The sequence below is a fragment of the Prunus avium genome, chromosome 8 (assembly GCF_965620075.1).
Source record: "Prunus avium chromosome 8, drPruAviu1.hap1.1, whole genome shotgun sequence".
NCBI classification, from domain to species: domain Eukaryota; kingdom Viridiplantae; phylum Streptophyta; class Magnoliopsida; order Rosales; family Rosaceae; genus Prunus; species Prunus avium.
In genome coordinates, this window is record NC_142291.1 from 4781523 (window position 1) to 4924666 (window position 143144).

General features: G+C 36.4%; 12 protein-coding genes, 1 long non-coding RNA gene and 1 other non-coding gene across 17 annotated transcripts; 6 read left to right on the forward strand and 8 right to left on the reverse strand.

Moving 5' to 3' along the window:
• Positions 1-2401: 2401 nt before the first annotated feature.
• On the forward strand, positions 2402-4187 carry LOC110759597 (Protein kinase superfamily protein). Of its 2 annotated transcripts, XM_088245356.1 has the most exons (2): positions 2404-3783; positions 3834-4187. In XM_088245356.1, exons 1-2 carry the CDS (start codon positions 2695-2697, stop codon positions 3864-3866), a joined length of 1122 nt encoding a protein of 373 aa, XP_088101482.1. In that variant the 5' UTR covers positions 2404-2694; the 3' UTR covers positions 3867-4187. The 2 variants fall into 2 exon arrangements, with proteins under 2 accessions (XP_021817372.2, XP_088101482.1); XM_021961680.2 differs by having other exon boundaries at positions 2402-4187.
• Positions 4188-5634: 1447 nt separating this feature from the next.
• LOC110759593 (DNA (cytosine-5)-methyltransferase DRM2-like) lies at positions 5635-11760 on the reverse strand. The gene is made up of 10 exons (XM_088245355.1): positions 11150-11760; positions 9758-9801; positions 9320-9457; positions 9124-9223; positions 8983-9029; positions 8229-8348; positions 7934-8033; positions 7311-7402; positions 6486-7208; positions 5635-6220 (listed from the first exon to the last, which is right to left on the reverse strand). Exons 2-10 carry the CDS (start codon positions 9758-9760, stop codon positions 5795-5797), a joined length of 1749 nt encoding a protein of 582 aa, XP_088101481.1. The 5' UTR covers positions 9761-9801; positions 11150-11760; the 3' UTR covers positions 5635-5794.
• A 14711-nt stretch (positions 11761-26471) lies between these two features.
• LOC110748782 (Peroxidase superfamily protein) lies at positions 26472-29704 on the forward strand. The gene is made up of 3 exons (XM_088246177.1): positions 26472-26807; positions 27637-27831; positions 28934-29704. Exons 1-3 carry the CDS (start codon positions 26550-26552, stop codon positions 29552-29554), a joined length of 1074 nt encoding a protein of 357 aa, XP_088102303.1. The 5' UTR covers positions 26472-26549; the 3' UTR covers positions 29555-29704.
• Positions 29705-36473: 6769 nt separating this feature from the next.
• LOC110759581 (uncharacterized) lies at positions 36474-40114 on the forward strand. Its single transcript, XM_021961666.2, has 5 exons — positions 36474-36812; positions 37190-37369; positions 38195-38321; positions 38521-38634; positions 39799-40114. Exons 1-5 carry the CDS (start codon positions 36600-36602, stop codon positions 39912-39914), a joined length of 750 nt encoding a protein of 249 aa, XP_021817358.1. The 5' UTR covers positions 36474-36599; the 3' UTR covers positions 39915-40114.
• A 3833-nt stretch (positions 40115-43947) lies between these two features.
• LOC110759595 (uncharacterized) lies at positions 43948-44547 on the forward strand. The gene has a single exon (XM_021961679.2). The coding sequence runs from the start codon at positions 44005-44007 to the stop codon at positions 44269-44271; it is 267 nt and encodes an 88-aa protein (XP_021817371.1). The 5' UTR covers positions 43948-44004; the 3' UTR covers positions 44272-44547.
• Positions 44548-52599: 8052 nt separating this feature from the next.
• Positions 52600-61861, reverse strand: LOC110759592 (cysteine-rich receptor-like protein kinase 15). The gene is made up of 8 exons (XM_088245705.1): positions 61033-61861; positions 54934-55698; positions 54530-54679; positions 54292-54413; positions 53942-54152; positions 53582-53822; positions 53312-53459; positions 52600-53007 (listed from the first exon to the last, which is right to left on the reverse strand). The coding sequence occupies exons 1-8, from the start codon at positions 61859-61861 to the stop codon at positions 52702-52704; spliced, it is 2772 nt and encodes a 923-aa protein (XP_088101831.1). The 3' UTR covers positions 52600-52701.
• A 2899-nt stretch (positions 61862-64760) lies between these two features.
• On the reverse strand, positions 64761-70020 carry LOC110759584 (cysteine-rich receptor-like protein kinase 10). Its single transcript, XM_088246137.1, has 7 exons — positions 69281-70020; positions 68345-68358; positions 66255-66404; positions 66017-66138; positions 65667-65877; positions 65321-65561; positions 64761-65181 (listed from the first exon to the last, which is right to left on the reverse strand). The coding sequence occupies exons 1-7, from the start codon at positions 70018-70020 to the stop codon at positions 64761-64763; spliced, it is 1899 nt and encodes a 632-aa protein (XP_088102263.1).
• Positions 70021-72979: 2959 nt separating this feature from the next.
• LOC148291184 (small nucleolar RNA R71) lies at positions 72980-73086 on the reverse strand. The gene has a single exon (XR_015827177.1). It is a non-coding gene; the product is annotated as a small nucleolar RNA R71 (small nucleolar RNA).
• A 10135-nt stretch (positions 73087-83221) lies between these two features.
• LOC110759582 (putative serine/threonine-protein kinase At1g54610) lies at positions 83222-87787 on the reverse strand. Its single transcript, XM_021961667.2, has 7 exons — positions 87165-87787; positions 86439-86720; positions 86031-86348; positions 85723-85944; positions 85053-85147; positions 84087-84189; positions 83222-83770 (listed from the first exon to the last, which is right to left on the reverse strand). The coding sequence occupies exons 1-7, from the start codon at positions 87555-87557 to the stop codon at positions 83453-83455; spliced, it is 1731 nt and encodes a 576-aa protein (XP_021817359.1). The 5' UTR covers positions 87558-87787; the 3' UTR covers positions 83222-83452.
• Positions 87788-94762: 6975 nt separating this feature from the next.
• Positions 94763-98059, reverse strand: RFC2 (replication factor C 2). 2 transcript variants are annotated; one of them, XM_021961681.2, is made up of 7 exons: positions 97771-98059; positions 97008-97114; positions 96816-96917; positions 96374-96569; positions 95379-95507; positions 95100-95294; positions 94763-95011 (listed from the first exon to the last, which is right to left on the reverse strand). In XM_021961681.2, the coding sequence occupies exons 1-7, from the start codon at positions 97927-97929 to the stop codon at positions 94901-94903; spliced, it is 999 nt and encodes a 332-aa protein (XP_021817373.1). In that variant the 5' UTR covers positions 97930-98059; the 3' UTR covers positions 94763-94900. The 2 variants fall into 2 exon arrangements, with proteins under 2 accessions (XP_021817373.1, XP_088101753.1); XM_088245627.1 differs by having other exon boundaries at positions 94763-95018.
• A 1700-nt stretch (positions 98060-99759) lies between these two features.
• Positions 99760-101027, forward strand: LOC110759594 (uncharacterized). The gene is made up of 2 exons (XR_002527139.2): positions 99760-99940; positions 100616-101027. It is a non-coding gene; the product is annotated as an uncharacterized LOC110759594 (long non-coding RNA).
• Positions 101028-111276: 10249 nt separating this feature from the next.
• OHP2 (one-helix protein 2) lies at positions 111277-113420 on the reverse strand. Its single transcript, XM_021961685.2, has 2 exons — positions 112848-113420; positions 111277-111588 (listed from the first exon to the last, which is right to left on the reverse strand). The coding sequence occupies exons 1-2, from the start codon at positions 113300-113302 to the stop codon at positions 111474-111476; spliced, it is 570 nt and encodes a 189-aa protein (XP_021817377.1). The 5' UTR covers positions 113303-113420; the 3' UTR covers positions 111277-111473.
• Positions 113421-115153: 1733 nt separating this feature from the next.
• LOC110759591 (uncharacterized) lies at positions 115154-119691 on the reverse strand. Of its 2 annotated transcripts, none has more exons than XM_021961676.2 (3): positions 119486-119688; positions 117485-118132; positions 115154-115681 (listed from the first exon to the last, which is right to left on the reverse strand). In XM_021961676.2, exons 2-3 carry the CDS (start codon positions 118033-118035, stop codon positions 115612-115614), a joined length of 621 nt encoding a protein of 206 aa, XP_021817368.1. In that variant the 5' UTR covers positions 118036-118132; positions 119486-119688; the 3' UTR covers positions 115154-115611. The 2 variants fall into 2 exon arrangements, with proteins under 2 accessions (XP_021817368.1, XP_088102205.1); XM_088246079.1 differs by lacking the exon at positions 115154-115681 and adding an exon at positions 115726-116919 and having other exon boundaries at positions 119486-119691.
• Positions 119692-123149: 3458 nt separating this feature from the next.
• Positions 123150-128702, forward strand: LOC148291185 (uncharacterized). Its single transcript, XM_088245706.1, has 3 exons — positions 123150-123233; positions 128076-128385; positions 128584-128702. Exons 1-3 carry the CDS (start codon positions 123150-123152, stop codon positions 128700-128702), a joined length of 513 nt encoding a protein of 170 aa, XP_088101832.1.
• The last annotated feature ends 14442 nt before the right edge of the window (positions 128703-143144 follow it).

Below are 143144 nucleotides of genomic sequence, written 5' to 3' on the forward strand. Positions count from 1 at the left end.
TGTTGCTCTGCAAAAGTCCCCACAGAAAACGGCCCGATGTGGAATATTGGCGGGGTTTGATGATTTGGAACGCAAGAACCATCGCTTATGGCTTTGATTGCAGATGGCTCGAGTGCTTGGAAGGTGTTTGTTATAATTCCCTGTGATTTTGGAAGACGAACAGCTTCTGTTACCGAAAATTTTGAATTTTAGCTTCGCCGCAGTGCATACTCGTCTTTGCTCAACAGCTCGTTAAACCCTCAAATGGGTTTTCTTAGAAGTGCTTCGAAGACCCTGAAGTCATCCAAGTACTTGCCTTTGTTGCAAACCAACTCTAAATTCAGCCCAATATCTAGTCTTTCCAGACGGAACCCACTTTATAGTGAATTCAGTTATGGCCATTTTGGATTGAGAGATTGAAGAAGGAGATTGGGAGATTGGGGTTGGTTTGGTTTGGATCAGATGAGATGAGGTTGATGTAAGAGGAGGATGTGGCAGAGGTTTTAGAAGGTGTGGAAGTTGTGAGTAGAATTGTTATGGGCAAGTTGGGTTGGTGTTGGGAGATTAGCTTTGCTAATTCTACCATGGAGATGATTTGGTGAGAACCAGGTGTGGAAGAGGTGATAAAGGCTAACTGAAAAGTTAGATTTGCCCCTCACGAATCTATGAGATTCTCATAGATGCTTGCCACGTCATCATTTTAAACGGAAAAAACTAACAGACTTGACGGAAGGACTACTGGTGCAACGGAACACAGAGTTGAGTGACCCCCGCAACTAATAATTGAATTGATGGACCAAAGTGTAACTATGGGTATAGTTGAGGGACCATTGCTGCGAATAACCCTTTATTTTAATACTGAAAATAATAATAATACGAGACTAAAAGCTAGCTCGTTATTATTATTATTTTTTTAATATATGTATATGACAATGCGCGTCCAGTTTTACACGTCATGAATAATATTACTATTACTAGTTCAATAAAATAAAATTAAAATTTTGGTAACTACACAAGTATCATGAATTTCACACTAGGAGATATGACTAAATATTTCTTTTAATTAATCATAAAAAAATGTTACAAGATGTAGCAGCATGTATAAGGTGACCTCATTAAAACTAAGTTTTTTGAGGAGTTTAGCACTGTTATTATAATGTAACACTGTTACACTGAAATTTTGATAATAATTAGGCAAAGTAGATCTACTGATTGGTTCTGTTTGACCCAATAATTAGAATATAAGGCCAAAGAATTGCCAATCATTACGTGTAGATGTAGGGTTACATGTTCTCTCGTCAACATTCAAACGTGTTATACTTCGAATTATTGATCCAAACAATTGGACCTGTTGATTTTTAGCTAAACGTATCATCTTAATTGAGAATTTGAGAGCATAATAGACTAAATTCTTTGGAATCATTCAACATGTGTTGAAACTCTTGGGTGCTAAACACGGTCCAATCCACTTGAGGACGAGAAATTGGTGCAAATAGACTCATCCCTGTATTCGATGTTATGTGTTTAATTTTTTTACGGTAATAATATTTATGTATAACCGCATTTAAAGGGGTGAATGGTGAATTTTTATCTACCCCTAGACCTCCATCATAGACAATATGAGCATTTCCACTGTTTCCCCAACCTCGGGCAAGAGGCTCTCTAGGCCCTCAATCCCGTTCCCAGCGTCCAAAGGCAACACTTGCATGGGTTGTTGCGGCAAGCTGACCTAATGCTGATGTCATTGTGATGTCAGCATTTAATTTAAGGGAGTTTCACTAAAATACCTAAAATGGGGGCTGAAATTATAAAAATACCCAACACCCAAAACACTTTATAAACATACCCAAAACTCATCATTACACACACTCAAAACCCATAAAACCCATTTATAAACATACCCAAAATCCATCATTACACACATACCCAAAACCCATTTTGGGTATGTTTCTATGTTTAAATAGTGCTTTGGTATTTTTATAAATACATGTCTAGGATTGGGTATTTTTATAAATATCTATTAATTTAAATAACAAAAAACAAAAAAACAAAAATTCAGAATTTTTTTTTATAAACACCTAACCATATTCTTCACTTCCCACACCAAAACTGTATATAAATTCATCTCCTCATATGAATTGTAACAATCCTTCCCTCCCCTTATCTTTTGCCACGGCAAATGAGTGGAAATGCTTTAGCAACCCACAATGAGATTTTAACAAGAGTCAAATTCATTTGAACACCCTGAAGTTCAGCTTAATTGCGGCAACATCCCTTTACATTCTTATGGTGACATAAAACACGTTTTTATTGAAGAAGTTTTGTAATTTATTTATCCTCGAATACATCGTTCTTTCACGCGGAAAATAAAGTGTGTAAATAATTGAACCTGTGGAGTGGGTGCTGCAATTAAGCCACACCTCAGGGGTACAAATCACCCTATAAAGTTCAAAGTAACCAATTCTGGCGTTGACTCGCCTACTGATCATTTGAAGTCAAACCCACCTTCCACGAAAGTCCCTCTTCCTTCCTTCCTTCCATGGCAGCATACTTCTTGCTGCCTTCTTCACAACACCAGCATATATCTCTCTCATTCAACCCCCTCCACCACGTTTAATTTCTCACCAAACCCCCCACCCCGGCCTTTTTACCACTTGCACCCCCAACCCCACAAACTAATTAACCCTCTCCCTCTCTCTCTCTCCTCCAATTTCAATGCCCATGGAGAAAACCTTCCAAGCCGTTCTTGCGGCTACAGGCAGCTTCTTCGCCATAACCGTAGTATTCGCCTGCGTCTACATCTGCTGGAAGGGCTCCAAACCCAAATCGACCCGCCCCCGCCACACCCGACTCGTCCGCAACCCTCCCGCCACCGACCTCACATCCGTCGCCGTCGACGAAAGCGCGTCCTTCGATCCCTCGCTCAAGGTCTCCATGGAAGAAGTCGTCAAGGCCACCAAGAATTTCTCCGCCGATCTAGTCGTAGGCGACGGCGGCTTCGGCTTCGTCTACAAGGCCCAGTTCTCGGACGGCCGCACCGTCGCCGTCAAGAAGCTAGATCCCGACGCCTTCCAAGGGTTTCGCGAATTTCAGGCGGAGATGGAAACCCTAGGTAAGCTCCGGCACCCAAATATCGTTAAGATTTTGGGATATTGTGTCTCCGGCGCCGATAGGATATTGATTTATGAGTTTATTGAGCGGGGCAATCTGGACCGTTGGCTTAACGACTCGTCGTCATCCGACGGTGATGGGTATGATGACGGGACCGGGTTTAGATTACCGTTATCTTGGAAAACGAGGATTAAGATCGTTAGGGGTGTGGCTAATGGGCTGGATTATTTGCATCGGTTGGACAAGCCCATTATTCATAGGGATATCAAGGCTAGTAATGTGTTGTTAGACTCGGAGTTTGAAGCCCATATTGCTGATTTCGGACTGGCTCGGAGGATGGACGCCTCCTGTTCGCATGTCTCGACGCAGTTTGCAGGTACTATGGGGTACATGCCGCCGGAGTACAAGGAAGGGTTCACGGGGGCAACCGTGAGAGCCGATGTGTTTAGCTTCGGGGTTTTGATGTTGGAGGTTGCGACAGGAAAACGGCCCAATTTGCCCACCGCGTTCGACGGCAAAGAAATGGGCTTGGTGGAATGGGCTAGGAAAATGGAGGCCCAAAACCGCCAAATGGAAATGGTTGACCCTGGTATTTCGAAGGACGACTTGGATGAAGCCAATGTGAAAGAGTATTTTAGGATTGCTTGTCATTGTGCTGGTGAGATTTCAAGAGAAAGGCCCCCAATGAGAGAGGTGATTGAAATGTTAGATCAAATTTCGGAGAAAGGCCCCCAATGAGAGAGGTGATTGAAATGTTAGATCAAATTTCGAACTGACAATATATAAATCTATCTATTTTCTGCGTTGGTGAGCAATGTTGTTTGTTTATAGTGTTAGTAGGGATATGAATAATATTGTTGAAAGGGATGTAAATAGGAAATTGAGCCAATTAGACAAGGGAAAATTATAGAAGTAGGAGGATTAGAGGTAGTTTTTATTTTGGCCCTTGTTGCATTATTACTTTTCACCAAGTGAGCTTTGTAAATGGTAAAAAGAAGATCCCTAACTAAAGAATGAGAGGATCTTTTTTAAACCATGTATGGAACTTTCTGTGATGATTATTTAAATAGAACATGATTTTCATGCTTTTGGTTTTATTACGTTTGCTATGATGGCTGCCAACTCATTGATCTGATGAGACAGGGGAACCAAGATTTCTATTAATTATTAATTGGTTAAGATTCGTTACATTATGAAAGGCATGATTGGGGTCGCACAAATTAGTATGCCCAACGTGGGTGCTTCGAATTCTACTATTTGATTGCTAAAATATCTTCTACTTACATACTAAGATCAAAGGTATGAGTAAATTTCATAAATGAACATATCAAGATACACCTAGTCAGAGGAAGGAAACGTAATGAGTCTTGCCCCTCAAATGTAAAACCTTGACAAAAAAACAAAATAAAAAAACCACAAGTAAATGCACAAATCATTCCTTTTTAGCTGGGATTTTGGTTTGAGAAGAAATCTGAGAGAACGAGATGAAGGAGATGACAAACTTGCTAAGCTGCTGGAGGAGGTGAGATTATTCCCATATAGGGAGGATGCAAGAAGATGGTGTGTAGAGACTTGAGGCCAATTTCTTATACATATTTTTTTAATCGGTTGAGACGCGTATCAGGTAGTCCTCTTTTTCTTCCTTTCAGCATTATTTGGAAATCAAGAGGTTCCACTCAAAATTAAGGTTTGGCTTGATCGGGGGTACACGGGAAGGTAAAATCCTGCAATTTACTCTAAAGATGTATGACAAGTCCTTGTCATGCTAACTCCACCCATTTCCCATGGCAAAGGTTAAGGGGAGGCAAGGGCTATTACGATTCACGTGAATAGTGTCAGCCCTTGCAAAAGGCTAGCAGTTCCATCGATTGCTCGGGGCTGGGGCAAGGGGGAGCCCAAGAGGAAAATCCCGTTTCCAGCAGGACTTTTTTGCCCGGGCTGGGTGTGGGCTCCACAAGCCTGGCTAGCCCTCATTCAAAACCAGCCCTTACAATAGCCTAGGTTTGCTGACGTCAGCGATAACGTCAACAACCAAAAAAGATTTAAAAAAATACTACAAATTTCAGAATTTTTTTTAAAATAAATACTTAGTCATATTTTTCACTTCCCACACCAACACTCTATACAAATTCCTCTCCTCATATCTCATGTGAATAGTGGTTGTCATGACAATGAGTGGAAACACCTTAGGGGGATGGAAGTGGAGGAAGTGCATGGGAGAAGGTCAAGTATTAGGTAGTGCTTTGGGCATCTGTTTCTCCAAATTTTAGGAACCCTTCTTTCTAGACTAGAAGGATGTAGCTTCATGAGTATGTTTTAGTTTGTTAAACTAGAAGTAGCTTGAATTAATATTTTTCTATCCTAAATTCATGTTGGATTGCTTGTCCGCTTTATTGTCCAGTTTCTCTTGTGAAATAAAACTTCATCTTTTCGTTTCAAAAAAAGAAAAAAAGGAAGGAGCATGAGCCTAACAAAAATGACCATAGTGTCGCTTGAACTTGCCTAGAGAAGAGGGAGAGGGGGCAGAAATCATGCAAATAAGACTTGAGAGGATCAATTGTAAGATAATTCGAAGGAAAAGAAGGGAAGTCTAGGAAAGAAAGTAAGTCCAAACTTGAGAAAAAGAAAAAAGAAAAAACAAAGCAAGACAAGGCTTTCCAATGCACAGTGGGGGTTGAAGCATATTTACATGGAATCAATTGTTTTATGTCTTTATGGACCTGACTAAATCTAGTATACGATAGTAGTGATAAAAGAGCGAAGATTCTTTACCCTCGAGTCCATCTCGATGAAGCCTGTTGCTGCCTGTAAGATTGTTGCATGGACTCCCACCAACTACAAGATCAAAACCACCAAATAAAGTCATATAATGCTCCAGTCTGTCACCGTTCAGCTGCTGTACATCATCAAGGTCATACAAATTCCCTCTCTGGTTGGTCTGCTCCCACCAACTCCTCACAACATTTCTATTCACTGCAGAGATCTCTACCGACACGACATTCTTTAGACGAATACCAAGCCGGTGAAGAGCTATTTCTGCCCCACCAATCCCAGAGAAAAGAGAGAGGAGGTTGATGCCATTGGGAAACATCTCTTTTAATACTGACAGATGGTATGCCACTGTATCAATCTGGCATGAGTTGAACTTATAAGAAAAATGCAGATACTATCTGACAAACAGAAAATTCTAACTTGAAACTATACTAAGGAAACTCTGTTAGAAAACAGCATTGAAACTATTTCATGCTTCTGCACACAAAAAACTAAAGGAAAAGACATAGGGTTTAGGGTTTTGAGATTTTCAGGATTTACCAGTAGATATGAACTGCAGCATATATTAAAAAGGAATATAAAAGATATCTAAATTCCAATGAAACACACACAGAATTCACTACCTGGAATGAATTCCCGAGTGATTTGTATCTGTCAGTCCTGCTTATTCCCCTTGTGTGGTTCTTTGGATAGCCCAAAAGCATTTCCACTTCATCAGGCTCAAGTGGGGCAACCTTATTTCTTCCTACCCACACCAGATTCCACTTCCGGCATTCATCAAGAACATATTTTTGGACTCTCAGTGGTGGTTCACCATCATAATCCTCAAGAGCCTTCCTGATCCTTTCTGTTGATTTTGCACTGGCAATGGAGGTTAGCAAGCAGTTCAACTTTGTCCGCGTATCCCAAGAAGGCCACCATTTCCTTATCAAGGGAAATGCCTCATGTATGGTGTGTGGGGGAAGCGGAATAAGAGGAAATCTGTTTTCAATAGGAAGATTGTGAACATAACCTCTTTTCCTCGCAGCAGCACAGAAATACTTGGAGTCAACAAACTCCGGTTGTACATCATATAGGAAGCGGGATATAGTACTCCAAACCCCTTTAGGAGTAAGTGCCACATTCTCATAATAGAAATACGGTGGGCCTAAAGCCGCCTCTGGAAGGTTCCTGTGTGTTTTCAAGCATGGTTCAGATGGGATGCCAAACCCAACCATTGGATTTGGGAGATGAACTGTCTCATCATCTTCGTCTATGGTCTTGTTCCCAAGTCTCATAAGCTTTTTCTTTTTCAGCAGCTCATACTGAAGAAGTTTCCTCTTCTTGTATGCGTGATTTAATCTTGGCTGCAAAAGTACAGCCAACAATCACAATCTACTGAACATGGCATGAATACGTACTGATTTTGTAGAAAACTCAAGAGACTATAATATTCTATACTACTATACCTTCTCTTCAAGAGGAAGATGGGCATCTTCGGCCCTTGCCATTTGAGCAGCACATATGAAATCAGTCAACTCAACAACTGTGGAGTCAAGACCTGCAGTGTTTGAAAGGGGAAAAAGAGGGCTGAGGAAGGAGAAACAGGTGATCACAAACTATTAGAATTGAAAAAGAGACTGAGAGAGGATGGCATAAGCAGCTGACTCAACTCGCACAAAGTGCTTTACGACTCAGAGCCCAATCCACTTGGGCAAACCAGGTTGAATTTGCAATTAAACAACAGGGCATATAAGGAGTTTTTTGGCACCCACATCACTGGCCTCTTTATGGTATGAAAAACATTCTAGTCACATTACCCAAGAAAGTAAGCAGTATGTTTTTCAAAACATCGAAGATGAGATGTTAGATCCTAAATCAATGTGCTTTATCCATATTTCTGGAGTTCGGTTTGGTGCTAAAGTAAATCCTAAAATAAATAAATAGCAATTTACAGGATATCAACAGAATCAAATCAAGCAACTAACGTTCATTTTTAAATAAAAAAAATCAAGTAACCAACTGGAGATATGTACAGGAAATGATAAAAGCAATATAAAATCAAACTAATGCATAAAGATAAAACTTATACCACATCTTTCTATTGCTATTGAAGCCTCCTCTGCTGTGTACCCCATATTGACCAAGGATAATAACTTTTTGTTTTTCTCGGATGTAGGATTTAGGATGTCCTGCATAATAGTTAAATTAAATTACTATTGAATAGGCACATGTAAATTGCAAAATGATATCATATATTTGTTGCTTGGAGGATTGGGGAAAAACCGAAATACAAAGCTTAGCAAAAAAGGAAAATGTCAGCTCACACTCTTCTAAAATACATAAAAATCCATAACATACAACCTATTGCTGAGGCGAACAACTACCTCATTATCAGAATAACTATCGATATCTGAAAAATCATCCAGAAAGCTCGCTTCACTATCCGAAGAAAACTGATCATCACAATCAACTTGTTGCGGTTCTTGGGGAGAACTTTCAAGAGCCTGCAAAAAATACAGCAAGAAAACAAACGAAATTCTTCGTCTTCTTTCTTCCTTATAAGTTCTGAAGAATTTATGTTCTTAAAGTATGTGAACGTGAGAACCAGGATACATATGACCCATTCACCTTGCAATAAAAAGAATTAAAACAAGTGCTTTACGTTACCTTGACTAATTACTTAATGATCTAGCAGGGTAGATATGATATTGAGTAAGAAAACCACATGAGCAGACTAGAAATTTCACAAGAAATGAGAACCCCAAAAAGAAAAAAGAGCCACTAACAAAGGAAATTTCTTAGGTTTCTTGTAAGAAAACACAGACTTCATTGGATGGACGAGAAGTCATCATATCTAACTTAACAACCTCAATCTAAAACATCTTACATTGAATAGAACACACCCCCACACCACACACACCCAGCCCCCCAACCACCCCCCACCCCCCACCCCCCAAAACCCCCTTTATGCAAATCCCTATGTTCATGGATTTATTAAGTGAAGTTTTGTTCCACATAAACTAAAAATTTGTTACAACAAATACAATTAGAGGGAACCAAGCTCAAAACCCAAATTATCTATATCACCAAGAATAAGTGTCCAAAGCAGCATTGGCAAATGAAGATATGTTGACTCACTGAATATGTGAGGAGGGTTTCAAGAATTGAATCTGTATTCTCCTCTCCTGGATATTCCATAAAAGCGATGTTATATGGGGTTATAATTGAAACAGTCAAGGTGAAAACGGGTGTTGAAATGAAATGATACAGTGCTCTTACCATGTTCCTGAATTGCTTTGGCAACCATTTTTCCAGAAAATCCCATCCCAACAAAATGATCAACAACTTTGGAATTTGAAGGACCTTGAGATGAGCTCGCCTATAGGAAGAAATATGTAATATAGATTAAATACTCCATCTAAATATTCATCAGGTATATATTATATTTCAGAACAACTGATGCAAAAACGTTTACCTCCCCAGAGCCCGCAATAGCTTCTCTACCAGGAACTGTCAGACTTGAAGAAGAAGATAAAGTGAAGCTCTCAATTTCCAGCTCATCTTCTGTACTCCAGTCAATATCATTCCCATCTTCGCCAGAAGTATTTCCATCCTGCACAAAGTTTATACAAACACACGCAAACAACAAAAAGAAGTAAATAGCCCAGACTGTAACAAATTGTATAAAAGCCAAATAAACAGCTGTATAAATTCCAGATTCAGCAAGAAAGGACAATCTTTAAATTCGGAACAAGACAGACCCCGCAACAACAGGTGTTAACAAATTGTGTGCAATAACCAAAAAGGTCTGCACACACCACAACACTTTACTATTTCAAAATGAAGAGCGACTAAAAATTAATGATGGATTAATGAAATGAATGAAAACAAAACTTAGTTAGAAAACTAGTACCATTTCTCTATAAGCTATGTTTGGCCCACGCAGAGGTTTCCAAGCTGTCCAAGTAATACACAGAAGGAATAAGTGCCAAACAAATTCAAAGATTAACTATATAAGCAACAAATAATTTAATTCCTAACTTGGATAACAGACTTTGTAACAGAGAACTGGGATTAGATATTCATTGCCATTATGTAACACATCTGTAATAAAAGATATCACTGCAAGATTTAAGATCAAGTAATGGAAGTTGTTGAGCCATCAAAAGAACGACTCAACCAAGCCATTTTGTCTGTGATACAGACTTTTCAAATAGGCAGATTGATGATCGAGCTTACATGGGCGGTTAAACAAATAATCATCGTGACCCAAATGAACCCAGCTGCCGAGCTATCCTGAGGACTGTTGCTAAAGAGATTCCCATTAATTAGCACAATGTTAATGAAGGAAACAAGAAAATAATAATATCACATCATCATTAAAGTTACAATTATAATTTCTCATAGCAATACCTAAATTGGAAAAACGGCAAGTAAAGAGAAAGTAGCCCAAAATTTGTATGTTATGCCTGAATTCACATTCACTGCTGACACCCTCCTATCTCCTAAGATTCTAAATGATACATTCCATAAAATCCTAAGTTATCATTTATTTTTCAAGCGTGTTTAAACATGACGAGTTGGGTTACTATCAAATCATCTAAAACAACTAGCTAAACATGCGTTAGGAATGGGGTTGGCTAGTACTCAACACGAACAACATGAACATGACACAGCACAGCAAGCCGACACAACTTGAGTATCCCCATTATCACCAAAGAACGCGGCATAAATTGCCAAGAGTACAATATCCATAGGGCCACAAGTTAAAAAAATTCCTTTTGCATGCAAACCAAATATCTGCTTTTTTTGATATTCTTTAAAACAACAAATGGCCAAACCTTGTAGATTTCAATATGGACCAAACCTCTCTTATTTCCTATTCCTCCTAATTTCAGGATTTGTAGGCCACCACCGTCTCAGCCATATAATAACATCCACAAAACCCCAACCCACCCTCTTTCTTCAACATCAAGCAGACTACAAAAGAATCTCTACTAAAACGTAAACCCCCAATTTGTTTACTGAATGGAGGAAAATGAGGAACAAAATCTTGAACAAGTTCTCTTCACATCAAATAATCAAAGAACCAAAAAAAAAATCTAAAACCGTTTTTCTACCCCTTTCTTAAGCAGCAACCAAACAGTGCAATGCATTACATCAGTTGCATAAAGAAACTCGTAATCACTCACACAAACATAACAAAAAACCCTAATCAACAACAAGCACAACGAGAAAGTAATTAGCTACAACTTACAACCGCAATTAAACAAATAAAAAGTAGCATTGCTCAAAGAAAATTTACCCGTGCGAGATGAAAATGCAGAGGACCTCTCTGATCGTGAAGCTCTCTGCTTGTTAATATCGGAAATGCACTTCACCTCCTCGAAAATTCACCTTGCCGTGGCTTTGTCCTGTGAAACCGAAGAGAGCTCCGAGCATCCGCCCTTTGAATGGAGAAAATGGCGAAGAAATCTGCAGGGAAGCAAAGCAAGAAGAGCTACATGCATAGAAAAAATCTAGAGAGAGAAAGTCACTGGTGTAGATAGAGACACTTGTTGCAGTGAAGAGTTGCCAGAACCACAGGGCTCTGAAGAACTCGAGGGAGGAACAAAACATGCTCCGCCTGGTGCGCTTACAAACGCACAACGACGCTAATTTCATACTCTCGTGAGAGTAGGAAAGTAAAAGATTCTTATTTTTCCTCTTAGTGGATGGTGACATCAGCAAGGTTATCTCAACTTGATTCTCAACTACCTCACATCATCCAACCAAAAAATACCCTTAATTTGGCATACTTTTGGCCATCCCAATGGAGGCTCCATTTGAGGCTCAACTACCATAAGGCTCCCATAAATACAAATTCTCCTTATAAAAAGCATCTCTAATGGTGCGGCTCTAAAACTTGAAGCCCAACCAGAGCACTACCTAAATCTATATGCTTGATTGAAGCCCTTGAAATCAAGCGGGTCCAGAAAGGAGAAAAGTTGCATCCCACATTTCTTTATCTCACTTGCCTTGCGATTGTACAAAGCCATACTTGCCTTTTTTTTCTTTTGTCAACATGTTTGCCACCATGCTGACCCACTTTTTTCTTTCAAAAGCTGTGTTGATTTCCAAAGTTGAAACAAAGTTGAAATAAAAGGTTGATTTCCAAATCTTGTCCAAATTTTGATTTTTTTTTAGTTGAAATGTTCAAAAAAAAAAAAAAAAAACTAACGTAACATGAACAAACATTAAAGTAAAATAGTTAACCAAAAAATAAAAACCATGTAAATCAAATTACATTATAAAAAAAAAATATAGAGCCCGCCATGAATATAAGGCCTCCTATTGTTGGAAATATGCCTTTAGAGCCCCAAATATTCCATCGGAGCTCTAAATGGGGATCTATCAACCCCTTTTACAGCCCCAACCATTGGGGGTGGCCTTTGAATGCGTGAATTAATTAATAAAATGTTTCCAAACCTAGAAAGAAAATTAGATTTCTAGTCATAAAAGAAATTTTATTAAGAAGATCCTGCTTATTAGAAGGGTCCTTCCATTTAATAATACTAGTCTCTCCGCACGTGCTTCCACACCTGCGAGCGGAGTAATTTTTGAGTGTTCCTGGTACACCACGTGGTTGGTGTACCATCCAATAGACGGAAGACATATGGAATATGTCCAATGCAGTCCGCCACATGTGATAAGAAGAAATGCAGTAGGTTGGATAATTCCACATGTTCTATGTTTATTGGATGGTACACCAGACACGTGGTGTACCTGGAACATTTAAAAATTTCTCCTGCGAAAGGGTCTTTTTTTTATTATTTAAATTTATTTTAGAATTAAAAAAAATAATGTTGTGTTCCATAAAACTAGGATCCATTATCTGATTTTTCTTTTAATTTTAAATATGAAGAAGTATGAATTTATCATATTTCCTCATTTAATTAATAATTTCAATTCTTAATGTTTGCATTAACCAAGGGCATTTTATGGTGTTTTGAATGTTTTACCATTCTCTACTTTTTGCTTTATATATATACTAGCCTCTCCGCACACGCTTCTGCGCATGCGAGAGGCTTTTTTTTAAAATTTAAAATTTATTTTAGAATTAAAAAAGATAATGGATAGTTGTGTTCCATAAAAATAGGATCCATTATCTGATTTTTCTTTTAATTTTTATTTTTTTAAATATGAAAAAGTGTGAATTTACCATATTATCCTCATTTAATTAATAATTTCAATTCTTAATGTTTGCATTAACCAAGGGCATTTTATGGTATTTTGAATGTTTCACCATTCTCTGCCTTTTGCTTTATATATACTAGCCTCTCTGCACGCGCTTCCGCGCCTGCAAGAGGCTTTTTTTAAAAAAATTAAAATTTATTTTAGAATTAAAAAAGATAATGGGTAGTTGTGTTCCATAAAAATAGGCCATTATTTGATTTTTTTTTTTTAATTTTAATTTTTTTAAATATGAAAAAGTATGAATTTACCATATTATCCTCATTTAATTGATAATTTTAATTCTTAATATTTGCATTAACCAAGAGCATTTTATGGTATTTTGAATGTTTCACCATTCTCTGTCTTTTGCTTTATATATATATATATATATAGATAATATAGATATATATATTTGGAATACCTAAATATTTTTCTAAAGTATTTTCATGAGGTATATTTTAAATAGCTGAAATTCGATCCTTAAAATTATGATTAGTAGAATAAGAAAAATAAATAGTAGATTTATGGAAATTAAACTTTTTACTTGATTTTTTTTTTGGAAATCAATTAAAAGATTTAACAATCATCTACAACATAAAGATTTGAAACTTTGAGACCCTGATTAGAAGTTAAAAGATCAATATTAATAGATGGATGAGATTTAAGAAAATTGAGATATAGTAGAAAGGGCTCAACTCAAAGAATAAAAAGATAGGGGATAAATGATCTCCTTGTCCTCGACGAGGTTTAATATGACCATAAGGTTTACCACTAAAGAGAATAGAGTAACAGACACTAGTCACATAATTTTTAATCCAATTGATCTAAAGATTAGAAAAATCAGATTTGTGAAGACAAAGGAAAAGGTAATTCCAATTTATTCGATCATAGGCTTTTGCTATATCTAATTTAACTGCCATTTCAGTCTTTTTAAAATGTTTTTTAGGAAAAGAAGAAAGTAGTTCATCACCAATTAAAATATTAAATACATTTAGATCAAACCATTCGTATTAATTAATAATTTAGAAATTATTTTATAATTTACATTGCAAAAACTAATAGAACGAAAGTGATTAATTTTTCACCTGGATTTTGTCTAGGTATAAGAGTAATGTATAAATATTATATTTTTTTTATGGTACATTCACAAATGCAAATAATTGTTCCTAAGTTCATAAAAATAAATAAATTAAGTTTTCAATTTTCCATATTTATGAGATTTTGTCTACACATTTTTTACATTCATTATTCAATCCTGTGTCAGATTGTTTTTTGTATGATTTTTTTTTGTCGAAAATATTTTTATTTTATGATCATTCTACCAGGGCATGACCAAGTTCTCATGATAAGAAGGAAATTTTATTTTGGTTTCTTTATAAATATTTCCCGTGTTAAGCCATACGGACAAATTTGTATTTAGAAATTTTACTAAATATGTAGTGTGTGAAAAAAAAAAATGGAGAGGAGTGGTGGCAGACGTGGGTTAGGTCAGTTGGCTAAGATTGTAAGTCTGCCCTCTTGTACCCACGTTCGAATCCCCCTCCCCATAAATTACATTAATTTAGAGTAGTTTAGATTACCCACGCGATGAGATTATTGTGACAACTAGAGTTTTGTGCTTCCCACCTTTATGTTATTTCTAATCGCTCTTGTTGTCCTTCGCTATCTCGGTGTCACCCCCTTGGTCTTTCTAGTGTGCTCTTGGTTGATCTCTCTAATGTACTTGGGCGAGCCCGCAATAGTCGTTCTGGTTTGTGGCTGATTTTAGTTGGTATCCCTGTGGCGCGAGGCGGACTCTGATCGTGCTATGTTCGTGGTTATGGTGCCACATTGTGCGTGGGGGCTGGAGCTATTCTCCATTTATTTGAGGGGAGGGATGTAGTTGTTGTGTAGATTTCAGCTGCACCAAAATGGATTAAGCTGCATCCTCAACTTGTGATACTCGCAAGTGCACGAACCGTTGGTAGTTTAGCGTATGTAAGTGCGAGGTCGATTCCACAGGGATTGGTGATTGAATGATCCAATTTAGTTTCCCTACACAAAACAGAAATGAAAAAAGAAAGGAAATAAATAAAACAAGGAAGAAAGAAATAACTAACTCAAGCAGATAAGTTCCCAAGTTCAATTAGATTAATGGATTGATTCTAGCTAAAGTATGATTAAGCCATGGTGTTTGGTCATAACCTTGTGCTCCTAATTCCCTAATTTGATCATTTGTTGTCTAACCTAAAATTAAGCATTAGGAACCCATTAAGCATAGAAGAACAATTTAAACAACCAAGCATATATCTAATCCCTGTTGTCGAATGTCCATACATACTCTTCCTATTCATAGTTCAATTCGAATTAAAGCATGGTGTCTACTCTTAATTCAAACCAAGATAGCTAACATGCAAGCCTAAATGGTGATCAATCATTCAAACTAGCATATTAACTTATAAGCATAATGAATAAGAACAAAAATCATAATTGAAACTTGGAAACTAATCAAACTTGAAACTAAAGAAAAGAATTTACATAACAATGAAAATTAAGTAGAACTTGGAAAAACTTAAGGAGAATTTCAGCACAAAAATCTCATTATAACAATTGAAAACTAGAAAGAGAAACTAAGAGAATTTGAGGGAGAGAAGGGAAGGGAGCTCTAGAGAAGTGTTTGAGAGCTCCCCCCCTTGGGGTGTGTTTACAAGCTTGGGAAACCTCACTATATATAGGCCTAAGGAAGCTGAAAATCTGAATTAAGTATGGCTAATGCATACAACACTTGTTTTATAAAATCTGAAATGGTTGATGCACTTCACTAATGCATACAACACTTCCATTATAAAATCTGAAATGGTTGATGCACTTCACTAATAAATCCCACCAGCAGCCCTAGCTCATCTTCATGTCACCATGACCAAGCTTCCAACCAGAAATAATAGCTCATCCTGAGGTCAGCATGACCAGCAACTTCAAGGGCTTACGAATTGGGCTTCCCTTAAGCAAATTAAGACTTTAAGCACTCAAACTTGAAGTTCAGAATGTCTTCTTTCCAGCCATATATCATTTGGGCCAATCCAAGGTCGGAGGAGGAAGTTAAGGCCAAAACAAATTGCTAACTCATTTTGCGCGCTGATAAAATCCATCCTGAGCATGGCTCTGTGTTTGCTAGGTAACAGACTCCATATTTATCCAATGGGGCTGACTTTTGGATATGTTATATTACACACCCATTGGAACAACTTTCATGAAGAATGTGGCCTCATCCGAGCTATGTAGGTTGCTGAAACAAAGCTTGCAATATGACCTACGAAACTGAGCTGGCAGGGGACTGTAGCCAAAATTGAGTTTGTCTTTAAGCTCTTCATCCATTCATCCAAATTAGGCCCTAACATGCATGGATTGCATCATTTACTATCCAAAGCCCTCATTATTACCTAAAGCTCAATGAACTGAAAGATAAACACAAAAAGGATTAAAAGCACAAGTTTAACTCAAAAACATAACCAAATCATAAGCTAGAAGGGTACAAAATGATATGTAAATATGCACCGATCAGTAGTCCCTTGAATTGTTGAGGAAAAGAAGCCGAATTTGATTTTCCTTGCGGAAACTCACATGTCTACGATTCAGATGGGGAGATTAAAACACAGACTAGGTGTTGGTGATTTTCCTTGCCTAAAATGCTAAGCGCATAAAAGCAAACAAAAGTGCCAGGTCACTCATGGTCGGTCTAAAAAGACGACAGGAACAAAATCTCCTTGAATGCTAAGTGCATAAAAGTCCACCAAAGTGACATGTCGTTCCCTCAAGCCCGGCCCATGGATTAGGCTTGAAAAAGCCCATCGGGCCGAGCTGGGTTAAGCCCAATGGGCCTACTTTATTTTGTATTTTTTTCAATATTTATTTATTTTTTTTTGTCAATTCTTTATTTTTTATGTTTTGGTGTGTTTCTACGTTTCCTTTTTTTTTTTTCTTCTTCATAGTTCTCTATTTACATTTATCTATATGTTTATGTCTTCATTTTTTTCTTTGTTCATTTCATAAATTCACAATACATAAATTAAAATTTAGAAAAATACAACAAAAATTCATATGAACTCTTGTGATATTCTCTTCACTATAAAGCTCTAAAAGAGGACATGGAAGAAGTGCCTTCTAAGTTGACATAGTTTGGTGTAGCTCCAACATTATTGATATGGCTTAAATTCAGTTGTGGCAATGTGTTTGATGAAGCATATATAAATACAAATGGTGTAGCATATAATCATTAAGTTGTCTATGGCATGGTGGATAAGTTGTTGATTGGGATGAAAGTTGTAGGGTTTTGAAACCCCTTGTGTGTGTCTCCATTTCCTTTCACTTTTAAACTAAATTTAAATTTGGCTTATTATCACAAAACGTCCCTGACGTTTATGAAACTATCAGATTTCATCCTTAAAGTTTTTTTGTATCACTCATGGTCCCTAACGTTAGTATGGATGCTCTTAAATAGTCCTTCTGTCAAAAAAACAGTTAAATTCAAGGATATAATCGTCAAATCAATCCAAAATTATAAAATAAAAATTAATTAATTTCTTTCCCTTCTCTCTGTTCTTTCTTCTTCTTCTTTCTCTACGCCAGATATCTATTCTTCTGCTTCTCTTTCTTTTCTTTTCTTCTTCTTCTTTCTCTCCGCCAGATATCCACTCTTCTCTCTCTCTCTCTCTCTCTTTCTTTTTTTCTTCTTCCTCTTGTCATGGGTGATTTTTTTCTTCTTCTCTCAACTGGACAACTGGGCGTTTTCCCCTTCTCTCTCCTCTATCTTTTTTTTTTCTTCATTATCTGAGAATGATTTGGCTACAATGTGCTGGGGTTGGTTTGGGGCAAAAAGTCACGACTTCAGCTTCTATTGGCCTCTTCTTCTACCTTTGTTCAATTTTTATTTTTATTTTGGAAAAAGCTGAAGAAAAAGAGAACAAAAAAATCCAGACAGACCCATTCGCTCCCCCATCCCCTCTGTTATTTCTCCCCCGTGGCTTGAAGAAAACAGATAACTAAAAAAGCCCCACTGTAATATTGTATTTGTCTTCTTTTGTAATAGTTGACGGGACTGATCAATGCACAACCTTGGGGTTCTGGGGGTGAAACCCGTGATTTTTGGGATGGTTTAACTGTACCAGATATCAGGCCTAATATGCAGGGAGGTGAGAAAGGTCTAGACCAGTTCTGGAAACTCTTTAGTAAGCCTTTGGATCAAAGGCAACTGGGAAATAGGGGCAACATTCTAGAGGGGAGGAACCCATTAGCTTTGGCTCATTTTGCCAACCACCCTGCAAAGGATATGGCCCCAAATGTTAAATGCCCTTATGACTTCCCATTGATCGAAAATGAAATGAGAGTCTATATTCCAAATGTGGTATTTGGAGATGCAGAAGAAGTGAAGATGAAGAGATTTGGCAGCTTTTGGTTCAAACTTGGGGGTTCAAGAAATGGCGGATCAGATATTCCTGTATTGAAGACAGAGAGAGAAGAGATAAGGAATCTGGCGGAGAGAAAGAAGAAAAGAAAAGAAAGAGAGAAAGAAGAAGAAGAAGAAAAGAAAAAGAGAAGGGAAGGAAATAATATATATATAGATATATATATATATATATTATAATTTTGGATTGATTTGACGATTATGTCCCTGGATTTAACAGTTTTTTTGACAGAGGGACTATTTAAGAGCGCCTATATTAACGTTAGGGACCATGAGTGATACAAAAAAACTTTAAGGATGCAATCTGATAGTTTCGCAAACGTCAGGGACGTTTTGTGATAATAAGCCTTTAAATTTATATAAAATATATGGGCCTACAGGCTAGACCTTGATGGGCTTTGCAGGCCAGGCCTTCATGGGCTCAAACGGGCCGAGCCTATGGGTTGGGTGTTGCGTAGATACAGCTGCACCAAAATGGATTCAGTTGCATCCTCAACTTGTGATACTCGCAAGTGCACGAACCGTTGGTAGTTTAGCGTATGTAAGTGCGAGGTCGATTCCACAGGGATTGGTGATTGAATGATCCAATTTAGTTTCCCTACACAAAACAGAAATGAAAAAGAAAGGAAATAAATAAAACAAGGAAGAAAGAAATAACTAACTCAAGCAGATAAGTTCCCAAGTTCAATTAGATTAATGGATTGATTCTAGCTAAAGTATGATTAAGCCATGGTGTGTGGTCATAACCTTGTGTTCCTAATTCCCTAATTTGATCATTTGTTGTCTAACCTAAAATTAAGCATTAGGAACCCATTAAGCATAGAAGAACAATTTAAACAACCAAGCATGTATCTAATCCCTGTTGTCGAATGTCCATACATACTCTTCCTATTCATAGTTCAATTCGAATTAAAGCATGGTGTATACTCTTAATTCAAACCAAGATAGCTAACATGCAAGCCTAAATGGTGATCAATCATTCAAACTAGCATATTAACTTATAAGCATAATGAATAAGAACATGAACCATAATTGAAACTTGGAAACTAATCAAACTTGAAAAACTAAAGAAAAGAATTTACATAATGAAAAGTAAAGTGGAACTAAGAAAAACTTAAAGGAGAATTTCAGCACAAATATTTCATTACAACAATTGAAAACTAGAAAATGAAACTAAGAGAATTTGAGGGAGAGAAGGGAAGGGAGCTCTAGAGAAGTGTTTGAGAGCTCCCCCACTTTGGGTGTGTTTACAAGCTTAGAGAACCTCCCTATTTATAGGCCTAAGGAAGTGAAAAATCTGAATTCAATATGGCTAATGCATACAACACTTGTTTTATAAAATCTGAAATGGTTGATGCACTTGTATTAGAAAATTTGAATTGGTTGATGCACTTCACCAATGAATCCCACCAGCAGCCCTAGCTCATCTTCATGTCACCATGACCAAGCTTCCAACCAGCTCAATAGCTCATGCCTAGCTCACCATGACCAAGCTTCCAACCAGAAACAATAGCTCATCCTGAGGTCAGCATGACCAGCAACTTCAAGGGCTTACGAATTGGGCTTCCCTTAAGCAAATTAAGACTTTAAGCACTCAAACTTGAAGTTCAGAATGTCTTCTTTCCAGCCATATATCATTTGGGCCAATCCAAGGTCGTAGGAGGAAGTTAAGGCCAAAACAAATTGCTAACTCATTTTGCGCGCTGATAAAATCCATCCTGAGCATGGCTCTGTGTTTGCTAGGTAACAGACTCCATATTTATCCAATGGGGCTGAATTGTGGATATGTTATAGTACACACCCATTGGAACAACTTTCGTGAATAATGCTGCCTCATCCGAGCTGTGTAGGTTGCTGAAACAAAGCTTGCAATATGACCTACGGAACTGGACTGGCAGGGGACTGTAGCCAAAATGAGTTTGTCTTTAAGCACTTCTTCCCTTTATCCAAATCAGGCTTTAACATGCATGGATTGCATCATTTCCTATCCAAAGCCATCATTGTTACCTAAAGCTGAAAGATAAACACAAAAAGGATTAAAAGCACAAGTTTAACTCAAAAACATAACCAAGTCATAAGCTAGAAGGGTACAAAATGATATACAATTATGAACCGATCACTGGGCTGGGCTGGGCTGGCTTTTAGACACCTAAGCCAAAGCCTAGCCCACTAAATATTTGGTCTGGCCGACCTAAGCCTTTTCTCGATGGGTCGGGCAAACCCCCATCTTCCAGTGGCCTGTGGGCCAAATGATGACCCTTATTCTCAATCTCTTAAACAGTGCTGGCCCTAGATAAGGGCAAGCAGTGTGACCACCCTGGGCCCATTGTCCATAGGGCCCATTTTTTTCCCTTTTAATATATGTATTTTTTTTAGGAAATATATGTATTATATGTTACTGATATTACACAAGGAAAAACAAAGAAGAGGAGTCTCCATGTGGGTCTCTGTCTTTCAGGCAAACACAGAAGTTTCTCATATCGCACAACACAGAGACAAAACATAGAGGAAAAGCAGACATATTCTCTCTTTTTTCCTTAAAAAAGAATTTTCATTTACCGTTGGATGTAAATTCAACGGTTCACTCACTCTTGCACTCCTTTTAAGAAATTTTTTTGAACCATTGAATTAATATCCAACGGCGGGTGACCACAATTTCTTGGACTACAGGGGCCCAAGAGATTTGTGGTCATTCACCGTTGGATGTAATTCGAAGGTTCACTCACTCTTGCACTTCTTTTAAGAAACTTTTTTAAACCATTGAATTAATATCCAACGGTGGGTGACCACAATTTCTTAGACTCCTGTGGTCCAAGAGATCGAGACTGGTATGTCTACAGTCCCGATCTCTTGGACTACATGGGTCCAAGAGATTTGTGGTCACTCACCGTTGGATGTAAATTCAACGGTTCACTCACTCTTGCACTCCTTTTAAGAAACTTTTTTGAACCATTGAATTAATATCCAACGGTGGGTGACCACAATTTCTTGGACTCCTGTAGTCCAAGAGATCGGGACTGGTATGTCTACAGTCTCGATCTCTTGGACTACAGGGGTCCAAGAGATTTGTGGTCACTCACCGTTGGATGTAAATTCAACGGTTCACTCACTCTTGCACTCCTTTTAAGAAACTTTTTTGAACCATTGAATTTATATCCAACGGTGGGTGACCACAATTTCTTGGACTCCTATGGTCCAAGAGATCGGGACTGCATATGTCTATTGTATATTCATTTAATTGTTTGAAAAATTCTTTAGATAAATTAGGGTTTCTTAAGATAATTGGAACATGTGAAACTCTAATTCTTAGGATTTTGAGTTTTTCCTTAGAATCATGAATGTAATAGCCTTAGCCTTAGATTTTAAATTTTTTATATTAAAATTTGAATTGATATCATTTATTCATCTTGAATGATAAGTTTTTATTTAACATGAACATGTTAATTTTTAGTTATTGAGTCTAGCACATAAGTAAAAATAAAAATAAAAATTGTGACACAATTTGAAGGGGCCTAATTCTTTACTCTCGCTCTGGGCCCTCAAAAACTCAAGGCTGTCCCTGCTCTTAAAATATCATTGATAAATAAAAAAAAACTTTTAAAAATATTATAAAATTACGTGTAATAATTTGAAAACTTTGGGATAATTGTTCCCATTTCCGGTACCTTCAAAATTAAACATTCTTTTTTTATTTTTATCAAGAAGGTGGAAAACTTCATTCAATAATCAGTTAATTACAAGAATTCTGTGCATGTCATATGTCATTTATGTGGCCTCAATAAAATTTAGTCTTGAAAATCCTTAGTGAAGGAAAATTCGGTTAGAGAAAATGAGTACGCAACATCTTTAAAAACTTTTAAAAAAAACCAATCTAGCTATTCTCCAAAATTAAACATTTTATTTCTAACACTAGTTACACCCCATTGTGATTCTACCTTAGAGTATCTACAATCATGCTCTCTATTTTTCAGTTAACATTTAGCTTAAAACATATAAAAGCTATTTTAAGAGCTCTCTATAAAATTTTAACTCCAATCTTGCTCTCTAGTTTAGAGAGTCATAAATGCTATAACTCTTTCTTAATTGGTCAATCTCTATTAAAAAAATAATATAAAAAATAGTTACCATTAATTAAAGGTTTAAAATACTCATAAAATAAAGCAGCATTAAATTATAGGAAGCTTTCTCTCTCCTCAGATTTAAAAGCTCCTAGAAGTCTCCCTATTTTAGGAGGTGAATATGGAGCATGGTTGGAGTTGTATTTTTCCAATTCCTCCCTAAAATTTGTCTTAAAAGGTGGTTTAAAGAGCCTATTATGAATGCTCTTAGAGCACCTCCACCCATGTAGGCTAAGGCAAGGCTAAGGCAAGGCAAGGGCTGCCACTATTCACATGAATAGTGCCAGCCTTGCCTTAGTTGGTTCCACCCTTGGAAGGCTAGGGCAAGGGCAAGAAAAAAAAAAAGATTATGCAACAAAATATAAACAATTTAGAAAGTGAATAAAATTGTTATGTATTTATAGAGAAAATATCTATAATTTTTTGGTATTTAAAAAAAAAATTGAAATTTTTTTGGATTTTTTTGAATTTTTTTTACTCGCTGACGTCAGCGTAACATCAGCGCTGACGTCAGCGCCTTCGGGCTGCAGCCCAGGCAAGATCTGCCCATGGGCTTGCCCAGTTCAATGGGACCCACCATTTGCCCGGGCCATTTTTCTTCCGCTGGAGCTGTCTTGGGCTACCTTGGGGGGCCTTTTGCCCAGTCTTGGGTAAAGGCTGGAGGTGCTCTTATTCTCACACTCTCAGTATTAACATAATGATTAGCCACATGCTCAAAGCCACTTTTCGTTACACAATATATAATTATTCTTTTGGAAGTGAGAAAGCTTTGTTTGAGCACTTTTTTTTCTTTTCCTTTTTTGCTGAAATGTCAAAATGATACTTAAGTTTTACCCTTCGCTCAATTTAATAAATGTGTTTGTATCTGTTAATAAATGTGGCATGTTCCCTCAAAGTGAGTCACAAACACAAATACAATCATGTGACTAACGGATACAAATTGAAAGACTAAATTGACTAAATTAATAACTAAATAACTAAAATATCCAAACATGTAAAAACACACGTAACATTTTTACTATTTTGACCTTATATATATATATATATATATATATTAGCTAAGGATGATTTTTTTATTATTTAGAATAAGTGATAGTTATTATTGATAAACTCCTTTTAGTTAGGCCATTATAGATTGTTGAACAACTGTAGGAGTGTAAGTTGAATTAGAAAGTTAGATTCTGACCAATTCCGTCTCGAAAATTTCCGATTTTGACAAGTCTGAATGAATTCCAAAATCCGAACATTCAGATAAAAATTGAATTGGGATTGGAATGCATGTAGAGATTCTGAAAAATTACAAATTCCGAAGTATATTTGGAACGGAATTGGAAAAGAATTTTCATTGTGATTTTTATATATATATTGGAATTGAAATCCCTGATTTCGATTCGTCTGAAAATCAAATTGCATTTATAAAAAAAGGCAGAAACTATCATAATTAAAGTAGCAATTAGTTATACCGATATTTAAAAAGAAAATCTTGAGTGAACTGAATCATGTCTCTGAGTCTGGGTACATAGCTCACTCAATCAAATCATGTCTCTGGGTGCATAGATCAATCACAAGCCTCAGTAAAGATATTCCTTCACGTGGTTACTGAAAATTGTTGGGCTCTTTTTTACTAAATATGACACGTGATAAATTACAAAGGAAAAATATGATCTGCCTGATATTTCAACTAATTATTTGAGTTCTTCTTAAAAAATAGTTAATATTATTAACATCAAAAGCTAAATGGTTTTGGCAAGTGAGTTGGTCTAACCTAGTGGAAAAAGACCTTAACTTGCATATTAGAGATCTCAGGTTTGAATTCACAGCATTATAGTTGTGTGTGTATGTGAAAAATTTCTCTCTCCAATAGTTTAGATGATCGTTTATATTCCAAAAAATGCTGAATGATTTTGAATAACTATAGTCAACAAAGAAATACGTATTTTAATTGACATATTCCGAACAACTAATGGTCCTTTTGTTATGTTCTTTTTTTTTAATTCTTTTGTATGTATTATTACTTTCTTAGTAATTTCCTGATAAGGAGCATAGATAGTCATCCTTTTAGATGCTTCTGAGAATTGATTGCTCGTCATGAAAATATGAACATGAAATTGGGTTGATTTCTAGGTCAACATGTATATATGCTTTTGAGGATTCTGATTATATGAAATTTGATGTCCAGAAGCTGCGGGAGCATCTTCCACAATATTTTCGTCCTTAAAATTATGCCGAATAAAATGAAGAGATTGCTTTCCACGATATATGTATTTATAAATTTAATTTAAAGAAAAAAGTGTTTATGGTTAAAATTTTAGAAATTCCCCAAAATGTTCTTAAATTAAAAAAAGTAGTAAAAAGGAAAACCATTTGTTGTTTGATAATAAAATACTATAAATAACGTTAAAACTACATACAAGGTAATGATGCTATTTGTACCACATTTACTGACCACATTAATGATCACTTCTCTAACAAACACGTATATTACTCTCTCTCTCTCTCCCTAGTCCATGTTGTTGGTATTTTTTTTATAGCTGAAAATGTAGTTCATTATTTTAAAGGGGCTTTACCTTTTAGAATTTTTAAACTTGAGGTCCAAAAAGTTGAATTCGATACTTAAAAAATCAAATACATTTTTTTAATTTTAAAAAGTGACAAAATATGTGCAGTAGAAAAATCCCCTTTCGCAAGAGCTGTGGCGTGTACAGAGAGTTTAGTCATTTACAAACCCAAACGACTATGAATTTCAAGGAAAGTGATTATAATAAATTTAAAAGTCAAACGACTAGGTCGTTAAAAAAGAATAAAATTTAATTGAAAGGGTAAATTTCATATGGAGTTGGTGGAAAATTGTAGGATTCTCAACGAGGCACCTGCACATTTAGGGGGGTAGGAGTGGAAATTTAATTTTGGTAGTTCAAAACTTCATATAAGTATGTGATTGTGATTAGAGGGTAAAATGATAAGATATTTGAAACTTGTGGGGTTGTTGTGGAATAAACCCGAATGATAAGATATTAGAGGGTAAATATGTAATATTTTCAACTCATGGCAACAACTATTTGGTTTTGTCGGTTACTTTACATTTTTCGTGTTGAGGAGCTCCTTGATCTAATTCAAGATCTCCTCTTCCAAACTTTTAATTCTTCAAATGCCTAACAGATTATATTTTTCCTCTGAAAAGAAAGTCTAGCACCAAACATAATATAAGATATTATTCTAGTGAAAGTCGATGCGCTAAATTATGGATAAATAAAACACATGATGTCGATGCGCTAAATTATTAAAAATTAAACGTTGTTATCGGGCAGCTCATCAAACCACAACATATCACTTTCAATAAATTAAGCAAATTGGACTAAACAATATGAATTGAGTTCGGGGGACACGTACAAGTATCAATCGAACCAACAAGTTGACACCCAAAATGCCTAGTATGAATGTTTCAAATACTTATCCGTAGATTGAAGTACAACGATTTTCTAAACAAGTTCAACTTAGATGATGGAGCGTTAGAGGAGTTCAACAATTAATTAGCAAAAGTTAAACAAATAGTTCACATAGGGAGGGACCTAGGTGAAAATTGCTGCTTTTGACCAATAATGAATCATTACAAGTTTATATTCTTGGGCGCCAAGTTTGATTAACCTGGCTAGAAAGGAGGGTTCAAATTCATCTCCTTTTTCTTGTACGTCTTTTAATCTGGATAAGATTCTCATGACTTATTTCACAATTTGTGGGCCCTAGTTGCAATGGATGTGAAAAGCCTTGAGATGTGTTGACCACGTGGCCGTCTATGAAAAGTCATTAAAGTAAGTCGTTTTGTTAATGTTTCTTTGCTCCAAAGCCTTATAAAAATATTAAAAATCTGCCTATAAAGAGAAGGCTCTCTTTCGCTTCATCTTTGCCAAACAAACACTAAGAAAAACATAGCCATGGCTGCTTCTTCTTCTGCTACATTCACCTCTCTGTCTCTGCTTCTGGTTTCTTCTCTCTTTGCTTCTTCTTTGTTTTGTGTCTCAGAGGCACAACCTTCTGTCCCTGTGGTTAAAGGGCTTTCGTGGTCCTTCTACGAGTCTAGCTGCCCTAATCTCAACTCCATAATCAGAAAACACCTCAAGAAAGTCTTCAAGAAGGACATTGGCCAAGCTGCTGGCTTGCTTCGTCTCCATTTCCATGACTGCTTTGTTCAGGTAACATTTCGTTTCAACTGTATATATTTGAACCCCTTGATCAAATGGCTGGTTGCTAATCTTTAATGGGTTAGTGGTAGGTTTTCATCTTTTCTTTTGGTCAAGATTTTTTATGTTTCTCTCAGCTAAATTCATAGGACAGGGCATCATTTTCATGTCAAATATCTAACTTTTCTTCAAAACCTGGACCACACATTTTAAAGTAAAATTATTTGTCCTTTGTCAGTTGTGGGGTTTTTTTATTACTCCATTTTACCGACAAAATAAAAATATAATGATCTCGATTTACAGTATCACAACATAACATTTTTTTTCAAAATACAAACTTATTTATCGAAAATATATAAGAAGAAGTTCAACTTATTGGGAATTATTTGACTTGAGCTGCCCCTCTCAAACCAGTTCTTGAACCACTTTAATCTTGATGTGTTAATTAAAGTAGCTAGTACTGCTAGCTGACATGACTACCAATGCTTTTGTCAGTCACTCATTTTCTAATGTATTTTTTTTACTTAAAAAGCATGGACCACTTATTTTCTTAGTGAGTTAATTCAGCGTTATGTTTAGCACATTAAGCAAGTTCCTTGCACCCGAGTTCGAATTATTTAACTCGTCAATTCTATTAATTTAGAGTAGTAGATTATCGCTTGTATATACATATTAGTTAATACGCTGTTAACAACTCGTTTGTGCGCATTCCTTATTGACATCTGTGTTAACGAGTTGTTAATATCGTATTAATTTATTAACTGGTTAGCGCATGAGCCTTAATACATTTTGTAAAGAGTTTGCTGTGAATCTAAGAAAAGAAAGTTGAATAATAATGTAGGGATGTGATGGGTCGGTTTTGCTGGAGGGATCAGCCAGTGGACCAAGTGAGCAGGACGCACCTCCCAACCTGACCTTGAGGGCGAAGGCTTTTCAAATCATCAATGACCTCCGTGAGCTTATTCACAACAAGTGTGGCAGAGTTGTCTCTTGTTCTGATATCACAGCCTTGGCTGCAAGGGATGCTGTTTACCTGGTAATTAATTCCTTAACAATATATATTTAATTCTTCAAGTAAATAATACTTTTTTTAAAATTTAAAAAAAAAAAACTAATTTTTAGTTAAACTTTTCTATTTTTTACTTCTTGGTGAAGGCATGCTCACGTCATTAAAATGTTTAACAGTTGTTTAAGATGACTAGAAGGATTTTTATTGCTTTTGGCAAAAGTCAATAGTTTGACCATAGGGTTGGTGTGGAAATTTCGTTCACTCAGATCGGAAGACTTCTTTTACATAAGAAATTTCCCAACACTTTCGGTATTTCCCTTCCGATTAAATATTAAAGTCACTCCAAACATGTCCTAAAGAAATGAGAGAGAGGCAAGAGGCTTTATGAGCATTAATTCCTACACTTGAGGTCTCGTGTTCACATCCACAATCCTTCAATATTTCTTGTATCAAATAAATAAAAAAAAAGAGAGAAAGACCAAAATAAAAATTAATAAGTCTAACACATATAAATAATTAAGTTACAAAATAATAAGAATTTTTATTTCTTTAAGCGATAGTGAAAGAGGGGAATTCAAACACACCCTCGAACGCAAGAATAACTGCTCTTAATCATTTTATCTAGAATTTTTTTTTATACAAGTGTTAAAACTATAAATTGTCTCAAAAGTGGGCATGTGGGTAGTTTCTTAGTTGTCCTTTTTTTTTTTTATGAAAGTTTCTTAGTTGTCCTTAGTCCATGAGTAGTTGTGATACAAAATCATTCTTCCCACCCACCAACTTGTGAAAGTTGCTACAACCTTTCAATGTCCCTCATAAAAAATAAAAAAGAATAAAGAAAAAAAAAAACCTTTAAATGTCAGAAAAGGAGATGGAATCTAGGCATATATGATAATCTATGAATATTTTCCTCTACAACATGACTATCTTTTTTTTTTTTTTTTTATAATTGTTTTACTTTGCAATTAATAAATCCTATAGCTTTATAGGCATGTCTTATAATTTATGAATAAAATATAAAATATTAATTAAAAAATGTGAAAGATTTTTTTAATTGACATGTACAAAATCCAACTAGTTGCTAACATTTTATCCTTTGGAATGTATGCATATATTTGTTTTGGTGCAGTCGGGTGGCCCTGACTATGATGTGCCATTGGGAAGAAAGGATGGGCTAAACTTTGCAACACAAAATGCAACCCTAGCAAACCTTCCCCCTCCCACAAGCAACACAAGCAAACTTCTCACAGACCTGGCAAAGAAAAACCTAGATGCCACAGATGTTGTAGCCCTCTCTGGTGGCCACACCATTGGCCTTAGCCATTGCTCCTCCTTCACTGGCAGGCTCTACCCAACCCAAGACCCTACCATGGACAAAACTTTTGCCAATGACCTCAAGCAAATTTGCCCTACAAATACGACCAACGCCACCACCGTGCTCGATATCCGTTCACCAGACACATTCGACAACAAATACTACGTCGATCTCATGAACCGCCAAGGTTTATTCACATCGGACCAAGATTTGTACACAGATAAAAGGACAAAGGACATTGTCAAGAGCTTTGCTGTTGACCAGACCTTGTTCTTTGAGGAGTTTGTGAAATCTATGATCAAGATGGGGCAACTCAGCGTGCTGACTGGCTCCAAAGGCGAAATTCGTGCAGATTGCTCGGTGAGGAATTCGGACAATAAGAGTTACTTGGCGTCTGTGGTTGAAGAGGATGAGGAGAGCTTGTCTGAGTTTTAGCCTCAATGTGTTCAATAAGTTGACTTGTTTATGAACTTGTTTCATATGCTTATGTGCTAGAAACCTCTCACGTTTTAGCGTGTGCTTAGTGCTAAAATGTTTGTAATAACCAGCCCCTTACTTATGTTAAAATTTAGTTTGTTTCGCCAATCTGGTACACCATGTGTTCATGTTTTGGTCTGTGAGATGAAAACCTATCTAAATATTAAAACATTTTCCAGCCAAAAATCATAACAAATATCCTCCCTCCAGTTTTGAATAAGTAGGGGTTTTTCTGCTGGAAAATACTTCCCTCCTTATTAGGGAGAAATTATAGAATAGTACGGATGTACCACGTCAGCATGTGATACTCCCATTCAAATATTGCCATGTGTTCATTTTAAAATAGAAATTAAACTTTTTTTACAGCTGGATTTATTTCTTAATTTTTATCTTATGAAATAAAATGAGAAAATTGAAAAACTTAAGAAAAAGAAAATAGAAAAAGAGAATTCCCAACAACAACCCCCCACCCCCCTTAACCCAACACCTCTAATCCCAAAAACATGCCATGACCGTCACCCATCTCCACACTACCTGCCATGACTGCCACCCATCTCCCTTCCTCTTCCTCTTCCTCTTCCTTTTTCCCTTTGCTTTTCCTTCTCAACCCTTATAGTAATTGTAGGTAATGGAGTTTAAAGAGAGGTAGAGAAAACTAATATTGATGATGATGATGATGATGATGAAATGGAATAGTGGAAGGGTTGGTGTTTGTGTTAATGGTTGGGAAATGTTAGAGTGAATGCAAAACAGAGAGACCCTTTGGGAGAATTCTTGTATTGTATTGATTGAAGTAATTGTTACCAAGGAGTTATAGTATTGGATATGGGTTTGGAAATAGTATGATGATGGCAAAGGTTGTCATGATCAATTTCAGAGAAAGGGGAATTAAGGAAGATGAGGATTTGGATGCCGGTGGCAATGGTGAAGAGGAAAAGAGACGGGGAGGAAGAGGAAGAGAGAGGGATGGCATCCATGGAACGCAGTGGGGTTTTAGGGGAGGGGCGGCAGTTGGGAATATTTTTTCTTTTCTTTTTCTGGTTTTCAAGAGTTTTAAATTTTATTTCATAATATAAGTCCAGCTGTAAACAAATATTTAATTTCTGTTTTAAAATAGACACATGGCAATATTTGAATGGGAGTATCACATGCTGACGTGGTATATCCGTACTATTCTATAATTTCTCCTTATTAGGTAAGTAAGAGTTCTTACATTTCCGCCAATAGCTGTGTGACATGTGTGCATAAGTTTTTCTTTTCGTGTTTTTGATAAATTATTTTTGCATATGTGTTAAACTATGATTCTTAGAAATGAGGAATATCTCTTTACCGATGAGGAGGAAAGTAGTATCCATTTCTACTTGCCATTTATCGGCCTTGTATGCTAAATAACGATGATTTGTTTGGTGGTAGACGATTATGCCCTTACTTGCTTTTAGTATTGTCTTAAAAGTCCTCTTGTCATTCCATCGAACAGTGCCAAAAAACAAAGAAGCCTTTTCTCTTACTTTTGATATGGCCAAAATAAAAAAGAAGATAGTCGTTGCTTTTTTTTGATATGATCGACCAAAATAGAAAAGAAGATGGTTCTACTTGCTTTTGGAAAATGAGATTCTTCGTACGTACTACTGTTGACAAAGTTCTTCACGTGAAGTGATGTTATACTGTTGCCTCTATTATTACTGAACTGGTTTAATTCTTTTGATGAGATTCTTTGTTTGTTCTGCTATTCTGAAATTATATGTCTTGTCTAGCTTTTCTGCTGGGTCAGACCCCCAAAAAAAAAAAACAAAGATTTTTTGCTGGGATTCTGGAATAAATCGTCATGAAATTTGTTTGGTTGAGTAGGTGGACATGGCTGTCAAATTTTTTTTTTCCGAAGAACGACAGAAGTATCATTGATAAAAGTCGAAAGTCTCGATACAATAACTATAAATGCAATTAATCACTTAAACCCATATTTTGATCCGAATAAAAATCCAATAAAGATTTAAATGGGGTACAAAAGATAATCACGACTATGGTATACTCCCTGTCAATGAGATACAAAAGATTATCACAGCTATAGTACTCTCCCAAGGAGAGACCTAGAAAACAAACTTAAAACCTAAACAAAGACTTAAGCTCCCCCGAAGAGGGACCATTCAACAAACTCATAAAGAATTGCTACACTTATTATAACTTAAAAAAGGAACAAAACATAATGCCTTATTACCACCACCGATCGAATCAGGCTCACATTTGGGAGGATGAAGACGAACAGATTTGCACATATCTAACACAAATCTACCAAAACAACCCCAACACAATGTCATCACCAAGACGTCCAAGCAGCCACCAAATTAAGCCAAGATAGAGGGGCTAGAGGGAATGGGACTTTTTCATATTCATCCATCCATTCTATCCCATTCGTTCATTTGGATATTCTTACATAACCCACATGAAATAAAAATCTGATCTGAATATTGAAATCAAAGCAACAACATAATTGAACACAATAAAATTTCAATCTTACAAAGAAAACAAAATCAAAACATTAATCAAATAAAAAATTGATTGGTTTACCTCCATTCAAGGGGATTATTAGAGATGGTGGTAGTCAAGAAATTCATAGAAGAACGGCCTTTAAAACTTATGGAATATCCTCTCTAAATTTTGAGTTCACTTTCCTGGACAATCTTTTGTTTTTGTCAGACGGTAGTAGTGAATTCATTCATCAATAAAAATGTTTACATCTTCTTCAAGAGTCCTGAGTAGCCAGTAGGGAGGGTAATGCTCCCACACCCAAGAAACAGAGTTTTTTTTTTACCGCAAACTGAGCCACTAGGAGAGCATCCTTATTACAAGACCTACTAATCAAGGGTGGAATTATAAATTTTTCAGCGGGTGGGTTAGTGATCGGTTCATAATTGTATATCATTTTGTACCCTTCTAGCTTATGATTTGGTTATGTTTTTGAGTTAAACTTGTGCTTTTAATCCTTTTTGTGTTTATCTTTCAGTTCATTGAGCTTTAGGTAATAATGAGGGCTTTGGATAGTAAATGATGCAATCCATGCATGTTAGGGCCTAATTTGGATGAATGGATGAAGAGCTTAAAGACAAACTCAATTTTGGCTACAGTCCCCTGCCAGCCCAGTTTCGTAGGTCATATTGCAAGCTTTGTTTCAGCAACCTACATAGCTCGGATGAGGCCACATTCTTCATGAAAGTTGTTCCAATGGGTGTATACTATAACATATCCGAAATTCAGCCCCATTGGATAATTGTGGAGTCTGTTACCTAGAAAACACAGAGCCATGCTCAGGATGGATTTTATCAGCGCGCAAAATGAGTTAGCAATTTGTTTTGGCCTTAACTTCCTCCTCCGACCTTGGATTGGCCCAAATGATATATGGCTGGAAAGAAGACATTCTGAACTTCAAGTTTGAGTGCTTAAAGTCTTAATTTGCTTAAGGGAAGCCCAATTCGTAAGCCCTTGAAGTTGCTGGTCATGCTGACCTCAGGATGAGCTATTATTTTTGGTTGGAAGCTTGGTCATGGTGACATGAAGATGAGCTAGGGCTGCTGGTGGGATTTATTAGTGAAGTGCATCAACCATTTCAGATTTTATAATGGAAGTGTTGTATGCATTAGTGAAGTGCATCAACCATTTCAGATTTTATAAAACAAGTGTTGTATGCATTAGCCATACTTAATTCAGATTTTCAGCTTCCTTAGGCCTATATATAGTGAGGTTTCCCAAGCTTGTAAACACACCCCAAGGGGGGGAGCTCTCAAACACTTCTCTAGAGCTCCCTTCCCTTCTCTCCCTCAAATTCTCTTAGTTTTGCTTTCTAGTTCTCAATTCTAGCTTAATGTTTTCTTAGTTGTAATTTATTTTTCTTGTAATGTACATTCTTTCTTAAGTATTCAAGTTTAATTAGTTTCCAAGTTTCAATTATGGTTTTTGTTCTTATTCATTATGCTTATAAGTTAATATGCTAGTTTGAATGATTGATCACCATTTAGGCTTGCATGTTAGCTATCTTGGTTTGAATTAAGAGTAGACACCATGCTTTAATTCGAATTGAACTATGAATAGGAAGAGTATGTATGGACATTCGACAACAGGGATTAGATACATACTTGGTTGTTTAAAATGTTCTTCTATGCTTAATGGGTTCCTAATGCTTAATTTTAGGTTAGACAACAAATGATCAAATTAGGGAATTAGGAACACAAGGTTATGACCACACACCATGGCTTAATCATACTTTAGCTAGAATCAATCCATTAATCTAATTGAACTTGGGAACTTATCTGATTGAGTTAGTTATTTCTTTCTTCCTTGTTTTATTTATTTCCTTTCTTTTTCATTTCTGTTTTGTGTAGGAAAAATGAATTGGATCATTCAATCACCAATCCTCGTGGGATCGACCTCGCACTTACATATGCTATACTACCAAACGGCTCGTGCACTTGCGAGTATCACAAGTTGAGGATGCAGTTGAACCCATTTTGGTGCAGCTGTATCTACGCAACAGTTAGCTAAAGTTATTAGCTTAAAATAATGATCAATTTTTTGTTTATTTACAATTTCTATAGATTTTTCTAGAAATAAAATATACATTAAATCATATAAATCACACTAGTTGTCAATACAGTTTTTTTCCGTCTAGTGCGACTCGGTGGTCTGGTTTTCCTTTCTTGATGCCCAGCCCTAGTCCTAAGTGAAATTACCTGTAGGATAGCTTAAAACACTAGAAGGGGGTTGAATAGTATGTTTACAAAGTTTAAGTGTAACAAAGGAATAAAAACATGCCCAGAGGATTGATAAGTGGTATCAATCCTTGAATGCACAGAACATAAAAATAAATGAACACACAAAGAATTATTTTACGTGGTAAAATCCCACCTCCCGGGGGAAAATCCACAGGACTCCTCAGTCCAAAGCAAATCCACTATAGAACGATGATTACAAGAAGTACTCACACGCTTATCATACACACATTCTAGATAATGTTTGCCGACTTATTAGTAACTCAACTTCTATCACGAGATGATTTTTCGATACTCCTTATGTTGAACGCAATAATGGTCACGATTGCTTCAAGTTCGTCGGAGTTCTTCCAACTATCCTTATGTTGAATCTGATACTGGTCACGATTGATTCAAGCTCGCCGAAGAAAAACCATCACCAAGGTCTTGGTGCCCTCGATCGTATTAGTCACCGATCAGTGCAAATGAATGCAATATGAATGAGAAAAGTGTTTGATAAATCAACAAGTAAACATGGAACACTTGATGATTTATCTCAAATAAAAATTCAGCTTTTCAAAGTTTATGGACTGAAAAAATGATCGTGAAAGCATAGAAAAATAGTCCTAGACATCTCTATAGGTAATCACATGTGAAATTAAACCAATGGAAAAAGGCCAATAGAAACCAATAGAAAAGGCATACAAGAAAAGAAGGTTTTAATCAATCACAATATCAAAGCAATCAAACAATGATCAGACACCTTGATATTGTGATCTGATTGAAAACATGATTTTCAAGCAAGTTACTTAAAAAAGAAAAAGGAAAAGATATTAAAAATTATGTCTAAATGAGATCCACTCCTAAAGGGATTCTTATTGACTTAAGATCAGAGAAAATCATGAAAATAATATCATATTAAATGCCAAAAATGTTCATATCATGTGCGCATAACAAATGACATAGCTTACTATTGGATCAAATGTCTCATACGTGTTAAGTTAAAATTCTGTTATTCGGGATGGTTGAGATATTTCAATCCTGCAAGTTTTGGAAATTAAGACAACAATTATGCTTCAACCTAATAGCTAAATGACACTTCCAAACCTATACTAAGTTCTAGGACATGCCAATACAATTTCATACTAACACTAAAGCATGGGCTTGTGCAAACTTTTTGTTGCTCTGTCTTTTAATTGATCCTTCAGTACTTTAAAATTTGAATTTCGACCCTTGTCTTATTTCTATTTCAGCCTTTCGCTTTTCCTCTCGTTGTTAGGTTATTGTTTTGTGGGAAATGTCATAAAAACTAAAAACAAAGGAGACTCCCAAAATTTTGACCCAAAAAAATTGGCTTAAAATTTCAACCCACCTCATTTGTAAATCCTAGGTCCGTGCTTGGTCACGCCTCAGGTCAGATCTTTCCACTTTGGATTTTGTTGTTGTTGCATGTTGATGTACAGTTTTGACCTATTTTGAACATTGAGTTTAATTTTGGTTTATGTTTTGTGTATGTTGATGTCTTTTTTTTTTAATGAGTTTTTGTTTTATGGATGTTCTAAGTTTGTCACATCTTTTTTTTTTTGGATTTTTCCTTTTTTCATAGTTTATAATTACTTATCTTTACACTTGGAGGTGGTGACCTGCATTTGAGGCTTCTTTGTTCGTTGGGTTTATGGAGAAATGGTTGTTTCTTGTTTGTGCTTGTGGAGATGGTGTTTGGGGTTTCGTTTTGTTCAATTTAGGCTGCTGCTTTTCTGTTTAATTTTTTGCTATCATTGGCCAATGATGCAATGATACACAATATAACTTTTTCACGTGTTATTGACCGGAATAACAAAACAGTGCTATCTCGTTACAATTAAGTTTTTTTCTTAAGGATCTAGAGTTTAGTTATAAATGCCTAAACTAATTATCCATGTAGCCTAACATGGATTATGATGGTGTCATTCCAAACCCATGTTCTGCTTAAGTTTTGTTCTTAAATATCAATTTCTAATACAGTGGTAAATAATTAGTTTTACCTCTCAATTTTCATGCTGTGTAACAAACGCCCTCTAAAAGTTTTAGGGAGAAACGACAATAGCAAGCAATCATGGGATGAGTAGACAAAACGGCTTCGTTTAGGAAATATGTGAGATGTTATTTTGTGCTCCAAGAAATTGCCGAGTAGAAAGAGCTTGCAATTGCGGCAGCCAAAATCCTTCACCCTTTTGCATTTCTCTTCTGTTCGTAGGAATTGATTTCCTGAGACAAGCACAAGTATGCTGATAGAAAACGAAGAGACAGAAAGGCATAGCGATGCGAATCCCTCAAAACCCTCGTCTTCCACCCACAAAGATGCCTCTGATGGCTTCGAAACTGCCAGCGACGGCGAACTTGGACCCAATGGTAGCGACAACGACGACGAAACCCAACAACAGCACCAAGTCCAAGAGGAGCAGCAGAGTCTCTCTCAGACCGACGACTTGAAGCAGGTATTTGTCTTTGCAAAGCTATTGTTTTTTCTGATTTCTATTGAAAATATGTTGTGCAATGCCTGTTTCTCTGGTAGATGTTACTGATAATCCAATGGCTTTATACGAATCAACTGCCAATTGTTACTTTGGAGCTCAGTATTCGAGTTCAATTTTGTTCAATTTGAAGAAGAAAAATGAAATTATTGTATCCGGCTGTTCTGAAATTTGATATCTTTGTGTGGTTTGCTTATAATTAAACCCATTTATGTTTTTCTTTCTCTTAGTTAGTTTCATCTTAAATTGTTAAACTGATTTTATTACTTACAATTCCTACGTTCCTGTTGAGATAATATAATTTTTTTTTTGTTGATTTGTTCTGTTTGCATCTGGATCAGAAAGCATTTGAACAAGCAAATGATGTCAAATTGGAAGGCAATAGACTGTTTGGCAGTGGGCAATATGAAGAGGCATTATCACAGTATGTGCTTGCTTTACACCTTGCACCTGACATGCCATTATCTGTGGAATTACGTTCAATATGTCACGCAAACAGTGCAATATGCTTCTCGAAATTGGTATGCTATACGGTTAAAATATCGGCAAATATGTTTCCTGAATTATTTATATATTTATTTTTCAATTTCACATCTATGTTGTGATTAAAAGTTCATATAAAATAGTTGAGATATTGACATGGTATACATATCTAGTGCATTCTTAGGTTGTCGACAATATGAAGTATTTTTCTGGTTTAATGGTTAGATTTGTTTTCTAACATATGACTTTACTAGTTAGTATGGAATAGAAATTTGTTGATGAAGCCGCTTATGGGCTCTAATGCACTTTTGATTTCCACATATGGGAAAAGCTATGATTTGTGCAATTATTTTAAAGGGGCCTTTTTCTCTTCTCCCTCTTATTTTATTGGTAGTCTTTGTTGAAGTATGCAAGTTGTTACAGTAAAGTAATGTGATTCCAGTGATGCATAGATTGGTCTTAAAAGCAAAAATGGGTTTGGTTTCCTTCATCGTGTGTCTGGAACTTTTTTATTTGAAATGGATTCTAGTTACAGAAAAATAACTACATAGAATTAGCTCTATTAGGGAGGCTTTATAGTTAACTTTTAGAATAAAGACTTATAGTGAAAGGCAACAAATATTACAAGGTTATAGATGATGTCCAGGCCGTGAGCAGAACTGGTGCTAGTTATTGGAAGCTGTTTTCACTCTCCTGACCAAACAAAGAAAGGCTGTTTTCACTTTTATTTTTCCCCTTATTTATTTCCTTGTGTTATTATTATATGCTTTGAAAAAGCTTCTTATTCTTTTCATTATAATTGCTCTACACCAATAGCTTCTTAGTTGTGCATGATTATTAATGTTTGAATCTTAATGTCACAGGGAAAATATGAGGACGCGATCAAGGAATGCACAAAAGCGCTAGAACTAAATCCTTCATATATGAAAGCTCTGCTTAGAAGAGCAGAAGCTCATGAAAAACTAGAGCATTTTGACGAGGCTATTGTCGGTAAGCTCGGATATAATACCAGTTTTTAACCATTGTACTGTATTCTAAGGTGGTACCTTTCATTGGTTCATCCCTGTATTCCTGGACAATATTCTTGACTCTTTTACATCCCACGAGAAGCAACTTCTGTGTTCTCATGTGTATTGGTTTTTAGTTTTTATACTAATATGTATTGCTCAATGTATGCCTTACTTTGTAGATATGAAAAAAATCTTGGAACTTGATCCTTCAAATGACCAAGCCAAGAAGACCATTCACCGCTTGGGGCCGCTGGCTGAAGAAAAGAGAGAAAAGATGAAAGAGGAGATGATTGGTAAGTTCCTTTTTTCTTTTTGGTTAATAAGATCATTGGTAAGTTAATTCTATTATCTTCTTCTGCATTTATATTATTTATTGTTTCATGGTTTGTAATTTTATATTATTTTTCTTTTGGCCACTCGATCAAGTTATTCCTAAATGCTGTATGTACCATGATTGTATTTTTTGCATTAAACAATGCCCAAAAAAGGATAAAAACCCAATCCATATCATAGACAGACCGCTCTGCTAGTCTTCACATGACTTCTTTCCTATACTTATGGTGAGCAATGAAGGCCAAAGGACTGGGCAATTAGAAGGGAAACTAGGCAATGCATTTTCACGAAGTAATTACTTGCTGAATGACTAGAGTAATTAATTTGTCTGATTTTTTGAAACAATGTCAAGACTTAGATGAAGAAATCCTAAAATCGCAGCCTACTGATCAGTTTTTCAATGACATATGGTCCTTGCTTATGACACACTAGCTAACTTGTTCATGATTGCCAAAGTATGTCACTGAGGTAGGTTCAGGGAACATTAGGGAGAATGTTTTATCCTTGTCGATGATGTCAACTTAATGAGTCATTGTCTTTTAGAAATATGAATATGTTATTAAAAAATTGTAAGAACATGTACATTTTAATTCTCCTATCTCATGTCTGATTTCTGTAATGGTTATTCACATATTCCATGCTTTCTGGCGACAACAGATATCATTTCCAATTTTGTTAGGGCTTATCATCATTAGACCCATTCCAACATTACATATTATACAAAAACTCTTATAGAGCCTATTTGGAGAGAAAAACTCAAAACTAGCCACTTGTCATTTTCTAATTGGTTCTTAGAAAATTTTAACACACTAAGAACCAATAGAAAATGACAAGTGGCTAGTTTTGGGTTTTTCTCCCCAAATAGTCACTATATGGGTTTTTGTATAATATGTCATGCTAAAATGAGCTTATTTGTAAAAACCTAATTTTGTTATGCCCGTGACTGGTATATTTTGCTTGTTTAAGGCATACTTTATTGTTAAATTTTAGACTTGGCTGTTAGTGGGCATATTTCCTTTGTAATGTATGTTTGCTCAGTTGCTAAATTTTAATGTTTCTCATAAAAGAAAAAGAAAAAGAAATATGCTCTAGACTAAGCGTTTGAAATTGTTCTATGTGAGTAGGGAAGCTGAAAGATATGGGCAACTCTTTGTTAGGCCGTTTCGGAATGAGCGTTGACAACTTCAAAGCTGTCAAAGATCCAAACACTGGCTCCTATTCTCTTTCATTCCAACGTTAGTATGGTTGCGGTAATATCCTACAATGTGGAAAGAATCAGGTTGGTTACGTGGCAAGGAGTAGAGGGTTTGTTGTGCATGCAGGATTGGTAACTACAAGTAAATGAAGAGTTGATAAAATCATTTGCGGATGGTATTAACTTTCATGAATTTTGAGGTGTTACGGTTTCTATATATGAATGCAATTGTTACTTGATCACCATTCAGTGCATCTGTGATTGCTTGTGTTTGTATGGTCTTCTGCATAATTCTTAGTCCTCTTGGACCTTATTAGCTTATCTTCCAAGTCAGTATTTTGTTCATACTTTTCCTCTGTTTCACTGCTGGTTTCTCGATTGCAGTTTGTTTATGGTTTCTTTACATTACCATTTACGTAATAGATAATGGCATGGGAAACAAAACTACTTACATCATAGTTGGTTTAATTCTTTGGCATGTTGCTCTAATTGTAAATTAGCAGCCAGAATCAAATATGCAGTATTATTCTGGTGGTTGTATTAGACGCAGATGTATAGGATTTAGGAGAATTTACTAACCTTTTGAATACATTAGCATGTCAAGGAGTATTTATCCTTTTGGAGGAGCATATTAGAGTTTTGGTGAGTGTTTAAAACATGAAGTAGAAAACATGTTTTAAGGCTTTCCAACATTGCACCTTTGGTTTTCACTAGGAACTTTCGTAACTATATTTTTTTTTATGTCTATCTTTTTCGTAGCCAAAGCTAAAAAATAACCACATGAATTGAGTTAGAAAAGGTTACTTGTGGCCTAAGGTAAAACCTCTGAAAATAGGAGGCATCAGTTATTGAAGCAGGACATCGATGCTCAAGGGAAGACAGCCTAGACTCGATGTTCTCTGTCTTCTCATTTGAATCTTTTTCGGGTAGAGTGAATATATTTGAATATTTGAAATTCAAAATTGAGTAAAAGATCAAGGCGACCATAACAAAAGTAGATGGTCTTGTTTTCAATCAACGGGATAGGGAGGAGTCGAACTTGCAGCATCTTTTATTATTTGAAAGAGACTAAGATTTAATGGCTTGTCGATTAAGCCAATGGGTTCCCACCACAGTGGTGGTGGATTCCCCCTTCCCCCCGTGGCACCCAGGATCGAACCCCAGTGGGGTTTCTTTCCTCCAATGTAACCAAAAAAAAATGGCTTGTCGATTAAAAAAAAATTGTCGACACTAAAATTCAATTTTGGACGGTGATATAAACCAACAGAAGCAATGGATTCATCTGTTATTCGCTCTAATAAGCACGCTGCACGCCGAAAAGGGCAAAGAATGCTTATAATGTGATTATGACCAACCTAGCCAAAAGTTAAAGTTGGGAGAAAAGGGAAACCTAGGTAGCTCGGTTTTATTATGTTAATTTATTTTTCCCTGAATACAACCGATCATCTAAACTACATGAGGGAGGGTGATTTCTCATACACACTACCAATGTGCCAGGGCGGTTCAAACATGAGATCATTGGTTTGCAAATCAAGTCCTTTGTCACCGGACTAAACTCTGTTGGCTAATATGTTCAATTTTTTTAGCATACGAAGACAATCCCACTTGTTGGACTTGTATTAAGTGCCCTAGACATATGAAAATGCTCGTAAGGAAAGGCAGCAAAGTACAATATGAAGAGTGAAATTTGTTTCTTCTCTGGAACATGCCTAAATAGAGATTTAAAGTGATTGGTTATATGATGATTATTAAATAAGTGTGTGAGGCGATCATTATCACCTCTTAACGAAGTCAGATTAAGCAACTCTAAATACATAACTTAGTGGTAAGAGCATTTAACCCTAAATCCTAAATCTTAGAACATTTACATATAAATTAGTGGTCTCAGATTCCAACCCTAATAGCACATCCCCTACCCCTTCCGCATTCTGACAAAACCCAAAAAAAACCTGGGGTTAGTTGGACACACATCACCTCCAATGGGCAGCAAATCACAATAAACAAAGAAAGTGGAGAAGATATGTATAATAACAACAATCAAATATCAAAGAACATCTAGGCAATAAATGTCTGCATAATAAATATTTTTTTGCTCAAGATAATGCACGCCTCCCAAATCATAATATACCAAGGCCCACACAGCACTAAGCCACCACCAACATCAATTAAGCATAAAGTAAGAGATGACTCCACCACTTTTCATAAAGGTTAATTAGGTTGGGGTTGGCTGGCTGACTTTCACAATGCCACCATAAAACTGACAAATACATTAGACATGCATACATGCATGCTTGGTTGTTTTGGCATATCCTTTCTACCAAACGAGAAAAACTTGTGTGATACTGGAATATTACTATTTTACTATTCTTAGTTAATCACATTATGTCATACGTGATAAATTTTCCACATGATAATTTGTAATTGGTTAGGAATAGCAAAACAGTTATATCCTTGTTTCATACGAGTTTTTCTGCAAACAAACAAATGGACTTAATATTAAGTACCTTAACCAGTGGCATAGCCAGGAATTCTCTCAAGGAGGGTCAACATTATTAGCCAAGATAAATGAAAAAGCCATACCACCACCAGACTTGGACTAGGATGGTTTAGAGGAGAAGAAAAATGCATACAAGGATGTGCCATGAGAATAAAACTATGAGATAATAGATTAATAACCTAAAATCTTAAGTATCCATTGTTTTTCTACATAAATATTTTAGAACAAGCTCAATTATACAAGTAAACTTCGATGGTTGTTGTTCCAAAAATATTTAATGGGTTTTAAGACAATATTGGAAGATGTTGCTAATTAAACTGAACATGAATAAAAACACTTACGTGGTAGAAGGTCAAACCAGTTGCTCTACCACCCACTTCCATATGCTTCATCAAGGGTGGTATCATGAATTTTTCAAAGGGTGGGCTAGCTAAAGTTATTAGCTTAAAATTTAATGATTATTTTTTTTGGTACGTATACTTACAATTTCTATAGTCTTTGTAGAAATAAAAGTAAACATTAAATCATATAAACCACGCTAGTTCACAGCTCTATAAACTAATTTTCAATAAGTTTTAACATAAACCAAATAGGGTTTAACATCATAGTGGATTAGGCTTTTTACCTAGATTGACCTTAGTTCCTTCATGCATTCATATCATACATGAAAAATTGTTTTATGTAAAAATATTGACTAAGTATGAAAAATGGGTTTTTGGAATAATCATTTTCTGAAGATAATTTTTGGCTGCTTTTATTCCTCACACATCAAATAAGAAAACTTGATTTTATGGGATTTTAGTATGAAGTATATATTGACTTAATGAGCCATCATTTTTAGCCTAAATCGTATTTTACACTAAAACCGATTTTTCATATTTTGATTTGGTGGGAATTTGATTTTCTAGTATTTTTATTTGAATCCAAATGGGGGGTACTTCCTTATTTACATTGTAAACTTAAGTAAATGGAGTAATATAAAAATAAATAAAAGTAAAATGACAAAGACATTTACTTAAATGTTGGAAGTGGAAATAAGGTAATATGTACACTGTTACCATTGGGTCAGAAGGGTCAATAAGGTAATCTGTACACTGTTACCATTGGGTCAGAAGGGTCATATGACCCTCCTAGGCCTTAATTGGCTCCGCCCCTGACCTTAACCCTAGTTTACAAGAGAGAACTTATACTTGTTTCATTGTCTCTTTCTCTCTATCTCTCTCTTTATGTCACCCAACAAAGAAGAATAGAGATCGAGAGAGAGGAGCAATGAAACTAGAATAGCTATTCTCGGGTCCCACGTCCATGACTCAACTAGTAATATTGTGTCGACATCCCATCATGTGAATCATCATAAATCATGGCATGTCCTACAACTAAGGCCCACCAATAGCCCAACACCATCACACTCCACTGGCCCTCATGATTCCCTTGCCTTGCCCCGAGTGACAACCCAAAAGCAGCCTTCCAACATTACACATGGCCTGCAACCACATTGGATCCATCATGCAGGCATGCACCCACTATCGTTTGATATTCAATCTCCACCGTCCATTGCTTATTTAATAGTATAAATTCCACCATGAAGCTTGAGAAAGGGGTTTTCCTATAGCCAAACATTTAAGCTAGCTTTTGACAATGGAAAAAAGCAAGTCATTCCCTGAATACACCTCGGCTTACTCCGGCGAGTTTGGATTCCGGGAGCGGTCGAATTCGTACAACTTCAATGGGCCAACCCAAAAGGGAAGTGGGTTTGCGACATCAAGTGATCCAGAACTGCAGAGGAAGAAGAGAGTTGCCTCATACAACGTGTTTACAGTGGAAGGTAAGGTTAAAACAAGTCTAAAAAATAGCTTCAAGTGGATCAAGAACAGGTTCGTCACTGACGTTCGCTACGATGCATGAATATGAAGTTACATAAGAGAGTTTTGTCTCATAATCCCACCCTCTTGTGTTCACCTTTACTTGTTGATTGTATACAGTTTGTGTGGCAAGGTTATGATTTATAATCAGATGGGAAAATCCCCACCAAAGACCAAATATGAAAGAAAAAGCAAAAAAAATATTTCTCAATGCAAAAATGCACTAAGAGTATGATGATGATGATGATGGCTTTAGGGTGCGGCCATTTGAATTGTAATATGTTTTGGTTATATTTTAACCGTCAAGTTATTTTCTTCTTCTCTAAGCTTAATTTCATTTGCTAGCCCAGATATAATTTTGTTTGGAATATAAATATATATATATATATATATATATATATATATAGGAACTTCAGTTAAGGGATCCCTCAAATGAGCTTATTTGAGGGACACCCTTGTAGAGGCCACTCCATATTGTATTTCACTAATCCAAACGTCTATTTTGTAGATACTCATTCAAAGATCATCTCTAGAAAAAATCACTTGAATCCGATATCATTTGATCACTCATTTGAATTATTGAAATTTAGTACTCTCTTGAACCACCGTGTTCATTGAATTTGTAGGACACAATTGGATATCCAAACGGTTTCCGATTTGTATTATTTTTTGCAAAGATGATCTATGAATGTAGACTTAAAATCATATGGTTTTGTGCTTGGGCAAGATGGGTTTTATGTGTTGTGCTGGGCAAGATGGAGTGAGGGTTGATACGGCCGAGAAAGAGAGAGGAGATATATGTTTTTATTTTTATTTTAATATATGTCAAAATTTTTAATTTCTTTTTAAATATTATTTCTTAATATTTAATTACACCTAAGATAAAAAGTGGATCTTGCGTTTGCCACGTTATCATTTAACAGAAGATCAAATGGATTATGTACATTGGTTGAGTTTTAAAACATTAGGGCGTAAATTGACAAAATTAAAACTCTGTGGTCCATTTCAAGAATGACCCCAAACCTTCATTGAGTAAAATGATGTTAGCCCTATCTTTTTCCCTTTAATTTTGTTGAGTCGCATGAACAAAAAAATGAAAAAAACAGGAAGGAAATTCTTGTCCAGCGTGAAAATTCCAAACACTCAAACCAGATATTCTTTTTAAAGAAAATTATTAAAAACAAAACCAACACAGTAGGGCAAATGAATGTCGATGTAAGTGGCAATCAGGGGTGGTGAAGAGTTGTGAAATGGGGTTAACCCTTCCTTGAGCAAGAATGTCGATGGAGTGGCGGTGAAGGAGGAAACGTTGAAACTGATTTTCTATAAGCTATCCATTTTATTAGGGAGGAAGGAGAGTCGGTGGTTTTGGAAGGGAAATTTCTTCAGGATATAAAGGCTTTTGCAAGGTGGATGCCCTTGTGTGTCAGTATTTTCTCAACGGTTGTTTACCCATGAGCAAGCAGAATACTTCTTTGCGGTGAGGATTGAAATGGCTTAACATGGTTGAACTCTATCTTTCTGAGGACAGTGTGATTTAATTGTAATGCAAAAATGAAATAATTGGTTTTAAATTCTGGCCTGGTTGGTATTAACACGGTCCCAGTGTGAAATCACTTGCTTTCTACTCCTGAATTGTGAATTTGTATTTTTCCGGTAGATATTTGTGAATGGGAATGTGTCAGGCTATCAACTACATATTATTTTCATTTGCTGTTTATGGGTGTTGCATTCACATGCTGAAATGGCCAAACATAATATGCTTTGGTAGTTCGAAAATTTTCTTTGGTTCTGAGTTGGAAACTTAGAGAAGAGAGAGACGGAGAGAGAGAGAGAGAGAGAGGAAAGTCATTTCAAGCGTATTAACCACACTTGATCACAATACGTCTTCTGAACAGAAGTCTTGTTATTTATTTTTTGGTCGAAGAAGCAATTCATTGAAAACCCACAAAAGGGCAAGGAGCACTACAGAAGGGCCAAGCAAGGAGCACCCGCAAAAGAACGCAACAGAACTAAAGCAGGACCAGATCTAACTAAAACCCAAGCACAGGCATAGCATGAAGATCATGATCCCGTCGGAAAGAAAACTAAATGGGCATAAGGCCAGCAATAAAACAAAAAACACACTTAACATGTGGTAGCAACACCAAGTTGAAACAAAAAATATTACAGAAAATACAGACCCACATCACAGATCTACCACAAAAGCCAGTAACTCTCAGAGCAGTCCAAAGGCACAAAAGTAGTAACCAAGGAGCAGGAAGTCTAGAGAATAAATATTGAGTGCGGCTATTTCCACTATTTCCCCAACCACTTTATCTTCAAAAATTTAATGACAAATTTACCTCATTGTAAAATGACTTCTAAGGAGAAATTTACAACTCTCTCTCACATGCACCCACACCCATATTTTCTTTTATTGTTTTTTTTTTCCCCAAAACCCACACCCATCTCCAATCAATTTAGGGGGCTGTACAGCCACCTCTGTCACTAGTTCAGGTGTTGGTTTCGGATTCCTGGACCTCCTTAATTGTAATGCTTTGTGGGGAATTTCTCTTAACTGGGGCATAGTGCCTCCAGATGAAACTTCCTCTTTTGAATGCTCTGTACTTTGGCCCCAGTGGCGTTGGAATGATATATATCTATTCATCTTGGGTTTGTCTAGCGAAGGAGGAGTGAGGGTTGCGGTGGGAAAATCAAGTTTGTAAAATAGAAGCAAAATCGATGAAACAAAGATCTAGCACCAACCAAACAAATCAAGCCCAACGGATGCTCAAATGCACCCTTTACTCTTTTATCATGTAGTTCATAGTTTTTTTTTTAAAAAAAAAGAAAAAAAGAAGCCTTTCTTTAGAAATTAGTGTAACTCTCAATTAAAAGAACTCAGAAACCGTTTTGAGTTCTTGAGCAATCCCATTTCAATCATCCATTTCATATATTAACAAGAGTTTCTTTGTTTTCCATTTACAGAGTTAATTCTTGAGCATCATCCAATCCACCTATATTTCTTAAGATACTCGCATTTCTTGAGCTATATGAACACACTGAGCTACTGAGCCTAGTGCACCACCAAGCTACCAAGCTTGGTGATATTGTCCAACCACACGCTCATTCTAAAGTAGGGATGGATATGGGCCGGTTCGGGGACGGGTACGGCAATACCATTCCCGTCCCCGCCCCAATCCCCAATAAGAAATTTCGGGGAATTTTCATCCCTATCCCCATCAGGGGGTTGTTGTCTCCCAAACCCTTCCCCAATTCTCCGTTTTTATTTATTAAAAATCTTCTACTCTCAATTTTGACCCAAAAAAAAATAACTCAATTACATTCAATTAAATCATAAAATTCAATTTAACTACTCAAAATCATCTCAACAATTTGACAAAATAATAGAAATCACATTATCCACAATCAAAACTAAATATTTTGTCACGAAATTCTTATTCTACTGCTAAAATTAACAACAACAAAAAACACATTAAAGACCTACGAAAATAAAAGATGAAATAAACAAAAAAACCTGGTAGTACTATAGCACCAGTATACGGCGCTCTCGAAATGCATAGGAAAAAATTCATTTACGGTGCACTCAAAATGCATGCCATAAAAACTACACTTTTACGGCGCGCCACAAATGCACGCTGTAAATGCCGCATTGTAAATACTCGATTTTCTTGTAGTGGTAGCTTCATCAAACAATATGGGAGAAGGTTCTAATAACGAATCAGGGAGAACACATTAAAAAAAAAAAAAAACTTTCCATCTGTTTCTTGGTCAACCAAGAAAATCATGAATTGTTTCCTACACTAGTTAAAAAAAACCCTTGTGCGACCAAACTTTGCGCGACGAAACACAATTTGTCGCACAAAGTGACTTTGAGCGACGAAACACAATTCGTCGCACAAAGTGACTTTGAGCGACGAAAATTAAACTTCGTCGCTCAAAGTCTTACAAGACTAAATTTTGCGCAACGAAACACAAATCGTCGCACAAAGTCACTTTGTGCTACGAAACACTTAAATTCGGTGCACAAAGTCTTGTGCGACGAAGTGTGGTTCGTCTCGTAAAGTCTTTTCAAAAACAAATTAAATAAAAAATTATTTTTAAAAATCTATGCATGACTTTGCGCAATGAAAGACAAAAATTTGGTGCACAAAGTCTTGCGCGACGAAGTGTCGTTCGTCTCGCAAAGTCTTTACAAAAATAAATAAAATAAAAAATTATTTTTAAAAATTTTTGGATGACTTTGCGCGACGAAATAATAATCTTCGTCTCGCAAAGTGTTTACAAAAACAAATAAAATAAAAAATTATTTTTAAAAGTTTTTGGATGACTTTGCGCGACGAAATAATAATCTTCGTCTTGCAAAGTCTTTACAAAAATAAATAAAATAAAAAAATTATTTTGTTAGAAAAATATATTATTGTAGTTCGGATTGGGTTTTTGTTAGAAAATATATTTTTTAAATTGACGATCGAATTGGTTCATTGTATTCATATAGGGTCAAGGAGTGTAGCTGTAAAAAATCATCAAAATCGAAATTGAAATAACCGTTAAATCGTGATTTTTCGTTTATAACCGTCGAAATTTTTTGTCCTATTACTTGATCTCTGAATGTTTATTTTTTCCGATTTTTGGCGTATATGATCTCGAAGTATAAATAAACAAGTTTGATGGTTGGATCGTTGAAACTAGTTTCGTAGAATGCGTATGCCATCAAAACATTATATTCACTAACAATTAAGAGTTTATTTATACTTTCATTAAATACAACATAAGATTTTGTGGTATCCACTAGTGTAAATATTTTAAATTGAAGATCAAATTGAGTCATTGTATTCATATAGGGTCAAGGAGTGTAGCTGTAAAAAATCATCAAAATCGGAGTTAAAATAATCGTTAAATTGTGATTTTTGTTTATAACCATTGAAAAGTTTTGTCCAATTACGTGATCTCTGAATGTTTATTTTTTCTGATTTTTGGGGTATACGATCTCGAAGTATAAACAAACAAATTTGACGGTTGGATCATTGAAACTAGTTTCATAGAATACATATCCCATCAAAACAATATATTCACTAATAATTAAGAGTTTATTTATATTTTTATTAAATATAACATAAGATTTTGTGGTATCTACTAGTGTAAATATTTTAAATTAACAATCGAATGCAGTCATTGTATTCATATAGGGTCAAGGAGTGTAGCTGTAAAAAATCATCAAAATCAGAGTTGAAATAACCGTTAAATCTTGATTTTTCTTTTATAACCGTCGAAATGTTTTGTCCCATTAATTGATCTCTTAATGTTTATTTTTTCTGAATTTTGGCGTATATGATCTCAAAGTATAAACAAACAAGTTTGACGATTGGATTGTTGAGTAGCTTTAAATTTGTTTATTTTGTACGTATAACACTTAAGAAATTGAATAGTATATATATTTATTAGTAGCTTTAATTTTTTTTTAAGACTTTGCGCGACCAAAAAAAATTTACAACTTTGTGCGATCAATATATAATGTTTCGTCGCGCAAAGTATACTCTAAAAATTTGGGCGCGTACCAAAAATGGGAAATGAAAAAAAAAAAAATTACGACTTTGCGCGACCAATATATAAGGTTTCGTCGCGCAGAGTATACTCTAAACATTTGGGCGGGTACCAAAAATGGGAATTTTTTTTAAAAAAAAATTTACGACTTTGCGCGACCAATATATAATGTTTCGTCGCGCAAAGTATACTCTAAAATTTTGGGCGGGCGGGAATATTTTGGTTACCCAAAACGTTGAGTGACCAAAAATTCGTCGCGCACCAAAAATGAGAAAATATTTTTTTAAATTTTTTTCGAGACTTTGCTTGACCAATATATTATTTCGTCGCACAAAGTGATACGGCTTTTAAAACCAAAATAACTCCTCCACCATTTTCTCAATGTCTTCTACTCTTACCTCTCCTCTCTCTTTCCCTCTCCCCAAATCCTACCCTTTCTCTCACACTCACTCCTCTCACTTAATCTCTCATCTCTCTCTTCACTATCTCTCACTCTCACTCACTCTCTTATCTCTCTTTTCATCATCTCTCACTCTCACTCACTCTTTCATCTCTCTCTCACTATCTTCTCAAATTCTCTCACACTCACTTCTCCCTCTCTCATTCTCACTCACTCAAAATCTTGCCAAAAGGTATATTCTCTCCAAATTTTAAATTTTTTTCATTAATATGTGTTTTTGGAGTTAGTTTTGAGTTTACGCCAATTTTTTGTTATTATTTTATGTTATTTTTTTGTTATTTGACAATATTTATTTATTTTTTGTAGGGAATCGTCGAGACTTTTACGGCTAAAGTTGAGGATAATTTGGGAATCCTCCGCCACTACCACCACAATTGGCTTGTAGATTTTATTATTGTACTTTGTTAATTTATGTGTACATTTTGAATATTATATATATTGGATAATTTGACCATTATTTTTCATATGTAATTTTATTTTGAATATGTCAATTTAAATTAAAGTAATTAAAAAAAATAAAATCATACAATTAAATTAAATTTAAAAAGTAAAAATTTGAAAAAAATTAATATAATGAAATTGATATAAGAGAAATAATAAAACAAAATGTCAAAAACCTTGCGCGACAAAATATTTCGTCGCCCAAACTATTAAACTAGTTTATTTTAATTAAAAAATTTTTAAAAACAAAAATTTAAAAAAATTGAATATTTCGTCGTGCAAAGATTTGCGTGACATTAGGATTCGTCGCGCAAAGTATATTTGCGCGACGTTAACTTTCGTCATGCAAAGTAGTGAAGCTTTGTCGCGCAAAGTAGATATTATTCGTTGCGCAAAGTAGATAATATTCTTCCCGCAAAGTAGTTAATATTCGTCGCGCAAAGTGGTTAGTATTCGTCGCGCAAAGTGTTTAGAATTCGTCGCACAAAGTGATTAAGATTCGTCGAGCAAAGTAGCTTTGAGTGACGTTAGTGTTCGTCGCGCAAAGTCTTATCATTCGTCGCGCAAAGTGGCTTTGCGCGACAAAGAGTATTTTTCGTCGCGCAAACCCTTTCTTGACGATCTTTGCGCGACAGAACTTGCGCGACTAAAATTTCGTCGCGCAAAGTGTTTTTTGTAGTAGTGCTATATGGTTTATTGAAATATATATTCTATATTCTATATTCATTATATATATACATCACTAATCAGACCGGATTCGGGGATGGGGATAACAATACTATCCTTGGCCCATCTTTAACCGGGGATTTTTAAAATTCGGGGATCCTTGTACCCGCCCCTGATTTTCCTCAAAATCTTCCCCCGTTAGAGGCGGGTACTCGACAGGGACTTGACCCAGCTGGTATTTTTTCCATCCCTATTCTAAAGGCTTTGTGGTATAAGCCTGGAACCTTACGGCTAAGAATTAGGGCTCGTTTGAGAGTGATTCTAGAAATGCCATAATCACTTTTGGGGAGAAGTACATTCCACGTGCTTCTTTATATAATCATTTTTAGTGATTTTAAGTGATTTTGAGAAGAAACACCTCCCATGTGCTTCTCCATAAAATCACTTTTAAAGTGATTATGTGGAAAAGTGATTCTCCACAAAAGTAAATACTGACCTATATAGAATCACTTCCAAATGAGCCCTTAGTTTCTATCTCGGCCACAATCACTTGAAAGAAGTCAAGATCATAGCAGGGAGCATAAGTCATTCGCTCATTCATACTCACGACCACTTGTGACCGTGATATTGGCATGCCACACACGCACATTAAAGAAGGATGTCTTTGTTATCAAGTCCGCTCGACCCGTCGATTATTCTATTTATAAAATCGACCCAATTGGCCGAAAAGAACAACATAAGATAAACCTAGAAACATTATAGCATTAATTCAGCACATACTCCTAAGAATTTGTGTTTATATCCTATCTCTCAGCTGTTTTTCTTTTCCTTTGTAGCTTGTCTCCTAAAAATGGGGTTGTGGCTCAAATGAGAGCATTTACCGTTGCACCCAAGGTCCTAGTTTCAGTCCTTCCTCTCCCAATATCCATATGTGTGAGAGAGAGAGAGAGAGAGAGAGAGAGAGAGAACAAGGCCTTACATTAACCAAGTATCAAGTAAATGAGATAGAACAAGGCCTTCTCAATTGATAATGAGAAATGGAACGCTGTGTTGATTACAAGGTGGTAAAAATTCTTACAAAGTGAAACGAAGACCAGCTGAATCATCATAAAGTTAATTAGACTGCGTTCGACTGCAATATGGTTGCCAATGAGTATTTTGCTAAAGTGGGATTACAGTCTCCAGTTTGTTTAACATGTCATGACTTCAAAATCTCTTGAATAAGAATTTGTTAAATTGTTAATAAAAAGAACATAAAAAATCTGAGAAAACCTCAAGCCCGCCTAGAACATTTGTATTTGAGCTTGTAACTCTATCTCTTTTCAGAAATCTGACATGCATTGTTTTTTTTCTTTTTCCTCAACGGGGTATATCATCAGAAACCGTCAAACCATTGACACTGCAAGTATAAGCACCAATCTGATGGTGGTGGTTTTCAGACCTTCCAGTAAAAAATGCAGGTCGCTCAGGTTTGGAAAGACTAATAGTTTCAGTTTTCAGCATTAGAACAACTGATGACATGGTTGGCCTATTGTTTGCATCCTCTTGAACACACAATAGTCCAATGTGGATGTATCTCAAAAATTCATTTGGGCTGCATGAATCTTTCAACAATAGTGGATCCATCAACTCCAACACCTTTCCTTCATTCCATAATTGCCAAGCCTGCAAGCAATAGTACTTTATTAAGGATGTAAAGAGCACTACACTATGAGAGCTACCAAAATAATGATTTGGACAACAATGTTGGATAGTTAAATTAGGGGACTGCTTGGCTCCTCTCCTGAAAGGAATCATTTCTCTTTGGTGCAAATTACGGTTTGAAATTATATATATGCAAAAATAACTCATTAAAAATTTAAAATTAATTTTTTCTACGTACATATTAAATTGTAATTGGTAGATAAATTGGAACGATTACTTTTAAGGAAAGGAGGCTAGTATTCAAACTAAGTAATTACATACTTACATATGCTAGAAGAGTAGGTACACATTGGTCAAAACCTAAAAAGTTCTTTTTTCCTGTTATGATCTCAAGCAAGAGTATTCCGAAGCTAAAGACATCAGATTTTATGGAATACAATCCCTCCATTGCATATTCTGGAGCCATGTAACCACTGGCATATCAAAATTAATGCTCACATAAGAGTTTTAAAATATGAAAATTATCATACATTCTTCTTCTTTGTGGTGCATCATATCATAAAAAGTATATTGAGTTATATAAATTGGAACTTACAGAGTGCCGACGATTCTTTTGGTGTTTCCTTGAGTTTGACCATCAAGTCCAACCATTTTAGCCATGCCAAAATCTGATATTTTTGGATTCATATCGCCATCTAACAAGATGTTGCTAGCTTTCAAATCACGATGTATAACTCTAAGTCTAGAATCTTCATGAAGATATAAAACTCCTCGAGCAATTCCTCCTATTATGATGCAGCGTCTCAACCAATTCAGCTGCTCTCGTTTTGTGGGTTCTGCACAAACATTTATCAACACTTGTTACATTCAAGGTTGAATTAATTTACCACTTAGAACTATATATATATATATATATATATTGACAAACAAAAATACTCAAATGAAATTCACAAACCAAATAGAAAGTGATCGAGACTTTTGTTGGATACATATTCATAGACAAGTAGGGTTTCTTCTCCTTCCAAGCAAAATCCCAGAAGCCTCACAAGATTTCTATGTTGAAGTTTGGCTACCAATACAACCTCATTCTGGAATTCTTGCACACCTTGTGTGGAGCTTTTTGATAGCCGTTTTACTGCTATTTCTTGTCCGTTACCAAGTGTTCCCTACAAGGTTATATATAGTCATTTCAATCATTTCCATTCTTCGATCATCTTAATTCAGAACTACGTGATCTTCAAGCTAAGAATTTCTAATAAAGTACAAATTAAAAAGTTCTCTGCATGCAAAGAGATATCTTCATACCTTGAAAACTGCACCAAATCCTCCTTCACCTAATTTGTTGTTGTCTGAAAACTTGTTTGTGGCAGTTTCAATAGTTCCCAAATCAAATTGCAAGGACTCAACAGTCTTCATATGATTTCCAACTAAGCAAATATGAGTTTTCCAAGAGATTAGATGTACTAGAAAAGGTCTTAAGAAAACGAAGGAATTAATGATCTCATCGGTTCCAAGACTAGTAAATCTTTGATTCAGTTTTTACCTTTTTTCTGTTGTTTTTTGGCTTGGTATTTCTCTCTGACTCTTCTTAGTCTCTTGGGAAAGAAGCATCCGGCCACAATCACAACACACACACAGAAAGCAACAGGACCAAGAGTACTAGCGATGATTATGAATGTGACTTTGCTTCGTCCTGTATGAACAAGAAGAAAAGTGCGAAAGAAAGATTGACAAAACATTTATTAATTCCCCTCTAATCAGATTTATGTGTTTTTTAGCCAGCTAGCTTTTAGTCTAGTGGTACTTCTAGAGGTTCCATGTTCTATTCTTCCCCTATTAATTAAAAAAAAGACTTATTAGTAAGATAATAAGTCAATGTAGTAAAAACAAAATATTCATATCAATCCATATATAATAAAACATTTAGTTGTAATATAGAATATTTACCAGGTCTGGTCGACGGAGGCGCAGACGGCGGAGGTGGCAGCCATCGAGGCAAGGCGGGTGGAGGAGGGAGTGATGGCTCTGGTGCAAGCGATTGTTTTGTGGTACTTGTCACCTCTTGGTAGAAGGAGTACATTTCGAACCTAACATTACAACTTGGATATAGAACTCGTCCTCCTTGCTTACTCGGCACCAACCGCGTCGCGCCTTTCCGGAGGCATGCATTGCAATCCGTGGCGGACAGGTCCTGCGTGCACTGCCCAAGGCTGTACACCGTAAACGAAATCACGTTCGGCGTAAAAGTTGCTTCTTCCGTCGCAAACTTGTCGCTGGCGTTGGCTGCCTTGGGGACCAAGTTGTCCAAAGTCATAACCAGCACATCGTTAAGCTCAGCTGGTTCCTCCATATACTCCGTCAAATTCTCCGTGCTATACAATACCCAGTCAGGCGACGTGGCAGCCTCAGAATGGAAGGGCTGGTTTGAGTATCGTAGCATGCAGTAGTCGTACCAAACCACTGCCTGTTGGCTGTCGGGACAGCGTAGGAGTGCCTTCGAGGTTGCGTTGGCCACGCATTCTTTGCAGATACGGGCAGACACATCACGGCGGCAGAGGAAGAGGCCGTATGCGGTGCCAACAGTGGCGTTGTAGAAGCCAGCGGTGTCGCTGCGGTTGGCGTTGGAGGAAAGGGTTGAGAGGAGTTGGTGTAGATTGGATTTAAAGGTGGAGGTGCCAGCCAAGGTTGAGCAGTAACCGCCGGTGTATGCAGCTTCAGTGGGGAAGCTAACAATAAGCATGGAGGAGAGAAGGTAGAAAAGGAACATTTTTTTATTTATTAATCGGATATTTTGCATGGAAACTAAGGTGTGTGTATATATAAACATAACACAATCCCAATACACACAGCTTGACTTGAGTATAAACAAGAATTAGGTCGTTGGCAGTTCTCTAAGAATTTTTGGTTCTAGTTCTAGGATCAACGACCAGAAGACTTGGCAATAAAACTATTATAATGATCACCTCAATATTATTATGAATGTATGTCTATCAATAAAATTTCTACATCAAGATCGGATGATGAGGACATTGGCCAAGTCGCGCTACTCACGAGTCACTTCAATGTTTCCATGTGAAAAGTATCTTTGTTTTTTGTCCTCAGCACCATGTGCCGCCACATGTCAACTGGCTAGAATTTTGTATAGCCTAGTTATTTTAAACCTAGTTTACCCATCTAGATTAGTTTAGAGTATAATATCGTTTGTATAAAATATATATAGTCTTTCTCTAATGCAGATGTTCGAATACTATTAAAATCCGGGCGTCCGCTTTGCAACTTGTTTTTTGCAGTTGATTGGATTCCTGCTGCCAAAACATTTATTAATTGCCCTCTAATTAGATTTATGTGTTTTTTAGCCAGCTAGCTTTTAGTCTAGTGGTTCTTCTAGAGGTTCCATGTTCTAATCTTCCCCTATTAATTTTTTAAAGAAAGACTTATTAGTAAGATAATAAGTCAATGGAGTAAAAACAAAATGTTCATATCAATCCATATATAATAAAACATGAGTGCTTCTGTTTCCACCCCTCTGTCCTATTTTCCCACCCACCTTATCTTTAAAATTTTAAAGACAAATTTACCCATTTGTAAAATGACTTCTAAGGACTTAGAGACAAAACCAATCTCCCTCACCTAAGTGTGAGCAACCATTTTATACCAGCCATTGGATTAACTTAAATTCTTGACTTGCATACTGCAAACAACTTCTTCTTCCTCATCTAGCCATATCTCTGTTTTCTAAAAGCTTCCAAAAGTTTTAATATTTTTCCATCATAAATCTGATTTCTCTCAAAGGTACTATCATTTTCTCTGCGAAATAAATGTGGGCAAAATTAATTTTCCCTTCAAAGGCTCCTATTGTCCTTTTAACATTTCATGAAATTTTATGTCATGAAGTTTTTTTATTTTCGCCCATGTGCTTCAAACAACAAGCGATTGGTATTATTTGATTGAGGGAGATCAACAGGCACTACTACAAAAAACACTTTGCGCGACGAAATTTTGGTCGCGCAAGTTCTGTCGCGCAAAGATCGTAAAGAAAGGTTTTGCGCGACGAATTATAACTACTTTGCGCGACGAATACTATCAACTTTGCGCGACGAATATTAATTACTTTGCGCGACGAATAATATTATTTTGCGCGACGAAATATTCAATTTTTTTAAATTTTTGTTTTTTTAAAAAAATTTTAAATTTTTGTTTTTTTAAATTTTTTAATTAAAATAAACTAGTTTAATAGTTTGCTCGACGAAATATTTTGTCACCCAAGGTTTTTGACATTTTTTTATTATTATTTCTCTTATATCAATTTCATTATATTAATTTTTCAAATTTTTACTTTTTAAATTTAATTTAATTGTATGATTTTTTTTTTTAATTACTTTAATTTAAATTGAAATATTCAAAATAAAATTACATATGAAAAATAGTGGTCAAATTATCCAATATATATAATATTCAAAATGTACACATAAATTAACAAAGTACAATAATAAAATCTACAAGCCTATTGTGGTGATAGTGGCGGAGGATATGTTTCGATAGCGTCCAAATCCTCAACTTTAGCCGTCAAAGTCTCGACGATTCCCTAAAAAAAAAAAACAAATATTGTCAAATAACAACAAAATAACAAAAAATTAGAATAAACTCAAAACTAACTCCAAAAACACATATTAATGAAAAAAAAAAATTAAAGTTTGGAGAGAATATACCTTTTGGCAAGATTTTGAGTGAGAGAATGAGAGGGAGAAGTGAGTGTGAGAGAATAGAGAAGATAGTGAGAGAGAGATGAAAGAGTGAGTGAGAGTGAGAGATGATGAAAAGAGAGATAAGAGAGTGAGTGAGAGTGATAGATAGTGAAGAGAGAGATGAGAGATTAAGTGAGAGGAGTGAGTGTGAGAGAAAGGGTAGGATTTGGGGAGAAGGAAAGAGAGAGGAGAGGTAAGAGTAGAGGACATTGAGAAAATGGTGGAGGTGTTATTTTGGTTTTAAAAACCGTATAACTTTGCGCGACGAAACAATATATTGGTCGCGCAAAGTCTCGAAATTTTTTTTTAAAAAAAAATCCAATTTTTGGTGCGCGCCCAAATTTTTAGGGTTTTGCGCGACCACAATATTCCCGCTTCCCATTTTTGGTACCCGCCCAAATTTTTCGGGTATACTTTGCGCGACGAACTATATATTGGTCCCACAAAGTCGTAATTTTTTTTTTTAAAATTCCCATTTTTGGTACCCGCCAAATTTTTAGAGTATACTTTGCGCGACGAACTACTATATATTGGTCACGCAAAGTTGGAAAAAAAAAATTTTAAAAATTCGCATTTTTGGTACCCGCCCAAATTTTTCGGGTATACTTTGCGCGACGAACAACTATATATTGGTCCCACAAAACTTTGCGTGACGAACTTTATATTGGTCCCGCAAAACTTTACGCGACGAACGACTATATATTTGTCCCACAAAACTTTGCGCGACGAACTATATATTCGTCCAGCAAAGTCGTAATTTTTTTTTTTTTTAAATTCCCATTTTTGGTACCCGCCGAAATTTTTAGAGTATACTTTGCGCGACGAATTATTATATTGGTCGCGCAAAGTCTTAAAAAAATTTAAAGCTACTAATAAATATATATACTATTCAATTTCTTAAGTGTTATACGTACAAAATAAACAATTTTAAATCTACTCAACGATCCAACCGTCAAACTTGTTTGTTTATAATTCGAGATCATATACGCCAAAATTCAGAAAAAATAAACATTAAGAGATCAAGTAATGGGACAAAACATTTCGACGGTTATAAAAGAAAAATCAAGATTTAACGGTTATTTCAACTCTAATTTTGATGATTTTTTACAGCTACACTCCTTGACCCTATATGAATACAATGACTGCATTCGATCATCAATTGAAAATATTTACACTAGTGGATACCACAAAATCTTATGTTATATTTAATGAAAGTATAAATAAACTCTTAATTGTTAGTGAATATATTGTTTTGATGGCATACACATTCTACGAAACTAGTTTCAACGATCCAACCATCAAACTTGTTTGTTTACACATCGAGATCATATACGCCAAAAATCAGGAAAAAAAAAATTTAGAGATCAAGTAATGTAACAAAACATTTTGATGGTTATAAACGAAAAATCAAGATTTAACGGTTATTTCAACTCTGATTTTGATGATTTTTTTTACAGCTACACTCCTTGACCCTATATGAATACAATGACTGCATTCGATCGTCAATTTAAAATATTTACACTAGTGGATACCACAAAATCTTATGTTATATTTAATAAAAGTATAAATAAACTCTTAATTGTTAGTGAATATATTGTTTTGATGGCATATGCATTCTACGAAACTAGTTTCAATGATCCAACCGTCAAACTTGTTTGTTTACACTTCGAGATCATATACGCCAAAAATCGGAAAAAATAAACATTCAGAGATTAAGTAATATGACAAAACTTTTCGACGGTTATAAATGAAAAATCACGATTTAACGGTTATTTCAACTCTGATTTTGATGATTTTTTACAGCTACACTCCTTGACCCTATATGAATACAATGACTCCATTTGATCGTCAATTTAAAATATTTATACTAGTGGATACCACAAAATCTTATGTTGTATTTAATGAAAGTATAAATAAACTCTTAATTGTTAGTGAATATATTGTTTTGATGGCATACGCATTCTACGAAACTAGTTTCAAAGATCCAACCATCAAACTTGTTTGTTTATACTTCGAGATCATATACGCCAAAAATGGGAAAAAATAAACATTCAGAGATCAAGTAATAGGACAAAACTTTTCGACGGTTATAAACGAAAAATCACGATTTAACGGTTATTTCAATTTCGATTTTGATGATTTTTTACAGCTACACTCCTTGACCCTATATGAATACAATGAACCAATTTGATCGTCAATTTAAAATATAATACATTTAAAATATTATATTTTACTAACAAAATAATTTTTTTATTTTATTTATTTTTATTTTTGTAAAGACTTTGCGAGACGAAGTTTAGAAATTCGTCGCGCAAAGTCATGCAAAGATTTTTATAAAAAAAATTATTTTATTTATTTTTGTAAAGACTTTGCGAGACAAAACACACTTCGTCGCGCAAGATTTTGTGCACCGGATTTTATTTTTTCGTCGCGCAAAGTCATGAAAGATTTTTACAAATAATTTTTTATTTTATTTATTTTTGTAAAGACTTTACGAGACGAACCACACTTCGTCGCGCAAGACTTTGTGCACCGAATTTTATTGTTTCGTCGCGCAAAGTCATCCAAAGATTTTTAAAAATAATTTTTTATTTTGTTTATTTTTGTAAAGACTTTACGAGACGAACCACACTTCGTCGAGCAAAGGTTTGTCGCGCAAAGTGATTTTGTGCGACGATTTGTGTTTCGTTGTGCAAAATTTAGTCGCGTAAGACTTTGAGCGACGAAGTTTAATTTTCGTCGCTCAAAGTCACTTTGAGCGACGAATTGTGTTTCGTCGCGCAAAATTTGGTCGCGCAAGGGGTCTTTTTTACTAGTGAGGATAGGAGCCTGGGGACCATAAGCATTCGAACCCATGCTTCAACTTCATGTTCTTCAACCACATATGTATTAAAATAAAATAAACAAGTAAGAAATTAAAGCAGACATAAAAGAAAATAAATACCCAAATCCCCTCTTCTACCGCACACAACCCCTCTCATCACAAAGCCCATGTGTCACCTTCTCCCGGATGAGAAAGAGGGATAAACTCTTGAAAGAACCACAATTGGCTTGGAGAAAAGAAAGGGGGGTCTCCCTTAATACGGGTCAGGAAGTAGAACGGATATAAGTTGGGTTTTTAAGAGAATTTGCCTTGAATTAATAATTAAAGGATATTTTGGGAATAATGGTGGGTGGAAAGATAGGATTGTGTATTTTTCAAATTTAAATGGTGGGTGGAAAGATATGGTGGGTGGGAAAATAGGACAGGTGGGTGGAAATAGTAGCACTCTAAAACATTTAGTTGTAATAGAATATTTACCAGGTCTGGCCGACGGAGGCGCTGATGGCGCAGGTGGCAGCCATCGAGGCAAGGCGGGTGGAGGAGGGAGTGATGGCTCTGGTGCAAGCGACGGTTTTGTGGTACTTATTGTCACCTCTTTGTAGAAGGGGTAAATTTCGAACCTAACATTACAACTTGGATATAGAACTCGTCCTCCTTGCTTACCCCGCACCAACTGTGTCGCGCCTTTCCGGAGGCATGCATTGCAATCCACGGCGGAGAGGTCCTGCGTGCACTGCCCGAGGCTGTACACCCTAAATGAAATCAGATTCGCCATAAAAGTTTTTTTTTCCGTCGCAAACTTGTAGCTGGCGTTGGCTGCCTTGGGGACCAAGTTGTCCAAAGTTGTAATCAGCTCATCGTCAAGATCAGCTGGTTCCGTCACATACTGTGTCAAATTCCGCTCGCTCCAGGTTTCCAGCTCCGGCGACGTGGCAGCCTCAGAATAGAAGGGTTGGTTTGAGTAGCGTAGCGTGCAGTTGTCGTACCAAACCACAGCCTGTTGGTTGTCGGGACAGCGTAGGAGCGCCTCCGAGGTTGCGTTGGCCACGCATTCTTCGCAGACACGGGCAGACACATCACCACGGCAGAGGAAGAGGCCGTAGGCTGTGCCAACCGTGGCGTTATAGAAGCCCGCGGTGTTGTTGCGGTTGGCGTTGGAGGAAAGGGTTGAGAGGAGTTGGTTGAGATTGGATTTAAAGGTGGAGGTGGAGTTGCCAGCCAAAGTTGAGCAGTTATGGCCGGTGTATGCAGCTTCAGTGGGGAAGCTAACAATGAGCATGGAGGAGAGAAAGTAGAAAAGGATCATTTTTTTTATTAATCGGATATTTTGCATGGAAACTAAACATGGAGCATGCTTCAGTTTCTATATAAACATAACACAATCCCAATACACACAGCTTGACTTGAGTCTAAACAAGAACTAGGTCGTTGGCAGTTCGGCAGTTCTCTAAGAATTTTTGGTTCTACTTCTAGAATCAACGACCAGAAAGACTTGGCAATAAAATTATTATAATGATCACATCAATATTATTATGAATACGAATGTATGTCTATCAATACAATTTCTTCATCAAAATCGGATGATGAGGATATTGGCCCTAAAGTGCGCTACTCACTTCAATGTTTCCGTGTGTTTTTTATTTTTGGGTATATAGTTAGAGAGAGAGGGTTTTTCACACACAATCTCACGATGTTCGAACCTGAGACCACTAGTATGCAAGACCCTTTAGTTAAAAACTTTGTACCCAAAACATAAGTTGCCTTTTTTAAAATTAAAAAAAAATGGTTTAAATACTAACCAAACTCCTAAAAATTTAGACTATGTAGATATTAGTTTTTTAGACTGCCAATTTGATCTTGAGTCCTCAGCACCATGTGCCGCCACATGTCAACTGGCTAGAATTTTGTATAGCCTAGTTATTTTAAACCTAGTAGTTAATTGCTTACATTTTTTTAACATCATGTAGACATCCGCATTAGAGAAAGACTATATATATATATATATATATTTATACAAACAATATTATACTCTAAACTAATCTAAACTAAAGGGAGGGGGATTCAAACTCGGGCGCAGAATGAGGAGCATATCCGCTAAACTATTCTAAACTACAGAAAGGGGGATTTGAACTCAAGTGCGGAGTGGGGAAGCACATCCGCTCTAGCCAACTCGGATGATATTTATTTATTAATGTTAGATTTTAGTAGGTGTGATGAGTGTCTGTGATGATATCGTTGTTGGTTTATGTAGTGAAGGGGTTTAGGAAAGTAGGACAATAGTTGAAACAAAGTGATTTTATTAAATTGGAGGAGAATAGTACATGGCTTAGTGTAGGCTAATTGGCCTTTTTCTTAGTTTATTGGCTTATTGGCCACCACACTTGATTTAGAATAGTTTTAATTTGGGATATTTGGTCCTTACACTTTGATTGATGAGCTTATTGGCTCTCAACATAGCTTCCTTTGGGTAGCTCTTGGCTCCCTTATAGTTTGGGAGTTCTCTAGCTACACTCCACATTTCATTGTGGTTGCATGCCTATTTATAGGCATTCTTTGCCTACATCACTAAGTATGTACGGCTTTTACTAGAAACTTCTATATTTTACAATATTTATTTTTGTGGCTATTGTTTAGCCATCATGCAACATGAGTGTTCTTGAGTGTTCTTGTTCTAGAAAGTTCTTCCAACTTCAACTCTCTTTGTCTAGCAAACATAGTATGTTCTCCACAATTCTAGAATCATCCTTGTATTCATGATTCTTCTAGTATTGTGTAGAACACAAATGGACATTATTTTTCAACAATTAAAATAGAAAGAATATGCCAAAACAGGCTTCTAGATAATTATGTCAACTTCAACTCTCTTTGACCAAAAAAAAAAAACAAAGATAATTATGTCACAATTTGAAAGAAGATTATGGACCCAAAACATGCCTCTAGTAATTAATTGCTTACACATGAAAGAAGATTATGTCGCAATTTGTGAAACGAAAGCTTAAAAAGCTCCCTGGCGCTATTTAAAAATATAAAAAAATCAATGAAAATGGAGAATTTTAACTTGAAATCTCTTTCAACATCGAAAAGAAAATACCACTAAATCAAAAGCTACTTACTGTAGGAGCTCATAGGTTGAATCAGTGAGATTTCACTTCAATGACTGATGACAACTCTCAATTTTCACATACTAAGAATTTTGTCCATCAATGGTAAGAACTAGTAAGAGTAATTGACATATGCATGAAATTGAAATGAATGAGTAAATATGAGCGGTACGCATGACAAATCATTATATGCAACAAATGGATGTCAACATAACATGCTTCATCTCACTTGGAATAAATTGTCAGAATTTGAAAATTAATAATAATAATAATTTACGGGTGGATCAAATTGCCTTGACTCGGGATCACTGCAAAAGTCACAACTAAATCAATCCCCTAAAAGAATAAATGCATTTTTAGCTTTGATTTTCTTTTTTATCCTGAGCAGCCTCACTAAAAGCAACATATCAAACACAGAGCGGATCACCATTGCATCATAAAAATACCCAATTCATGATTATTCATGTTGGTCAACAATACTCAGTAGAGGAAAAAAAGAACAGAACAAAAAAGATATGGTTCAGCTCTACATGGTCATCTCATGTGGCCTAGTTATCAACAGCATAGACTTCTAATTGGTCCCTTTGATTTAACTTTCTGAATTCTCTAGTGGATGCAGACCTGCTAATCTGATTTGAACTGTACATGTTGCCGTCTTTGTTATACTTGGTGGTGCGCGCTTTAGACTTGGGTAATGGAGGTAGGTTCTTCATGTTCTTAGTAGTATCGGGATGGCCTTGAACTGGGGAAGGGGAGAATATCGGGCTTTCTTTCCGGCCTGCATGATGTACACTAGAGGAGTTGCTACTGGTAGCGCTACCTGGCTCTTCACTTTCGATATTTGAATCAGCAGTTTTCTCCAGCTCCTGAGGACCCTGTTTACGTAGTACTTAATCTTTAGTAATCCAAGAAGGAATATCTTTTGCTTTTCCAGTGGAAATAGAGGTCATGACTTCAAAATCTCATGAATTAGAATTTGTTAAATTGTTAATAAAAAGAATATAAAAAATCTGGGACAAACCTCAAACCCGCCTAGAACATTTGTATTTGAGCTTGTAACTCTATCTCTTTTCAGAAATCTGACATGCATTATTTTTTTTTTCCTCAACGCGGCATATCATCAGAAACCGTCAAACCATTGATACTGCAAGTATAAGCACCAATCTGATGGTGGTGGTTTTCAGACCTTCCAGTAAAAAATGCAGGTCGCTCAGGTTTGGAAAGACTAATAGTTTCAGTTTTCAGCATTAGAACAACTGATGACATGGTTGGCCTATTGTTTGCATCCTCTTGAACACACAATAGTCCAATGTGGATGTATCTCAAAAATTCATTTGGGCTGCATGAATCTTTCAACAATAGTGGATCCATCAACTCCAACACCTTTCCTTCATTCCATAATTGCCAAGCCTGCAAGCAATAGTACTTTATTAAGGATGTAAAGAGCACTACACTATGAGAGCTACCAAAATAATGATTTGGACAACAATGTTGGATAGTTAAATTAGGGGACTGCTTGGCTCCTCTCCTGAAAGGAATCATTTCTCTTTGGTGCAAATTATGGAGTGGATAGTTAAATTAGGGGACTGCTTATCATACATTCTTCTTCTTTGTGGTGCATCATATCATAAAAAGTATATTGAGTTATATAAATTGGAACTTACAGAGTGCCGACGATTCTTTTGGTGTTTCCTTGAGTTTGACCATCAAGTCCAAACATTTTAGCCATGCCAAAATCTGATATTTTTGGATTCATATCGCCATCTAACAAGATGTTGCTAGCTTTCAAATCACGATGTATAACTCTAAGTCTAGAATCTTCATGAAGATATAAAACTCCTCGAGCAATTCCTCCTATTATGATGCAGCGTCTCAACCAATTCAGCTGCTCTCGTTTTGTGGGTTCTGCACAAACATTTATCAACACTTGTTACATTCAAGGTTGAATTAATTTACCACTTAGAACTATATATATTGACAAACAAAAATACTCAAATGAAATTCACAAACCAAATAGAAAGTGATCGAGACTTTTGTTGGATACATATTCATAGACAAGTAGGGTTTCTTCTCCTTCCAAGCAAAATCCCAGAAGCCTCACAAGATTTCTATGTTGAAGTTTGGCTACCAATACAACCTCATTCTGGAATTCTTGTACACCTTGTGTGGAGCTTTTTGATAGCCGTTTTACTGCTATTTCTTGTCCGTTACCAAGTGTTCCCTACAAGGTTATATATAATCATTTCAATCATTTCCATTCTTCGATCATCTTAATTCAGAACTACATGATCTTCAAGCTAAGAATTTCTAATAAAGTACAAATTAAAAAGTTCTCTGCATGCAAAGAGATATCTTCATACCTTGAAAACTGCACCAAATCCTCCTTCACCTAATTTGTTGTTGTCTGAAAACTTGTTTGTGGCAGTTTCAATAGTTCCCAAATCAAATTGCAAGGACTCAACAGTCTTCATATCATTTCCAACTAAGCAAATATGAGTTTTCCAAGAGATTAGATGTACTAGAAAAGGTCTTAAGAAAACGAAGGAATTAATGATCTCATGGGTTCCAAGAGTAGTAAATCTTTTATTCAGTTTTTACCTTTTTTCTGTTGTTTTTTGGCTTGGTATTTCTCTCTGACTCTTCTTACTCTTTTGGGAAAGAAGCATCCGGCCACAATCACAACAAACACACAGAAAGCAACAGGACCAAGAGTACTAGCGATGATTATGAATGTGACTTTGCTTCGTCCTGTATGAACAAGAAGAAAAGTGCGAAAGAAAGATTGCCAAAACATTTATTAATTCCCCTCTAACAATTGCAAGTTTTTTTCTTTTTCCTTCGATCAGATTTATGTTTTTTTAGCCAACTAGCTTTTAGTCTAGTGGTACTTCTAGAGGTTCCATGTTCTAATCTTCCCTTATTAATTTTAAAAGAAAAAGACTTATTAGTAAGATAATAAGGGCTCTTTCAGTAACGTTTTCTGAGAATATTTTATGAGAATGGAAACGAGAAAACAAATTTGCATTTTCAGGATTCGAAAATGCGTCTGGTAGATGAATTGGAAAACAAATTCAGAAAATAAAAACAGTGAAAACGTGTCTAATAATACAATTTGAGAATAATAATATGTGAGTTGTTTTTCAGGTGTACTTTTGCTAATTTCAGTTCTATTTTTTTTTTTTAAACTCTGATATTTTTAGAGGCTAAAATTATTATAAAGAATGAAAAAAATTAAAGCCCAAAAACTATCTTATCTCCTTTATTTTTTAAATTTTTTATTCTCATTTTCTCTCTTTCCTCCTCTTTTCTTCTTCATTTCCTTCGCATGGCTGTTTTTTTTTCTTTCCTTCTTTCTTCCTCTTTTCTTCTTCCTTTCCTTCCTAGGCTGCACCCACTCCTTCCTTCCATGGCATGAATCCCATAAACCCACCCATCTCTCTCTCTCTCTCTCTCTCTCTCTCTCTCTCTCTCTCTCTCTCTCTCTCTCTCTCTCTCTCTCTCTCTCTCTCTCTCTAGTTCCACTAATTAATGGTTGTGGTGGTTTGATTGGGTGGTGATGGTGGTTGAGCTGGGTATGTGGTGGTTTGATTGGGTGATGATGGTGGTTGAGCTGGGTATGTGGTGATTCATCTTCCTGTCTCTGTTAATCTTTTCTTTTCTTTTCTTCTTCCTTTGTATTTTTTTTTTTAAAAAATTCGGTATAAGTCCAAAATGGAAAATAGAATTTGGATGCCATCCTCGTAGTTGTTGTTGATACAAGTTCTTTGACTTTGGTGCCACGTACGATTACATTCCTTTTTTGATTTTTTGATATTTACATATAATTTTTTTCATTTTTAAATTACTTAGTTATTCCCATCATGCCCCTAAAAATTAAAGAAGGTAAGAAATTAATATTTATGATAATAATTATGATATTGTACATGTCTACCCTAAACCAATCCGGACTCTCTCTCAGCCACAATCTCTGCAACTTTCACCAACAAGTTAGTGGAGCCAAATTCTTTTCCCAGTAAGCCCTCCAACTTCTCCAAGAAGTCAGCTATCATATACCCTATGACTCTTCTATAATCGGCATCATGAGTTTCATTCGAAACCAAAATCCTTGTTTGATTGATTTTCTAACTGCGTATTTATGAGGTTGCTTATAATTTGCAAGGCGAGGTATGCAAAGCTGTGATTTGCTTACAAATCGCTGCAACAAGGTAAACGAACACAAAAAAAATTTCTTTTTGCATAGTTTCTTGCGTGCGTTTTTAGATTCATATTGGGTCTTTGTGGTTGTAATTCTTTTGGGTTGAATGGCTTATAGGTCGGGGCTTCTATTTGATCGGCAAAAAGCAATCAGGTTGAGTGGGATGTCTGAAAAGGCTTACACCAGATCCTACAATTCCATGTATGTTGGTTGTTTGTGATCTATCTTTATTTACCTAGTATTTAGGTATATTATCTTATATTTACCTAGTAAGTAGGTACATTATTTTATATTTATCTAATTATTAGGTATATTATCTTATATTTACCTAGTAATGAGGTACATTATCTTATATTTACATAGTAATTAGGTACATTATCTTATATTTACCTAATGATTAGGTATATTATCTCATATTTACCTAGTAATCAGGTAAATATTTGTTGGGAAGACATCACCAATAATACTCCTACTTTCATTGTTTTATATGAACTTTTTTTATTTGTTCTTATGCTTGAAACCTCACAAATCAACCTTATGTATACGTACAGTTTTATGTTGGTGCTTGCCTATATAGGTCTTAATTTTCATTGTAATATGAAATATGTGGGTCATTACTTTCATGACTTAAAATGTATTTTATCTATATATTAGGTAAATATTGCAATAGTTAATTGTTAAAGTATTTTACTTGACGAAACGTTTTTTTTTAATATACAGATGTGTCATGGCAGCAATAGAAGGATTCAAAATTTAAAATATGAAATCCATTTAGAAGGAAAGAATCGATACATTAATTTGGAATTTCAATTAATGTTCTTTTCTTATTTACCTCAAAGGGTAAAATTGACACAAGAAAAAATTAATAAAAGTCAATGGACCCAAATCTACAGCAAAAAAGGTGTGGACTAAATCCAATGATGGCTAGAGATTTCGGACTTAGATCAAAGAACCCCTTTTTTTTTTATTAGTTTGCAGATTTATGTTGTTTTGGATTGGAGAAGATGGGTGTTGTTCTTGTTGGTGGGTTTATCGGTTGTCAAGAGAGAGAGCTAGAGTTGTTGATGGGATGCATTCTCGTGTCTTTAGAAAACACTGAAAACGAAATCACTGAAAACAACTTTTTTTCGTTTTCAACTTTTGTTCACAAAGTTAGATTTGTTTTCAAATAATGTTTTGTGAGGGAAGATGAAAACGATGCACCAAACATGTATTTGCGAAAAACAGGAAACGAAAACAGAAAACGGGCTCTAAAAACATTGCCAAACGGGCCCTAAGTCAATGTAGTAAAAACAAAATGTTCATACCAATCCATATATAGTAAAACATTTAGTTGTAATAGACTTATTTTGTAATAGAATATTTACCAGGTCTGGTCGACAGAGGTGGCAGCGATGGAGGCAAGGTGGGTGGAGGAGGGAGTGATTGCTCTGGTGTGGTACTTGTCACCTCTTGGTAGAAGGGGTGCATTTCGAACCTAACATTACAACTTGGATATAGAACTCGTCCTCCTTGCTTACTCGGCACCAACTGCTTCGCGCCTTTCCGGAGGCACGCATTGCAATCCGCGGCGGACAGGTCCTGCGTGCACTGCCCAAGGCTGTACACCGTATACGAAATCAGGCTCGGGTTCGCCGTAAAATTTGCTTCTTCCGTCGCAAACTTGTCGCTGGCGTTGGCTGCCTTGGGGACCAAGTTGTCCAAAGTCGTAACCAGCGCATCGTTAAGCTCAGCTGGATTCTCCACATACTGGGTCAAATTCCGCTCGCTCCAGCCTACCAGCTCAGGCGACGTGGCAGCCTCAGAAAAGAAGGGCTGGTTTGAGTAGCGTAGCATGCAGTCGTCGTACCAAACCACGGCCTGTTGGTTGTCGGGACAGCGTAGTTGCGCCTCCGAGGTTGCATTGGCCACGCATTCTTTGCAGACACGGGCAGACACATCACGGCGGCAGAGGAAGAGGCCGTAGGCAGTGCCAACCGTGGCGTTGTAGAAGCCGACGGTGTCATTGCGGTCGGCGTTGGAGGAAAGGGTTGAGAGGAGTTGGTTGAGATTGGATTTAAAGGTGGAGGTGGAATTGCCAGCCAAAGTTGAGCAGTTATGGCCGGCGTATGCTGCTTCAGTGGGGAAGCTAACAATGAGCATGGAGGAGAGAAAGTAGAAAAGGATCATTTTTTTATTTTTTATTAAACGGATATTTTGCATGGAAACTAAACATGGAGCATGCTTCAGTTTATATATAAACATAACGCGTAATACACGCAGCTTGACTTGAGTCTAAACAAGAATAGTCGTTGGCAGTTCTCTAAGAATTTTTTGTTCTACTTCTAGAATCAACGACCAGAAAGACTTGGCAATAAAATTATTATAATGATCACATCAATATTATTATGAAAATGAATGTATGTCTATTGTTAAGCTCATAATTTCATACATATACATGCCCAATTTACTTACTTCTTTTGCTTAGTTCCTATAATTCTAAGTTATTTCCCTCCCTTTGTGTGTTTTGTAGGCCAATAGAGCAAGAGAGCATAATTCATGCAATTCAAGCATGTTAAGGCCTAATTTGGATGAATGGAAGAAGAGCTTAAAAGACAAACTCATTTTGGCTACAGCCCCCTGCCAGTCCAGTTCCGTAGGTCATATTGCAAGCTTTGTTTCAGCAACCTACACAGCTCGGATGAGGCAGCATTCTTCATGAAAGTTGTTCCAATGGGTGTGTACTATAACATATCCAAACGTCAGCCCCATTGGATAAATATGGAGTCTGTTACCTAGCAAACACAGAGCCATGCTCAGGATGGATTTTATCAGCGCGCAAAATGAGTTAGCAATTTGTTTTGGCCTTAACTTCCTCCTCCGACCTTGGATTGGCCCAAATGACATATGGCTGGAAAGAAGACATTCTGAACTTCAATTTCGAGTGCTTAAAGTCCTAATTTGATTAAGAGAAGCCCAAGTTGTAAGCCCTTGAAGTTGCTGGTTATGCTGACCTCAGCATGTGCTGGTTGGATGCTTGGTCATGGTGAGCTAGGTATGAGCTATCATTTCTGGTTGGAAGCTTGGTCATGGTGACATGAAGATGAGCTAGGGCTGCTGGTGGGATCTATTGGTGAAGTGCATCAACCAATTCAGATTTTATAATGCAAGTGTTGTATGCATTAGTGAAGTGCATCAACCAATTCATCTTTTATAATGCAAGTGTTGTATGCATTAGCCATATTGAATTCAGATTTGTCACTCCCCTCTCCCTATAAATACCACATCCATTCCACATTCAAGACACAACAAATCCTGATATTCACAACCCCCACAATTCACTCCAACCATCCTCAAACACTCTCAAAATCCCAAACACTCCAACAATCACCAAAACAACTCCAGCAAACCTCTCTTTCATTTCCCTACGAATTTCATCTTCCTTAGCCATCACCACTCACTCAAACTCATCCCAAATCACCTCCATATCCTTCATACATCTTTCTAGAAGTGGGGAAGCTCTTGGAGAAGCATTAGAAGTGGAGAAGCACTTGGAGAAGCCTTGGACACCACAAGAACTTCAGAAAAAGGGTTTTTCTACTCTTATTGTATTCATTATGTTTTCTCATTTCTGTTCAAGTCTCTTTTCCATTATGAGTAGCGAAATCCATAACTAGGGCTTCGATGTAACCTAACATGAATATTCTGGGTTTATAAGTTTGGAGTTTCAAGTTTGATTCATGATTCATGTTCTTATTCATTATGCTTATAAGTTAACATGCTTGTTTGAATGATTGATCACCATTAGAACTTGTTTGTTAACTATCTTGGTTTGAATTAAGAGTATACACCATGCTTTAATTCGAATTGAACTATGAATAGGAAGAGTATGTATGGACATTCGACAACAGGGATTAGATACATACTTGGTTGTTTAAAATGTTCTTCTATGCTTAATGGGTTCCTAATGCTTAATTTTAGGTTAGACAACAAATGATCAAATTAGGGAATTAGGAACACAAGGTTAGGACCAAACACCATGGCCTAATCATACTTTAGCTAGAATCAATCTTTGAATCTGAATTAGACTTGTTACTTGAATCTTTATAACCCAGAATTGAATTGTTATGGTGATTCGAATGCCCTAGTCTCAAAATCTGTTTTCCAACTCTTAAAACCACTCTTTGTTACATTTGTTTACTTGTTTTTGTTTGCAATTTCATTTTGCTTCTTTTGTTCAACAATCACAACCACTCTTGTTTTAAATTCTGTTTTAGACATAACCTCCTACTTTCTTGAATTTGGTAATCTAAGTACATAACTAGTTTTAACTTCTCAGTCTTCGTGGGTACGACCTCGTACTTGTCTTGCTATACTACTAATTGCCCCGTACAATTGCGAGTTAACATAATATTAACAACAAATTTTGGCGCCGTTGCCGGGGACTGAACGAAAGTTCTTCCCTGGTTATGTGCCCAAGGTTACCCTATTCTTTTTAGTGTTTCTAATTAATCTAATTTTCTGTTTCAGGTAGTTTATGTCTAAAAATCCATTACTTGAACAAGTGAGGTCTTCGTTCCAACGTTCTAGATCTTTGAACGCAGGACCATCATTGCAACCCAGACGAGTGACCTCTGAAATTCAGAATCGTCTAGAAAGGGAGTTGTCAACTGCAAAAGAGCAAGCTCTTGCTACATTTACAAGTCTTGCTCTCCACACTGAACTTCCCGGTTCTTCACTTTCAAATTCGGAAGCAAGTTCAGACCAAGAAGAAGAAGAAATGATGGCTGCCATTGAGTTCATGGGAGAACTTGATATCCCAACAATTCCAGCATCTCCTTCAAGCATTTTGCTGCCCACTGTAGCTCGAAATTATGAGCTTAAATCTTCTCATCTTAATATGCTGCCTTCCTTTTATGGTTTACCTAATGAAGATCCATTGACTCATATAAAGGATATTTTTAATGTTGTGAGTTCTTTTCCCTTGACAGGTGTGACAGAAGATCAACTTCGAATGAGAGTGTTTCCATACACTTTAAAGGATAAGGCGAAGTATTGGTTGAATTCTTTGAAGCCTGGTTCACTCACTACATGGTCTGCCATTCAAAAGAAGTTCCTGGAAAAATACTTCTCCACGCAAAAGACCGACATGCTTAGGGACAAGATCTTGTTATTTGCACAGCAAGATGATGAATCGTTTTGTGAAGCATGGGAGAAATTCAATGGGTTGCTCAACCAATGTCCTCATCATGGGATTCCATTGAAGCTTCAAATGCGTATGTTTTATAAAGGACTAACCCCTTCTAGTCATAATATAGTCACCAATTTTGCAGGTGGTTCTTTTAAAACCAAAACTCCAGAAGAAACGTACGAACTCTTTGAGGAGATAGCAATGGAGACCCAACATACGGATACAAGAGGTAAACGTGTTATTAGTGGTTCTAATGATGCTTCTAGTGTGCAGATTTCAAAACTGGAACAAAAGCTAGATGCTCTTCTTGCATTAAACTCAAGAAGCCCTCCGAAGGAAGTGTGTAGCATTTGTGAATCTCATGACCATGCTACCACAGCTTGTCCACTTGGGGCTGGATATCCAGAATTTGTGCAAGAGCAAGCTAAGTTGGTAAATTCCTACAACCAAGGTCCAAGAAATGATCCATACTCTCAAAGTTATAATCCAGGTTGGAGGAATCATCCAAACTTTTCATGGAGAAATACCCAGAATCAAGCAAATCCCCCTTCATTCCAAAGGCCACAACAATCATCATCATCATTGGAAGATATAGTGAAGCAGATGGCAATCAACCAATCCAATTTTCAGCAAACTACACAAGCTGCCATCTCCAAATTGGAAGTCCAATTAGGCCAAATAGCTGCTGAAATAACTCAAAGAGTGCCTGGGAAATGGCCAAGCCAAACTGAGATCAATCCAAAGAACCCAGAAGCCAAGGCCATTCATGTACTCAGATCAGGTAAGATCATTGATAATAAAGATGATTCTAATCTTTCAAATGATGTTGTGATTGTAGAAAATGAAGAGGAGGAGACCATGGCCACGGAAGGAGAACAACTCAAAACTTCTCAATCTGCTCCTAAGGCCAAATCAGATTCTCAGAAATCCGATCAATTCCAATTGCATAAAAGGGATGACAAATTTGTGCCACCACATCTTCAAGAAGATAGATACGTGCCACCCGCTCCATATGTTCCACAGATTCCTTTTCCAGGCCGTCTTAAGAAAGCAAAGCAAGATAAGGCTTTTAAAGAGATTTATGATATTTTGAGTAAAGTTAATATCAATTTGCCTTTGCTTGATCTTATTGAACAGATTCCTGCATATGGAAAATTCATCAAGGACTTGAAAACTCACAAGCTCAATTTCGCTCCAAATGAAGGAGTAAAGCTCGACCAGAATGTAAGTGCTGTATTGCAAAGGAAGCTTCCACCAAAACTAGATGATCCTGGCAGCTTTGACATTCCCATTAACATTGGAGGCAAGAAGGTTGGAAGAGCCATGTTGGACTTGGGAACAAGCATCAATGTTTTGCCATATTCAGTTTATCAAGAGCTTGGCTTAGAAGGGATGAAGAAGACTTCAATGCGACTTGAACTAGCTGATCATTCTATAAAATATCCAAAAGGTATTGTAGAAGATATTCTAGTTCAAGTTAATACACTAATTCTCCCTGCTGATTTTGTAGTGATGGACATGGAAGACAATCCAAATGGAGATCGTGTTGATCCCATTCTCCTAGGCAGGCCATTCATGGCCACTGCAGACACAATCATCAAAGTGAAAGATAGCACTCTCTCCATGACTGTTTTGGGTGAAACTGTTGAATTTAAAATGCTTAATGCTCTATCTCAACCTTCTATCTCTCTTGATTCTTGCTTTTCAATTGATGTTGTGGATCATGAGGTTTCTTCCAAAATTTTGCAGAGAAAGTCTAATGATGCTCTAGAAGCTGTCTTAACACAAGAAGAGGAAGATCTTTGTGAACCGGAGTTCCAAGAAGTGGTGGCTGCCTTAGAAGTGTTTCCGCCATACCCACCATCCTTTAGGCCACCAATCGAGCCTCTTGGACCATCATCCACGAAATTGGAGCCATCCATTGTCATCCCACCAAAGCTAGAACTTAAACCTCTTCCCAATAATCTTAAATATACATATTTGGGTGCTAACGAAACTCTCCCTGTTATAATTGCTGCAGGTCTCTCCTCACATGAAGAAGAGAGCTTAATTAAAGTTCTAAAAGAGCATAAAACAGCCATTGGGTGGACCATAGCAGACATCAAAGGAATTAGTCCAAGCATGTGCATGCACCGGATTTTAATGGAAGAAGACAGCAAACCATCTCGTGATGCCCAAAGGAGGCTAAATCCCAACATGAAAGAGGTGGTTAGAGCTGAAGTTTTAAAGCTACTCGATGTAGGAATCATCTACCCAATTTCAGATTCTAAGTGGGTGAGCCCTGTGCAAGTTGTTCCAAAGAAGTCCGGAATCACCGTTGTGAAGAATGAGAAGAATGAGCTAGTTCCTACACGAACTGTCACTGGTTGGAGAGTTTGCATTGATTACAGGAAGTTGAACACATCCACTAGAAAAGATCATTTCCCCTTACCTTTTATTGATCAAATGCTTGAACGTTTATCTGGCCATGCTTACTATTGTTTTCTTGATGGTTTTTCAGGTTATAATCAAATTCCCATTGCTCCGGAAGACCAAGAGAAAACCACATTCACATGCCCATTTGGTACGTTTGCTTATAGAAGGATGCCATTCGGTTTATGCAATGCCCCAGCAACTTTCCAAAGATGCATGATGTCAATCTTTTCAGATATGGTGGAACGATTTATTGAGGTATTTATGGATGATTTTTCAGTTTTTGGTTCCTCTTTTGATAATTGTCTTCACCACTTGTCTCTAGTGCTTAAAAGATGCCAGGAAACAAATCTGATTTTGAATTGGGAGAAGTGTCACTTCATGGTGAGACAAGGCATTGTACTAGGCCATGTGATTTCAAGCAAGGGAATCGAAGTGGATAAAGCCAAGATCGACCTCATCTCAAATCTTCCACCCCCTACCTCTGTTAAAGGAATTAGAAGCTTTCTAGGTCATGCTGGATTCTATAGAAGGTTCATAAAAAATTTCTCAAGCATTACAAGGCCATTGTGTAATCTCCTTGCTAAGGATGCTGTTTTTGAGTTTAATGAAGCTTGCATGGAAGCTTTTTCTACCTTGAAGAGGGAGCTAACTTCAGCCCCTATTATCATAGCTCCGGATTGGTCTTTACCATTTGAAATAATGTGTGATGCCTCTGACTTTGCTATTGGTGCAGTTTTAGGTCAAAAGAAGAACAAGCTGCCCCATGTGATTCATTATGCTAGCCGGACCTTGAATGATGCTCAAATCAACTACTCCACAACAGAGAAGGAGTTGCTTGCTGTGGTTTTTGCTTTAGAAAAATTTCGTTCTTACCTTGTTGGTTCTAAAGTAATTGTTTATTCTGACCATGCAGCCCTTAGATACTTGCTCACTAAGAAGGATGCCAAACCACGCTTGATTAGATGGATTCTCTTGCTGCAAGAATTCGATTTGGAGATTCGAGATAAGAAGGGATGTGAGAATGTGGTAGCTGATCATTTGAGCAGAATTGTGGTTGAAGAAAAAGGAGGAGCTGTGCTACCCTTGAATGAGACTTTCCCTGATGAACAACTATATGCTGCCCAAATCAAAGAGCCATGGTATGCTGATTTTGTTAATTATCTTGCTTGTGGTGTTCTTAGAAATGATCTAACTTCTCAGGATAAGAAGAAGTTCTTTTCCATGGTGAAACATTATGTATGGGATGAACCTTTCTTATTCAAGCATTGCCCGGATCAACTCATCAGAAGATGTGTTCCAGAAGAAGAGCAAGAAAGCATACTTAGGCATAGCCACGAATTGGCCTGTGGAGGTCACTTTGGAGCTAAGAAAACAGCACTTAAAATTCTGCAATCTGGTTTCTTTTGGCCCACTCTATTTAAAGATGCATTTAATTTTTGTGTTAAGTGTGATAGGTGCCAAAGGATGGGGAACATAAGTCGCAGGAATGAAATGCCATTGAATAACATACTTGTTGTGGAGCTCTTCGATGTGTGGGGTATTGATTTCATGGGACCATTCCCATCTTCCTTTGGTTATACTTACATACTTGTTGCTGTTGATTATGTGTCTAAATGGGTGGAAGCCATAGCCACCAAAACCAATGATTATAAGGTGGTGCTGAAGTTCTTGAAGGATAATATTTTCACAAGGTTTGGTACTCCAAGGGCTGTCATTAGTGATGGAGGCAGCCACTTCTGTAACAAGCCATTCGAAGCACTCATGAAGAAGTACAACATCACCCATCGAGTCTCTACACCATATCATCCGCAAACTTCTGGTCAAGTGGAAATAAGCAATAGAGAAATTAAGCACATCCTGGAGAAGGTGGTGAACAATACAAGGAAAGATTGGGCAGCCAAGCTCAATGATGCATTATGGGCTTATAGGACAGCATATAAGACTCCCATTGGAATGAGCCCTTATCGTCTTGTGTTTGGGAAAGCTTGTCACCTGCCAATGGAGCTTGAACACAATGCTTTTTGGGCCATCAAGAAGTTAAATTTTGATCTAGACAAGGCAGGCCATGCAAGAAAGTTTCAGCTGAATGAATTGGAAGAAATTAGACATGAGTCTTATGAGAATGCAAAGCTTTACAAAGAACGAACCAAGAGTTACCATGACAGAAACATTCAACGGAAAGAGTTCTCCAAAGGTATGTCAGTTCTTTTGTTTAACTCACGTTTGCGTCTCTTTCCAGGAAAATTGAAGTCTAGATGGCAAGGCCCATTCACCGTGGTCAATGTTTCTCCCTATGGAGCTGTGGAGATTCAAAACCCTAAAGATGGCTCGACTTTCAAAGTAAATGGACAACGTTTAAAGCCATTCTATGAGGGAGTTTCAGCTGGCATCCAAACTGGCCATGTGGTAGATCAACTTCCCTTCGTACCATCAACTTAACTGATTGCACAATGTCTTGCCAAGACAGTAACTAAGGCGCTTCTTGGGAGGCAACCCATGTGTTCAAGAAGAAGGTGCTTGGTAGCAATCGACCTAATCGCATCAAGGGGGAGCATTTCAATCCTTTCTCTTTACTTATTATTATTTTAAATTTCTGTTTTTTTTTTATATAAAAATTTAAAAAAAATAAAAAAATTTAAAAATTTAAAAAGATTTTTCATATGAGCTAACTTATGGTAACTCCAGTGAGCACTTCCGTCAATACAGTGTCTAGGAGTTCTTTAGGCGACACCTTCGGTGTCTAAGAAGTTTGGGTTTTAAGCGGGACCATTGTGACCCCTCCAACCTTCCCGGATCCCCTGGCTGTGTTTTCTGAGGCCCTTAACTGGTCATCCATGAGTTGCTTATATATTCATTTTTTTTTATTTTTTATTTTTCCTAAACCTTCTTCTAAACTTTTCCCTTTATCATTTGTTTGTTCTCAATCATCTTTTGTATGCTTTCACATTGAGGACAATGTTCAATTTAGGTCTGGGGGGAAGGTTTTCAATTTCAATTTTCTTATCCATTTGTGTTTTCAATTTTCGTTCTCTTGTCACAATTTTTTTTTTATTTTTTTTATTTTTATTTTTTATTTTTATTTTTTTTAAAGAATGTCATACAATCAATGCTATGGAGCTGCTATTTGAGGTTTTCATATCAGAATTTTGCACTTCACAAAGCTTTTGCTCTTAGAATTCTGGTGGCTAAAGTACCACGCTCAAATTCTTGAAGGAAAATAGTGGAGACTACCCTAGTGAGCTATATCGAGCCTAATTGCTTTCTTGAGAGGGTTTAAAGTGTTCTATTTCTCATCCATACTTATTTTCTTCAATTCACTCTAATTGATCTCATTATTCCATTTTGATTGAATACTAAGGATGATTCTCTTTTGCAGATATCATGTGCTTGCTCTCATTCATGAATGAACTCATTGAAGTGATGCTAGGCTATGTGTGCATAACCATTCTATGTGCTTTCTTTTCACCCTACCTATATGTGTGTTCCATCAACCCTCTTGAAGCCAAACACTTAAAGCCTTTTCTTCTATCACCCTCATCATTTCCCTACCTTTGTATCTCAATCTGAGATACTTGACCTATTGTAGCCATACCCTATAGCTTAGAAATATACCAAGGTGTGCCAAGATAAAGTTTGAAGCAAGGAAGTTGCAGCCATGTACCTAAATAAAGATGATGTGAATCTGTGCAATGAAGTTAATGAAGATGCAGATCAAATCAACGAAGATGAAAGTGTTTCGATTTGATCTAAGTGTGAAAAATAAAGTCTATGCCAGGAGATACCATGAAGTTTGCTGCCATGCCAATCTAAATCAATGATGCCTTGCAGATTAATGAAGCATGCAACCTTGGTATGTTCTTAAGTTATTTGTTTTTCCTTCCAATTCTTCCATTTCCCCTAAACCTTAGCCTTTCATTACAACATTGTGAAAGACCTAGCTGATCTTTGAGGATGTATTCATGGGTGCTGGTAAGTATGTGTGTATCTCTATTCTTAGTATTTAATTCCTTTCATGAGATCTAACCAAATTTGTGCTTCTATTTTATACACTCACTTATGCTTTCTTGAGAGAATTAAAACATAGGTTCTGAGTGATTGAGTGTTATCTGTGAGAATTAGAGTCGAAGCATGTTCTCTATTCAAGGTTTGAGTGTGCTTGCTTTGAAACTGTGTGCCTTTGAGCTATAGCTTCCACTTGTACACACTGATTGATGACCTATCTTGGCAACTCTATGGTGTTGGAGGTATGACTAAAACTTTCTTTCATTTTCATTAGTTGATTTCAAAGTTGTTTTTCTAACCATTTTGTTTTGTAGAGTTAGAAAAACGTTTGTGGGTATCGTATCTGTTAAACCCTCAGGAGACACAACTCCTCCTACTAGGGATGCCTAGAGGTTTAAAGGCTTGTTGCATACGCTCAATGCAATCGAGTTACCTACGAAAGTGGTCTAGTTAACTTCTTGTTTTGTTTTTATCTTTGTTTCTCTTTTGTTTTGCTCGAGGACTAGCAAAATCTAAGTTTGGGGGTGTGTTAAGCTCATAATTTCATACATATACATGCCCAATTTACTTACTTCTTTTGCTTAGTTCCTATAATTCTAAGTTATTTCCCTCCCTTTGTGTGTTTTGTAGGCCAATAGAGCAAGAGAGCATAATTCATGCAATTCAAGCATGTTAAGGCCTAATTTGGATGAATGGAAGAAGAGCTTAAAAGACAAACTCATTTTGGCTACAGCCCCCTGCCAGTCCAGTTCCGTAGGTCATATTGCAAGCTTTGTTTCAGCAACCTACACAGCTCGGATGAGGCAGCATTCTTCATGAAAGTTGTTCCAATGGGTGTGTACTATAACATATCCAAACGTCAGCCCCATTGGATAAATATGGAGTCTGTTACCTAGCAAACACAGAGCCATGCTCAGGATGGATTTTATCAGCGCGCAAAATGAGTTAGCAATTTGTTTTGGCCTTAACTTCCTCCTCCGACCTTGGATTGGCCCAAATGACATATGGCTGGAAAGAAGACATTCTGAACTTCAATTTCGAGTGCTTAAAGTCCTAATTTGATTAAGAGAAGCCCAAGTTGTAAGCCCTTGAAGTTGCTGGTTATGCTGACCTCAGCATGTGCTGGTTGGATGCTTGGTCATGGTGAGCTAGGTATGAGCTATCATTTCTGGTTGGAAGCTTGGTCATGGTGACATGAAGATGAGCTAGGGCTGCTGGTGGGATCTATTGGTGAAGTGCATCAACCAATTCAGATTTTATAATGCAAGTGTTGTATGCATTAGTGAAGTGCATCAACCAATTCATCTTTTATAATGCAAGTGTTGTATGCATTAGCCATATTGAATTCAGATTTGTCACTCCCCTCTCCCTATAAATACCACATCCATTCCACATTCAAGACACAACAAATCCTGAGATTCACAACCCCCACAATTCACTCCAACCATCCTCAAACACTCTCAAAATCCCAAACACTCCAACAATCACCAAAACAACTCCAGCAAACCTCTCTTTCATTTCCCTACGAATTTCATCTTCCTTAGCCATCACCACTCACTCAAACTCATCCCAAATCACCTCCATATCCTTCATACATCTTTCTAGAAGTGGGGAAGCTCTTGGAGAAGCATTAGAAGTGGAGAAGCACTTGGAGAAGCCTTGGACACCACAAGAACTTCAGAAAAAGGGTTTTTCTACTCTTATTGTATTCATTATGTTTTCTCATTTCTGTTCAAGTCTCTTTTCCATTATGAGTAGCGAAATCCATAACTAGGGCTTCGATGTAACCTAACATGAATATTCTGGGTTTATAAGTTTGGAGTTTCAAGTTTGATTCATGATTCATGTTCTTATTCATTATGCTTATAAGTTAACATGCTTGTTTGAATGATTGATCACCATTAGAACTTGTTTGTTAACTATCTTGGTTTGAATTAAGAGTATACACCATGCTTTAATTCGAATTGAACTATGAATAGGAAGAGTATGTATGGACATTCGACAACAGGGATTAGATACATACTTGGTTGTTTAAAATGTTCTTCTATGCTTAATGGGTTCCTAATGCTTAATTTTAGGTTAGACAACAAATGATCAAATTAGGGAATTAGGAACACAAGGTTAGGACCAAACACCATGGCCTAATCATACTTTAGCTAGAATCAATCTTTGAATCTGAATTAGACTTGTTACTTGAATCTTTATAACCCAGAATTGAATTGTTATGGTGATTCGAATGCCCTAGTCTCAAAATCTGTTTTCCAACTCTTAAAACCACTCTTTGTTACATTTGTTTACTTGTTTTTGTTTGCAATTTCATTTTGCTTCTTTTGTTCAACAATCACAACCACTCTTGTTTTAAATTCTGTTTTAGACATAACCTCCTACTTTCTTGAATTTGGTAATCTAAGTACATAACTAGTTTTAACTTCTCAGTCTTCGTGGGTACGACCTCGTACTTGTCTTGCTATACTACTAATTGCCCCGTACAATTGCGAGTTAACATAATATTAACAACATCTATCAATACAATTTCTTCATCAAAATCGGATGATGAGGATATTGGCCCTAAAGTCGCGCTACTCACTTCAATGTTTCCGTGTGTTGAAAAGTATGTCTTTGTGTTTTTAATTTTTGGGTATATAGTTAGAGAGAGAGGGTTTCTCACACACAATCTCACGATGTTCGAACGTGAGACCACTAGTATACAAGACTCTTTTGTTAAAAACTTTGTACCCAAAACATAAGTTGCCTTTTTTAAAATTAAATAAAAAGGGTTTAAATACTAACCAAACTCCTAAAAATTTAGACTATATTTAGATATTAGTTTTTTAGACTGCCAATTTGATGTTGAGTCCTCAGCACCATGTGCCGCCACATGTCAACTGGCTAGAATTTTGTATAGCCTAGTTATTTTAAACCTAGTAGTTAATTGCTTACATTTTTTTAACATCATGTAGACATCCGCATTAGAGAAAGACTATATATATATATATATATTTATACAAACGATATTATACTCTAAACTAATCTAAACTAAAGGGAGGGGGATTCAAACTCGGGCGTAGAATGAGGAGCATATCCGCTAAACTAATCTAAACTACAAAAAGGGGGATTCGAACTCAAGTGCGGAGTGGGGAAGCACATCCGCTCTAGCCAACTCGGATGATATATATTTATTAAAATAGAAAGAATATGCCAAAACAGGCTTCTAGATAATTAGGTCACAATTTGAAAGAAGATTATGGACCCAAAACATGCCTCCAGTAATTAATTGCTTACACATGAAAGAAGATTATGTCGCAATTTATGAAACGAAAGCTTAAAAAGCTCCCTGGCGCTATTTTTTTTTATAAAAAAAAAATCAATGAAAATGGAGAATTTTAACTTGAAATCTCTTTCAACATCGAAAAGAAAATACCAGTAAATCAAAAGCTAGTTACTATAGGAGCTCATAGGTTGAATCGGTGAGATTTCACTTCAATGACTGATGACAACTTTCAATTTTCACATACTAAGAATTTTGTCCATCAATGGTAAGAACTAGTAAGAGTACTGTACAGCCTACAAAAAAAGGGTTTGACATATGCATGAAATTGAAATGAATGAGTAAATATGAGCGGTACGCATGACAAATCATTATATGCAACCATATATCATGCCACAAATGGATGTCAACATAACATGCTTCATTTCACTTGGAATAAATTGTCAGAAATTGAAAATTAATAATAATAATTTACGGGTGGACAAATTGCCTTGACTCGGGATCACTCCAAAAGTCACAACCAAATCAATCCCCTAAAAGAAAAAAATGCATTTTTAGCTTTGATTTTCCTTTTTATCCTGAGCAGCCTCACTAAAAGCAACATATCAAACACAGAGCGGATCACCATTGCATTATAAAAATACCCAATTCATGATTATTCATGTTGGTCAACAATACTCAGTAGAGGAAAAAAAGAACAGAACAAAAAAGATATGGTTCAGCTCTACATGGTCATCTCATGTGGCCTAGTTATCAACAGCATAGACTTCTAATTGGTCCCTTTGATTTAACTTTCTGAATTCTCTAGTGGATGCAGACCTGCTAATCTGATTTGAACTGTACATGTTGCCGTCTTTGTTATACTTGGTGGTGCGCGCTTTAGACTTGGGTAATGGAGGTAGGTTCTTCATGTTCTTGGTAGTATCGGGATGGCCTTGAACTGGGGAAGGGGAGAATATCGGGCTTTCTTTCCGGCCTGCATGATGTACACTAGAGGAGTTGCTACTGGTTGTGCTACGTGGCTCTTCACTTTCGAAATTTGAATCAGCAGTTTTCTCCAGCTCCTGAAGACCATATTTACATAGTACTTAATCTTTAGTAATCCATGAAAGAATATCTTGTGCTTTTCCAGTGGAAATAGAGGCCATCTCTATGTTTCAGATTAAGAAAGGTGTGCCTTACAGCACTATAGGTGAGAAAGAGCCAGAGGAGTTTTCCCCCCAACAATGGTTGTTTCTTCTTCCTTTTTTTTAAATTCTCTCTTTTCCCTTCCCCTTACATGACCGGTTGGCTAATCTTAGTTAATTATGAAAATTGTTCGTGCGCCATAAGACAAGACTTGACACGCCCGGAAAGCTGAAAGTAAGGACTTGTATTTACCTGGTTTGAAGATGCAGAAATTTCTTTTAATTTTTCAGCAGATAGATCTTGTTTCCGGCGCTCACGTTGTGTCCGAGACCGTCTTACTTTAGAATTCCTAGACCTGTCAAAATGAGAAAAATAATCAGATACCTCAAGCAATAAACTAGACATTAAATCCTCACATTAGGAAATTATTTTCCAAGTACATAAGTGCAACATATATTGGTACAGAAATAATAAGTGGCAGCCATCGCCTAAACTTTTTACAAGGTACTACCTGATTCCAGTCAGTAATAAATCTAAATAGCAAGTTGATAACAAATTTAATTTCCCGTTGTTAGCTTTGTTAGCTTAATGGTTGCAGGGTTTTCATGCATATAGGTTAATACATGCTCTTCCCTTACAACTACAGGGTCAGTTGTAATATCCCCACAAATTGTGCTAAATCGTAAATAGCTCCCTTTGTAAACCATATAGGCTAATACATGCTTTAGTACGTTGCTAAAACAAGAAGCTAAGCTTAGGCCACTAGATCTCTTCGTATGGAGTACGGATAGCATTAAAACTCTAAAAGGTAGTGTTTTAATCTTTGGTTATATAGGGCTACGGTTTTAACCACGGAGTGAATAGTCCAGGATTAACTACTTTTTTACGTACTTCTTTTACTTGCTAGAGCATGTTTGTGTTTGAGTATTCATGAGTTTAGGACACCAGGATCATGCCTTCTGTGAGCCTGTAACTCATGAAATCCCAATCTACCATACAATTGAATAATCTCAACAGATGTGCCTATGAATAAGTTTTTGCACCTTCACATTTACTGGAAGCAGAATCCATTAAAGACATAATTGAATGGAAGCAGGAGGAAAACCAAGTTCAGTTAGAAAGCCATGGTTAGTGACAATGAACCAATTAACACGATGTTTATGTCATGCTGTTAGATACATTCATTGTATATCTAAAGAGAGAAAAGTGTCGACTTACTTTCTATGCTCATTGGCTAGTTTCAGTTCATCATCCTCATTGTAGATTGCAGGTAGACCAGAAAGGTCACATGCCAAGGGGCTTGTGAAAAAGAACTGTAAGCAGACGTACTTTTTAGTATACAATATTCACCAATTAATTCGTGCGTCACATGAGCACTTGCTAGACGAGTTCAACACCAGAAAAAAATTAGAATTCATACTATTTGGCATGGATGCTTAAAAATGAGGGAGGAAAAGAGCTAAATTGAAAGAGATGATTTTCAAATAGGTGCAACTTTTCTGTGGATGAAGTAAAATTTTATCGGCTTTAGAAGTACATTAGAATTCTGCATTAGATATGCTACACTTGCAATTCTGAAAATAGTGGATTAACTTTATGTGTTTGTAACTCCTCAACTATATCAGCTAGAAGAAAATACTAAGAACAATAAAGTTAAAAAAAAACAGGGAAACATACATTTAGCAAAACATTTTGCAAAAAGTGCAGTAATTAATAAATAAATAAAAGTATTTTAATCATTATTATTTATTACAGACTTAAGAATATGTGAAAAAAAAAATTGATGCAAAAACATTGCTCGCAATCAAAAGGAACGTAAGTTCCAGGAAAAGCATGTAGTTGGAATAAAAACTTCATTGAAAGAGTAAAACTTTCAATCTGTACTTACTTCATTTCTGAGAGCCGAAGAAGCAGAGCCACGATAGGCAGGATCTAAAGCAAGGAGAGTGCTCAACAGACTCAAAGAAGAAAAAGGGAAATCCTTGAAAGCTTCTTGAAGACTGGGTTTGTATGAACGTGGAGGTCTAAAATTTGTAGACAGCTTTAGTCTTTTCCAGTATTCCTCTGATGGTGTACCACAAAGCCTGAAAATCCTATGAAGTTGCTCAACCTGAAAGCAAGTAAAATGTGTTTGAGATACTGGCCAGCGATAGTAAGATCATAACACACACACACACACACACAATATTGAATTACCTCTGTTCTTCCAGGCAGAAGTGGTCTCCCTGTAAACATTTCAGCCAAGACGCAACCAGCACTCCAAAGATCAATGCCAACTCCATAATCTGTTGAACCTAACAACAGCTCAGGAGCTCTGTACCAAAGTGTCACAACTCGGTTTGTGAGAGGGCGCTTAGGATCTTGAACATAATAATTTGCGAGCCCCAAATCTGCAATTTTCAGCATTCCATTTTTATCTATCAATAGGTTTGATCCTTTGATGTCTCGATGTATAATTCCCCTCTCATGGCAGTGCTGCAGACCTGAAAGTAGTTGATGCATATAGCACTTGACCTGTGTCAATAGTTCAAGTTAGAAACTGAGACTCTACAACAAATCAAAGCATCCAAATTCAGAACCAACGAGTTAAGAGAGAACTTAAACCTGTGGTTCAGTAAGCCCTTCAGGGCTGGAAATAATTCTTGCCAAATCTGAACGCATGAAATCAAAAACAAGATAGAGGCTGTACTGCATTCTTGACGTGGCCAATCCTTCAAGCTTAACCACATTGGGATGATCTAATTTCCGTAAAAACATAATCTCCCGAGCCATAAACTTAACACACTCGGGTTCTGATGTATCAAACCGAACCTTCTTTAAGGCCACAATTTTTCCAGTGTCCCTATCTCGAGCCTTATACACATTGCTGTATGTTCCTTCGCCCACCTACAAGTGCAAACATTTAGAAAGAAAAAAGAAAAACCAAGTTCAAATTCCAGCCTCCTCTCAACAATGATCTAGCCAACTAATAAATTTATGCTTTCTTTGATTAACAAGATTAGTCGGAAAAAGCAGCAAAATCAAGATTTTATATTTTAAACATTCAGTGACTTGGAAATATGGGCAACCCACAAATTGAACAAGAGAGCACTCAAAATTTTCAGTAGTCCAGCATACTTAGCTTGTTATTCCATCCAAAAACCAATCAAGATATCATCTAGCAAATCATCAGAACAATATTAATTCCAATTAGTACAGAAAAGCAGCCATATAACATGCCAATTACCATTTTCTTTTCTTTTTGACAACTGCCACATAACAATTATAATTCTAACCAAATGCACACCAAATCAAAACATAAAAATCTGAAAGTGAGTATGAAAATAAAACCTTGTCCAGCTTGTCATAAGAGTCAGCACTCTTGGGAACCAAGCCAGCCAAAATCTCTCTTGAAATATTATCAGTGAGCCATTTAGGCCACCCGTCCACCAACTCCTCCTCATCAACAGAAACTTTATGAGAAACATGCCCATCATCTTTATCTCCATCACTACCAGTTAACACCACCCATTCATCTCCTGCTTTTTCATTTGTACTACCAGGCTCAACATTTGAAATTCTGGGTTCATGCCTATGCTGCTTAAAAGAGTCCCTTTGTGGTTGGCCTGTTGATCTTCTGTGAGCATTAAACCCGCCATTCCCCACATACCCATTTTCCAGTTTCAGCTTCTCTAAGCCCCCAGGTGTGGAATTCGTGAGAGGCTTGGCCTGAACACAGCCCATTGGCTTGTGGGTCTAGACCAGTCTTGGTTTTCTTTGAGCTGGTGATTGAGTAATGGGTTGGAGCAGAGCAGCGCAAAGCAGAGAGCAAGAAGAAGTAGAAGAAGAAGGGAAAAAGTAAGAAAGAATAAGCGAGAGAGATAAGGGAGTATAGACGAATATGGGGAATTTTGGCCGTCCATGGACGGCAATTTGTAGGCACTGTGCGGGAGAAAATAGAGCTCCTTGTCTTCATTGGCTCCTTTTCTTGGCTTTCTCGCTGATTTGAAACTCTCGGAGGAGGTAAAGAGGAGGGCAAGGCCACGTGTAAAACACCCACGTGACAATGAATTTCAATGGGGCTTGAAGGAGAAGGACGAAATTGGGCTTTATTGGGATACTTCCAAATTCATGTTCATGTTTTCTGTTCTTGAAAGGCTTGATCAATTTGGTGGGTCTAGATTGTTGAATTTGATTGAGATTTCATGATTAATTTCCTAAATTTGCAATTGTGATCAGAATTGTAACTAGCTAGATAGTTTAGTTATCTTATTAATTCCTTAGTCAATTTGACACACTAATTGTACTATACTTGTTTATGTACAAGCGATTGTCTAAACTATTGTATTTAAGGGCATAAGCACACATGCAACTTGTATAACTACGTCCGCTTATTGTAATAGATTTGGTTTCACAATGTTTAAGTTGTTTATTTTGGTTATTTTCCTCACTCACTCTATTTACATTTTCCCATCTCTGTTTTTTTTTCTTCATTGTTTTACTTCCTGTTATGAGTTTTGGTTACACATATAACACAATTGTTAGTGTTAGAAATTACTTCATTCACATAATACTTGAACAAGAAATTTCTACTCAGATATGCTTTTATTTTGAAAACATGAAACATTATGGGCCCGTTCGGTAACGTTATAAGGGTTGTTTTCATTTTCAGAGAAAAAAAATGAAGCAAAAACACGTTCGATGGCCCAAAAACAAAAAACACTGAGAATGTTTTCATAAAATGAAAACAAGTTCATGTGTACTTGTAGAAAACAGAAAAAAGTTGTTTTCATTCTCATGGGAAACATTTTCATAAAAATAACTCACATATTATTATTTCAAATTGTACTACCAGACACGTTTTCATTGTTTTTATTTTTTGAAGATATTTTCTAATTAATCTACTAGACGCATTTTCATTTCCTGAAAATGCAAATTTGTTTTCTTGTTTTCATTCTCAGAAAATATTCTAAGAAAACATTCTCCGAAAACGTTACCAAACGGGCAAACTTGCCATTCTCTCAATTGGAATATTTTCTATAATAAGAAATTGTCTGTCTACAAACAAAGACCAACATAGTCTCATGGGGACAGCTAGATTGGTTAGACCATCTCCAACCATGGGGTGGAAACTGAAATTTTGACATTTGAATCTAAATTCCACCTCCAACCATGTATTTGGGCGGTAGAAATTTGGGACATGCAATATCTTGGGCAAAATTCCAGTTTGGATATTGCCTGGACTAGTAATTTTTGTGGAGCCCAACATACCAGCAATCAAGGCTAGGTGAAGGAAATGAAGAGCGGGTCCACGGGAAAGATTTTTGTCCACCATTCCTCTCCTTCATTCCAGCACGTGGAAGGCTCACATGAAAGGCCAACGACTCTCTTTGAAAAAGCTTGTTCACTTTTTGCTTTTTAAACCAATGCTGCATTTTTTTTTGTTTTTTTGTTTTTAAAAACAATGTTTTAATCAATTTCAGCTTGATTTTAACTTTAAGTGAAAAAAATATTATGTTTAAGAATTTCAATTTTTTCAAGTTGAAATGTTTAGAAAATTAAATTAGGAAGTTTTAAACAAAAATATATCAATAAAAATTAATTACAAGAAAAAAATTAGGGGTTGACCATTCTTAAACAATTTAATAAAGTTGCAGACTCGAATTATAAGTCTGCAAGGTTTGAGGAAAAAACAGTTTGAGTCCTAAAAATACATGAATAGTTGTATTTTGGAGGGTGAAAATTTGAGTTTAGCCCCAATATGGTTGGAGATGGTGTTAGGATTTGGAATTCCTCTAATGACATGTTTACTAATTCATAATTGAATTAGGAGGAATTGAATTGAGGAGAAGTTGGATTGAGGAGAATTAGATTTCGGGTTCCTATTGAAGTTGTTTACTAAACTATATGGATTGAGGGGAGTTAGATTTTGGATTCCTATTGAAACTGTTTACTAAACCAAATGGAATTGGGATAGGAGTGATACTAATTACTAAAATATCTTCATTGTTGGGTTAGAGTAGATGGCAAATTTGGAATTTTGAAAATTGTGTGAGATATAATGGGTAAAAAAGATGAATTCCTAATAGGTTAGTTCTCTAGGAATTAGAATACCACCTCCCACTCAAGAATTGAATTCCTCCAAAATCAGGAATTCAATTCCTAATTTTGTATGGGCCCTACTTACTTTTCAATTCCTTGATATAAAGTAAATGCAGGATTTCTCCAGAGGTGGAATTCAATCAATGATGAGAATACCAATTTATAATTAGTAAACACACCATAAATGTGTCATGGGTTCAAACTACTATTGTGAAATATATTATGCAATTTAATAAGGCAAAAAATAAAGAGTACGAACCCTAAAATTAATTGAGTACACCCTAATATTTTAAATAAAATGTAAAATTAACTAAGTACACCCTATTTAACTATCAAAAATACCCCTGATATACCCTAATATAATCTATCACACAACACCCTAATTCCAATCCTAAATCAGGTTTCTCTTTTTACATGAATTCATTCCCTCTTTTCAGAATTTGGGTTTGCATCAAAATCTTTAATTTCATGAGCTACAATGGGAGTAGATTTGCTAACTCCTTCAATTCAAAGCTTCATCATCTTACTTCTCTTTTCAACGGTGCTTTAGTGCACATGCACACAAGAAACAAACTGAGTTATAAGGAAATCAAAGTGTGCATAATTTTAATTTCCAATAAGACAATAAAATAAGATTTTATTTGTTTATTTTTATATATGTTGCTATTTGCCTTTCTTGGAGATCTGTGCATTGAAGTTTCTCTTTCATAATTCTCCTATTTCTCAGCTGTGCATACTCTCCCATAAACCATTACAGGTTTGCCTTCACTTTAACTCACGGGACAAACCATTAGGTTCAATATTCATGACTCTGTTATCCTTTTTCAAATCAATGATTTTCATCAAGATTGGTGGGCAAAGAAGCGGGGTCAAACTCAAAGGACTCTTTCGGAACACCATCTCATTCATCACCAGTCATCTTGAACGACGGAATTCAATGAGAAAATCTATATAGCTCATTGGGTGGTACTTGAAACAAGATCCTTGTACTAAAACATACTGACAAATCCTTTTACTGAACCAAGCAATGCGAAAACTTCTCTAAATTTGATTAGGGCTGAATATGATGAGTATGGTGTACTTATTAAACTTGTATTTGTTTCACAATTCAATATATTCTTTTTGGTCATTTTATATTAGGGTAAATTAGTAATTCAATAAATAGTTTGGTAGTATGGTGTACTCAGTTAATTTTAGGGTTCGTTTAGCAGCACTCAAAATAAATAAATGAATATGGGCATACAATACAAAGTTTCATGCTGCTACCTAGATCTTTCTCAATGTTTAATTATCTCCATGTAAAGGTGGAAGCAGAAAAAGAGAAGAGGTAAAGGAATTCATAGAATATCCAACATATTCTAATGAGTTTTCATAGACATGCCAGCCATACTTCCTTCTCCTGTTCTAACATAAAAGTTCTTTCTTTAGTAAAAAAAATCTCCTCTTTTTTTTAGCGGATAATTATGTTTGGACTTGTATAAGAAACTTGCTAATCTTTTTTGTTTTTGTTTTTGCAAGAGACTATAAGTACATCAAGGGCATTGTGTTCTTTAATTGATTCATATAATCATCTCTTGATTCCTTTAATTTAATAGAACATCAATCCGCAACTTTTGCCGTAAATTTAGAAACTTTAAATTCTTTCTACATATAATCCGGATTGTAGTTTTACAAGTAGAAAATTTGGCATAAGTCCAATTATGAGGAGAGATTTTGGGTGCAATCCACGCAGAAATTGTTATTGATCCAAGTCCTTTGACTTTTGCGTCACATAAGCTTACATGCCTTTTTCAATTTATTGATATTTACTTTTATTTATTTATTATTTTTTGTTCCAGTTATGCACCTAAAACATAAATAAGGTAAATTATCAATTCGTAAAACTGGTAAGTTATTGACTTGTAGGATATTAATTATCATATTTGATTTGAATTTAATTGCAAATCTATTTATTGAATTCTGAAATTTTCCCAAGGCATACCGACATCAAAATTTGTAATAAGAGTTCATAAAAACTTCATACCTTAACAATACGTAAGGTACCTATGCATACATCTCGTATGCAATATGCAGGTAATTAAACCCATAAATTACCTCTGGTCCAGTTAATTAAATCCATAAATTACATCTAGTCTAGGTAGTTATACCCTCTAGCCCAGCTAATTGAACTCATATAATATCTTGGTATGGATCTTTAAACTCAAATGAGATAAAAATCCATACAAAATTTCTTTGGAAAAAAAAAACACTATTACATGGAAGACATGTACGTATGACTTAAGAAAACTCAAGAAAAAAACACTTACCTGTAAGGCAGGTAAATATATACATGTATGTCATGTACATAATTTAATGTGAGTGCTTGTCTGATCGATTAGTATGATATGTGAGTCTTTACTTTTTATTGATTAAATTGTATTTTATCTATATATTAGGAATATTATCAAGGAAAAAAAATTCAAAATTCAAATTCTGGAATTCAATTACAAGGAAATAATGCATTAAATTTAGATTTTCAATGTGTTTTCCTTATTTACCTTAAAGGGTAAAATTGACACAACAAAAAAGTAATAAATGTCAAAGGACCTACATCTAAAACCAAAAACGTGAGGACTAGACCCAATGACAACTAATCGTTTTGGACCTAGATCTAAGAAGCCTTTTTACAAGTGAGGTAGAACTTTTATGGTGAACCATACTAGTTGACTTTCTTGCAAGGGCCTTGTACAAAAAGAACTTAAATGCAAGTGGATTGCATCATAAATTACTTGAATCCCGAAAATGGGGACTCAAATCCAACACAAAAGTTGGGACTTATCGAATCTCGAAAATGAGCTGGTGGATGAAAATGCTTTTGTGTATGAAATTATTAACCCCATCACAAAAAGTTGGGACTTATCGAATCTCAATGGCAGTATCTCATATCAGGATGCTTGAAGGATTGTGGCCATGCCTATTGGAGGATGATGGGAATCTGATCAGTTGGTTTGGCCTTTCAATGTGTCTAGTTGCTACTCTGTTAAAACTGGGTATAACTTGATTCGTCCTTGCAAACATCCCACTCAAAGAAGTCCACGTGCCTCGGGGTCTCACTTTGTTTCTAAGAAGGTGTTTGGTGTTCCCCTTTGATCCCAAAAATTAAAAACTTTATGTGGCGTGCGATAAAAGGTTGCCCTCCCACAAATTCTCTCCTTTTCCGTAGGCATTTGGGATCCTCCCCCTTGTGCCCAGTGTGTGAAAAAGCTCCGGAAACTGTTGAGCACTTACTGCTGCAATGTAGTTGGACTTCATGTGTCTGGTTCGGGAGTCCGCTAAGTTACCGTGTTGATATGCAGATTAGAACTACATTTGACGAATGGCTGCTCTGTGTTACTAGTAAGTTTGGCAAGATTAATCTTTATTGGGCGTTGTTTCATAGCAATTTTATTTGCTGGAGTTTATGGAGGAGCAGATGCGGCTTTGTTTTTGAAGGAAAAAATGTTTGGCCACAGCAAACTATCGTTTGGGCCAGGCTTCAAGCTTTAGAGTTGATGGAGGTTGTAAATTTTGATGGTCTTGGTGTGGAGGAGCCTCATCCTCAGGGGGTTGGTGCAATACAAAGATGGCTCCCTCCCCCCCATTCTACTCTAAAGCTAAATGTGGATGCGAATTGGGACAAGAAGACTTTAATTGCTGGCTTAGGAGCTATCATTTGTGATGAGCATGGTAGATACATCAGGGGAGCTGGAATGGTTAGACTGGCCTCCTCTCCAATTGAAGCTGAAGCCCATGCAGCTTTATATGGTTTGGTGGTCACCTCGGAATTGGGCCATCTAAAGTGTGAGCCTGATTCAAAGGAGCTGATTTAAAGTGTTAAGGGGAATATTCAAAAAGGTAGATGGACAATCTACCCAATTCTTATTGCTTTAAAGGAAAAGTGCAGAAGTTTCGGCTCTTGCTCCTGGAAGTGGATCCCAAGGCAAGCTAACAAAGCAGCGGATGCTGCAGCTTTAGAAGCAAAGAGGAAGATGTGCGATGAGGTCTGGATCAGCAGACCCCCATCTTCCCTGGTGTTCGTGCTCCAAAGCGATGGTCTTCCCTGTCCTCCACAGGTGTAAGGTTTTTGTCCAGTTAGGATCTGACGCTCGCCTACTGGGGTGGCGTCCTAGTGCGTTTTGTCCTAGCTGGTGTTTTGTGTTTTCTTTGGGTCTGTGAGGTGCGTTTGGTTTACTTCGCCCTTTGTAGTGCTGTCTGGGGGTTGCGTACAGATGTTTGTCTGGCTTCTGTTTTTTTCGCGGTGGTGTTGTTTTGGGCTGTTCATTTGGTTGCTGTAATTTTGGCTCTCTTCCCTTTCTCTTAATGAAAGTGTGTTTCGATCAAAGAAATCCAACAAATGAAATTTCCTTCTTATTATCAAATACTAGTGCGTGCTTAAAATTGAATGAACTCACTCTCAAATCATGGACAAGATGCATCCAACGGTTGGGCTTAAATCAAGCCAGGAAACCATTCGTTTGCTTGTGATGGTGGTGATAGAGCAAGAATTCTGTAGTGAGGGTTTTAGATGAGGTCCTATCTCTTAATCGTTGGCTAAGGGCCTTATTAAAACCCTCACAATAGAAATGGAGTTGGCCGACATATGCAAGTTGCGAAGACAATTAACTAAAGTCATGAATTAAGCAGCCAACCGTTCCCTGCTTCACAACTTGCTTTGAACCAATGGCCGCAAAGTAGTACACCTCTCCGCACCTGATAGCTCCCTCTGTTTGGTGGGGGCACGTGGCAGGTCCCTGCTCGTCCAGCGATTCATAGACACAGCGAATTAAAATTAAAAAAATTAAAAAATAAAATATTACAACAGAGAACTATTTCGAGAGCTTAGACAACACAAATAACTTGCACTTAAAAAGTGACCATCCATTTCTCCTGACAAAACAAAGGATGAAGTGCAGTACAAGACGATATTCACCATAAAACATCACATATCTAGCAGTAGTTAATACATTTTATGTCGCTTTAGCCGTCTCACGAATTAGGGAAAGCTTAGCCAGAAGACCACACAGCTGAAGGTAGGAGCCAACTCCATCACAGATTCTCATGTGAGCAAAACCTGTTTCCTGCAAACTCGCACAAGTAAACGGCTTGTGAAACGACAAGACCTCACAGAGAATGAGAGAAAAATCTTCGAATAGCGTACATACATACCTTCATGAATTCCAATTTCAAATACTCAGCCATATCATAATTCTTTATGATACGGAAAAAGGTTGTGATTATGTCAGTTGGGGAGTAGCCCAAATCATAGAGCTGCTTGAGACCTGAACAAGCATCATCAAATTTCCCTTCAAGCACATTGCACACCATATTCTTTACATGCAATGGATGAGGCTGGTCACAGACCTGAAAAACAATAAACATCTTAGAGAATTACCAAATAACATACGAAACAAATGAGCATATCAAGAAATTCATTAAAAATATGACCTTGAAAACATTTTCTTGGTTGACAAACCGGAATCCACTGTTGGTAGCTTGCAGGTTATTCAGTGCCTGCCTCATATCACCATCAGCAGTGAAAATAATGGCTTCAAGACCTTCTGGAACATAGGGAACCTTCATTTATAACAAACACAGATGAATTATACACAATCTAAAGTTTTCGAAACAATGTTTATATACACGGCAACGGTTGATTAGCGAAGCAACTTCTTTTTGAACTTTTATCATTGTTAATAACCAATTTCCTGGCATAAGCCTCAAGATTAAAGTGAGTCTCAATACGTTAGGCATACGGTCTAGAAAGTAGGTTGAATCCCTAGGAAATAAAAACCTCTAAGCCCAAGCATAGAGATACATTATTAAGCTTCATCTAAGCTTCATCTAATGGCAAAAGTATCAAATATCTTCTCAAACCTCAGTTCTTGGGGTGACATCAATTAAGAGGCCAATGAAATATCAACCTATAAAATCACTACTGAGCAAGCAATGATAGAATTTAGACAGACAACCAACAGAAGTTGCAAGGTTTTTTCTTCCGTTCTTTTGGCATGATACCACAAACACATGCATTAAGACATGTTACCATGTTGTGCTGCAAGTGTGACACACCGACAGAGGGAAGGATCAAGAGACCACATACACACATCAGTTTACTGAGTAAACGAAAAACATTCTGACAAACAAAAATAGCTAAGCAAGGTCAGCGTTTCAGGCTCTAGCAGTCGTGGGGCACAGAAATGAAGCTGAACAGATAGTATTAAAGAAAAAATTGAATAAATGTAAAAGCTGGAATGTGACAGAGAATAAAAGAATATACTCTGTCTGACAAACTAGTGGCGACATAAAAAAAAATTTCTTCCAACCTAATAGTAAAGTAAAGTTGTACCAATCTACCAATATATTCGGTGATTATCATTCCTTTGAAGCTAATTGATGACAGTATGCAGAATAGACATTACAATGTAAATAAATTTCTTTACCTTTTCAGCTTGAACCACTATCATTAGGCGACCAAGTATCTCCAGATCAGATAATCTAGAAAATCGGACAAGGGCACATCTACTCTGAATAGGCTCAATAATTTTGGAAGATACATTGCACGCAAGAGCAAAACGAGTGGAATTTGAATATATTTCCATTGTCCGCCTCAAAGCTTGTTGTGCTCCAGATGTCATACTGAATTGTGTACAATACACAGCCAAATAATTTCCAATACGCACCGTCCAAAACAAAAATTAATTTAGATAAAGTAATGTAAATATAAAAAAAAAAATTAGAGAGATATATTTGTTTTGGGATGAAAGAAATATACCAAAGAATGAACAGTCATGCACCAAAAAGTAAAAACACATAGGGAGATGGATAAGGGCAGTTTGCAGTTTGTTGCACATTACTTTCATGGGACAATATTATCAGGATTACCTGTCAGCTTCATCCAAGATGACAACTTTATGCCGCCCAGGAGGCAATGTGACTTTCTTTTGAGCAAACATTTTAATTTTGTTCCTCACAACATCTATCCCCCTAGACAAGAAAGCAACAATAAATAGTTTATGATTAATACCAACATTTTTTTTATAAATTGAATTCAATAAATACTATAAATGTACTCACCTGTCGTCGGATGCATTCAGCTCTAAAACAGCCTGCTTATAATTCGGTCCCAAAAGCTCATGCGCAAGAGCGAGTATACTAGTGGTCTTACCAGTTCCAGGAGGACCCTGAAAACAATAAACAGTGATCAGGAGAAGCATAGGTCCAGTGACTTGATGCAACTGAAACCTTCCAACTTAGTCTTTTTGCTTAATATGAGTCTGTCCCCCAGACACAAAACACCCCACTCGACAGAGTCTAACAGCTTTCAGTATGAAGAAATCTTTTCATTTTTCGAAATCCCGAACAAGATAACCCATAAGATAAGACAAAAGTTTTAACACTTCAAACTCTCTTGTAAGCAATCCCCATGTTAAATACAAGAGCCACAAGTTTCTGTGGACCTAGGCTCTTAAAATCACCGAAGTTGCCTCTAGCATATACTTCACTTCCACTACGCATTAATATAAAAAGTTCATTAAATTGATCCAAATTCTAATAAGCTCGCTTCGAAATTCCAATAAGCCTACTTGGTTCACACTTATTGAGCAGGCAACAAACTTTTCCCCAATTTCAAACCCATGAATACCCATGGAATGTGAGAGCACAAGCAACAAACTTTTACCAATCTTTTTTCCAACATTTCAAAAATTTACAATTTCCAGTTAAAAAATGCTGAAACTTTTACACAATCAGGTTATATATTGAAAATTCCCCTAGGGTTTAGGGTTTAGTGAAATTAATGTGTTGGGTTTGTGCGCAAGTGAGTGAGAGAGCTACGTACGGCCAAGATGAGGTTGGGCATGTTGCCGTCGCGAGCGATGACCTGAAGCCTAGACACGGCATCTTCGTTGCCCACAATGTCGGCGACATTGCTGGGCCTGTACTTCTCCACCCATGGCATGTCGTAGGCTGATGACGAAGAAGAAGAAGACGACGCCATTGCGTTGTCGTTTTTCTGCTGGCTGTGAGAAAAATGCAGGGTGAACGTCGCAAAGCGAACAGCCCTCTTTGCCACTCCGCTTCGGTTTGGAGGAGAAAAATAGTCCTTCTGCCGTTTATGTGTAAGGGCCTGGACAAGGTCATATTTCAATTTTGCCTATGCTCTGTTCTACTTATTTATTTGTTTAAAACCCTTGTACTTTTGATATTTCTCTACCAAACCCCAATTCTTTGGTTACAATTTTTTTACCAATGATATTGACAAATGCTATTTATTTGTATTTCACCTTTTTAGGCTAGTATATATAAAGGAATAAGGACTTTAAAAGTGAAACATTCAAAAAATCCGAGGGTACTCTTGGTAAATTAAAATATTAAAATATTAATTAAAAAAAACTAAAATATTAAAATACATAGATTTTAATTAAAAGGGGGGTAAAATTGTAAAACAACATTAAACTAAAATTATTTTAAAAAATAGGAAAAAGAATAAGAATAAAAGAGCAGGTGGAATATTGAAGTCCTAAAACTTAACAAGACATAGAAAAGAATCAATCCAACGACGAAAAACCATGTATAATGTTCAATGAACTCTCAATAAAATAATATTGCAACCCTAGGAGTCCATGTATGAAACACTCTATAAAAACGAGGTTTGATTTATCAAAAAAACTTAATACATGAATTTAAGAGCCCCTAAACCCCTTCATCAATTTTTTTTAATAAAAACTTTATGGTTTTTCAATTACGACTGAAGCCATTACATGAAATAAATTCGAATAGATTATTGTTTTACATCTTTGTTGCTAGTTGTATCTTTCAAATTTTTCTTAAATTAGGGTAATTTTATGCTGTTTAAGATATCCTCTTTATTTTTCAATTATTTAAAGGCTTAAATGTTAAAATGGTCCTTGTATTTTATCTTACAGGCCAATTTAGTCATTGTGTTATCAATTTGGCCAATTTGGTTCTTGTGTTTATATACATTAGTCAATGTGGTCCATTCCCTTAAAAATATAAAATATAAAATATTTAAAATTAATTAAAAAAACTGTAATTGATTATAAAATTTTAAATTCAATCTGAAAATGGAATATATTTTTGTTAAATTTCACCTTCCCCAATCTCACGCACACACCTCAGCCACCTCCCAAACCCAGCCACCCTCACCACCACCACTCCAACCCCAAACCCATAGCCACCCTCACCACCATTCCAACCCCACCTAAACCACAACAACTCTCTCTCTCTCTCTCTCTCTCTCTCTCGCGGCTTCCTCTCTGACAAATCATGAAGATCTTCATAGCCGGTCACTGTAATCTTGATGGCTCTACCGCCAATTGATCATCCTCGCTGCAGCAAAAGTCGACGACATTCAGGCCAATGGATCGGAGAGGAGAGAGAGATGAAGGGTAGAGTATGAGAAAATCTAAAACATAAGAGAGAAGAAAAATTGCAGCAAGAGTAGGCATCAATTCGACTAAGAACCCTTTTTTCTTTCCTACATGAATCGAGACCATTGGAGGTTGAGGTTGTGTGGGTTTTAATCATTTTAGCATTATTACTATTTCAGTTTAAATCTTTATAATTAATTACAGATTTTTAAATTAATTTTAAATGTTCTTTTTTTAGATTTTAACATAATTTTGACGGAAAAGATCAAATTTGTTAATAAATACAAACACAGGGATTAAATTGGCCAAATTAATAATACGGAGACTAAATTGGCCGATAAGGTAAAACACAAGAACCATTTCAACATTTAAGCCTTATTGAAATGTAATATACTACACCATCATGTATTTGTTGTGTATAATCTGATATCTGGAATGTGATGAGATATGGGGCTCGGCCAATACCCATTTGCTATCTGGGTATCGGGTTTGTCCATTTTTCCCACTCTCAAATCTTGATTGGTAAGAAACCCCGAAAATAATTGAGGACACTGTGCTTCAGCTGTAACAAGAAAACCCCACAGGCTCTCTTCTGTTCGCTTTTGGGTTTCTTCAAAGGTATGTTTTACTGTATTTTATTTTGTTTTGCTTGTAGCAAATATGGGCCTTTCGCAAATGAAGGTGAAATTAGATTGAAAATGGAATTGCAGCTGAGAAAGTCTGTAAATCCCCAAACCCAGAAAGCTGAAACTTAGCTGCTTGATGCCCCCTATCCCCTTTGAGCAAGTGGTTTACTAGAAGATGTTTAACATAAATAAATAAATGCTAATTGAAGCACCTTCTATTCTCATTTAAATTTGACGTGCAATGGTGAAATGTAAACAATTTGGGTTCATGGTTTCATTTATTTTTCCTGAATGGAGTTTAGCTCATATTGAATAGAACCCTACATGTAACTGAACCCAAAAGGATGGCTTTAGTGAGTTTTAGTCAGATTGCAATGGTGGTTTAGCTACCCGCCTTTTGTGGTGTTTACTAAAAATTTCTTCTTGGTATTAAATCATTCATGGCCCTGTGGAATTTATTGATCATATCACTACCAAAAGGTCATGTCCTTTTTAAAATTGTATGTTCATAGTTTATTGAAATTATTAGGCGCATATTCTAGTCACAACTGTTTGCTATCTTGCTTTAGCATTGATAGCTTTGAATTTGTGTGAGGTAAGATGGTTGCCCAGGTGGAAACCTAGCTTTGAAAGTTTCTAACTGGGAGAATTTTGGGCTGTTGTTCAGGAATTTTGGTCTGTTGAAATGTGTAACTATCAACCTTGGGAAGAGGATTCACTTCAGAGTGAAGATTATGTACAAAGTACTGCAGAAGGCGTAGATGTGGCGGAGACAGGGTGGGGAGCCCGGCTGGCAATGTTGGAAGCAAGGGTAACTCGAGTGGAGGCTAGGGTGGAAAGACTTGAGGCGAAGATGCTTCATCTGCAGAAGGGAATGAATTTTGTTTGCGCGCTGTTTCTGTTTACTCTCATGTATGCAATATTCAAGTAAATGTCATTGTCAGGGATGATCAGATCATTAGTTTTCAGCTATATGCTCTATATTTCTGTGAGACATATAGTTAGGTATATGCTGATTCTCTGATCTGTTGAGTTTTATTGCAACTAATGGTAGGTTTGGAAAATGGTTTGTTTTTTTATTTTCCTTTTTTCCCTCTTATGATCCTGTAGAACTATATTTTAGTTTGGCAATATGCAGAAGCTTTGTGACGGAAAATGAGCCAAGCAAAAACAGACCAAAGGTCTCTGAATCAATTTGTACATTGAATTTTACTGTCATGATCTGTCAATCTGTGTATCAAGATTTCACTGTTAGTTGTTAGTTAGTCTGTTTATCAAGCTAATGAATTTTGCCAGAGTATAGTCATAATTGTGTCTCTGAGTAATGAAATTTTATGCCTGAGTATACATTATGGTGCTATAGCAGGTGCAATGTTTGTAGTTCCAGATCAAGTAGATCACAAGTTTAACTCAACCTGCTTAACCAAATTTAGCATTCATCGTCGGTGACTACAAGCATCACGCAGTGCTGCAAACCTGTGATTCCTGTTTACCAATTTGATCTATCATCTTTGCTATCAGAACATTGGAAATGTGTGGGGTTTCATCACTGGAGTCTGGAGGTTACAGGTCCTTTAGACTTGCAGCATTGCTAGTTTGCCATTTCTTTTAATTACATATATGAGAGAGAGAGAGAGAGAGAGAGAGAGAGAGAGAGAGAGAGAGAGAGAGAGAGAGAGAGAGAGAACTTCCACTAATTTAGCAAGATGAATTCCATTCTTACAAAAATCTGAAACGTACAACAATCCTTCGCAAAAATCAAAGTCTGAACTACAATTAAAATCATAGCATTCCAAACACATATGCCATGTCAAGAGGCTGTCCACAATTCAACTCTCAATTGTCTCATTTTCAGATTCACTCTCGACCATTTCACTAGCTGTCATCCAATCTGGTCTTGATGCTCTAATGTTCATTAATTCTTCTGCGTGTTGCTCATCTTGTGCTTGATCTTGCATCCTTAAATTTGCTAAGGCCCAATCTTTCAAGCAAATTAATGCTTCTACTGTATTTGGACTCAAACTGGTCATCTTCTCAGATAAAACTCTACCACCTGCACTAAAACATGATTCTGATGCTACAGTAGAAGCTGGAATAGTTAGCAAATCACGAGCCATAAGAGAAACAATAGGATATAATGATTGATTTCTTTTCCACCAACCCAAAACACTAAATTGGTTATCATCAGCAACCTCTATCGTTGGTAAATCAAGATAAAACTGTAACTCAGAAGTGGTGGTGGAAGAAGATGAATATTTTAGCTTTGCCCTTTTCAACCATTGCATAGAGTAATTTCGCATAATAGGGACAACTATAGAACCAGGAGTTTGGCTCAAGGTGCTAGAAGTTACAACTGCAGATTGCACATTTTGACCCACATAAGACGTTACACTCCTTTTGTAGACATCAAAGAATTGAAATAACAAGGTCTTTAAAGCTAAAAGTTTTGAGTCAATGGTTAATTGATCAATACCTATCATCTTTAACCATTCACCAATTGCAAATACTTTAAACCTAGGGTCCATAATAGTAGCAAAGCAAAACACAGTAGGAAACTCTTCCCAATATTTATCAAATTTTGCTTTCATTTCAGTCAAAGCATCCTTAAAAACAGAAAATTCAGAATATGCAGCAAATGATGCATGAATATCTATTAAACAACTAATAACAAGACTCGAAGTAGGGTAATACACACCAGAAAGCATCTTTGTTGAAGAATAAAAATTTTGTAAAAACCCACTAACAAGTTGAGCTATTTTCCAATCTTCTTCATTAGGAACTTGTAAATTGCAAGAAAGTGATTCATTTATCTCTTTAACATACCAATGCAAAGGGACTTTATACTTTATAGCTACAAGTAAAAGCTCATAGGTGGAATTCCACCTATGAGGCACATCATTGTCTATATTTATCTTTCCCATATTGAAACCAGTACAACATTTTACCCAAATTTCATGTCTCTTGTTAGAGGAATTCATGCTACGTACAATATCGGTAATTTTATCAATAGACGGAGATAAAACTTTCAGTCCATCTTGCACAATCAAGTTCAATATATGACAACAACAACGTACATGAAACAACTTTTGTTGCACAGAATCAAGCAAGAGAGATGATGGTAGTATACTTGCAGCTGAATCATTATTTGATGCATTATCTAATGATAGAGTAAATATTTTGTTGTGAATGCGCCAAGATAACAATTCATCAAATATATGAGTTGCAAGTGACTCTCCGGTGTGTGGGTACTCAATCATTTTAAAGCAAATTACCCTTTTATTCAAACACCAGTCTTTATCAATAAAATGTGCAGTAAGTGACATGTAACCCATTTTCTGCTGTGATGACCAAACATGAGAAGTTAAACAAATTTTTGAATCAAGTTTTTCAAAAATGGCATGCAAATCACTCTTTTCTTTACCAAATTTTTTCATCACATCTCCCTTACATGTAGAAGCTGAAATTCCTTTATATTGAGGACAAAATGCACGCTGAATCATGCCAGTAAAATCATGGCTTTCAACAAATTTAAATGGCAGTTCTGCTCTAATAATAAAATCTACAACTTCTTTACGAGCAACAGCATGATCATAAGCAAAATTTGTCAAATTTCCAGCAACAGCAGCATTTAATAATATTTGACCTGGACTAATCCTAGCGTGTGCAGCTTCATGCTCTTTTAAATGACGGGATAAATGACTAGTACCACTCCTAGGACTACCAGCAAACAAAGTATTACAAATAACACATTTAGCTTTAAGTACTGGTTTACCATTTTCAATTTTGATAACCCTTTTAAAATAAGACCATACTTTACTTGTTAATCTGGGTGCACTTGCAGGTTTATTGTTGGATGGAGTGGTGGAATCATTAGCAGGTTCATTCACTGTTCCACTAGCATTATCCATCTTGATTGTCTGAGGCTGCCAAAATTCAACCAAAAAAAGAAGAAAGAATCAGTATATATCAAGCTGACAAAGTCCAAAAACAAAGCCTGCAATTTGAAAGTTTCAAAAAGATCCCATCCCAAGCTGTTTACCCAATTAATTAATAACAACACAAAGAAATTGTCCAAGATGTTGAGTGTTGTCTCCGAAAACAAAAGCAAAACAGAATAGTTCGATGAAAAAGAGAAAAAAAAAAAAAAAAAGGAACAGAAACAGGTGAAGCAGCACTAAACCCCAACAAGTAAAGAAAAAAGAAAAAAGTATTAGACTTCACAACCAAAACAAAATCTTTCAAAGAACGGCAGATTACTCATTTCAGTCCAAACATCTCATGGAAGAAAAAAAGAAAAAGATCGAACCTTTTGGGGTGAAATTGCCCAGCCAAAGTTATGGATGGAGGTACAAAGACTCTAAATTCGACAAGTCAGTTAAGCTGAAATTGTAGAAGAAGATGATGAGTGTGGTGTGGAGAGATGAGCGACAGCGGCGAGGTTAAGAGATGAGCGTGTTTCTGCCTGATGCTCTTCTTTTTAATGGTTGGGAGTCTCTAAAAGTCAAAATAGCCGTTACTAAACCCAATTCCCAACATTGACCACCAGAAAAATAAAACAAAACCTAATTCCCAACTCAATCCAAGATATATACATGCGGGCCTGTGGGCTGGGCTGGCTTACGTGGGCTCAAACGGGCCGGACTTTAGATACCCTATCTCAAGCTCAACCCACTAAACAACAGGCTGACCAGGCCCATGGCTCGTAACAGACCGAGTTTTTCTACAATGGGCTGGGCAGGCCCCATCAACTCATGGGCTTGCAGGCCAAATGGTGACCCATAATTTTACATCCGGCCAAATGCGCTCGGATCAGGTGAGAACAGCTATATGGGAACATTAGGCCATCTCCAGCCATGGGCTATATCCCAAATATAGCCCAAAAATAATGCAAAACCCATCTCCAGTCATAGGCTAAATAAAATTTTGGCCAAATTTGGAGGGCCACATTTGGCCATTTAGCCCTCTAACTAGGCCACATATAGCCCACCTTTAGTCTAGGCCAAATTTTTGTGGGCCCATGCATTTGCTTTTTAAAAACTAATAGTAGAGTAAGTTGATGTCATAGGTGGATATATATAATAAATAGATTATTATAAATAAACCCAATCCTAGACATGTATTTATAAAAAAACCCACACACTATTTAAACATAGAAACACACCCAAAATCAACCCCAAAATCAACAATTGTATATTTTTTGGGTGTGTTTATAAATGGGTTTTGAGTGTGTGTAATGATGGGTTTTGAGTGTGTTTATAAAGTATTTTGGATGTTGGGTTTTTTTATAATTTCAGCCCCCATTTTGGGTGTTTTAGTGAAACCCCCTATAATAAAATATGAAGGATCCTAAAATATAGCCCTGCATGGCTGGAGATGGAAAAATTTAGTCCTGCACTATTCTTTAAAAAAATTAATATTTTGGAGGGTGGACTACATTTAGCCCTATGACTGGAGATAGCCTTAAGTGCAAACTTGTATCTAGACCGTTGAATAAACTTGGACAGTTGAGATTAAAAGATGGTTTTAAAGGGTTTCACATAGAAACGGGTCAAACAAAACCCATCTATCTAACTGAGACCCCATCCTCTCCACCTTCTCTATCAAAACCCCACTGGAACAACTATTTTTTCTCAAACAAACAAGAGACTCTGAATCATGAGTTAATCAACACTCACTCACCATCATCCCTTTGTTTCTTCTCCCCCCACCCACCCTCCTCTTTCTATCTCCCTCTTTCTCTTTTCCCATTCTCTTTTCGACATCCACCAAACCTAAGTTCCAAATCTGAAATTTTTTTTTAAGCATACTGATTTTACAAAAATATTGGATTATTTGAGATGGTTGTGGGATTCTTAGGAGATATATGAGAGGTGAGGAGTGGAGGATGAGATATGGGTTGGGTTTCGAGTGGGTGTTGGGTGGGAAGGGGTGGACCAGGTGGGGCGGTGATGGGTGGGAGGGGGATGGGGAGGGCATCACGTCTAGATCGATGCCCTTTGTTTTTATTTTACTTAATGGAATGATTTATATAGCATCGGTTGCTCAACTTCATTTTTGCGTTTTTCTTATACGGATTTCTTGGATTTTGGTATCTTATTATGTATTTTGGGTTGTTGATTTGTTGATTTGTATGCCTTCCAATAACTTGGGTTGTCAATATCTTATTCTGAAATTTGGGCTGCATCTCTATCTCACTCCCTATTTGATGCCCTTAGCATGTTGTAGACAATCTATTTATCTTCAACTTTTTCTGATTTAAAGTTGAAGAATCTCCGTAAAAAATTTATTGTCGCGTGCGTAGAGAGAAAGAGGCTAACTGGGTATTTTAAAACCCAACTTCAAAAAATTTACGGTTGTGCCACTGCATTTTTGTTGACCACAACTTCTTCGTTATAACTCTAATTTGAGCCCACTATGTGTCTACGAACTCGTGAGAGTGAGCTTTACGAAGTGGTGCTACTCAAATCCCCAAAATCCTTCCAGATCGAAAAGTGACTAAAGTAACCCTAACCCTAATGGCAAAATTGTAAATCCACAATTAAATAATCAATTAAACTGTGATTTTTGGGATGGGGTGTTACACTTGTCATTTCTCTTCAATTTATTACTATTTTTAAATGCTTTTAACTTCCAAAAATCATAATAAATTTATTAAAAAGCATAAAAATACCTCAAAAAATCCTACGAACTCCTTGTGATATTTTCTACATGTTTTGAGATTTAAAATATAATTTTGACTTATAAAAAAATCAAATAATTTTTCAAAGTCAAGTTTGTAAAACTCCAAGTGTAAAGATCATTACCCTTTATCACTACAACTCTTCCTCCAATTAGTTCTTCAAATTTCCTAAACTCAAAATTGAAATTTCACGCTTCATAGTCAAAGATGATGTTGCAAGGAGTTTGTAGAAATTTTCGGAGTATTATCTAATTTTTTATATTAATTTTTTTGTGTATTTATTAAGATAAATATACACAAAGTGAAACTCTAATGACACATGGCGCTACGTGAGAATGACACACGTTTGAAGTACTGCCGACGCACTATTCATATGCACAATAGAGATGTTGCATTTGTCCTAGGGTGCATAACCATAACCATCATGATACATAAATGGCCCATTGTCCCCATAGACAGCCTGAAATATGCAACAAGCATGATACACAATAATGCCAGGAGACGAAAAAGTTTATCAAGTAAGAGATGGTTTCTCATGTTCTTGAATTTTAAACCAAAATGGGTGATGAGTAGATTATCTTCAACTTTAAATAAAAAAAAGTAGAAGATAAATAGATTGTCTATAGCAGGCTAAGGGCATCAAATAGGGAGTGAGATAGAGATGTAGCCTAAATTACAGAATAAGATATCAACAACCTAAATTATTTGACGGCATACAAATCAACAAAACAATGACCCAAAATACATAATAAGATACAAAAATCCAAGAAATCCATATCAGAAAAACACAAAAATGGAGTTGAGCAGCCGATGCTATAGCCTGCAAATCCGTGGCTGTGTTATAAAAGAAATAGGAAATCGATAGACATGATAACCGAATCCTATGAATTCCTTTTCGAGAACGATGGAGTGTGTTGTTTTTGACAGCCCAAAGAAAAATAAGAAAACAGAGTTCCAAAATCATAAAGTTTTGGAGATAAAATAAATACTATTCGTTAAATCTGAAGGTTCAAGAAGATGGAATCAAGAAAAGGGTATGCCAGATTTTGAAGATCTTGAATATTTTGCTAACCTATCACCAGTTGGATTTTTTATTATTGTCATATGATAAAACAAAAAGGTTAATTTGTAGTTGGTACAGAGAAAATGGTTGGAGAGAGAGAAAGAAGAAGATGGAGATAGACAGGTCGAAGAAGAAGATGGAGATAGACAAGTCAAAGATGAGATGTGCAATGCAAGTAGGGACGAAGAGGGAAAATTGAAGAAAAAAAGGAGATGTCTGATGGGTCTTTGTTGGGTATACGGGTTTTGTTTTACCCGTTTGTATGTGAAACCTATTAAAACCATGTTTTAATCTCAATCGTTCAATTTAATCCAATGGTGTTCTTATATAAAATTCTCATTTATTGTTCTCACTAGATATATAATTCTCATTTATTGTTCTTACTAGATAACCTCCCTGAAATATGTTTATAAAATGGGCCGGGCCGGGCATGTGGGCTGGCCTTTTATGGGTGAGCTAGGCTGGTTTTGTAGGCTCAAATGGGCATGGCTTATGGATTAAGTTGGGCTTTAGACATCCTAGCTCAAGCTTAGCCCACTAAATAACGGGTCGACCCAGCCCATGACTCATACCAGACCAAACTTTTCCTCGATGACCCACGAGCTCGTGGGCCAAATGATGACCCCTAATTTTAAGTATTGACAACCCATAAAATGAATTACTTTATAGAATAATGCTACTCTTACCACATTCTCATACCACTTTATGTGGCAAATGAGGTGGACAACACATCAATTAAAATTAATTTAACATTTTCTTATCTCTTATGATTTATTGACACTTTTTAATTGATGTGATTGTCCACTTCATCTGCCACACAAGTTTGTATGAAAATATGCGATATAAATGTGGTAAGTGCAACATTACTCTTATTTATATGAACAACCTTCCTCAAGAATCAGCATCTTACGCTGTGCCTAGGATTCAACTTAATTCTTGGAAGGGTAAAGGGTCTAAAACCCCCCTGGACTATTTGGCTTGTCGAAATGTCCACCATGAAAAAAAATTTCAGCCAATTTAGCATTCGTATTAAATTTAATTGCCAATTTCACCCCCTCAGTTAAGTTTTCCCCAATTCCATTCAAATGCCCGTCAAAAAAGAATAAAATAATATTTTTAAAACACAAGTTGAATAAAATATTAATAAAAATAAAAAAACCGACAAAAACTTTTCTTTTTCTCTCTCTAGAACCTCTGTTTCCCTTCTTCCCGATCAAACCCAATCCCCTCCTCTCTCTTCCATAACCACCAGTACCAGCCACACTCACCATCATCACAGCACAAACTCTCTGTTGATGTGTCTTGTATAGCTGCTGTGACTGGAACAGTCAATATCCAAATCAAATTCAATGGTACCATGAGAAGAGCACTGTTTGGCGTAAGTTGCTTCAATTTCTTGAACTTTGCACTCTTTTTGCTAGTGCTTGTATTTCTACCACGTATAGCACTTCCTGGTATTAATATGGTGGGCTGCCAGTGCCAGCGACAAGAAAGATTCAGGAAGTGCTTGGACTACAGAGATAACCAGCCACACTCACCATCATCACAGCACAAACGATGTATATATTGATGGGGTGTTGGGAAGGATGGGGCGAATTCAATTTTGTAGTTGTTGGGCTATCGGCGATGAAGCTGGTAGGATGGGGATGAGAGAGGCCAGAAGTAAATGGTCGAGATTTTTCTGTGCATTTGAAGAGAGAGAGAGAGGGGTTGAGTTCCTGATCTGAGTTTTTGATTGGAGGGTCTGATTGAGATTTGGATCGGGTGCAGAGAGAGAAAGAGAGATGAACGGGGTTGGGAGACAAGGGCAGAGATCTAGTGCGGTAGGGGTGCACCACCAACGACAGTACTCCGATAACTTCTTGGAGACTTCGTCCAATGGCAGGTGGCTTCAGTCAGCTGGTCTTCAACACCTTCAGTCTTCCAACTCCTCTGGTGCATTCAAAGCATCTCTCTTTCACTTTCAGCCTTTTTTGAAAAAGTGATCGAACCCTTTTTTTTTTTTTTTTTTTTTTTTTTGGTCAAGGAGCTATATTCATTAATAGTGGGAAACATTACAAATTGAGAAAACTCAATTCAAAAGGCAGCCCAACACCAACAAATAAAGGCCCAAAGATACAAAATCAAGTAAATAACATAAGCCCATAAACTATTAAACAAAGAAACCCTAGATCTAGAACACATGAGCAGCCGCACAGAGCATTCCAACAGCACCACCAGAGCAGATCCACCACCACAAGGAGAAGTAACCGATACCAGGGGGGTATCAAAGAGGCCGACGGAAGATGGGGGTGAGCAGGCCACCCGCGCGGAAGCGCTCCCATAATCCAAGAGTCAAGTGCAGTATGCACTTTAATCGCAGCCACGGACCACCACACACCACCGAGGAAGAACAACGGGAGCGGCGGACGCGGAACCGAGGAGCAAACGGTGAAGGTGGAGAACTGCTGACCAGACGAAGCCGCTAGCCATGGATGGACGGCATCACAACAGAGAGGGGAGGAGGAGAGGGTAGATGTAAGAAGTGGAGGGTGAAAAGTGAAGGTGGCTGGGGAAGAGAGGAGAGGGAGAGATGGGAGATTTAGGGTCGCACAGAGTGGGCTTAACTTAGGGAAAAACAGAAAAAAACTAAAGGAAACCGAAGTGGAGGCAAGAAGCCCCAGATCTGAGACAAAGCTCAGGGAAAAAACACCCATTTCGGGTGGGGAGAGGCTAGGGACTCTCAAAATGAAGGAGGAGGAAGAGAGCTCTCAGAGAGCTCTCTGTGTCGATAAAGTGATCGAACCCTAAGAAAAAAGATTTGGGAATTGACCGTACGAAGGAAGCCAAAGGGGGCTGAGAAAAAGAAAAGTTTTTGTTGGTTTTTTTATTTTTATTAATATTTTATTCAACTTGTGTTTTAAAAAGATTATTTTATTCTTTTTTGACGGGCATTTGGATGGAATTGGGAAAAACCTAACAGCGGGGGTGAAATTGGCTGAATTTTTTTTTCAGGGTGGACATTTCGACAAGCCAAATAGTCCAGGGGGGTTTTAGACCCTTTACCCTTCTTGGAAGCTAACATATCAAATTTTGAGAAGGCAAGTTCAATAGCTCCGAGCCGTAACATTCTACTAGAACAAGTTTGTAGATAATACAGAGAATGTCTACACTCCAGAACTAAACACAGAATGCTAGGGAACATAAGAACACAGTTTATACTGGTAACATATTACAATCAATTTCAGCTGGGCTCATTTAGTATTTGTAATTCCACATTCCAACACCAATGACAAATTTACATGTAAATCGAGATTGATAACAAAGAGTTGATCAAAGTGTACAAGGCTCGTTTGATAACGTTATTGTTTTTTGTTTTCTGTGGCTTTTTATTTAAGGATAGAGAAGAAAACAGAAGAGGAAAATGGGAAGAGGGCAGGATATGGGAAAGAATATCAAATGATTTCCTTTTATAGTCTCCTGTAATCTCCCTCCTCTCTTCTGCATCTCTCTAATCTCTCATCTCCCTCTCTCCTTTCTCCCATATCTTTCTCCTTGCTCTCTTTAATTTACAAAAAGAAAACAAAAGACAAAAACGTTATCGAACGAGCCTTCACAAACTTCTTCTATCCTTGAAATCTTGGTAAAGAATATAGTGAAAATACAGCTTCTGACAATAAAGTATTTCTCACAAACGAAATTAAAACAAGTTACTCAACAAAGTTACAAGGGAAACACTGAATGTGTCTACAGAAGCTCCAGCAACAGGAAAGAGTTGATGGCTTTTACCCTCCTGGCAGTGTATCATTCCAGATCTAGTATTCCGAAATTCGAGAGAAGGATCTTTACTTGATCAACAAAGTCTGAGCCAGTTGCATACTCTGTTAGCATTCCAACAGCAAAACCGAACATTGCCCATCTGTAAAGCCGAAAAAGGAAATAACAGAAGAAAGAAGATCCCAGATCAAGAAACCAAATTATGTCAGACAAGTACACAGACCAATACAGTGAAACAAAATTCCTTCTGTTCCTGGAAACACAAGTAGTTTGGTTGAGGATCAAATAAGGTTGAAAAAATCAGCATTGTAATCCATTTGAATGCCAAGTTAGGAAAGCATGTTGGTTCTACATAGGGAAAAAAAAACTTGCCTATCCAATGTTTCATACACCTTTCTCTCTATCTCTCATCACACGATCATGTGGTGAGAGAGATAGAGAGAGGTGTATGAAACATGTTACAGGGAAGTTTTACTCCTACATAGGGCTGTTGCATGTGTTATTGATTTTGTTTAGGTGCAGGTTCCTTAGAAATGATTATGCAGAATGTTGAAAACTAAAATGTAGATTCCTTGGAAGCTGTTCTCAAACACCAATTGACAGAAAGCTGATCAATTGAATATACTTCCCATGCCCAAACATTTGAATCCAAGTAAATAATGAATTCTTCTTATTTTATAGTGCCAAAGTATACAGGAAAATGAGAGTGAGAATAGAAGTGAGGATGAGATTGAGAGAGAGGATGAAAGGGGAGGATGAGAGGGAGGAGTAACAAAAGTGAAAACAAAATCTTGAAAGTGAAAACAATTTAAAATAGATTTCTGTTTTTAGTTTTAGTTTTCACTTTTGTTACTCATTCCCATCCTCTCCTCTCATCTTCCCGCTCAATTGCATCTCCACTCTCATTCTCACTTCCATTCTCCCTCTTTTTCTTCTATACTATAGCACAAAAAATGAAAACTAAAAACTAAAATTGAAATGATTATCAAAGGGGCCCTAAACTTCACAAAAATTCAATTTCCAAGTTATTTTAATGTTCTTAAAAAAGTTATCTTACAGCACTCAAACCCTGGCCTATGTCCCAAAAAGAGGAGGGATAAATCAAAATTACATACTTTTGAAGTCAAAATGAGTAATCATTCAGGGAAAGGATCAGCATATGAATCTGTATTTGGTTGGCCCTTTTGGGGATGCCATTTTTAGGGTTTGCTATCTAAAATTACTGATTTGGTAATTCACAGTTGAGCCCTTTTTAGTCTACCAAATTGTTCACTCCTATGCAATTGTAGATTAATTTCAATTGCATAATTCCAGTCCAATAAAAATCAAGACAGTCATAAGAAACTAAAAAACCCAGATAAGCCAAACTCTCTCAACAACATATATCAAAGCTTGAATTACCTTCCATTGCTAATCTCATTCTTCCCAACAAAGCCAAAGAATGGGCCCTGATTGGCAGCTTCAAGCTTCTTCTGCTTGAAGTACTCCTGAATCTCCTTAGCCTTCTGCCTCTGAAACTCCAAGGTCACCACATTCTTATTATCCTCCACCATGGTCAGCCCGGAAACCGGAGCTGGCTTCGAAAGCTGCTGCTGAGGCGGCGGAGGGGCCTGAGGAGAAGGAGGTGTTGGTTTGAGAGGAGAAGAAGGTGGGGAGGGTTCTCTAAGAGAAGGAGCTGCAGGTCTTCTTATAGGTCCTTCAGTTTGAGAGCTCCTTATGGTTTTTACATAATAAGGCTTGGCTGAAGGAGAGAGCTTAAAAGAATGATGATTAGAAGAAGAAGAAGAATGTGAAGAAGATGGGGAAGATGATGAAGTTGAGATTTTGATGCAAGGGAATGGAGATGCCACTGACATTTTTTTTTTTTTTTGTTTCTCTTTCCTTTTTTGCTTGCTTTCTTTCTTTCTGAGGCTTGTTTTTATTTTCTTATTTTTCACTTTTATTTATTTTGTTGTTTGGTTTTGTTGGAGGATTTGGGTTCTGATGTGTGTTATCTCATCAAATAGATGGACTTCAATTGTTTTGTGGATAAGGTGTGGCCAAGTTGCAGTCAAAAGGAGATGGCTGGCTTCTAATTCTAAAGTCAGTTGGTCTGGGTGAAGCAGAGAAGTTAGGTTGTTGGCTGGCTTGAGTTTGGCGCCTAACGCCTTCTCAAGCATGTGACAGACACGTGTCAATTACCCTTTTCTATTTTTACTTTCTTTTGATAAAAGTGGGGGTATTTGAGCATAGAACCCTACAATTAATACTCTTAACTACTTGAGTTACAAGGTTATTTTGGTTTATGGATAAAATGTTGTTTTATCCGAAATTTTGCTTTGCTTGCCAAAGTAATCGATTATGATGAGCACGTACAATTAACTATATTAATTAAGGAATTTTTATCACCAAAACGTTTATGAAGTTCACGAAACTATCAGCTTTGATTTTCTATGCTAACAATCTAACATAATCCTTCACATAATCGAACGGCAAAATACATTTTTGATGTGTTGGGGTTAACATGAAGGAACATCTCAGACAGAAAAAAGAAAACATAAAATACCAAAGCTGATAATTTCGTGAGCCTCTAAGATGTTTTGTGACATAAACTTATAACTAAATTCGTACTTGATGCAAATCTTTAGTCTAATAGAGAATGATGAACCTGCCCATCCAATAACTACAACCGTATTGACTTGGGTGCAAAATACAAATTCGTACTGTGGACAATTCTCTGTTTGAAAAACTCATTTTGAAACACGTCCCAAAGACTACCAATCGTGTGTCCAGTCTTCAACTATTTCATTGTTAATATTCACGGCATTGTACCGTGCATCTTCCTTTCGGCTGTCGTATTATTTAGCCAAAACTGTCTTCTTTTTCACAAAGGCTCACGTACCCTTCTTTTAATTTAACAAATCTCAATCTTATTTATCAATAATTAACCCATTCTTCAAGGCTTCAACTTCAAGCCATATCTATTTCCAAGATAAAAGAAGGTCATGAACACTGCCTAAAGGAAAAAGGAGGCCATTGGAAACCATACGTAAAGTACATAACTCGTCATCTCACATTATTTATGCATCAATCTCAGGGGAAAACCAGAAACATATACAAACCACAAGCTAGAAGTAGAGTGGAATAAAGTAAAGATGTGGAGCAAGGAGTATGTAGCTCAAGTGGTCATCCGAGGTCTTAAGTTTGATTCCCCGCTCTCCCAATATCGCTTTTATTAAAAGAAAAAAAGAGAGTAAAGAATGGAAGAATATACCATATAAACAATTTGGTCCTTAAAACAAGGGCCGAACTAGTGATTTGAATTCCGATTTTACAACACATGAATAAATTTTAGAAGCTCTGTCAGTGCAACACAACGGTACTTCAAGTCAATACAATATTCAATTCATACATAGTAAAAAACTTAATATCAATGTCCCAGTTTCGTTTGGCAGGTTAAACATGAGCAGCATCCTGCAGTTATACTTTTAATTGCACATAATAGCGTTCACAAACTATGCCACCACAAGTAAAACCAGTAAGCAAATCCTCTATATCACACCGTTACGATACATACCACACACACTCGAAAAGAATATCAAATTTGTGACTGCTGGATTATGGAGCATAACATTAGTAATTCTTCTACGGTTTTAGGAGACGAGGAGATTACTGAAAACTGATTAATTCCAAACTAGAGGAAAAAAACAAAGAACACACAAAGCATCTTCAATTTAAAAGAACATCAGATTTGTGAGTGCTCTGGATTATGGGGCACAACATCAGTCATTCTTCAAAGGTTTTAGGAGAAGAGGAAACTACTAAAAATTCTTTAAATCCAAATCATAAGGAGGAAAAAAAAATTTAACACATTAATTACGACAAAATAATGGACAATGCAGTCACACATGAAGGAGACTAGCAAACAAAACAATGTCCCCAAACCTAGAGTGACAAAATTGAAACCCACAGCAACCTGATATGGACATAAATGCTCAGTTGGCCGAACATAGTGAGAAACAGTACTCCTTGCTACGGTGGTATTCTGCATGGACTCAAAAACCGCTTTTCTTCTTCCAGAAATAAGTAAATCAACCAAACAAGCTCTGTTAGCGGTAAGTTACCTGATGCATTATTGCATCTAAAAGAGAGGTGAAGCTCAAATCATCATCAGGTAAAAGCCAAACTACATAATCACACATGAACAACTTCTTTCATTCCCACTGTCGAATTCATCATCTGATCCATCCAATTCACTGCCAATTTGATCATGGTTCCATCTCAGAAAGATATTTAAATGAAGTAGGAAAAATAACAATCAAAGAGAAAAGAAACACAAAAATATGTACTTACTGCATCACACTGAATGCAAGAAAACATCTTACAAAATAAAATATGACGTATACAATGTAAAATTTAACCGTCAAAATATCACACAGGAAATAATAAGCAAGTATTCGACAAGTATAATCAAGAGCACATTGATTGTAGTGAATCCTTGTTGCTTGTTTTTCTTTTCTCTTCCTAGAAGTTGAGTGCTGGTTTTTTTTTTGGCATACTTGAAGAGTAAAGTATCTGAAGCTGGTAATGGCACCAATTTAATATTATTTTCTTATTATGGGAAACATGTACTTTTATCGGATAAAGTTGAACAAGATGTTCATAAGAGCTCAAAGTTAAAAAAACCAGAAACACAAGAGGAAATATATTAGCAATCAGCTTGTAGCTCCCAACCAACCAAGATGGATTAGCAGAAACTAACGATCCTAAAAAGCTTTGACATTGCATAGATGCTAAAAATCTAATTGTTTCCATAACAAAGCCACTTCTGCCACCTTGCCTAAGTCTTCAAATTTCTGTTGTTTCGCTAGACAATCACTATATCCCAAAAGTATAAGTTGCTAAGAAACAGGTCAATAATGTATATCGAGCCAACACCACTCGTCAGCCCTATTCTGCACATGGAGAGGTAGATACAAGTAGACATACAGAAGCATATAGGTACAGCCCACCACCCTATACTTTGCACATTAACAAGCAAATGAGGGATGCAGGATTGGATGTTTAGATCCCATATGCTCCTACAACCAAAGCTCTGATACCATATCAGATAACCACTGGAACTCAAAAGCTAAGTTATTAAACAATGGACCTTATCGAGCCAACAACTTCTATCCAAACAATCTAAAAGTAGGCTAAAACCGCACATCTTCAAAGACTAACAGCCTTGTCATTAAACCCAAAAACTAAGCCACATCCATCAAGGAATAGAAATCTCTTGGCAAAACCCACACCACTATGAATGCTGGAAGTAACCCAATGCAAACTTGCATAGGACATGCAAAGGGATATGATCAATACTCTCAACTCACCTTGGCACATAATGCACCAATCGGTAGTTACAAGCAAAAGATCTTAAAACTCCTTCCTCTTTATTTTTCTCTCGATACTCTTCGCCCCCTTTATCGCAATTAAAACTAAGCACAAAATTTATCTGCGCTGAAAAAAAGAGGGCCTTTGAGACATAGCAATCTTATCAGTCAGAAACTTCAACAAGCTCAATCATAACACCTTTGCTGAATTCTTATAAAGGTTTGTAACCAACTTATGAGTTTGTAATCGTTAACTTGCTAATAATGGAGATTCTTGGGGATCATATAAATACATGTAGCCTTAGTTCAAGAATTAACAACCCCATTGAAAAATAACTCCTATAAATTGTCATGAAATCGGCCTTGATCACTTCACTAATTGGACACCCATCTAAATACCCACCCTAAATTTCACCCTCTCATATATGCATTGATATTGCTTTAAACATTATATGTGCGAGGTCAAAGACGCATTAAACATCAGAATATCAAAGCCCATTAAGAGTGATTCAACTGTTATATTCCAGAAGTTGGGAAAACACCCAACTAGAACCCAGAAATGAGGTTTAGTTTCTGGAAAACCTGCAGTTGTCATCACAAAGTTGACTCTAAATGCACCTAATGGCCTAAGTAAAGATAAATTTCGGAAATTGTGATATGTAATACTTAACATAAAATTTTAAATACCTGGGCTCAAATTCCCTGATCTCAACAAGCTCACTCCCGCAAGTATCTGTCCACTGCACTTTCCTCCTTTCTGCATTACCAAGAGTGTCACTACATGTTTCACTCGATGTTTCACGTTCATTAGCACTCTCAACAGAAACTGGAGTTCTTTTTGATGGCTTCTTCAGGCTGCTTTTAAGAACAACTTTTATTGAATTATGATCATCGTCAGTGTCTGCAGTGTGATCCTTGCCTTTATCAGAAACTAGAGACCCAGGCAAGATATCCTGCTGTTGGGCAGGGCCCACCTTAAGAGGAGATGGAGTGTCAAGCCCGGCGGAAGCGCGACCAAAGCAGACAAAGGAGGCGCACCCGCGGGATAGTCGGTCCTTTGTGGAAGCCAGCTGGAGGTCAGTGTCAGATTCTTGGTCCACCAACTGGTACTGATTCCACGGCGAAACTCTCATGGGTTTATCTTCGTTCTTCTGACCCAAGAGAAGAAGGGCCAGGCCTTTGCTATACCCAGAAGCTGAAGATGAGAAGAACCCTCCCCCTTCTACTGCCAATAACATCAGTTCTGCTCATTTGGTCACCAAAATGTGTTTTCCATACAGTTAGCCTCTCCTCAGAATAACCAAAGCCACCTGACTTCCATCCACCAGTAACTCACTGCAGAATAGTGACAAAATATCAGCAGTTGCATTGTTGGCATTCTACCAACTAATCCAGTTCTCAGCTTTAAAAAACTGTACATATAACATAATATAATATATCGGGCCAAGTAAGTAGTGTATTTCCACACACATGGGCACGCACACAGTAGGCCTCTTAAATGAAGGGGTCCTAATTTCTGGAAATCGCATGTTCAAATACATGTAATGTGGTCCAATGATATGAACCATTAATTTTTGGCCCATGTTCAAATACCATCATCAAAAAAATAATTCAAATCGGACACCATTGAGTTATTTAACTATGGCCAAACAAATAGATGAACACTATGTTTTGGATAAACACAGAAATGATCGTGATGATAATCAAACAGCAAAAATAGACAATTCGGATCACTGGAGTGCATTGCTATATGTACATACACAAATCTTGTGGTCTTTCTCTAATGTGGTCCGATGATCTGAATCGTCTACATTTTAAGTTCCCGTTAAAGATCATCCTTGTTAAAGATAAAAAAATTGGTAATCTTTGAGTCATTTAATTATCATCAGAATCATTCATGAGTAAGTCAAAAACACTGTACTTCTATACTTCTTTTATGAAAACTAGATAACTCAAAAAATTTATTTTTTGTTTATTTGTTGCAGGGTTGATCCTTCAAATGGAACCCACTATTTGGATCACTGGACCACATGAAGAGGTGGCCCCTTTTGAAAAATGACGGCATGTACAAAAGAATGATCAACAAGGTCTTCCTAAGAAGATGTTTAATTTATTGGGAAAAAGAGAATTACCAATACCAAAAATCGCATACATGCAGTTATGGATGTATGCATATCTCAATCATCTCATAATTTAGTGCAGCTCCAAGAAAACTATTACAAACTTACAAAAATTAGTAAGCAATACAAGAAACAGTTATACATTAGCCATCACAGCACTCCAGTTAATTTTTTTATTTACTGTCATTAAAAGAAACCAACAGTGACTAATTACCCTTATATAAATCAGTATAATAAACAGTTAAATAATTTTATTAGTTCCTATTATAGAAATTTAAAAAAAATAAAAACAGAGAAGCATAAATCAGCTCAATTTAAATTCCCGAATTGCTATGTTTGCTTGCAAAGACAGCACATGAAAGATCAAAGAAAAGGAAATTCAGATTATGAATCTGAAGCTTCTCATGTAAAAGAGAAGAGGGAAATTTGTTGGCATAATTGAGCTAAATTTGACTTTTCAAGAAAAACCCATGGAGCAAACTTTATTTTCTTTTCACTTGCCGCAGTTTCTTGCGAAGCAAATGGAAAATCAGATCAAAGAAAAATGAAGAAGAGTCAGCAGCACTACCTGAAAGTGTTGGAAATCCAAGAGGTAGAGATCTCCAGGTGTTCGGTGGTCGTCGAATCGGCGGCTGTGACTTCTTCGATCGCGGCTTGTGCTAAAAAATGGGTGATGAATCGGAGAGAGAGAGGGGAGAGAGAGAGAAGGAGAGAGAGAGAGAAATGAATAAAAAAGAAAAGAAAAAGAAAAGAAAAGGAAAAAAAGAAAGAAAGAAAGAAAGAAAGAAAAAGAAAAGGATGGGTTTACTTATGGTTGGTATTATTTAAAGGTGGATAGGATAGTGACTCTCAGGAAAGCATGACAGCGATGGGCCCTCATTAATTTGTTTCTGTTTCTCCTTTTCTACACTGTCACTTTTGTCTTTTGGGAAAGTAGGATCCATTGCTCTCTCTTGCTCCCAACTTTTTGAGAGCCACTTGAGTATTTGTAAAGAGATTATAGTTTTCAAACTATTTGTATCTAATCACTAATATCTCCCAACACAATTCACCAATATCTAATAAAGAGCAGAGTTTTATTGTTTAAAGTTCGATTCGTTTAAGATTAAAGAATCCTTAATTATAATAAATTGTTACGAATTATAAAGGAAAAACTCTTTCAATTCATTGTTTATTTGTGATTTTGGTTTGGTTGATTGGAAATGGTAATTTAAAGTGTTTGGGGTGAATTTGATTGAGGTGAATCATGGATTTTTGTTTTGGTTGAATTTGGTGAAACATGGATTTTGTTTGGGGTCACAATTGCACTTAGATTTGACTATAGATTACCCACAGAATTTTGCCAGGATCAAACCACATGTAGTCCAAATAAATTAGGTGGTTTTATACCACTTGGGTTGGGCCGTGAGTTATAAATGTGGGTATTAATGGGCATTTTCGTTTTGAGTCCATTAATCTACACTCAACTATTTGCCAATTAAAAGTGGCACAAGTTCATCGTGCTTTGGTTTCGATTTATTAGATGGCAAGAATCCATTGGGAGGTGATAGGATTAGGCCTCATCATTTGGCCCGCGGGCTCATGGGCCGATGGGGGCCCGCCCGGCCCATCGAAAAAAAGCCCGGCCCGGTCTGTTATGGGCTTTGAGATGGCCCGGCCCGCCTTGGGTCGGGCCGGGCTTGGGCTTGAGTGTTTGAAGCCCGGCCCGATTAGGCCCAAGAAAGCCCGGCCCGTTAGGCCCGCATACATATATAATTATGTATAAATAAGAGTTTAGGATTAGGATTATATCACTTAAATCACATATATAATTTGTTTCATTTCATTTACTTTTCTTTACTCATTCCTAGTTTTATAATTGGATGATTAGCACATTAATTTAATTTATGTCAATTATTAATACAACAATTATATATATATAAAAAAGATGAACAACATATCATATCACTAAATATAATCATATCACGAAACATAATCGTACCACCAAATATAATCATGCTTTTTGAACACATCACCAAACATTTGCATATTTATTCATACCATCCTTTAAAAAAAAAAAAAAAATTATACTTATTATTTTTAAAAATTATTTCTTAAAACGTATTACGGTCTAATTATGTAATAACCTCAAAAACAATACTTGGTTTTATTATTTTTGTAGAAAATCTTATTAAGTTGTGTGACTTTATTAGGTGTTTTATGAATTTGGTTTGATGTGAAAATATTGGAATTAAGTGAGTTTAATCTCAAATTTGGACTAAAATGCCCTTATGATTAAGTTTATGATTTTTTTTCGATTGAAGTAGGCCCGTTTTGGCCCGGCCCGGCCCGATGGGCTTTCTCAAGCCCGGCTCATGGGTCGGGCTTGGGCTTTGAATTTTCTAAAAAAACCCGGCCCCGCCCGCTATTTTCTCTCTCCTCTTTAAAGCCCGGCCCGGCCCGGTCCAAGCCCATTAAATTTGGGCCGAGCTAGCTCGGCCCGGCCCATTGACGAGCCCTAGATAGGATCCTTGTAGCAGTCGATGGCCTTGACTTGAGTAAGGCTCAATCAACTCAATCTCATGAAATATTTTGGGGTTAGATATTCTTCTAGTTTAGTTTTAGCATCTCGAGAAGAAGTTTGAGTTTCTATAAGGTGAAGTTATACAAGACAATGAAATGAAACATTGTTGAGAAGAAGAAGAAATTTACGGCTCTTCAATGGGATATAGTAGGACTCATGTCCCCTTTAAGCATAAAGGAGAAAGCAATCAAAAGCGACAAGTCTCAAGTCTTTGGTCTAGACGAGGATTTCACCTTTAGGTCCCGTTTGGTTCACGGAATGGATTTAATGGGAAATCATTTCCCATGTCATTTCCCAAGGGATGGGAAATGGTGATTCCTTTCCCATGTTTGGTAATGTCGGAAAAGTAACCCGGAACTATTACTTTATTTCCTTTCCCATGTTTGTTTTGAGTTGGAATGGAAAACTAATTTTGTTTAGTTTTCCAATTTTACCCCTATTAAAAATATGTTATGAATTAAAAAAATAAAAAAGGAATACCAATAGTTGTTGGATAAAACTATAATTATAAATTATTAGTAAGGACAAATTAGTCAAAAAAATGTGCATTTAATGCTAGCCTTACTTTCCCATGAGAAGGGAAAGTAAAACTCAAGGAGGGAGGATGACTTCACTTTCCCCCCTACTTTCCCATGTTCCAGGCAACGATTTCCCATGCCTGACTTATCAAACGTGGGAAAGAAATTGATTTCCCATCCCCAAGTTTCCTTTACCATGAACCGAACGGGGCCTAGGGTAGAGCTGGAAAGGGTGGAGTTGGCTGAAGAACTAGATAGAGTTTAAGGTCAAGTTGGTGCACACCCAAAGTAGTGCATGTGATTATGGATACTGCTCTTCACGGTTAGGGCTCCACTTCACCCAAAGTAGTGCATGAGACAACAAAAAAAGGTTTCCAATTCCATTCATTATATCAAGTAGCAAACAGAGAGAAGCACTCTCTTCTCTTCACGGTTAGGGCTCCACTTCAGTACCTCATCTTCTTATCCACTTCTTTCAAGTTAGTAAAAAATCGTGAATGTTTTTCTTCTTTTCTCATCCACACGTTTTACTTTCCTTATGTTTGATGAACATTTCTTCTTTTATTTTCCTCATGCTTGCATCTTGAAGCTTATCATTACTTCATCACAAAGCTATCTTTACATACAATATTTTATTATATTATTTTTTGTTCATATGCCATTAATTATTTAGGTGGATAATCTGTTTCTTTAGTTGTAATTCATTAAGTGGATAATCTTTTCATGGAATGTTCTCAATTTGATTACATCCTACTTATTAGGTTGGGTTTTATCTTCATTGTGAATTATTGGAATATAGTTACACTCTTGTAATGTGACCATGTTGCATTAGATTTGTACAATTAAAAAGGATTTGTACATGTGATATAGTAATTATCAATGAAATATTTACAGTGGGGAAATGACAAAGGAAAGAGCAAAGTTAATTGGGGTTATAAATTATAGATGTTGGAAGAGAGCAATGAGTTGCTACAACTCATGGTTGATAACACTAATCGTGGTGTGATAGTAATGGAATGCTAAGCAAGCAAATAATTGAGAACAAAATATTTCCTTCTCTTAAGGCAAAACTTGGATGTGAAAAGAATCATTCACAATACTTAAGCCGATTGAAATGGTTTAAGCAACGGTATAATATGTTTTGTGAGCTTATGCATCATAGCTCTGGGTTTGGGTGGGATCCAATCATAAAGAAGTTCACTGCTAGTGATGAAGTGTGGAAATATTACATTAAGGTGACCTTGACAAGACCCACCCCGAATTCCTCAGAATTCGTGACGAATCCTATGGTTTTTCCAACATCAAATCAATGCCAGGCCCACTTACTAACAACATCCTCTTCCCCGATAACAAAGGAAAAAAGGGTCGAGACTTTCTACCGAAATTTCGACAATCTCCCCTGAAAAACGGACTTTCCCCAAAATTTTCAACCTGTCAAAACACAGTAATAAAGTTCACAACTAGTAGCACGCACAATACACAAGCATACAGTTTACAGATTAGGCCTCCAGCCTTACATCCAACCCTAACATGGGCAATAACATAGCAATTCTAAAGAAATTCAGTTTACAACAGTTTACAACTGGAAACAAACGTTCAAAAGAAAACAAAACAAATAGAAAATTTCCCCACAAAAGTTCAAGGCGCGGAAGTGCGAATCTTGGCTCGGTTGCTCGGCTTAGAACAAGCTACTGCCTGGGGGACGCAAAACAGAAAATTGTGAGTAGACAAAAACAAGTTTCAACATAGTTAAAAACAACATACTAACCCCACCGTTTTAGAAAATGATGTCAAAACATGCATTCAAAACCAATATATATAGTCAAAATAAAACTAAGGTAAAACCCATATCTCATAATAGTATACTAATACCCAAACCCAACTTAAAACTTTTCCTTTTTTCCCAAACCCAACTTAAAACTTTTCCTGTTGGCATAGCGAGCGAGGAAGGATCCTCACCAATAAATAAGGAAGCAACTCAGTCAATTTGTAAGTTAATTATCACCTATGCAAACCATATTATTTATTCTAATTTATAATTTTTTTTTATAACCGAGTCAATGATATTTTTTGATACTATATTGTGGAAGAGGGACTGCACATGAACATGTACATGAACACCCATTTCAAGAGAGGGTTGCCCGCTGAACTGGTGAATGCCAAAGAGTTTCCCGTATCTTCACGCCGCAATGCCAGGGAAGGGAACATGAATCCTCCTCCATCCTTAAGAACACTTGATAAGAAGGTTGACAACTTGGGTTAAAAGCTTCGGGAGGAGCTTAAGGGTGTTGAGTCTAAGGTGATGGAGAAGATGACTTATGTTGAAATCAATATATTGGATACAATAATGAAATCAGAGTAAACCCAACCGCAATTAGTAATAGTATACTAATACCCAAACCCAACTTAAAACTTTTCCCTTTTTCCCAAACCCAACTTAAAACTTTTCCCGTTGGCACAGCGAGCGAGAAAGGATCCTCACCAATAAATAAGGAAGCAACTCAGTCAATTTGTAAGTTAATTATCACCTATGCAAACCATATTATTTATTCTAATTTGTAATTTTTTTTTTATAACCGAGTCAATGATATTTTTTGATAGTATATTGTGGAAGAGGGATTGCACATGAACATGTACATGAACACCCATTTCAAAAGAGGGTCGCCCGCTGAACTGGTGAATGCCAAAGAGCTTCCCGTATCTTCACGCTGCAATGCCAGGGAAGGGAACATGAATCATCCTCCATCCCTAAGAACACTTGATAAGAAGGTTGACAACTTGGGTCGAAAGCTTCGGGAGGAGCTTAAGGGTGTTGAGTCTAAGGTGATGGAGAAGATGACTTATGTTGAAATCAATATATTGGATGCAATAATGAAATCAGAGTAAAGCTTTTAATAACAAATAGAGCTATGAATATTGTTTGTTATGGGTTCCAAGTTTTAATTTCTCTGATTTTGCTATATATGTATGTTAGGTTTTTGGGAATGTTTTGAGTTGGGTGCTTGATTTGGTTTGTTTATGCACTTTATCAATTCTAACTATGTCATTATATGGATTATCTCCCCAAACTTTGTTGTGGTAATGCTCGTGTGCTATTTATGTGCCTTCTATTTTCCCTTTATTCAAGTGGAATGTGAGCTAACAATGAAGATGCATTACTATAGCAGGATCCTAACTACTTGATCATATATCATAGCAGCATTGCATGGCATATTAAGTTGATAGATGTTATTTAAGAATTTATAATCATATTTTAAGTAGAAGATTACAGTGATGAATAAGGGGGAAAAATGTGTTGTTCAAGCCTAATCATATTCCTAAAGGTCATCAGTTAGAATCGCATTTGGAGTTTTTTTTTTTGCACTCCTCTTTATTGAGTGATAGAAGTCTTCCGCAAAGAGGAGTTGTCGTTAGATTTTACGGTGGGGCATGTCTTCTTATCTTAAACAGTGGCATTGATGGTCTTTATTTTGCTAACATCCTCACACCTATTTTATATGCTTCTTCATGGAGCTTGATAAGAAAAAAAAGGACTTTTGTACCCAATAGCAAGTATAGGTACTGAGGTTTTGTTGAGGTGTTCTTGAGGTGGTTAAGTTGTACTATCTTTTAGTGTTCTGGTCATGTAAGCTTATGTTATAGTGAGTCAGAACTAAAGATTTGGGGCTTATAATAGATAAATGGCCTATCTATGGGACTGGGAAAGAGACAACCAACTTTCTTTGAGAAGGTTTGAATCAGACGTTTGATTTAAATGATGATTGCACAAATTTTCATCTACAAATTGATTGAATAAATAAGGTAGTGCTTCAAGTTACCATGTCACATTTATTTACGAGATTCTTTTATAAGTCAAGTAAAAGCACAATGGGTGGGTGGTTGCATGTCAACCCCATCCAAAACAATCAAATCACAGATCAAACTCCCTTGAGATCCCTTGATAATTCCGCAAGTATACAATTTCAGTACCTTGCATATGCTTTTTTACGGGATCATTAGAAATCACTTGTCTAACTGCATAGTACCCCGGGTTCGGATTATGCACCAAACTTTCTGAAATTAGTTATGGGAAAGAAACATATAAAAGATATTCTTTCAAATGGATGTCGTGATTACATGCCTTCTTCATTCTCACATACAAGAAAGAGCACTTCATCCATTTTAGAACACAATAGGCCACCACCCCATGGCCAATATGCTGGCAGAACGTGGATGTCTTGAGAAAATTTCAGTGGCCAAAAAATTCTCGAAACACCCAACATTACCTATACCTATGTGATTGTGACAACTAAAGGAGCAACTTTTGGTCTTGCACCACGACCAAAAAGTGGCCGGAGCTTGCTGGAAAATCGACTCAAAAACCAGTCAAAACCTAGGTTCTAAATTGAGTTTTAAAACTTCAAAATCAATCCTAACCAACCATAGTATCAGCTAGAGCACGTTGAGTAGGTGGACAAGCATACCTGGATCAACAAAAATGGTGGTCGAAATCATCGAAAACGAGGGCGGGAAGTGGGAGTCCGGCCGGTTTGAATGGTGGTGGTTTCGTGGCCTGAGGTTGCTGGAGGAGGAAGTTTGCTGGCCAAACAGTGGTCGGCGCTGTTGGTTATCGAGAGAAGAGAGAAAGATCGGGGAAGTTTGCTGACCGTGTTTTTTTTTTTTTAAAATCCGACTTTGAAAAATTTACAGTTGTGCCACTACAAAAGTGACCAAAGTTAGTAATATTAACAAGGCCTTTTGCATACTGTTTGCAGCACCAATACTTTGTTACTTGATTGCTTTATATCCAATCATTTGCCTCCAATTTCTTTGGCAAGAATTCCCTTGACAAATATTGACTACTTTTCAAGCTCAAATTCTCAATATTTATCATCTTTCCGATCTCCAACATTTTTTCTATCTCACTAACCCAATTTTTGTCACTCGTCACAAACTGTTGTTTCAAAAAGGTATTTGTTGCAGAGACACTAGTCCCTTCCAATGGTATGTCTCTTGGATGAACTTCATATTTTTCTATATCTGACGGCCTCACACCCAACCATTTAATGTTTGGAGTGGCTAAGTCACGACTGTCAAATGATTTCCTAACCCAACCATATTTGTAATCAAAAAATATGTGAAGTCCAGATGGATTGCAATCCACAACAATGGTTAGCACTGGAAGCTTTAAATCATAATAAAGTTTTTTCAAGAATAACTTGGTAGCTCTGTGACCAAATCCTTTTCCTGTCACCATAATGCAACGAGCCTCCTTATGAAAATTATCCTTAACTAAATGAGTAAACACAGTATTCTTCTCAACAAGTAAGATGAATAATGCCCTATGGTTCTTGAAATTATCTACTATATGATCACAAAACGTGATACGCAAGGCAAACAAAGAACAATCAAAAAGAGAATTGTCGCACCTGAAGCTAAATAGACCAATAACCTCATCGTGTGAGTTAGCAAAGACCTTAAGATTGGGCCTTGTGCAGCCTATCATGCAACATATGTCATCAATTACGCTATCCGAACCGCTCTCAGTCCCAAACAGCTTAGAATCAACATAAAAAACCTCACGCTTCTTTAGGCATTGTTTATTGATGAAGCAACGTTCATGGATGATCAACAAAACCAAAAAGGTACGTATGCATAAGCGTTGTGACTTCATATTAGAGTAGGAACGTGTTATTTCATGTCTCGTCAGCAACCTATGGCATAACTCATCGTTGAAGACCATGCGGGTTGAACTTCTAGAAGTCACAATGAACTTGAAGTCCTTCTTAACTTCTAGAAGGCACCGTAACTTCTTCTTTAAAACTTCGATTTGGGCCCATTGCGTGTCTACAAATTATCGACGAGCTCTAAGCAACAGTGTTACTCAAATCCAAAAAATCCTTACGGATCGAAAAGTGACTAATGTGACCCTACCCCAAGGGTAAAATTGTAATTTCACAATTTAAGTAAATTGAATAAAATGATTAAATTGGGTCGAGGGTGTTACAGAGCTTCTATTTTGCAAAATATATTATATGATAATTTATTATTTTGTATGTGTATGAATTAAATTGTATGGATTTTTTTTCCTTTGTTAGTCCTACCCGGCCCATGTCAACTTTAAAAAATACACTTTTACTGACTATGAAATTTTGAGAATTGCAATTGGGAATGGAACTACCATTGAGAGAAACTCAACTGCATTGGGTGATGATGCAGATGCAAGAATATTGGGAGTGGAAGAAAGTAAACGTGTGGGGATAGATGACTTGAATTATGGCTATGATAATCATTCATTCATATCAAATGAAGTTGAAGTTGTAATATTCCAAGATCTATCATCCAAACAATCTAATTCATCTTTTCCTACTCAAGGCACAAATGTGGAGCTTCCCTTGGAAAGCAATTGTAAGAAAAAGAAAAAGTAGAATTGAGTATGAGGGGAACACTAGCTCTTTTGAGACCAACACTCGAGTTGATGTTCTAGAAAGAGTTTCTCTTAGCATTGATTCAGTTGCCATAGATTTCCGGGGAATCCATAGCCTGATGCAAACAAAGGAAAATAGAGTGGTTGCTAGGATGCTATCATGGAAATCCCAAACTTAGATAGTCAATCTCTTTACAAGGTTGTTGAGTTGCTTAATACCAAAGCTAAAAAAGATATGTTCTGGAAAATGTCACCTCAAGAGCGTAAAGATTGGATAATGTATAAGTTGTTGGAATGAATGAGGTTATGTGGGAGACAATAGGCTTTGGTTAGGAACCTAGTTTTTGGTTTATTTTGGAGTATGCTTAAGCACGACTTGTATAAATTTTTCGAGTTTGTTTATGGCTTCATTTGTGGAATTTTGTCAAATTTGCTATTGGGAACATGTTTTTTTTGTATTTTTGAGTATGTTAAGCATGACTTGTCTAAAGTTTTGAACTTTGGTTGTGGCTTGATTTGTCGAATCATATAATATTCTATGCACCAATTATACTGATTTGCTTATCTGGATTTTTCTATTTGTGGGTTCTAAGATGATAATAGACGATGGCACTCTCTCATATGATATATTGTATAATAGTCAAATGCTTGGTATTATTTATGGTATAATGGATGCGACAAGATATCAAGGCCTATGTTTATCATTCTATTGTTTCATATGCATCAAATTAAATATATCTGAGTAGTTGGTGTTTTTCAATTCCTATTATAATCTTTAGAAACAAATTCTGAATATAAAGTTGATGGTTTGCTGATGTCAACTAGATGCAACAAGATATCAAGGGCTCATGCTTCACATTCTGGTGTTTCATATGAATCAAATTAAATATCTTTGAGCAGTTGGTGTTTTTCAATTCTTATTATAATCTTTAGAAATAAATTATGAATATAAAGTTTATTGTTTTCTTATGTCAACTAGTGTGATATTTTCGTCCAAAAAAAAAAAGAACAAAACAAAACTAGTGGGATGCTTTATCATATAGGGCTCTGCTGGGAAAAAAAAAATGTTAACAAATTTCAACTAGTATGTAATGGTGGTATTCAGGAAAGATACACTTGAGTAGTTGGTAAGATAAATTGCATGCGTGATATCTTAAATATTAATTCCATTTTAGAAATTTCAAGTGCATTCTTTACTAAACAAAGGCAACCACATTATATATATATTACACAATGTAATTGCTTCCAATTTGTTTTAGGTGGTTCACATATAATGTCTCAATCGATCATGCATGGAAATAATGGAGAAGAGGAAGAGGAAATGGAGGGAGAAGAAATGAATGAGGAAGAAATGGACGAAGAATTTTATGAAACCATCAAGCATTTACTAATGGCAATGGAAGCAGTGGTCCAAGTGCTACATGAGCTTATAGTTATCATGCGTAGTGAGCATATTGGGCGTCCATTAATCATTTGGCCAATTACTACAAGCACGTATGATTATATACATAAAATATTACATGAAGATCCTGAAGACTTCCGATAAGTCTATAGAATATATCCAAATGTGTTTAGGAAATTATTCAGTATCATCAAAGACAAAACACTCCTACAAGATACAAGATTTACTTGTGTTGAAGAAATACTTGCTACATTTTTACTCATTGTAGGCCAAAATTCTTGATATTGTCTTACTTGCAAGACATTTGATTGATCACATTTTGCTACTAGCAAAAACTTCAACAAAGTCTTGAAGGCATTGAATACACTAGCACCAAAGATGTTGGCTAAACCTGGATCTGCAATACCAGTAGAGATAAGAGAGAGTACAAGATTTTACCCGTGCTTTAATGTGATGAAATTTATTATCATAAGTATTATTGTTATTATTCCAACAATGATCAAACATATATAGTTTTAATTATAATTTCATATTAATTCATTTCAGGATTGTATTGGAGCTATTGATGGCACACATATTCCAGCCATGGGAAAGGGACGTGATGTAAGCAGCTACCATAATCGTCATGGAAAGATATCAAAAAATGTATAGTAGCATGTAATTTTGATTTGGAGTTCATATACGTGCTTAGTGGATGAGAATGTTCAGTTCATGATTCAAAAGTGTTAAATGATGCTTTATCAAGGAAGGTTCAGTTTATATACACTTGTTTGGGCTTAAATTTCATGTGCCATCCTAACTAACTATTAGCCCATGTAAAAAACAGTGGCTTGGGCTTAGTGTTACCAAAATTAGAAGTCAGCCCAGATTGTTTTAGAGGCCTAGACCTTTGTGAATCAATTGCAAGGAAATAAACTTACATGTTAAAGATTAATCACCATTAATGGTGATTTAATCTGGACAAATCAGTTTTTAATTGGTTTAAAAATTAAGCCCAACTTCTAATCTCTCCAAAGGCTCAAGATTTGATCATCACCATTGATCACAATTCCAGAGATCAAGTCAGCAGATTCTTGGGGAAGATGTTTCGCTAAAAAAAAAACCCACGTGACTCTAAAGTCAAGGTTTCAACAGGGGAGAGGAAGTGATGGGGAGTCGGTAGAAGGTTTAATTGGAAAACCACTCCCCATAACCATTTAATGCCAGAAAAGGAGGGCCAAGTTTCCTTCCTATGCTCGTGAGGGCTTTGCATTAGAGCAAGTTGGGTTTAGAAAAGATTTACAAGAGATAGGAGAGTTGGTTTATCAGAAGATCAAAATTGATCATCATGGAAACTAACTGTTGATGGGGTCTCTTGTCAGACTAATTACTCCCCTTTTTGCGTTAGAACAGAAAATCCTCTCAATAAGATCTGTCCTTCAGATATTATAAACCCTCATTCAGATTCTTGATAAATATGAGAGGAGGTGAACAGGATAGTGGCAGCCAGAAAATTCAATCAAAAACAAAACTCTCAAGTCATAATGAAAAACTCAAACAAGAGCATACGATCTCAAAAGACCTTTAGACTCTGAAGCAATCAGAACATTTGGTTTGAAAATCCATCCAGCCCCTAATACCAAAATAGGCAGATGTTTGAGAATCAACAGAACAGATCGCAGGTGGTCCACAATTAAGCATACCAGGTGCTGAAGTGCAGTTTCGGACCATAAATTGTCAATCCAGCCGCTTCCAATCCAATCCAAACTGAATAAATCCCAGTTCTGCTCATCCAACAAGCCTCTATGGCTAAAAAAGATTAAAGCTCTACCAATCTCAACATTGGTATCGATTTCTAGATGAACCTCATCAGTTGAAGGTGCTGACGCTTGAATCCAATACAGATACATCTAGTCCAGCTTGAGTCACATGCAACAATCCAAGCAGAAATCGAAGTCCAATGTTCTGTTGTCCTTTCAGACGTGGTAGTCCCCTTTTGTTTCAAATTGTAATAGGCAGTTCTATTTGAAACAGTTTGATTTATTTTCAATATTCATTTTGGCCAGAACTACTAGTTTTACTATGGGAAATTGTGAAGTCCTCACCAGTCTGAGGCAAGAAAAGAACTTACTTGAGAGATATTCCTCTCCCAAATTCACAATCACTTGTTCAAAGTCAGTAACTTGGGGTGCAAGTTATTTATTTTTCATAAATTTGTTAGGACTGCTAACAGTGGCACGCTCGCACACCAAAGAAAGTTGACTTGTTGACCACAAATGGTTTTCAAGCCAATGGGGAATTTTACCCTACCACCACAGGACTAAATCTAAACGGGTGAACAACACTCTTATCTCTTCGTTTTTATTTATTTATTATTATTCATTATATCATGCTTTGCATACAAATTTAATACATATTTTATGATTAGGTAAATATTTCTTAGTCAATTGTGAATTTCCAAATCAACAACAATGTTTAGCTCTATTTTGGGGTGTACAATATTATCTCCAAAATTTTGCTGGGTAAGGTCGTGACCCTGAAAACGCAGTTGAGTTGTTCAATCTTCACCATACTTCCTTGAGGAATATAATTGAGGGATATTTGGGATATTTAAATCAAAATTCACAATTTTCAAGTCAGTATCTCCATTCCCATATAGGACTCAAGCATAGCTTGTGTTAACTTGTGCAGGACTACATAATTTACGAAATAGTTTGGACCCATATTCTTTGTCTTCTCTTGATCAATCAGGGAAGGATAATATTCCTCCTATTTCTATTATTTCGACTTTGACAAAGGATGACATACATCGAATGGAAAAATTATGGGTTAGCTAGCTAGCTAAAGAAAACTACTTTCAGCAACCCATGCACGCGCAACTGCTACCAAGCTTGTAGTGAACCTCACTCCAAGGCTTCAATAATATTTCTTGTCCTTATAATTTGACATACTTTTCATTTTCGTTTCTGTGATTTTAATTTTTGATCATGTACTTTTACTTGACTGGCAATCAAGCCAAAAGTTTAACAATGTTGAGAAAAATAGAAGAATTACCTTGTGGGCTGATTGGAAATGTTATGGTGAGGAAATTGTTGTCAAATTTCATCTATTAATACAACCGAATTTACGATTTGGACATAATTGCAAAACAAGCAAATTTATATGAACAAAATTGTCAAAATTGAAATGACGTAGACTACATAATTTACTTATAGTTACTACCTATTTTGAATTGCAAGAAGCTAAACGTTAAGTTTTACCCTACTTCAACGTGAGAAAATTGATCTCGGTTGGGGAGCAAAATTGATCTCGTTTTGAGGTCCTCGTTTGTGAGAAGGCCAGCCAATCTCAGACATCACGATTCACAACATCCACATTAGCTCTACCTTCAAAAGTAACTGGAAACCAATTGCCTTGAAAATAAGAATATATAAGCTCTTCTTTTTCTTTTTCTTACAGTTCCCAAAGAAGTTTCTTTCGTTGCTCATTCATCAACTACGTACCTCTTCAGAAATTTTAGGTGATAATTATATAATAGAGATGATTTACTTATATTTAATATTTAATATATATACATTAATGTAAGTTTATTCATATGTATATATATTAATTTACCTATATTTTTAAGTACAATGATTTACTCATATTTGCAAATACAATTAAAAATAGGCACATAGTAATTTTGAATTTAAAAGAATGGGACATGGGTACATTTAATCTATAGATGAAAATTAAATTAAAGAGAATTCGCAATAATTGGATGGAATGAAATTGGATATGTTGCAAAAAAGGAAAAATCCCACCCTAAGTAAAAGAAGACAAATGAATTGTAAAAGAAAAAAACATTAAATGTCACCAATAATCAACATAATTAATTGAGCAAAAATAAATATTAATTGCACCAAGTTAATTGAAAAATAAAGTCAACAACGTAATAAGAAATCAACATAATTAATTGAGCAAAGGTAAACTACAATGAGGGATATTTTGGAAAATAAAAAGTACAATATCGGATTTTACTTATAAAAGTCAAGGTTTTATTTATAGAAAAATAAACTGATGGGCTGCAGTAAGGAAAAATATGAGTTTTGGGGAGAAAAACCAAATTTACTCTATATAGAATGCATGCATGCCATTAGCCGAGGATGGTTCAACTAGATGGAGATATATATATATAGCATATATAGTTACTATTTTTTGAAAACTTGACCCAAAAAACGAAAGAAAGAAAATAGTAGTTAAAAATTGAACGAAAAAGAATTGCTCTCGTTAATTCTGGATTACAGTGTTTGGCAGGATCAGCATGAGCTCCTACTAATTTGAGACCAACAACGTAAATATAAATGGCAACGTCTTTCTCTGACTCCTGCGTACTCAAGTACTAGCTAGATCCATTTGTTTTGAAGAAAAAGACCATGTCCAAGGCATTTTCCTTCTGCATTGTTGCTCTCTTGGTGTTTTTGCTTTGCGTTGCAACAACGAATGCCAAATCAAATCGATAATGGCGTCATGCGGCGCGACCAACCGGTTCGTTGTTCGGGGTCACGTTGCATGCCTCCGCCAAGCAACTCTTATGGCAGAGGTTGTGAGAAGGAGGCCAAGTGCAGGGATGGTCATCGGAGACTAAAGTAAGTCCCAAAGAATGGACCTTTATTAAAAAAAAAGACGATGAATTCAAGCCATTGCTAGGTTTCCACCTTGTAACTATAGATCAGGGATGTCCATTCTTCTTATATCTATTCGTTCTGACCATATTTTGTACATGATTTTTTTGGTCAAAACTGTGTACATAATTATGCTTAAATTATACTTTGGGTGTTTCAAAATGTATTAGTTTTTGGTGTCCTTCGTTATCTTTGTTTTTCTGGTGCCCTTTGTAATTCAAATTCATAAAACATACTTATTATCATCTTTATTTGTCTTCTTTATTGCATTTGTGTGACTCTGGAATTTTCTGGAATTTATTAACAATTAAATGATTTTGATGGATTATTTGAGAAAATTTGTGAAAATTTTTAGTTAGTTACCATTGGTGAATGTGAAATTTCTGGGGAATTATTTGGATATTTCATGATATTATTTATTATTTTATGACAAAATTACTTGGGACAACTATTTAAATTTTTCTTGAGGTCATAATTAATTTGAGGTTATAGAATGATAGTACATGGTACAAGGAGTTCGTAACATTTTTGGTGTCCGGGGTTATTTTTAGTGAGTTTTTAAAATTGGACCATTAAAAAAATGACACATGGCAATTGTTGGTCGAACACCTTAGGCTCACCCAAGGCCCTGGGATGCCTGGCGACACTTGTCAAGCATGTAAAATACGAGTCACCTTATTCCTCTATTGTACTTAAATGATGCCAAATATATATGGATTGCACTATAGAAAGGGCATGTTTACTTTTCAATGGTTGCCTAACACATACGAGTACTTATGAAATGGAAAATATTAGGGCCCGATTGATAACTATTTAAATTTTAGTTTTAATTTTTCATTTTTCATTTTTTTGTGCTAGAGTATATAGAAAAAAGAGGGAGAATGAAAGTGAGAATGAGACTGGAGATGGGATTGAGAGGGAAGATGAGAGGGGAGGATGGGAGAGGAGTAACAAAAGTGAATACAAAAACTAAAAACTGAAATCTATTTGAAATTGTTCGCTTTGAAGTTTTTATTTTCACTTTTGTCACTCCTCCCTCCCATCCTCCCCTCTCACCCTCTTTCAAAATTTCATCCTCACTCTCATTTTCCTCTACACTCTAGCACAAAAATTAAAAACTAAAAACTAAGAAATGGTTATCAAACGAACCCTTAATGTGCAAATATCTATGGAACAAAATTTTGAGGATACCTCATAGCATCCTCAATAATTCTTGAAGGAGTCCCTGTTAGATATATACTATAAAAGCCAATATAAAAATGGATAATTCTATGAAAATAATATAATAAATACAATCAAAGGGGTGTGAATGTTACTTTAGATACATAACGTACACGAAGTAACAAGCTCATGGATTAAGATATAAATGGAAAGTGGTCTAAAGAAGTTAGATGCACGAGACCTTTCCGTACATATGAATATTGTATCCTAAAATGTTCCTAGTCATAGGATCACTAATTGGACAATGGTGACCCTGACAGGACCCGACCCAAATTTTACTTTGGAATCTGAGCCGAACCCTATGCGTGTCCAATACCTGGCATGTGCTGGCACACTTGACCAGATTGCCCTTCTAATTAAGACTCAAAAATTCTTTTTCGGTTTGACTTCTGCCGAAAATTCGGCAGAGTCTCCCCTGTAATTCGCTCATTTCCCAAAATTTTCACCTGTATAAAACACAATTCTATAATCCCAAACGTTCAGCATACAAGAATTTTATCCCTACTCAATTCAACAATGGTTCACATCATAAACAAAACACTAGCATTTACCTTGTTATAAACGAGAATTAACGGTAATCCATATTTGGCCCAATTACTATGGGTTACAACTAGACCAATTCAAAACATAGTTCAGCAGTTTATTAACGGTACCCTTACCAAGGGATCAAGCCACATATAGTTCTTTCGTACTTCCCTAACCAAAAGCTTCAACTCTAAGTAATCCTCTAAAAACGTACAAAATATTTTTGATTTAAGAACAATCTTTCACCCACTCACATATGTGCAAAAACAACCCAGATATGTATGAAAACGAGAAAGTTACTAAAATAACTTTTGGCCACATAAAACTTTAATATAACTGTCAACAGTTTGAATAAAACATGCTTCTATCTTCCACATATAATAGCAAACTCACAACTTAAGAGAATAGACATGAATTGTAGAAAATCCTTAAAACTTGGAAACCTTCAATCCATGTCTCATAAAATCAGAAAATATATATTTAAACTTTTACCCAAAAATACCAAGATAAAATCATCAATTTTAGTTTAAACATCTTAAAACCCAAATACTCTCCACCTAGGCGTACCCCCATTCATATTCCGTCAATTCCTTTAATATACCGTCATTTCTGATAATATTCCGTCAATTCCTTGTGTCACATAATGTGACACATCCTTGCAAGTCTCGGTAACACAAAGTAAACCGAAGCCGCATTCCTCGCAGGCCTCGGGAACACAAAGTCAACCTGAGCCGCATTCCTCACAAGACTCAGGGGACCCTTAGTCAACCTGAGCCGTATTCCTCACTAGACTCATGGGACCCTTAGTCAACCTGAGCCGCATTCCTTGCAGAACTCGGGGGACATGTAGTCAGCCCGAGAACGCATATCCTCGCACCACACGGTTCAGGTGTCCTGGGGAGTACCCTGCAGTGGGTTTGAAAACCATATATCGAAACTTATCATAAAATTTCCCATACTCCACAAATCCATATTTCAAATCTTTTCTCAACTACCTTTGAATTTACACCACATACTGTTGAGAACTAGTGTCCATAATTCATCATTTTCAAACCACTAAGTATATATATTAGATATAGACATGTACTTAGATGTTTAATTAATTAATTATTCACGTCGAAATCCGATTAACCAACCATTCCCAACTCTTCACAACTAAACACAATATAATATCCTTAGAAGGTAAAAACGATTGCATAGTAGCTCATAAACATTAAATCATCCAATAACACTCAGTCAAATACTTTAATAGTAATCATAATAATAATAATAATAATAATAATAATAATAATAAATAAATAAATAAATAAATAACCCCTAGAGATCCCATCACTTCTAATAATGCATAATCTTCGAATATTAGACATAACATCCATGAATACCATGAAATAACATAATATAATCTCAAAATCCAACTATAATCAAAATAATTCACATAACTTTCAAGCCTTGTATATAGGATTGTTCTTGAACTTCTCGAAGGATGAAACTACCTCGGAAGACTCTCGGTCAACCGAGTGGTCAAACTTCCCAAATCTAGTCAACCGGGCCCCCGGAGCCCGCGACCTGTGATTTTCGATCCGAAAGTTCCTATAGGTTCAACAAGGTTTAATAAACATGTCCTGCCAGTTTGGTTCGAATCGAACGGTCGGATCGCTTGCGATCGCATGATCGAACGGTTACTATTTACCTAAACTTTGAATTATTGAATCGAAGTATCCGGGACTTCGATTCTCAATCCGCGAGTTTCTACAAGATCCAAGAGGTGCCTAGATCAACATATTTGAAAATGACGTCGATCGAACGGTCCGAACACATCGAATCCGGATAACGCCTAATATGCGATATCCGATCGACAGTCAAACGGTAATCAAATTAAAATTCGAGTATACCGTCATGCTTGGGACGACGTGGGGATCATTCTAGGATAAAAACCCAACCTTGACACCCCACCGACGCGCCGCCACTGCTGGTGGGTGTGTAGAGCAATTTTTCGGCGATCGAAAATCTCCAAACCGCCGGCCAATAATCACACCTACAGATCAAGCACATCAAGGGGAGCAACTTTATACCTTGGCTCGAAGATCAATTCCACCATTAAAGCCCTCGAACGAACGATTTTGTCTCTTGAAAAATCGAGAAAATTCTTAGTTTGAATTTGTCAGTTCTACTTGAAATTGGGTCGGGTCTTTGAGGGAAATTTCAAAGGGAAGGTAGGGGAGTGTTTTGGGTGTAATTGCATGGCTTGGGGTGGCCGAAGTTGGCTGGAAAAGCCCTTGAAAATCACTATTTCGAAATAGCCAAAATGGCTATGTTTTTTCCTCAAATTTTTGGTTTAATTCCTTGGAATTTGGGGCTGGAAATTAGTATAGGTGTGTAGAGGAGAGAAAGATGAAGAGTATGCAAGTTGTGGCGTTGAAATTGGTGTCTAAACGGAGGAGAAATCTGAGTTTGAAATTCGCTTTTCGTGGAGCTCGCGATAGATTAATAAATTAATAATTAAATTTTAATTTAGGATCGGGTTATTACAGACCCGCAAAGACTGGTACACATTATGTCTGCTCAATTGGGAGGATGACTAGTCTGAAGTCATTCTTGTGGAGACACTAAGACAGATGTGTAGGTGCTCTATAGAAGATGGAGTCCACTAAATGCGATCAACTCTAGAATTCTTGTATGGAAGTCTTACTCACAAGTGTCAACACAAAGAATTCTAAGTTGTTATAATGCAAATTAGTCCTCAGACCTGAGACATAGGTTGTTTCTCTTTGAGAACACTATACAGTCGTATCGAAAGGATGTGACTTAATGGTGTTCCTCAGGATTCTCAGCATGTACACATGGAAAGATGAATGTACAACAAGGAATCTCTAATACTCTGAAGATATGATTCAACATGGAAATTGAAACAAGAACGTTTGCAATTTCATCCAATTGAATCACATAACCAAGAGACATCATATTAGGGGACTTGACACGAGCTTACCATATCCCAAGAATATGACATAGAGTATTGAATTAGAGAAGGATCGAATTGCATTGTAATCACAAACTGACTAGGTTCTCTAAATGAATTCTTTTTAGCTTGGTAAGCCATGACATGTTGCTAGGTGTCACTCATGGCTTGTGGAAGCCCTGTAAGGACTAATTATAATTAGCCTTCGCCAATAGGGAGAATTGTATAAAGGGATACAATTCACACTTGATTTAGGAGGAATCTTTCATATCCACTGCCTCGCTAATTAGAACTTATAAGATCGCACACCGAAAAGGAGTCGATTGGGAATTAAGAAGAGAATGATGATTTTGTGGTTTGGTCAAAGCCAATGTGAAAGTCAAAGGTCAAATGTCAAACGGTTGACCCGACACTTGACACGGTCAACTAAGGATGACCGGGACCAACACCTGTAAATTTGTTAAGTCACTAAACTAATTAAATTGATTAGATTAATTTAATTATTCAATTAAAGTTATTGAACTTTAATAAAGGTCTCATGTGACTTGGAAATTCAATAGGAAATGGACCATATGAACTTAGGCACAAGTGTGACACATTATAGGATATGGCGCATAAGGAGGGGCCGCGGGGGGGGGGCTAATCACACTCATAGTGGGAGGGCATTTTTGTCACGTGTGATACAATTTTGGCTCTGTATATGTGTGACTATAGCACTCAAACATTTTAGGGTTTCAAGTTGGTAAAATTGGAAGAGAGAAAGCATCAAAACTCTCTCCCAAACACCCTCTTGGCTGGCCACATCAAGTGAGAGGGCTAGCACCCCTTCTCACTTGTTGTCTTATCATTCTCCTATCCCTTTCATTCCTTGGTGAAGAGCTTTGGGGAGGTGCAACCTTTTTGTACCTATTTGGAGAGCCAAAAGTGGAGAATCAACATCAAAGGGAGAGCACAACAAAGGGACCAAGGTTTGTTCCAAGGGTATGAATATCTCATCTCTCTCTTGAATAGGATTTTAGAGTGCCTATTTTCATAAACCTATAAAGATTGGACCTAAGGAGACTTGTATGAATCCCTAGCTATTTAATGCTTCTGATTTTATTTTGATTACATATTAGATATGCCATGCTAGGTGATTTATTCTCTCAAAGTTTGGTTGTAGAGGTTTTTAGAAATCTCTACACAATACCATTCCCAAAATATTCCCTTCAGTCCCAAACCAAGAAATAATCTCACATTACATATCTCAATTGACGAGAGAGTGTAGTAGGTTTGTGAAGAGAAAATGAGAGTGTAGTAGGTTTCTTGGATTGAAAGAGAAGAGTAATCTGGCAATACAGTGGAGAGGAGTTTGTGTTTTTCTAAAACTTAATATGAAGAGTGGTGGGGTGTGTGTATAGATGTACTAGGGTTAAGTATTAAGTTCAATGACCTATTTTGTCTTTTTACACAATAATAAAACTTAAGAGCTTAATGACTTAAGTATTGGAGTGAATAAAGAAAAGTGTGGGGTTTTAAATAGAAAAAATCACTTAATATTGGTTGTAGAGGAATAATAAGAATATTTGAGAAAACCAAAACCCATTCGATAAAGGAGGAAAAGTGCGGCTGTACTTAAAAATAAAATCTCCAAGTCAAAGAAGAAATTTAGGAGATTGGGTTTGGGTTTTTTTTATAAAAAAAAATAGGAAAATAGGTCCAGCCGATATTAACAAAGCCCGGCCATCTACCTTCAAACATGGTGCCACTTTCCTTTCTAGATGCATCCACAACAAATAAACTTTTAATTATTCTCATTAATATTCCACCAGAACTCCTTTTCCCTGTGCATTCATCATTTGCCTTTTTGGGTTCATCATCTACAAATGCCGCAACCCTTTTATTGGAATTATCTTTCATAAGGAAGGTCTCACTTGCGGGCGGAGAAGCACAAATAGCAGATTCCTCTCTCCTTCAATATTTGCAAGTGACGACAAGCAGCCCACACCATTTTTACACGACGTCAATATTAATTTTTTGGTTTGTGTTGGGGATGTTATGAACAGAGAATGGTTTATTGCAGTCGTTTTTGACTTGGTGCTCAAGTCTTGGCCGCGTTTGATCGTCAACTTCTTCTAACTTTGAAGGGTTCAAAGCTATCCCAAGTACCAGGTACCAAGTACGTTTCTTTAGCAGCCAAAGGAAAGAACCCGTGTTTTTTACACCCTTCTAGTGTCTATTTGGAGCAATTCAGAACTATTGTTGTGTGGACTAGTTAATCCTAAAAGTAATCTACCTCGTCCCACCATGATAATTATTTTCAGAAGGTTTCTTGAGATTTTGTTGAGTTGATAATTCCACTAATTTCGATCCCTTAAGCTTCCAAAATCGTAGTTTTAGCTCCAAAGCCTTGCTAGAGACGGATGCCTACAAAAATCTACACTAAACACATTAAATTAACCAATTTCACGTAAAAACAAAGCAAATAGAGATAAATTATGAGTGCTGCTAAACGAACCCTAAAATTAACTAAGTACACCCTACTACAAAAGTATATATTGAATTACTGATTTACCCTAATATAAAATGACCAAAAAGGATATATGGAATTGTGAAACAAATATAATTTTAATAAGTACACCCTACTAACCGTATTCACCCCTAATCAAGAGATTACTTTTGAAGAGAGAAGAATAGAGGCATTACAATAGGTCCTGCAGGTTTTATCTCAAGGCTAACTGTACTTTCTTGGTGCATCTTAGGTTGTTGTTCAATACATGACTGAGCTTGAAAAGAGAAGTTAAAGCACAACCTTCTAAGTAGAAGAAGACTTGGGCTCAAATCTGCTTCTTCTCGCGGTCCAAAAGGAAGCGCAGCGGTGGAGATTATGTGAAGGCCTGATTAATCATTGAATTCCTGACAAGAGAGACACGATAATTTCAATCGAGTAAGTTGTCAAAATAATATTATGGTGAATTGACTTATATATTGTAAAAATAGAATTTATGCATATTATTTTTGCCTAGTTCACTAACAACATGAATGAAAAACTCTTTGACCCTACTGTGGTGGCACCATCTTCATCCCCCTTTTAGGACTTAGTTTTTCTGGCTTGTGAGCGTGTATGATTAAAAATATCTTAACTAGTACTACTAGGGCCAATTTGATGAAGTTTGCAGTGACTTTCTTTTGCCACTCATGAACCTTTCTTATTGTTTTTCTCTTATGTTCTTATAAGTGAAAAACAGGAAACTTGATCAATTTTAGTGAACCAAAAGTACACCTTAGAGCACTAGCTTTGGGGAGAAAAAGTCTTGTTATTCGTGCACGTCCACCTCAATGTGGGGCTTAGAACAAGCCATTAGAAAACAGTTTTGGAAGGACACAAATGAATTGACCTCATATTAGTACATTGCAGAGATATTATTCCAGTTTTATGTAGCATATATCAAAATAAAAGCAACATTAATAGGATCATCAGCAAAAGAGGTATTAACTTTGATTTTTTTTTTCCGAGGAAGTCATCAAAAGAGGTATTAACTTTGAAATTTTGGAATGGATGCTTCATACATTTCGAGGAAGTCATCAAAAGAGGTATTAACTTTGAATTTTTTATTTTTTTTTTGGTTTAGGCTAAAGCATGTGTACTGAAAAATGACAAATATGAGGGTTTTTTTTTACAGCATCCATAAGATGTATCTAAGCAAGACACCGACATCAATAAACAATGTGTTTTAGACTACAGAAACGAATTTATCACAAATGAGGTAAATTAATGAATATTTATATATTTATTTTATAATTGCATAAATTAATTTAATTATTAGTGATTTTACAGATATTTGTTAGTCGTGATGCATTAATAAGATGGACTCGTGAACAAGGGAAAAGGAATGGCTTTGTGATTATCATTAAAAGGTCTGATATTGGAGGAGCTGGTAAATTCAAGACCGGTCAAATTCTATTTTGTTGTGAGAGGGGTGGTCAATTTAGGAAAAAAAAAGTTGTGGAATT

Bases quoted from the DNA above. Each gene is read 5' to 3' on its own strand.
- LOC110759597 (XM_021961680.2), top strand. From the start codon at position 2,695: ATGCCCATGGAGAAAACCTTCCAAGCCGTTCTTGCGGCTACAGGCAGC.
- LOC110759593 (XM_088245355.1), bottom strand. The intron at 9,030-9,123 runs GTAAGAGCACTG...TGGAATATCCAG, and splicing joins CAAAGCAATTCAGGAACATG to GAGAGGAGAATACAGATTCA. The intron at 8,034-8,228 runs GTAGTTGTTCGC...ACTATTATGCAG, and splicing joins ATAGTTATTCTGATAATGAG to GACATCCTAAATCCTACATC.
- LOC110748782 (XM_088246177.1), top strand. From the start codon at position 26,550: ATGGCTGCTTCTTCTTCTGCTACATTCACCTCTCTGTCTCTGCTTCTG. The intron at 26,808-27,636 runs GTAACATTTCGT...ATAATAATGTAG, and splicing joins TCCATGACTGCTTTGTTCAG to GGATGTGATGGGTCGGTTTT. The intron at 27,832-28,933 runs GTAATTAATTCC...GTTTTGGTGCAG, and splicing joins CAAGGGATGCTGTTTACCTG to TCGGGTGGCCCTGACTATGA.
- LOC110759581 (XM_021961666.2), top strand. From the start codon at position 36,600: ATGCTGATAGAAAACGAAGAGACAGAAAGGCATAGCGATGCGAATCCC. The intron at 36,813-37,189 runs GTATTTGTCTTT...CATCTGGATCAG, and splicing joins AGACCGACGACTTGAAGCAG to AAAGCATTTGAACAAGCAAA. The intron at 38,635-39,798 runs GTAAGTTCCTTT...CTATGTGAGTAG, and splicing joins GATGAAAGAGGAGATGATTG to GGAAGCTGAAAGATATGGGC.
- LOC110759595 (XM_021961679.2), top strand. From the start codon at position 44,005: ATGGAAAAAAGCAAGTCATTCCCTGAATACACCTCGGCTTACTCCGGC.
- LOC110759592 (XM_088245705.1), bottom strand. From the start codon at position 61,861: ATGATCCTTTTCTACTTTCTCTCCTCCATGCTCATTGTTAGCTTCCCC. The intron at 55,699-61,032 runs GTAAATATTCTA...TCCCCACTGAAG, and splicing joins GCCTCCGTCGGCCAGACCTG to CTGCATACACCGGCGGTTAC. The intron at 53,008-53,311 runs GTAAGTATGTAA...TATTGCTTGCAG, and splicing joins TACCTACTCTTCTAGCATAT to GCTTGGCAATTATGGAATGA.
- LOC110759584 (XM_088246137.1), bottom strand. From the start codon at position 70,020: ATGATCCTTTTCTACTTTCTCTCCTCCATGCTCATTGTTAGCTTCCCC. The intron at 66,139-66,254 runs GTAAAAACTGAA...ATATTTGCTTAG, and splicing joins CAAAAAACAACAGAAAAAAG to TTGGAAATGATATGAAGACT. The intron at 65,878-66,016 runs GTATGAAGATAT...ATAACCTTGTAG, and splicing joins GATTTGGTGCAGTTTTCAAG to GGAACACTTGGTAACGGACA.
- LOC110759582 (XM_021961667.2), bottom strand. From the start codon at position 87,557: ATGGGCTGTGTTCAGGCCAAGCCTCTCACGAATTCCACACCTGGGGGC. The intron at 86,721-87,164 runs GTTTTATTTTCA...TTGCACTTGTAG, and splicing joins CTTATGACAAGCTGGACAAG to GTGGGCGAAGGAACATACAG. The intron at 84,190-85,052 runs GTAAGTCGACAC...TCATTTTGACAG, and splicing joins CTAGCCAATGAGCATAGAAA to GTCTAGGAATTCTAAAGTAA.
- RFC2 (XM_021961681.2), bottom strand. From the start codon at position 97,929: ATGGCGTCGTCTTCTTCTTCTTCGTCATCAGCCTACGACATGCCATGG. The intron at 96,570-96,815 runs GTAATCCTGATA...TACACAATTCAG, and splicing joins ATCTTGGATGAAGCTGACAG to TATGACATCTGGAGCACAAC. The intron at 95,012-95,099 runs GTATGTATGTAC...GCGAGTTTGCAG, and splicing joins TGAAATTGGAATTCATGAAG to GAAACAGGTTTTGCTCACAT.
- OHP2 (XM_021961685.2), bottom strand. From the start codon at position 113,302: ATGTCAGTGGCATCTCCATTCCCTTGCATCAAAATCTCAACTTCATCA. The intron at 111,589-112,847 runs GTAATTCAAGCT...TCGGCTTTACAG, and splicing joins AATGAGATTAGCAATGGAAG to ATGGGCAATGTTCGGTTTTG.
- LOC110759591 (XM_021961676.2), bottom strand. From the start codon at position 118,035: ATGTTATTGGCAGTAGAAGGGGGAGGGTTCTTCTCATCTTCAGCTTCT. The intron at 115,682-117,484 runs GTATTTAAAATT...TCAAATTGGCAG, and splicing joins ATCAGGGAATTTGAGCCCAG to TGAATTGGATGGATCAGATG.
- LOC148291185 (XM_088245706.1), top strand. From the start codon at position 123,150: ATGCATCATAGCTCTGGGTTTGGGTGGGATCCAATCATAAAGAAGTTC. The intron at 123,234-128,075 runs GTGACCTTGACA...TTCCTTTGTTAG, and splicing joins TGTGGAAATATTACATTAAG to TCCTACCCGGCCCATGTCAA. The intron at 128,386-128,583 runs GTAAGAAAAAGA...TCCCAAACTTAG, and splicing joins GCTTCCCTTGGAAAGCAATT to ATAGTCAATCTCTTTACAAG.